At 38.2% G+C, this 144,179-nt stretch overlaps 1 protein-coding gene, 1 long non-coding RNA gene and 2 pseudogenes across 2 annotated transcripts; 2 read left to right on the plus strand and 2 right to left on the minus strand.

The window, feature by feature from the left end:
• Positions 1-15,769: 15,769 nt before the first annotated feature.
• Positions 15,770-27,469, minus strand: LOC143669281 (uncharacterized). The gene is made up of 3 exons (XR_013168815.1): positions 26,272-27,469; positions 25,313-25,452; positions 15,770-17,331 (listed from the first exon to the last, which is right to left on the minus strand). It is a non-coding gene; the product is annotated as an uncharacterized LOC143669281 (long non-coding RNA).
• Positions 27,470-27,608: 139 nt separating this feature from the next.
• LOC143668893 (uncharacterized) lies at positions 27,609-73,019 on the plus strand. The gene is made up of 5 exons (XM_077143503.1): positions 27,609-27,867; positions 68,445-68,528; positions 70,066-70,192; positions 70,748-70,839; positions 71,290-73,019. The coding sequence occupies exons 2-5, from the start codon at positions 68,517-68,519 to the stop codon at positions 72,979-72,981; spliced, it is 1,923 nt and encodes a 640-aa protein (XP_076999618.1). The 5' UTR covers positions 27,609-27,867; positions 68,445-68,516; the 3' UTR covers positions 72,982-73,019.
• LOC143668894 (protein tyrosine phosphatase type IVA 2 pseudogene) lies at positions 57,755-58,216 on the minus strand (annotated as a pseudogene).
• A 37,548-nt stretch (positions 73,020-110,567) lies between the features above and the next one.
• On the plus strand, positions 110,568-111,533 carry LOC143668743 (very long chain fatty acid elongase 6 pseudogene; annotated as a pseudogene).
• The last annotated feature ends 32,646 nt before the right edge of the window (positions 111,534-144,179 follow it).

Genomic DNA, 144,179 nt, shown 5'->3' on the forward strand with positions numbered 1-144,179 from the left:
CCCTTTTTAGTTTATGGTGTATTGGAAAGGCTAGTGGGAAGTACCTGAAACTGTAGAGCTGTGTTTCAGTAGCCTTGTTTCTTGAAGATGATTGTATAATGATACACCTTTACAGTGTGACTGTGTGATTGTGAAAACCTTGTGTCTGATGCTCCTTTTATCTAGAGTATGGATAGATGATTAGAAAATATGGATAAAAATAAACAAATAATAGAGGTGACGAAAGTTAAAATAAATTGGGTAGATGGAAATACTAGTGGTCAATGTGAGGAAGGAGTGAGTGGTATGGTGCGTATGAGTTTTGTTCTTTTTTTTTTTTTAACATGGGCAGCCACCAGGAATCGAACCAGGTCTCCAGCATGGCAGGTGAGAATTCTGCCACTACGCCACAATTGCACCACCCTCTTTTAAATTTATTTTTCAGGAGTGATGCAAATGTTCTAAAAAATGATTATGGTGATGAATACACAACTATGTGATGACATTGTGAGCCATTGATTGTACACCATGTGTGGAATATTTGTATATTAAGACTGTTTGTCTGCTAAGGTTTATCAATAAAAATTTTTAAAAAAACGTAATGAGGGCGGGCCACGGTGGCTCAGCAGGTAAGAATGCTTGCCTGCCATGCCCGAGGACCCGGGTTCGATTCCCGGTGCCTGCCCATGTAAATAAATAAATAAATAAAAAAAGAAGGTAAGACCTTGTTGGCCATTTATTAAAAAAAAAAAACGTAATGACAGCTATCCAAGGAGAAGCTATACAATAACCTCTGGCCCTTATTCCAATAAACTATTTTTACTTCTTTTCCAAAGCCTTGCTTATAACCCTGAGGCCCATATATGGGTATTTGTATGTAATTCAAGGAGTATCTAAATGAATAAACAATGACTGCAACATATTTATCCGTGTCAGTATATGTGAGTAGCTGGGAAGAGAGTCCATAATACTGTTCTTATTAAGGGAACTGAAATTCACAAGTGTTTAGGAGTAATTGTCATAAATGTATCATACAAGAGAAGGATAATCATTCTAAATCACTTTATTTACCCATTCATCACATTTTTAATTTATTAACAAACGTTTCTTGACGGTTTCAAAGTTCTAGACCCAGGATTGCTCTGGGGATTGAGTAGTAAATTATTCAATGTCACTTTGGGCAAGTTTGAGGATTTGGGGGTGGATGAATAGACAGGAGATATGGCAGTAACACACACAGAATTTATTGTGTGGCACTTGGACAGGCACTTGCATGATAGAGGTTCCTCCTAGCAAGAGATCTTCCAGAGTCAGTGGTGCGAGGTTGCCACCCAGAAATGGTACAGGCCAAGGGTATCCTCAAGTGAGAGGATAATTGAGAGGGAGCTTACATGGCTAGGTGATGTGATTCAGCAGCAAGGTGGGACACTTCTAGGTCAGAGAATGCCAAATAGCACCAGCAGCATCTTGGGGTCTCATAGCTCTAGGATTTGCCTTAGCATATGCTTGGTTCAGTTCAGTAAGGTATGCAAAGTAGTAGACTCTAAATGATGAAATGTGTGCATTTGGCCTATATTTAAATAATTGGCTACGTAAGATTTAAGTTTGGTGTTGGTGGGCCTTATGCTTAGGTCCTTTTCTGCTTTGAGGAAGTAAATAACATGAGATCCACAGGGTCCATCTATGGCCCATTATACAACCATCTATCCCCTGGTTCCATGTTGTATTATGTTTTAGTTTCCTAAACTGTTCAAGCAAAATCATGCAATGAGTTGGCATAAACATTGGAAACGTATTAGCTCAAGGTTTTGATGATGCCTGAAAAATCAAGGCATCATCAAGGTGATGCTTTCTCCCAGATAATGTGGCATTATGGAGCTGGCTGCTGGTGATCCTTAGTTTTTAGCTTGACCCATAACATGGCACATGGCCGTATCTCCCGGTCTCTCCCTTCTCTTCCATGTTCCACTGATGTTCAGCTTCTGGCTGTCCCTCTGTGGCTTTCTCTCTTTGCTAGATTTCATTCTGCTTTTAAAGGACCCCAGTAATTGGATCAAGACTCATCCTGATTGAGGTGGGCTACACCTCAACTGAAGCTACATCATCAAAATTCCAAATTACAATAGGTTCATACCCACAGGAATAGCTTAAGTTTAAGAACATGTTTTCCGGGGTACATACAGCACTAAGTTACCACATGTTAAGATCTCAGTTGTATTGTTTCGCAATTTCTGAGTTTGAAGCCATAGATAAAGCATCCTAATGACCTAAAATCCAGTACACAAACTAAGATCAGTATACCCATTTAGTGGTGAAAAAAACAGGAGATTATATCAGAAAAAGAAGAAAACGTTGATTGTTCAATCCTGTTAGTCAATAATTTGGCACCATGGTCCCTTTGGTATATGTTCCTGGCTATCTGAAAAACTTGATCACATTATCTGCCCACATGAAGCAAGATGTGTCAGTGTGTCCACAGACTCCTCCTTTAGAATCCAATAAGTAATTCAGGGCTCTGCAGTCATTTCACACATGGCCTGTAAAGAATAATGGGATTCAGCCAAGGGATACAGTCATTGAACCCCCACTGTTTAGTTCGTGGGGAATAACTCTTTGAACATAGCCACCTGTTTTCCTTTTAATCACTGTGTGAAGTTTTGCCCATGTACTATTTCTACAGTCACCAAAATCAGAGATCCTAGGGTAGGCTCTGAAAATTCCTGAGCTCACAGCTCAATGAAGTAGCTCACCACAATATGCTCTAATAACTACTTTATTATACACAAATAAAATTGGTGAAGGTGATTCCAAATATAAAATCATGCTCTCTTGATTAGAATTACTAGATATACTTAAGTGTGCATAAATGAGAAAATAGAATCAGAAAGGAAGGAACATAAAGTGAAAGAAAATCTCACCAAATTGGGGGAAACCACAACATCTGAGCTCACAGGCTGGTAAGTCCCTGGTTAACAGGTGGTCAGAGTTCCAATTGGTCACATGGTCCCAGCAGAATGTCCTCTCCTGGGTGAGACGTCGAACCAGCTAGCAACCAAGTTCCTTTTTTACAGTACATGGCAAACAGGCTACACATGCATACACATGATTTAAAAATACAGGGTGTTTCACTATAGTTCTTAGGAAAGGGGAAAATTCTCCCAAGAAGTGAACAAATAGCACATTCCAAGTGTCCCTCCCTAGGGGAGGAGTCAGCTCCCTCAAGGAGTTGAACTTACAGTTCCTTGTTAGCATCTTACTTTATTTTACTTTCCAAGGGCTTCTGGTGCCAGGTGGTCTCTCCACAGTGATTTATTATGGGTTCAAAGTTGTTCTATTGATTAGTAACAAATGGAGTTGCTATTGCTAACAAAGGGAAACAAGATGGAGTCTCTTAGTAATACACCAAGCAGACAATCTTCACTAAAAACATCCCACATCATTTGGTCCCAGAATTGTCTGATTATCAAAGAGATCTTTTGTAACATTCTCAGCATTCAGGCTTTTCCATCACCAAAGACAACAAAGAACTTTCATTCCAGATATAACAGAAAAACAAAGAATGGGTTTCCAACATTCGCTTAAGATTATCACAGGCTAAAGCAACAGGAATTTTAGCTTTTAATTTTTTCCAGAACTATCCAGAAACCATTCCACAAAGTCAGTAATAAAAATCAGACTACTAATTATATACATTTTTCATGACATGTGAGAAACATTAGTGAAGCACCTAATAAAAGGACATTTGATTGGAAATTAAGTACAATAAAGTTAACATTAGTAGGAGTTACACATATATATATTGGGATAAATTTCAATAAATGAATCATAAAGTGGAATAACAATTTGTAAGCAGAAGTTGATAGCATGCTGCAATAAACAGGGCTCATACAGGCAACTTGATTATCCACAAATATATTCTTGGATTGACTTTGAGCACGTCATCAAGTAGAGAGTAACATTGTCTGAGTCAATATAATGACCATAAAAGGTGGGAGTCCAGAACACTGATTCTTTCTACAGTGGTAAAATCAGATACTGACACCAAACAGAGGTATAGATTACCTTAAAATGAGTCAATTGTCACAAACAGTGTTCTGGTTTACAAGTAATTGTATGAACAAATGGTAAAATCCAATGATCTTCTGGAATGGGAAAGAGCTAATTCTGAATATGTATATCATCATTCATCAATTGGTTTTGAACATGATCATGCTGCTGCTGGGCATATAGCCACAGCAAAGAACATTCTGCCAAATTCACAGATTTTGACACATTATTCATCACTGCAGCAGTATATAACAGGGAAGCATTAAAAAGTTCTAAATTTTCCTTTTTTTTTTTTTTATAGCTCAGATGCAGCTTCATTCAGTGTTTTAACATGATTACTTTACAATTAGCTATTATTGTGCTGTCCATTTTTGAGTTTTTGTATCTAGTCCTGTTACACCGTCTGTATCCCTTCAACTCCAATTGGCCATTATCTTACCCTGTTTCTACCTCCTGCTGGACTCTGTTACCAATGACACATTCCAAATTTATTCTCGAATGACTGTTCACATCAGTGGGACCATACAGTATTTGTCCTTTAGTTTTTGGCTAGACTCACTCAGCATAATGTTCTCTAGGTCCATCCACGTTATTACATGCTTCATAAGTATATCCTGTCTTAAAGCTGCATAGTATTCCATTGTATGTATATACCACAGTTTGTTTAGCCACTCTTCTGTTGATGGAGATTTCGGCTGTTTCCATCTCTTTGCAATTGTAAATAACGCTGCTATAAACACTGGTGTGCAAATGTCCGTTTGTGTCTTTGCCCTTAAGTCCTTTGAGTAGATTCCCAGCAATGGTATTGCTGGGTCGTATGGCAATTCTATATTCAGCTTTTTGAGGAACCGCCAAACTGCCTTCCACAGTGGTTGCACCATTTGACATTCCCACCAACAGTGGATAAGTGTGCCTCTTTCTCCGCATCCTCTCCAGCACTTGTCATTTTCTGTTTTGTTGATAATGGCCATTCTGGTGGGTGTGAGATGATATCTCATTGTGGTTTTGATTTGCATTTCTCTAATGGCCAGGGACATTGAGCATCTCTTCATGTGCCTCTTGGCCATCCGTATTTCCTCTTCTGAGAGGTGTCTGTTCAAGTCTTTTTCCCATTTTGTAATTGGGTCGGCTGTCTTTTTGTTGTTGAGTTGAACAAGCTCTTTATAAATTCTGGATACTAGACCTTTATCTGATATGTCGTTTCCAAATATTGTCTCCCATTGTGTAGGCTGTCTTTCTACTTTCTTGATGAAGTTCTTTGATGCACAAAAGTGTTTAATTTTGAGGAGCTCCCATTTATTTATTTCTTTCTTCAGTGCTCTTGCTTTAGGTTTAAGGTCCATAAAACCGCCTCCAGTTGTAAGATTCGTAAGATATCTCCCTACATTTTCCTCTAACTGTTTTATGGTCTTAGACCTAATGTTTAGATTTTTGATCCATTTTGAGTTAATTTTTGTATAAGGTGTGAGATATGGGTCCTCTTTCATTCTTTTGCATATGGATATCCAGTTCTCTAGGCACCATTTATTGAAGAGACTGTTCTGTCCCAGGTGAGTTGGCTTGACTGCCTTATCAAAGATCAAATGTCCATAGATGAGAGGGTCTATATCTGAGCACTCTATTCGATTCCATTGGTCGATATATCTATCTTTATGCCAATACCATGCTGTTTTGACTACTGTGGCTTCATAATATGCCTTAAAGTCAGGCAGCGCGAGACCTCCAGCTTCGTTTTTTTTCCTCAAGATGTTTTTAGCAATTCGGGGCACCCTGCCCTTCCAGATAAATTTGCTTATTGGTTTTTCTATTTCTGAAAAATAAGTTGTTGGGATTTTGATTGGTATTGCATTGAATCTGTAAATCAATTTAGGTAGGATTGACATCTTAACTATATTTAGTCTTCCAATCCATGAACACGGTATGCCCTTCCATCTATTTAGGTCTTCTGTGATTTCTTTTAACAGTTTTTTGTAGTTTTCTTTATATAGGTTTTTTGTCTCTTTGGTTAAATTTATTCCTAGGTATTTTATTCTTTTAGTTGCAATTGTAAATGGGATTCGTTTCTTGATTTCCCCCTCAGCTTGTTCATTACTAGTGTATAGAAATGCTACAGATTTTTGAATGTTGATCTTGTAACCTGCTACTTTGCTGTACTCATTTATTAGCTCTAGTAGTTTTGTTGTGGATTTTTCCGGGTTTTCGACGTATAGTATCATATTGTCTGCAAACAGTGATAGTTTTACTTCTTCCTTTCCAATTTTGATGCCTTGTATTTCTTTTTCTTGTCTAATTGCTCTGGCTAGAACCTCCAACACAATGTTGAATAATAGTGGTGATAGTGGACATCCTTGTCTTGTTCCTGATCTTAGGGGGAAAGTTTTCAATTTTTCCCCATTGAGGATGATATTAGCTGTGGGTTTTTCATATATTCCCTCTATCATTTTAAGGAAGTTCCCTTGTATTCCTATCTTTTGAAGTGTTTTCAACAGGAAAGGATGTTGAATCTTGTCAAATGCCTTCTTTGCATCAATTGAGATGATCATGTGATTTTTCTGCTTTGATTTGTTTATATGGTGTATTACATTAATTGATTTTCTTATGTTGAACCATCCTTGCATACCTGGGATGAATCCTACTTGGTCATGATGTATAATTCTTTTAATGTGTTGTTGGATACGATTTGCTAGAATTTTATTGAGGATTTTTGCATCTATATTCATTAGAGAGATTGGTCTGTAGTTTTCTTTTTTTGTAATATCTTTGCCTGGTTTTGGTATGAGGGTGATGTTGGCTTCATAGAATGAATTAGGTAGTTTTCCCTCCACTTCGATTTTTTTGAAGAGTTTGAGGAGAATTGGTACTAATTCTTTCTGGAACGTTTGGTAGAATTCACATGTGAAGCCATCTGGTCCTGGACTTTTCTTTTTAGGAAGCTTTTGAATGACTAATTCAATTTCTTTACTTGTGATTGGTTTGTTGAGGTCATCTATGTCTTCTTGAGTCAAAGTTGGTTGTTCATGTCTTTCCAGGAACCTGTCCATTTCATCTAAACTGTTGTATTTATTAGCGTAAAGTTGTTCATAGTATCCTGTTATTACCTTCTTTATTTCTGTGAGGTCAGTAGTTATGTCTCCTCTTCCATTTCTGATCTTATTTATTTGCATCCTCTCTCTTCTTTTTGTCAATCTTGATAAGGGCCCATCAATCTTATTGATTTTCTCATAGAACCAACTTCTGGTCTTATTGATTTTCTCTATTGTTTTCATGTTTTCAATTTCATTTATTTCTGCTCTGATCTTTGTTATTTCTTTCCTTTTGCTTGCTTTGGGATTAATTTGCTGTTCTTTCTCCAGTTCTTCCAAGTGAACAGTTAATTCCTGCATTTTTGCCTTTTCTTCTGTTCTGATATAGGCATTTAGGGCAATAAATTTCCCTCTTAGCACTGCCTTTGCTGCATCCCATAAGTTTTGATATGTTGTGTTTTCATTTTCATTTGCCTCGAGGTATTTACTAATTTCTCTTGCAATTTCTTCTTTGACCCACTCGTTGTTTAAGAGTGTGTTGTTGAGCCTCCACGTATTTGTGAATTTTCTGGCATTCCGCCTATTATTGATTTCCAACTTCATTCCTTTATGATCCGAGAAAGTGTTGTGTATGATTTCAATCTTTTTAAATTTGTTAAGACTTGCTTTGTGACCCAGCATATGGTCTATCTTTGAGAATGATCCATGAGCACTTGAGAAAAAGGTGTATCCTGCTGTTGTGGGATTTAATGTCCTATAAATGTCTATTAAGTCTAGCTCCTTTATTGTAATATTCAGATTCTCTATTTCTTTATTGATCCTCTGTCTAGATGTTCTGTCCATTGATGAGAGTGGGGAATTGAAGTCTCCAACTATTATGGTATTTGTGTCTATTTCCCTTTTCAGTGTTTGCAGTGTATTCCTCACATATTTTGGGGCATTCTGGTTTGGTGTGTAAATATTTATGATTGTTATGTCTTCTTGTTTAATTGTTCCTTTTATTAGTATATAGTGTCCTTCTTTGTCTCTTTTAGCTGTTTTACATTTGAAGTCTAACTTGTTGGATATTAGTATAGCCACTCCTGCTATTTTCTGGTTGTTATTTGCATGAAATATCTTTTCCCAACCTTTCACTTTCAACCTATGTTTATCTTTGGGTCTAAGATGTGTTTCCTGTAGACAGCATATAGAAGGATCTTGTTTTTTAATCCATTCTGCCAGTCTATGTCTTTTGATTGGGGACTTCAGTCCATTAACATTTAGTGTTATTACTGTTTGGATAATATTTTCCTCTACCATTTTGCCTTTTGTATTATATATATCATATCTGACTTTCCTTCTTTCTACACTCTTCTCCATACCTCTCTCTTCTGTCTTTTTGGTTCTGACTCGAGAGCTCCCTTTAGTATTTCTTGCAGAGCTGGTCTCTTGGTCACAAATTCTCTCAGTGACTTTTTGTCTGAGAATGTTTTAATTTCTCCCTCATTTTTGAAGGACAATTTTGCTGGATATAGGAGTCTTGGTTGGCAGTTTTTCTCTTTTAGTAATTTAAATATATCATCCCACTGTCTTCTAGCCTCCATGGTTTCTGCTGAGAAATGTACACATAGTCTTATTGGGTTTCCCTTGTATGTGATGGATTGTTTTTCTCTTGCTGCTTTCAAGATCCTCTCTTTCTCTTTGACCTCTGACATTCTAACTAGTAAGTGTCTTGGAGAACGCCTATTTGGGTCTAATCTCTTTGGGGTGCGCTGCACTTCTTGGATCTGTAATTTTAGGTCTTTCATAAGAGTTGGGAAATTTTCAGTGAAAATTTCTTCCATTAGTTTTTCTCCTCCTTTTCCCTTCTCTTCTCCTTCTGGGACACCCACCACACGTATATTTGTACGCTTCATATTGTCCTTGAGTTCCCTGATACCCTGTTCAAATTTTTCCATTCTTTTCCCGATAGTTTCTGTTTGTTTTTGGAATTCAGATGTTCCATCCTCCAAATCACTAATTCTATCTTCTGTCTCTTTGAATCTATCATTGTAGGTATCCATTGTTTTTTCTATCTTTTCTACTTTGTCCTTCACTTCCATAAGTTCTGTGATTTGTTTTTTCAGTTTTTCTATTTCTTCTTTATGTTCAGCCCATGTCTTCTTCATGTCCTCCCTCAATTTATCGATTTCGTTTTTGAAGAGGTTTTCCATTCCTGTTCGTATATTCAGCATTAGTTGTCTCAGCTCTGTATCTCATTTGAACTATTGGTTTGTTCCTTTGACTGGGCCATATTTTCAATTATTTGAGTGTGATCCGTTATCTTCTGTTGGCGCCTGCACATTTAGACAGATTTCCCTGGGTATTGGATCCAAAAGTTTGGAAGATTTTTCTGTGAAATCTCTGGGTTCTGTTTTTCTTATCCTGCCCAGTAGGTGGCACTCGTGGCACACGTTTGTCTGCGGGTCCCACCAGTAAAAGGTGCTGTGGGACCTTTAACTTTGGAAAACTCTCGCTGTCTGGGAGGTTCGCTAGCCGAAGCGGCTTGAGCCGGCCCGGGGTCCGAATGCGGGGAGGGTTGCTGGCCGCCACAGCCCAGGAAAGCGCCCGTCCGAATTTCCTAGTCGGCCCGGGGCGACAAGCGTGGCGGGAGGGCGCCAGCGGCAGCGGCCCGCCCGGGAGAGTGCACGTTCATGGGGAGTCACGGGTTTGGAAGGGGCCTCCCCCACCCGTCACCGTTCTCCGCGGCCTGGGGATTTCCGATCCAATTCTCTCAGTTGGTCCGGGGGGCCGCGCGTGGTGTGGGCGCCAGCCGCCGCGGTTTCAGGGGACCGCCTCTCCAATTCTCCCAGCTGGCCCGGGAAGGGGGAAGGGAGTGACTCTGGCCACTTGCCGCCCCGCCCGGTGAAGCCCGCGCGCCTCGGCGATCTCACCCGAGCGGCTTCTCTCAACCAGCCAGCCGTTCCAGGATGGGGTACGCTGTCTTTTTTATCTCTGTTGTGGGTTTGGGAGCTGTTCTGTGTCGTTTCTACTCCCCTAGTAGCTGTCCTGGAGAAGAAACTAAGATCCACGCGTCTTACTAAGCCGCCATCTTCTCCGGAAGTCCTAAATTTTCCTTTTCATATTGTAATTGAGAAGCATGTAATTTAAGTGTTATTGGCAACCACTGTGCTTGTATAGTCACAATATGTGCTATTTCTTCTAAATTACTAATCTTATACTTTTGGGACTCAAGATTGATAGAATTTAAAGTTCCTACTCCTGTTCCTACTCCTCCGACTAAGGCACTTAACCACTGCTTCTTGCATTTTGGGGATTTGGCTTTTGCATATTTACTACAAACTGGTAAGGTAGGGAAGGAGATATTTAAATTCAACATATATGTTTGATACAGTTGACTGATATTAACACAAGTATGAGGTAACCTAATTAAGTGATTCATTGCAGTTTGTGGTGTTAGATTCTCTGACATTGGGTGTTTTGTAACAATAGGATCAATCCACCAATCTTGACCACTAATTGGAGTAGCATTATGACAGAACAATACATCTACCAAATTCAATGAAATGGGTTTTTCATTATGCCCATCTCCAAAAAGTTTAGTTCTGTTATTACATGTAGCAACAGTATCAAGCAATTTTTTCAGATTTGAGGGAATAACTTCATCCAGGATTAGATTACAACAATAAGTATCAGTTTTGTTAGAAATTTTTACAGCCAATGAAGTATTGTTTTAAGTAGTTAGGTATTCTTTAGCCATGCTGTCAGATGGAGCTCTCCACAAACTAATGCCAGACCCTAAAAAAGTAAGGTTGATAATGGTGCACTTTTCATTTGCCTTACATATAACGTTCTGATCTGATGCATTCAGATTATTGGTCTGCCATCTCTTGATCAATGCACTTCTCCATTCACACAGGATGGTAGAATTAGATGCTACATATCTAGCCATGTAACGCCAAACATGCAGACAACAGAATACTAGGCAGGAAAGCTAAGATTCATGAAGAGAATCAGTAGTAGGCACAAAATAAATCTTTCCATCTCTTGGGTACATTATGGTTAAATCATTTTCTTTTCCTTGAGCTACCACTTCAACAGTTTTGGGTACATTTATGGGTGGTCATTTGACCCAGACCCTATCTCCAGGAAGCAACTTGTCTGAAGATCCAAACCCTGCACTTACTCTTAAAATAATCAATTGTGGGGCTCCCCTTCTGTAATTTCGGTTTAAAATAGGGGAGGATGAACATAAATAAGTACAGCCCTTAGAACATGATAAAGGCCCAACATAGTCTATTTTCCAAATTTGTTCTGTTAATTTCCCCCTAGCCAACTGCCCAGTCCACTGCTGTGGGATGGGCCTTCATTGATTCATTGTTAGCAAACAGGACATTTTAGTAAAATTTATTTTATCAAATCCAGAGTGATAGGAATTCCCCTGTTGCATATACCCCTGGAATTAGCCTGCTCTCCCAAATGACTTGCTTTCTGATGGGCTCATATTGCAATACCCAGTATTTCTTCAGATGTGAAGTATCTTCACTGGTCTCAACACTTTCTATTTGGGCCAGTTGGTCAGCTATTTGATTAAATTTTCATTCTGTAGAAATAGGACAACAATGAGCATCTACATGGTAAACAGTAACAGTTGTTCTTCGAAGCATGTCCCAAATATCTTGCCACAAAGGTTTTGCCTATATTTATTTACCTGCTATTAACCAGTTCTCCAATGTCCATTTAGGCATCCAGGTAGCCCGACCATTGACTACTGACCATGAATCTGTGTATAAGTGACATTGTCCAGTATGCTCATGCTGAATAGTTTTTTAAACTCCATATAATTCAGCATACTGAATACTTTTTCCTCCTCCAGTGGTGGTTAAGGTTAAATTGTGCCAGGATTAAATGCAACTGTTCTCCAATGCCTGATGGCTCCAATATATTTGGCAGCCCCACCAGTAAACCATACATGCTGTTGCTGTCCAAGAGTTAACTTATCATAAGGCATCCCCTATTTAACCAGAGATTCTATATGTTCTTTTGGTCCCTGCATACTGTTATTGTCCCTGTAATGGCATTGTCATTACTCCTTCATGTAGCATAGCCATTCCCTTTGGCATAATTTTCATTCACAGTAATATGCAATTCAATTAGACCATCCTTCACTGGCCATTCATTGTGGCCTGAATGACAGTTTTTGCTTGATTAGACGTAGTTTCCTGTTATGTTTCCCTTTCAAAGGCATATTTCTTATGAGTAACTTCATAAAGGGAACTAAGATTTTGGCCTAAATGAGGAATATGATTCCTCCAATATCCAAATAGTCCAATAAATTTCTGAGCCTGTTTTTATCCAAGTTACTTCAAATTCAATGATTTTTTGCTTAGCTTTAGGTCAAATTTCTTACTGTCCCTTATTCCAAATAATGCCTGAGAATTTCACTGTTCTAGCCAGTCCCTGAATTTTTGAAGGGTTAATTTCCCACCTCTTTTCCCTTAAAAAAAAAAAAAAAACAACATTGGGCGGGCCACGGTGGCTCAGCAGGCAAGGATGCTTGCCTGCCATGCCAGAGGACCCGGGTTTGATTCCCGGTGCCTGCCTATGTTAATAAATAAATAAATAAAAACAACAACAACAACATTAATCTACTCAAAGCTCAATTCACTTCTTTCTCATGATTACATGAATTGGATAAATCCTGTAATAAGTCTGAGTAAGTGGGTGCACCGGGGCAGCCGGCATCAGGAGGGACAAAGATGATCCTTTACATTGCTCAGCCTCTCCAGAAACAGATTTGACCTAAGCCTGTTTTACATTCAAACCTTTCTCTTTACTCATTTTCCAGAGCTCTCTGGTATCTATTAATCAAGTCCTGCTTCCCTCCTGATTTTAGAAGTGCCATAAATATATCCTTTCAAGAAATGCAGACTTGTTGAATGTCTCCCTTTCCTTCTTGTGCCATTTTTTGCCATTTCCAATTGCCCATTTCTCCTACCTGAAGGACCTACTCTACTACCCTGCTGATTGCGTTCTCTGTTTCATTTGTCACCGTGGTCATTATCACATGTTTATATGCCAGAGGGGTGGTTTTAATATTTTTATTCCTGATCCTAACCTCTAGTAGGACAGACATCAATTCATTAGCAGTGCCTAGAAAAAACCCCACAATTTTCATTACCTCTTCCTCAATTCTTTGCACACAGTCCTTACAGGTGTACTAGGGGTGGTCAGAGCGAGGCCAAGAGTCTTCCGGGAGTATTTGTGTTGAGCTCCCCTTATAGTTCAGCTTAATAAAGTAGTCCCATCCATGGGTTGGTTGTTCTCATTCAAGGGATGGACCATGGAGCTCCATTCTTGGAGCAACTGTTGGGCTGTAGGCTCCATAGAAATAGTAATGAACTTAGAAGCTTCCACCATATCTAGGTGAACCCCAGCTGCTCCTAATTCACACAATCAGACTAGCCATGTGACTAGCAGCTCCCCAGGCTTTTGTGTAGTTTGAGCCATCATATCATTAATTTCCTGCTGAGTAAAATCTTCTATCCCATCTTTTCTGATGGATTGGCCTTCCTGTTCTGATTTTCGCCTTTGTAATGGGTGAGCCAGGGTGGGAGGAGTTGGCCGTTCTAATTGCTCTCTTTCTTCCTCACTTTCAGCTGAATTATCATCCCAAACATTACCATCCCATTCTTCAGGATCCGAATCAGGGCCAGCAGGAGGGCAAGATGAGTTTTCCTCACATTCACCTTTCCTTTTCACTTGGGATATTTATGTTTTGACACACAGCCACCTTTTCAGCTACAGATAAGTCTTTACTTGGTCACTAAGAATATATGTCTGACACTATAGCATGCTCATCCTTTGCAGGTCAGATACTTCTTTTTCCTAAAGTTAGTTTTTCAGCTATCAATTTATCTCTGGCCAAGGTCATGTTGTTATAGGTAGTTAATAGGCACCAGCCTCTTCTAGAGAGGAATGCTGGTTCCTTCCCTTTACTCTCCTGCACATATCTGTAATGCCTGCAACATATCTAATGGTTCAACATGCCAAAGCTGCGAATCCAAGTTTTCGGAGTCTGGCACACTGAGCTCATTCCTTAGCCAGACCAGTGAAAGGAGGGTCTTCCCATCTGGGAATGATCGCTGAGACCTTTACTTTTCTGTTTTTTCTGTAGGTTTATGCTGAGAGAAGTCATTATTATTTCTTCTCTTTGTCCTGCCAACTATGCCAAAAATGTTTTCGTAGGCTCTCAAAATCCCTGAGCTCTCAGCTCAATTCAGCAACTCACCACAATGTACTCTAATAACTACTTTATCATAAGCAAATATAATTGGTGAATGTGACTACAAATATAAAATCATACTTTCTGATTAGAATTACTAGATATACTTAAGTATACATAAATGAGAAAATAGAATCAGAAAGGAACATAAAGTGAAAGAAAACTTCACCAAATTGGGGGAAACCACAACATCTGAGCTCACAGGCTGGTAAGTCCCTGGTTAACAGCTGGTCAGTGTCCCAGTTGATCACATGTCCCAGGCAGAGTGTCCTCTCCTGGGTGAGACATCAAACCAGCTAGCAATCAACTTCCTCTTTTACAGTGCGTGATAAACAGGCTATGTGTACATACACATGATTTTAAAATACCAAGTATTTTACTTCAGTTCTTGGAAAAGGGGCCATTTCTCCCAAGAAGTGAGCGAACAACACATTCCAAGTGTCCCACACAGATCCCGGGGGAGGGACCAGCTCCCCCAAGGGTTATGTGGAGACCCTGTGAACTCACTGGTTCTGGTTAACATCTTACTTTATCTTACTTTCAAGGCCTTCTGGTACTGAGAGGTCTCTCCCCAGTGATATATACTATGGGTTTGAAGTTGTTCTATTGATTAGTAACAAATGGAGTTTCTTATGCTAACAAAGGGAAACAAGATGGAGTCTCTTAGCAATACATTAAACAGACAATCCTCACTAAAAACATCCCACATCAGGTAGTTAGTAGCAAAGGAACTATTAGGACAGGTCATTCATTGCAGTTGAAGGTTTTGGTTAGTGTGATTTGTGGGGACAAGTCCTTTGGGGGGTTCTGCATCTGAGTAAAAAAGTATTGTAATTTTGACCTAACCCAAGTATAGGAAATATTTTTCAAGGTAGGATCTGGGGAAGATTTTGATGGGGGAAGTCTTCTGATTTCCTTACAATCCCACTGGCTGCCACTGTTGGCTGAATTCTCTGTTTGCCTATAAAGTTCAGTTTGGGTGGTTTAGTGCAATTCCATGTGGTATGAAGGAGAGGATATAAAGTTAAAATCAAGCAAGCCTGCATGTCATCTGCCTTGCATTTGGCACCTGAGTCAATTGAATTGATAATGGGCTCAGTCTACCAATTGTCCAAAAGTCTTAGTCTCATTTCATGAAGTTACCTGTTGACTGAATAGGTCCATTCTAATAATGGCAAAAGGATAGTCTTAGAAGGAACAGCCAGTACAAAAACATCTTTTAACAAAACTGTGCCAATTTTTTTTTTTTTTTTTTTAGGGAGGAAGGGAAGGAAAGAAGGATGGAAGGAAGGAAGGGAGGAAGAAAGGGAAACATCTTTAAACATTTTCTTGTTTTATTATATTTTGTTTGTTTGTTTGTTTTTTACATGGGCTGGGGCCGGGAATCGAACCGGGGTCCTCCGGCATGGCAGGCAAGCACTCTTGCCCGCTGAGCCACCGCGGCCCGCCCCAAAACTGTGCCAATTTTAATAGTTAAGGGAGCAATTACCCCTTTCATTGATCTTGCTCCCAAACTTCTCATCTCTTGTGGAGTTCCTTTAACGCAATGAGTGCTTCCTGGGATGAGGGAGATTTGGAAAACCATATCCAACAGAGCCAGACAGCGCTGTTGATTTCTGGAGTCCAGAACACAGTTAAGTGGTAAAAACAGCATTGCCTGCCTGAATGGGCCCACTTCCATGACCACCAGCTCCCTCTGCTGGAGTGGGTCCCTGTCACCAACAGAGAATGGGCAGGCGTGGACCTTCAGGCTGACCCTGAAGGGAAAGACTGTCATGGGCTGTAATTTAGCCCTAGAAGGTATTATTACTCCACAGATTTACCAGACATTGTACAATGCAGTGTCCCTTTTCCCTTAGTGTCCAGTATGAACTTTCTTGATCATTTGGGTGTTCACACTTATGCAGGGGCCTGGCTTCACCTACTAAGAGAAGACCTGATGTTGATAAGATTTTAGTTTGAGCCAGGCAGGTGTGCTTTGTGGAGTAATGGGCAACATGTGACTCTGGGTTTGTCTTTCACGAGTTTCTATTAAATACAGGACATCTATGATCTCTTAAATTGTTTTAGCATTAGTCACCATTGCCACTATGGAGGGGTGATATTTATCAGGAGCACCCCATGAAAATAACTGGTTGGACTCAGGGCTCAATTCAGCAACCTCAAGACTTGCTCATTCAATGTGCTGCACGCCATCTATGGACTGATAAGGAGAGTCTAACATCCCCAACTGGCAGAGAAGATCTTTGGCCTCAGCCAAAATTTTCTATTGGCCATCTGCTTAAGCTTAATGTGGGATGGGCAGCTTCCAAGCCACAAAAGTCCATATAACAAGGTATATGTGGACAGGTTGCAAAGCCTCCTCTGTAGGTCATGCCCACCTTCTGCTATACTTGTGGGAGATCCTTTAATAGATACACCATTTTTCTATTACATTCTATGGCATCCAACTGTTTAACTTCATCCCCTAATAGATGGAGCTTCCTTCCGAGGAGATACATTTTATATCGACAGGCAGCTCCTTAACTTCTGGTTCCTAGACTAGGTCCTTAAGGAGAGACTGGGTCTAAGGGCAAGAGAGGAGATGTGCCTCTTTCTCAGAATGAAGCTAGTCCCTTCTTCTCAGTCCTCTCCTTTTGCCTTGTCTGTCCTTATTCCTTTGCAGATGGTTACAGCAAAGCAGAGGGCAATCTATTCTCATCACTGTCAGAGTAGCATTATGCTAAATCCTCCTCTAGAGACACCTGGCTTATCTCCCCAGTTTCTTCCTTCTTTGTGTCTCCCCTAACAGTTTAAGCATCTACCCCCACTCCTGGAGGTATCATCATGAGAAGCTGTTATGGGCAATGGCCAAACAAGAGTCTCCTGACTTGTAACACCCCTTCGGTGGGGGCAGAAACATCCTTCAGTGTCCTAGCAGAATAAGGGATATAAATAAACTCCCTTGCCTTTAGTTACTTTAAGTAATGCCTTAGCTGGCTTGATCCAGATGATAATGAAAGACATAATTTAGGAATCCTGAAACGAAAAACAAAAGAAACAAAATTTCAAAACCTGAAGGTATAATTATAATAAATGAACTAAGCAATTTCCTAAAATGCTAGAAAAGAAGAAGTATTAAACATGTGGAAAAGTGAAAGGGAAACAACATGAGAAAAATAGAACCTGGAGAAAGAAAAGCAGAAATGAGGAATAAAATCATAAAGTAAATATTTTTCTAAAGATTATATTTATTTCCTAAAGAACGTTCTCCATTGTTAAATCAACAGCTAAATTATAAGTTTTATGAGTATGTGCTTATTCCTTTGACATGCAAAAAAACTAAATACTAAAGGGACTTGGTAAAGGGCTATGGTGTATCAGCTTGGTAAAATACAACGCAACCATGACATTCTGTTTTTACTTTGTAGATGAGAGATGTCAATATTGTTTTAATGGAGAGAGATTAAAAAATTTATTTTAGCAGCATTAGTGGGTTGAGTCATGAAGATATAGAAAAACATCAGGGGTAGAGATGTTCACCCCAGCCTGCCCACCATTATCTCTGGTGAAAGTTTGATTACGGGTGACTTAAAATCTCCTTAGAATTATCTGTATTTAATGAAATTTTTACAAAAAACCATATTTCATTTCTTAAAGCAAAATCAAGGGGAATGCTAGTAAGTGCTGGTTTTGGTAAAGGGGTGTAGTCTTCCTATATAACTGTGACCTAGTAGTAAATCCTCTCCTTTTGATGCCTCTACATGGACAAGCTTTGGGGAGAAGGGAACTTCTGTCCACCCCACCCCAGCCTTCTCCTTAAGCTGCTTTTAGCATCTTCCTCAGTTGATTCAGAAATATCTCTGGAAGGAGAACTTGTGCCTTATTTTCTCAGGAAAATCCTCAGCGTAGAGAACAATGCTTGGCACATGGTATGCATTTGCATTTTACTGTGAAGGGAAATGGGGTAAAGGTTGAGCACATTCTTTCCTAGCTGGCTTTACATCCTTCTGCAGGCAGGTCCCAGGCTCCACAAAGCACACTCTGTCTGGAGTTTTCCGAATGCATGCTGGAGGAAGGCTTTAACTTAAAGTAGTCTCCCTTTATATTTGCCTCCTTCTCCCTTTCCAGGTCACTAGGCTAGCTGATCCCCAGGGCTTCTCTGCCTTGGGTTTATGTGAGTCGCATGGAGAACACATGTTGGCACTCACCAGAAATCCTGGGGTGGACTGGATTGTGTTAGCTCCACTGGGAGGAATGCTGATGCCCTGACAGGCCTGGGAGAATTTCCTAAGACCTTGAGATTTCGCTTCATGTCTATGTCACTTTTCACTTTCATATACTTATAACAATAGGACAAATAGCTCACAGGCAATAATCAAAGTGGACAGCGAAGAAACAAATACTGGGTGCTGTACCTGAGAACTGCTGGAACCAACATTTCTGTGAAGCACAGAGACACCATGCCTCCCCAGACATCCAGGTGAAACAGTTCTATGTTCAAATTCTGTGGTTTGGAAGCCATGCTTTTCTCAAATTTCTAGGTTTAGACGTTTTTCTTGCTTTCAGGTTAGCTCAACATGGCAATGGACAGTCATTTAAACTGAGGGGCTTTGAAAGTTGTATCTTGATAAGAATATGGAGAAAATGAAAAAGGCAAAATTTTGGGATACAATCTCACCCTTAAAACTTAGTTTAATTTAATATAATAAAAATACATGTCTTACAAGAAGTGGATTCCAGATATGGTCAACGATGAAATAAATTCACAAAAAGTAGATTTTCTGTTTTAATATGGGTTTTGGGGATTTTCGATACAATAGGCTCAAATGATGGAAAGACTGAATAAGATAATTTAGGAATTAGATGCCATCACTGTTCTGCTAACATCACACCCTGAGAGCACGTGTCCCTTCCTGTCTGGGATATGATGGCATCATTTTCCTCAAAAGTAAACTGACGACAATGTCTCCTTCTGTCCTGGTTGGTAACTTTTCTCTGAGGAAAAGGGTGGTATATCAATTAATAAAGCATGCCATGTTATGTGATGAAACCCACACTCTTGATAAAGATTAAAGGCAAAAGTACTAGAAATATTGCATGGAAGGTTAAGTTGTATAGACATGATTGAGAACATTTTCAACAATAGAAAAACCTCATCAGGGTTCACTGCATAGGAGATCTACATTTTATTTCAGGGAAATGAGCACTGGGAAATGCAAAGAAAGACACATCTTCAGTCTTTCATTTAACCCCTAAATTAGAATCCTAGAGTCTGAATCTTGCATACCTTTGAGAATTTGTTTCTCAACCTTGCAGTATTTTGCTGCCAGCAACAATTTTCTTTCAACTTGACAGAGGACATGGTGAGTACAAGGAAATGAAAAGGAAGTAAAAAAGAATGGAAGGCAAACTTTTCTTTTACATGGGCAGGCACCAGGAATTGAACCCAGGTCTCCGGCACAGCAGGCGAGAACTCTGCCACTGAACCACCACTGTCTGCCCCAGCAAACATTTTTATTTACTTTCTGGAATACATGGAACAAGAAGTGCTCAACTATGAGCAAATATTGGAAATCTAAAATTTTACATGTGTTCTAGAGCCATATACTATTAAAATTCATTAAACAATTTCTCTGCTTCAGTGATCACAGAGAAGTGAGCAATACAGACATTATTCTAGATTCTAATTCTTAGAGTTTTTATTATTAATAGAGAGGTGAGCAAAAGAGACATTATTACTGCCTTAAGGGAGCTTAAAATGTAGTACAAAAGAATGATATCAAACAAGAAACCACGAATAAGTATCTGCACTGACAAATTGAAATATTCGGTATTAAGGAAAATCATTGAAGGGACCTGTCTTAGATTGGATGATCACAGATGAGCTTCCTGAAGTTTCAGTAGTTATGATTAGTCTTAAGGCATAAGAAAGAACCAGCCAACAGCCAGAAGAAGGGAAATGAAAACTGTTCCTCAAAGTTGATTAAGAATAGGGCTCTCTGAGAATTTGAGTCATCAGAAGATCTAAAAGAGGACAATTATGGCCAATACCCTTGATGAAGGGTGAGAGTGCTGGGTGCTGAGGTTGGAGGCATTGACCAGGGTCAGAACTATTCCTTGTTGATATTTGGTTTTGTATCTAAGTAAAAAGAGAAGTCACTGCCCAGTTTTAAGAAAGGAATTGATGTATACCAGTTGATGCTTTTTGAAATATACCTTTTGGGGGGGGGTATGAATGCATGTAAATATCAGTTAACTTTGGAATGAAAGAATCAATATAGTAAAGTTGTTAGTTTTCTTCAATTTGATACACAGGTTTTAGACAGTGCCCATCAAAATTCCAACAAGAGGATTTGGAAGATGTTATGGAGTGAAAAATGAACTAGAATAACAAAGTGTACTTTGAAAAAGAGGAATAAAGTGAGAGGAAATCATCTCTTTGATTTCCACACGTTCTATGTAGCTAATCAAGACTGTTGGGTATTGGTTCCAGGATAGACACATTAATCAATGGGACAGAATGGAGAACCCAGAAATACATCCAGGCAAATATGCCAAATGATTTTTGACAAATGAGCAGAAACAACTCAATGGACTAATGATAACCTATTCAAAAAATGGTGCTGGAACAATTGAGGAAATAATGAACTTAGACCTATAACTCGTTTAATGTAAAAGTTATCTAAAAATGAATCATGAGCTTAAGTGTAATTTTTATTAACTAGAAAAAAAATATTAGGAGTAAATCTTCAGGATCTAATGTTGGGCAGAGTTTGTAGATTTGACCCCAAAATTCTCATCTGTAAGGAGTAGAGTTGGACTTCAACAAAATTAAAAGATTTACTCTGCAAAAGACCCATCACAAAATGTAGAAAAGAAACAAACAGACATTTTACTGCAGAGGTTACACAGATGGCATATTAGCAAATGTTAGTCATCAAGGAAATGAACATTAAAATCACACTGAGATATCTTACATACCTTATCTTATATACCTACCAGAATGGCCAAAAATAAAAACAATAGTGACAAAAAAAACACAACACAATAGTGAGAACACCAATTGCTACAGAGTATATAGCAAAACTGGATTAATTTCATATTTCTAGTGGCAATGTGAAATGATGTAGCCATTCTGGAAATCAGTTTGGCAGTTTCTTTAAAAAAAAAAAAAAAAAGACTGTATATAACTATCAAAAGACCTAGCACTTGCACTCTTGGGTATTTATCCCAGAGTGAGAAAATCTTGTGTTTAAAAAAGTATAGTAGAGGTTACCCAGGGGCAAGAGGAGAGATGAGACGGAATGGGGAATGGGTTCAGAGTTTCTTTTTATGGTGATGGGAAAGTCCTGGTAATGGATGGTAGTGACTGGAGCACAATATTGGTAATCAAATTAATCCCACCGAATTTCATGTTTGGGAGCAGTTGAGATAGGAAAGTTGATGTTGTACGTTCACACAATTATAAAAGAAATATTAAAGAGACAATAATAACTAAACATAACACAAGATATTGGAGTGGATCTAATAATGGAAGAGAAAATACCTAAAATGACATCACATGTGAAAATTGGAATATATGAATGAAGGCTTTATATCAATATTAAATTTCTTGTTGTTCATAGGAAAAGTACATGAAGTATTAAAGGTTAAGGAAAATTGTGTATTCAATCTACTCTTAAGTGCTCAGAATATTAATAGAGAGATAGAGGGATGGATAGATAGATTGGTGGATAAGTAAAATGCTATGGCAAATGTGATAAAATATTAAAAGTTTGTGAATCGTGTACCCGGATGGGAGGTATGTTGGAATTCTCTGTATGGTTTCTGTATTATTTTTGCTTACTGTCTGAAATTATTTCAAAATTAAAATTGGACATAAAAATCTTGTGTTTACACAAAAATCTCTATGCACAGGGTCACAGAATTTTTATGATAGCTACAAAGTACATGTTAGCATACTATGAAGAAATTATCAAATGAAGACATAGAATTTGAAGGTGCATGAAAAATGTATTCTACAGTGCAAATTCCTTTAAAAATTAGACAGGAAGTAATCTAAATATTTTAGTTAAGATTTTACTTTTGACAAAGTGACCTATCTTTCTAACACAATGGGGCAAGGTAGGATGAGGAAGGCAAATTCCTGTGCATATATATATTTTGGGGGGTGGTGCAAAGGTGATTTAGTTCATGTTGGAAGGGATCTATTTTCTTAATAATTATTAGGTAAGAGTATCAGGTGAAAGGAGGAGGAGTACTGTTTAGAAGAATATGGAGAGGACTGGATATAGATATTGGAGTTTCTAAGGAAATGATTTTACTAAGAAATCATGAACTTAATGATTTATAGACAATGTTTATTGCTCATTTGCTATGTAGATAATTTTGAATTTATGGAGCTATGTTTGTGCTACTTTTTGGTATTACCTCCAGCGGTGCATAGCTGTGTGGTGAAATTATGCAAATATAAGGCAAAGACTGGGGTTCATCCACTGATGGAATTTTTCCAGAAAAGGAGAGAGCAGTCAGGGAGTTTTAGGTATTAAAGAGAGTAATATCTAAAGAAGATGAAGTAGAAGACCAGTGTACCAGTTTGAATCTATTGTGTACCCCAGAAAAGCCTGAGGACTTTAATCCTCATTCAATATTGCTGGGTGAGCTTTTTGATTGTGTCCATGGAGATGTGACCCACCCATTGTGGGTGGTTAACTTTTGAATAGATTATTTCCATGGAGATGTGTCTCCACCCATTCAAGGTGGGGTTGCTTACTGGAGCCCTTTAAGAGGGAACCATTTTGGAAAAAGCTATAGAGCCCATGCAGCCACAGACCTTTGGAGATGAAGGAGAAAACACCCCTCAGGGGAGCTTCATGAAACAAGAAGCCGGGAGAGAAAGCTAGCAGACTTCACCATGGGCCCTTCCAGCTCAGAGAGAAACCCTGAACTTCACTGACCTTTCTTGAGTGAAGGTAACCTCATGTTGGTGCCTTAACTTGGACATTTTCATAGCCTTGCCTTTATTTGGACATTTTCGTAGCGTTAGAACAGTAAACTTGCTACTTAATAAATTCCCCTTTTTAAAAGCCATTCTATTTCTGGTATATCACATTCCTGCAGCTTTCAAACTACAACAAGCAGTGTGGTTTTGTTTGTTGGGTATTTGTAGGAGGGTGTTTGTTCACTTCAGAGAGAAGAGTTGGGTGATTGGACTCTGAGACTGGATAAATTGAAATAACACTTACTTGCAGGTATTTGTACAAATAATCTGGTAATATAGGAGGGTGTGGTCAGTCCATTTACCAAGGAATCTTCACTGTGGCAGTGAAGAGTACAGAAAGCATAAATCATAGGCAGAGAGACAGGCACTGGTAAAGGCAGCTATTGACCCCTTAGTAGTAAGGAAATGTTTCCAAAGTGAATTGTGTGAGAGGTCTCACAGGAGATGGGTCCTTCGTTTATCTGTAAAGTTGTGATCTATGATTTTCTGTCATGATTCATCTGAGAAGTAAAGAAGATAATAGTCACAATCTAACATGTATGTGCATTGTACTAGGACTTATACAAAGCATGTATATACTAATCATCTTATAAATTCTCTGAGGTTGACACTGTTACCCTCTACTCCTTTTTTCTGAAGACTATATAGAGAGACAGAGAGGATAAGCAAATTGTCTAAAGAGGTTCATCTAAGAAGTGACAGACCTTGAACTCGGGCAATGCAGCTGCAAATACTGTGTTTAACACTATGCCAGGAAGAGCCTCCTCTCTTTTCCTTTATTGCCCAGTCAAGAAGACCCTGGGGAGAGAAAAAGCTCCAGGCATGACTTGGGTGATCTAGCTATCCTCCCTCTTGGGGGGTGAACATTTCAGATCCTATCTTTTCACTAATGGAAATGATGTCCTTGATACTTCTCATCTTAAAGAAGTAAGCATTTCAATTACAAAAATGATTCACTCTTGGGGATGCAAGGATAGTTCAGTAGTAGAATTCTTGCCTGCCATGCAGGAGACCTGGGTTCAATTCCAGCCCATGCACCTCTCCCCTTAAAAAAACAAGCAAACAGACAAACAAAAAACCACTCAAACAAAAATTCAACAAATGATGCTACAACAATGGGATACTCACACGGAAAAAGAGTGAAATGTGACCCTGCCATACAGCACACATACACACGCAAAAAAATGACTCACTCTCTTTGTGTCCAGAATATATACTTATATACATGCCTGTACACATTGGTTTATATTTCTATTTATACACACAATACATATATGCTTTATAAAGTGTCTATGAAATGTAATTATCAAAGACCGTCCTGACATTTTATACCACAAGAAAAACACAGAGCTGGTTTCTTGTCATAGTAAAAACACCATACCTTATCTCACAGTTATTTTCCTTCCACACTGCCCAGCTCTGACGGCAGCAGTCGTGTCCTGACAGTGCCTTCATATTGTACAATGTACCCTATGTTATGATAGATGAAACGGATCCTTTTGTGGAGAATAGAATTATCTTTGGAATAATTTGCTCTTCTTTATTTTATTATTTTTCTCTTTCAACAAAAACCTTGGCATCTGTGTATACAAAACCAGAGCTGGCCTCCCTTCCTCCCTTTCCTACCTCCCAGAACCTGCAAAGCCCATGGTTTTGCAGCTTCCTCTCTATGTTGTTTGTGGGAATTTACAGGCCCAAGGTCCAGAGGTTGGGAGCTCTGCATCCCCCACCTCTCAATCCCCCACATCCCTCCGTAACCTCCCCTGAGAACTTTCTCAAAGTTACTGTGCAAACTCTTTAAGTAGAAGTATTTGAGAAGGCTTTCCCAGAATAAATCTCATTCCCAAATATTTCACCACCAAGACCACTTTGCCTGAAATGCCACGTCCCAGGAAAGAATGAGCACCTCCCTCCTCCTTCCGTGGGGAGATTTCTGGTGGAGGAAGGTGTCCATGTGTAAACGAACCCAGCTGTGGAGATAGATACATGTAGCCATTCAACATATGGATTACTTACCAGCAAAGACCAGGTTTATAATATTGCATTTTATATTCCCTAGGTAGCTTCTGAGCTCAGATGGAAGGTTGACAAGGCGGTTTACTGTGGGTTCCAGAACAGGCTCTGACCCTGTTCTTGTATCTCCAGTGGATGGTTTCCTGTGAAATAAAGACATGTTCCACTCCTTAAGATGCCATGCCTTGCCTTTGTCCCCATACTGAATGGCTGGTTTTAATCACTTTATTCAAAAGTAGAAATACTAAAAGCTAGAAGTTCAAGTTGGATTTTATGATACAGCCACAGGCTCTTCTCCAGTAAAGGACTTTTCCTCACCTACCCCAGCCCTAGGCTGAGAGATGAAAACTGAAGGGTATCTGAGAACAGTGGGGCAAATCCAGCCTCTCATTTATCCTAACCCAGAATACACAGCCACAGTATTAAGAATCACTGACATACAGAGAGACATTTTGTTTTCCTTGGAAGTGGCCAAGTCAAAGGAATGCTAAGCGATACTTAAAATTCACAGCTAAAATTCAGGAAAGGAGAGAGAATTCCAAAGCCTAGCAGAATATCGTTTTGACTCTTGACTTCTGGATTATAGGCTCAATAAACTCCTACTGCAACACTGCTATATGTCAAGGTCTTTATAATTAATCTTCGAGTTAAATATTTCCTTCTCACTCTCCCAGCTGCTTCCCACTGGGAATCCTCAGTCTAAATTCACACATTATAGCACTAATTTGGTTTTACCTTGTGAATATTACACAGACGAAGGTGGAATAACACGAATGAAGTCCCAAAATGGCACCTCCGAAGAAAGAATGTGGCAAAATGAATAGGGCAGGGGCTTTAGTTTGTAAGCTGCCAGAATGTAATATAATAGATATGAAATGGCTTTTAAAAAGGGAATTTAAGTTGCAAGTTTACAGTTCTAAGGCCATGAAAATGTTCAAATTCAGGCACCCAAAAGAGGTTACCTTTGCTTAAGAAAGGCCCATGCTGCCTGGAATCCCTCTATTAGCTGTGGCTGGTGTCTGCTGTGGTCTTTGGCTTCTGGACATCTCCGTCAGCTGGAAAGCACATGGTGATGTCTGCTAGCTTTGTCTTCTCACTTCAAAAGGCTTCCCCTGGGATGTCCTCCTTCTCAGCTCCAAAGATCTTTGCTGTGTGAGCTCTATCGGCACTGTGGGCTCTATAGCTTTTTTCAAAATTGTTCCCTCTTACAGGGCTCCAGTAAGCAACACCACTTTGAATGGGGAGAGACACATCTTCGTGCAAACCATCTAATCAAAAGTTATCACCTCTAACTGGGTGGGTCACATCTCCATGGAATAATAAAAAAGATCCCACCCAGCAATTCTGAATGAGTATTAAAGAACTTGGCTTTTCTGGGGTACAAGACCATTTCAAACCAGCACAGCAAGACTCAGTGGCAAATTCTTAGTCTGAAACTTGCTCACAGGGTTTTTTAAACATCAAAACAGACCACAAAAGAGCTGAAAGGGAGCACAAGTACTCTTTTGATCTCTTTAATTTGTTCCCACAGGAACCTCTCAGTAGCCTTGAGTCAGCCTCCCTTTTCTTCTTCTTAATATACATACAGATGGTGACAGACGCAGAGAAAGCTTAAGCCACGCTCCAGCCACAGTGACAGGTGGAGACCAATTCCCAGGCAGTCCAGCTCCTAAGGCACTGATTATATCTTGCAAGGTGTGGACACACGGACTCCAAGGTGCTGGGAGAGCAGATTCCAGGATGGAAAGCCGTACAGGAACGTTGTTTCTCTGTGTAAAACAAGCTTTGCAATTCCAATTAATTTAATTTTTCAATTCCTGGGGATAGTGTTCACTGATCATAATAGGAGCCGATGTGAGAAATTCACAAGAATGAAAAACCCTTACGCAGTCCCCCACAGCGAGCAGCCGGCAGGGATTCCGCGGGGCAGGTTCCGGGGGGCAGGCTGTGCAGGGGGCTTCAGGCATCCCCGGAGCTCAAGCACACCTCCCCCTCGGCTGGGCCTGCGCGACCCCTGCAGCTCTCCGTGGCCGGGGCCGGGAACACCAGCTCCGGCCCGCGCCAGCCGGCGGCCACGCTCCTTGCGCCCCAGTAAATCCACCCACAAGCTGTGCACATGCGTGCCTGGGCAGGGCGGAGCGCTGGTGCGGAGGAGGAGGCGGGGAGGACCCCGGCAGGCGAGCTCCCGGGGAGTCACGTCAGACTGCAGAGGAGCCCATTGTGACGCAGCCGCAGCCTCACCCGGGGATTGGCCGGGAGGCCGGGGGTGGGGATAAGAGCCGCGTCCCAGGCCCGACGCGCGCAGCGGAGCGACGCCCCCGCCCCTGCGCAGCTGGCGGGTCCCCGGTGCCCGAGGCCTTTTCTGCCGCCCGTGCTCGCGCCACCTCCCGCCGCGGCTCGCGGGCATCGAGGACTCTGCGCTCTCTCGTCCTGGTCCGGCCGGAGGGCGGACACGGGGCGCACTTGCATCCCCGCGCGACTCGGGGTCCGGTTCCCTGGCGCCGCCCCCGCCGTGAGGACGCGGCTGGGTGCCCGGGAGCAGCCGGGAGGTGCCCTCGGTGAGTACGAAGCTGGGTCTGAGCCCGGCGGGAGGCGGGGTCGCGCAGGGCCCCTCCCGGAAGGGTTTCGGACATGGCGAGCCCGGGCTCTCGCTCCCTACCTGATTCCGGTGGGGTTCACTCGTTCTCGTGCAGCTCCCGGCAGACCTCATTTATCCGGAGTTCGCGTTCCTTCAGGGGTTTGCCTGCTCGAAATCCTGGCATGCTGTGCAGGATTTTCCGTGCATTTAGGGCTGTTCCTGGAGACAGTCCTGATAGAGATTCAGAGAAAGTGGGGGGCACCTACAGTGCAGAAGTGAACCTGCGAACCACTGGAACCTTCCATTCGGAGAAGTTGGGGACAGGCCCGTCCTGGCTGAGCAATATGGGAGCGGAGGGGAAAGGGCGAGTGATGTCCCTACATGTACACGCTTATTCCTTTTTAGTGGTTTCTCCTGCAGTGCTAACATGGCTGAGAAAGTGTTGAAAAAGTGCAAGTATGGGTTTTATGACAACTCCCAATATTATTTTAATTTTAAATCTTATTTTAAATGTTAAATCCAAACTTTAGTATTCAAGACTTTAAAAGAAGCGAGCTCTTCTATAAGCTTTTTGAAGTGTACTTCTTAATTTATCTTGATTTTAAACGAGAATATTGCCACCTTGGACAATTTCTCATGACTCAGTGGTGATATTAAATTATTTTTAAGCTCAGCTTACTGAAATGCCTTTCGTTTCTCTGTGCCTTTTACTGTATAAAAAATATACGAGGTTGGTCCTAGAGTTGTGGGTTATTGTTAAGCTGTTTAGCATTGTCTCCCCCCACAGCCTCGCTTGGCTGACTGTAAAATACATATACACACAGATAGATGGATAAAAGTGACACTTGCTCTGCAGGGCAATGTCCTAAATACTACTGAACTGTAGGCTTTAAAGTGGCTAATTTTATGTTACCTGAATTTCAATATATATTTATATGCCACCTTCAAATTAGGATAAATTGTTACTGTCTAAAATTCATGTACTAAAGGAATCAGTTTTGAGGAACTTCCCTATGATAGTGGTTTTTATACCTACTGATGTGTTCTGCTTAAAACTATCTAAGATGAAATTTCCTGAGGAATTAAGTTCTTAGTATATTTAAGAGCCAAGTCAGTGACTGCTTTTGTAAAGCATATGTAGTCACTGAATTTAAAATTTTCATGTTAAATATTCAAAAATATGAGAGCACTTAGTTTAATTTTGCATGTCTCCATTGGGTGAAATTAGGACATCCAGAATCTCAATTTTTATATGCCGCATTCCCATAATCATATTTTCATCTGGTAATGAATCTTCCTCAAATTCTTTCCTTTTTTTCGCTTTACTTTCAAATTTGAACATGTATTCGTCTTGTTAAATTTTACAATGATCAAATATACTTTCCAAGTAACTTTCTCTTGTAGTAAGCAAGAGACAGACCTTCTAATAACCATCCATCTTTATATATTACCAGGATTTCTGTTGAGCTTTATTAATTACCTTGTCTTGGTTCTGTTTACCGGACAAAAGCAGTGGATTTTTTTGCCTGTGCACTCAAAGGACCAATTCCTGAGACACGAGGGTTTCAAAGAGAGAAACAGCTTGTTACTAGACACAAAGGAAGAGAGCAGATGGCCTGTTGGCCTGGAAATCTGTCTCCCTGAACTGCAGTAATTTTGATTGTTTTATACATTAAAAAATGGGCAGGTTTTAGGATAATCAGTACAATGGCAACAGATGATATCATTAGAGGTAGTCTAATTACTGAGCATGTGCAGATTGGTTGCATTTTTGTCCCAGAACTATGTAAGTAAATGGCAGCTTTAATATGATAATGGGCTTAATTCCTAGTGTCATAATAAGGTGTAGGTGACTTCTAGGTTAAAATCTAAGCTACTGTGCATGTCAGGTGTGCCCATTTTGATTAGAGCCAGTCTTACTTATCAAGTTAGCTTTGGACTCTAGGTGAGTTAGTTCCGGGCTGACCCATCACGCTTCGGTAATAAACGAGGGGCTGTCTTTAGTAGTCATAAGACTCTAAAGTTGAAAAACTGGATAACTGGGTACAAGTGAAGGTTAGTCACAAGGTTTTTACAACTACAAGGTGCTGGTTTGAAAGGACTTATGCACCCTAGAAAAGCCATATCCTAACCCTAATCCAATCTTGTGGGAGCAACCACTACTTTGAATCCCTATTCAGCACTATAGGCTGGAAATTTGATTAGATTATCTCCACGGAGATGTGGCTACCTATTCCAGTTGGATCTTGATTAGTTTACTGGAATCCTTTAAAAGAGGAAGCATTTGGAGAAAGCTTCAGAATGACGAGAGCCAGAGCCCATGCAGCCAAAGAGCTTTGAAGATGAAGAAGGAAAATATCCTGGGGGGAGCTCCATGAAACAAGAAGCCTGGAGAGAAAGCTAACAGATGTCACCATGTGCCTTTCCAGTTGAGAGAGAAACCCTGTAGTTCATCAGCCTTTCTTGAGTAAAGGTAACCTCTTCTTGGTGCCTTAATTTGGACATTTTTATAGACTTGCTTTAACTGGGACATTTTCATGGCCTTAGAACAGTAAACTTGCAATTTAATGAAGTCCCCCTTTTCAAAAGCCATTCTGTTTCTGATATATTGCATTCCAGCAGCTAGCAAACTAGAACACATGGGCACAATGTAAAGGTTATATGCAATTATCAAAGATCAGGGTCATTAGATTATAATGGATAAAATGGGTACAGATAAGGGTTAGTAACTAGGTTTTATAATCACAAGGGCACAAGATAAAGGCTATATCACTATTAGAGATCAAAGCAGCTGGGTTACAATTCAGAGATTTCATGGTATTTTAATACACTTAAAAAGTAAAAATAAATTTCTATATAATGATTTAGTAATCATAGTAATTTGTTAATTCCTAACTTCTCGCTTACAACTTCTTCCTGTTGCTTGACCATTGCCCATCTTGAGGGATATCTCGGACAGTGACCACCCTGGGCTGCTTCTGGCTGACAAAGGGACATCAATCCTAAGGATTGAGGAAATGGAACTACTTAGATTTCAGTTGTACGTATTTTTTAACTTTAGTGTTTTCTTTTTGGATTATTAAGACTTTTCCTGGATTTTGGTTACAGCAGGGCTGGGATAAGAGAGACATAATTTAAAGATGAGTATATTGTAATTATTAATAGTAATATCTTAGTCCTGCTTAAAATCAGAGTCCTATTCCTGTAGGAAGCCAGCTAAATAAATTAAATGTCTTGAGGTGGAAGTGGTGTCTGTGGCATCAATGTGATCAGTTAATTCTTTGAATTTCCATATGTTTGAACACTTTAGTTACATGGTCAGATTTATAAGGTATATGGGTACAACTTTCAGTGTTTATTATAGCACATGTCCTACCCTGCGAAGCTGTCAAGACAGCAAAAGCCATTTGATTTTGCAGTTCTGCTTTATGCGTTAGGGTCACTTCAGTATTTAAAAGACATCAACTGTTGAGGCTGCCATTTAAGGCTTGTTGTGTAAAATTGTTCAGTGCCTCTGTCTTAAGTATATCTTTTATGCTTAATGAAGGCAGAAATATAGCAGCTGGGTAATCATACCAATGTAATACCGATCGGGCCCATCGAGCTTTTAATAATGATAGATTTGCTCCCAGTGGTGAAGTTTTGTGACTACTTCCTTGATTCCGTGGCCATCCTAAAGTGCATCTGTCTGTCCATCCTGGGGGTAACCAGGTCATAGTACCCCTGGTTCCATGCAGAGCTACCCAGCAAACATTAGGTCTGTTAAACCATTCTGTCCCGAACCAGTCACTTTCCAGTAATTTTATGGTTTGGATACATTTCTCTGGAGGGAGCCATCTCATTTACCTTGTATTGAAAGAATTGTGTCATTCTGAGTGGTTCATTTTTCCCAATGGAGAGGGCTCTCTGGCTTAATCTACCATACCCAGGCGTTAGCCATGCCATGCCATCCCACAGTTCCAAATGCCTCTTTTTTTCTTAAATACTCAGCCTTGTCATCTAAATGTTTAGCATGTTGAAATAGCCCCCTCTTCTGTTATGTTCTATGAAAAAGAAATTCAATGTCCTGGGGTAATTAACTTTTTTTTTTTAATCTGCGTGAGTTACGTTTGTGGTATCTAGAATCCCTCTTGGTTCTTGCATCTTTTTAATTAATTTTTAAATTTAATTATTTCTTATTCTTTCTTTCCAGTCACCTCTCTGGAGGGGTGATATCCACCAGGGCAACCTGGAAACATTAGACATAGTAATTGACCACATGCCCAGCAATCAAATTGATGTGTAAAAGCTGCATAGGAATGTGCATTATAAAAAAACATAAGCGTTTGATATATCAGCTCCTTGGGCTATATAATACCAGAGATACAAAACAAGGCACAAGTGCATGCCTGTCAGAGCTTAATAATTTAGGAAATAACCAATCTGTTTGACCATGTATATGTAATAGTATTCAGATAAAATAAGTGTTCTAATATTTAAAATAAGTGCTTTCCTGAAGATGTATTTTAAATCTCCCAAGGATTTGCATTGATATCTGCTTGCCAGAGGTCTTTTGTTTTCCTCTCCTTCTTTGGAGCTCTTATTTTCTCAGTGTTTCTCCTGTGAAGGGGTCTAGGAGAGAGAAATTGGCTAAAGGGTGCTATTTTCACCCTACTGTGTGCACCTGTGATTTCGTTTCCATCAGTTTGACAGAACAGTGAGTTGTTGATAGTTTCATAGATGCCTCCCATTTAGATTCCAGCTGGCTTGTTGGATGTTGATTTTTTCTTTTTTTTTTTTTAAAAGAACTCTGTCCCTAGACTTACAGTGATGTAAGGGGATATATTAGCTAGGGTTCTCTAAAGAAACAGAATCAGCAGGAGATATCTATAAATATAAAATTTATACAGGTGCCTCACGTAACCATGGGGATGCAGAGTCCAAGGTCTGTGGGGCAGGCTGCAAACTGGCAGCTCTCTTGAAGATCCTCAATGAACTGTCAGGAGAGGCTGATTGACTGAAGCAGGAAGAGTGACTGTCTCTTCTGAGTCCTTAAAAGCCCTCCAGTGATTAGATTAAGTGTCATTCATTGCAGAAGACACTCCCCTTAGCTGATTGCAGATGTAATCAGCTGTGGATGCAGCCAGTGTGGTCATCATTTAAGTCCATGAAATGTCCTCATAGCAACAGACAGTCCAGCACTTGCCCAACCAGAGAACTGGCACCAAGACCTGGCCAAGTTGACACATGAACCTGACCATGACAGGGGCCATCTTTAGGAAAAGAGAGCTGACCCAAGGCATGGTGGTGAATTGCCTTTAGTGTGGCTCCCAGTGGCTGAACACATTCTTAGTTTTTAATTCTTGGGCTTGTTCAGTCCAGGTATACATGGCACCTTGTTTTAGGAATGGCCTCCCATGTGTCATTTCAAATGGGCTGAAGAGGAGCCTGCTTGTGGGCACCACCCTTACCTGCATCAGAGCCACTGGGAGTGCCTTGTCCCCTAAGAGATTAGTTTCTTGGCAAAGTTTTGCTGTCATCTTCTTCATGGTATAATCCATCTTCTTCATTTTACCAGTAGATTGTGGTCTCCAGGACGCATGTAATTTCCAATGTAGGTTCAGTGCTTTTGACATTACCTATGAAAACATTTATGTAAAAGCCACCCTATCCCCCATTAGCACTTTATATTAAAAATGGGAGCCCAGACCATGGGATTATTTCCTTCAGGAGTGCTTTAGTTACTTCTGAGGCTCCCTCTGTCCTGCATGGAAAGGCCTTTTCTTCCCATCCTGTAAAGGTATCTACAAAAACAAGAAGTAACTTATAATTTCTGCATACTTTTGGCATAGTAGTAAAGTCTGTTTGTCAGTTCTCACCTGGTGTTGTACGCCTGGCTTGCACTGCTTTTATAGGGGGTGGAGGCCTAGGTTTCGGGTTGTTTTTAGCACAGGTTAAAACAATTTTGTGTTGTTTTCTGAATGTTTTTTTGCATCTTAGGTCTTATAATTTTTCAACCACTGATAGCATGGCATCTCTTCCGTAATGCGTGCTTTGATGTAAATAAGTAATAACTCTTTCCATTAAGTGTTCGGGAATAAAAATTATTTCATCTTCATTATAAATTCATCCTTCCTCCATTCTTTTGTGTGGAATATTTTAAAGTCAGATCCCCATTCTTTTTTGCTGTCAGCAAATCTTGGACTGAATACTGAGGAGAAATTTTTTAGTTTTTTATCTGCCATCAAAGAAAGTACCAATGACAAGAGTGGAGGTTTTAGTTTGGCTGCTGCTCTTGCTTCTAGATCTGCTATTCAGTTGGTTTTTTTTTTTTTTTTTTTTTTGTTATGCTGTGTGGTGGGGTCACATTTCATTCTTTTTCCGTGTGATTATCCTGTTATTACAGCACCATTTGTTGAATTTTTTTTTCCTTTGTTTTGCTTGTTTGTTTTTGGGCAGTGCCTGGACCAGAAATCAAACCCAGGTCTCCCACATGGCAAGCGAGAATTCCACCACTGAACCACCCTTGCACCTCTCAGTTGCCTTTTATGGAGTCCATTTTTCCTTTCTGGTGACTGTAACAATATATTATGGAAACCTTTAGGCAGCATTACTGCTTTTAAGAAGGCTAGCATTATGTGTGTATGTTTAATTGATTGTTTTTCCAGAGATTGAGTCCTCTTTCTTTCCAGGTGGCCCCATGAGCATGAACTGTATTAAAAGCAGGTTTGGAATTTGTATATATGTTTACCCACTGTCCCTTTCCCAGCTCTAGTGAGCACAATAAGTTCTGCCTGTTGTTCGGACATAGCTGGGCAAAGGGCCCCACTCTCCAGTTCTGTTTGTAGAGTTACCACTGCATAATCAGCTTTTCGAAGTCCTCTTTCCATGAAGCCGCTTCCATCAGTGTGCATTTCAATGTCTGGGTGTTCTAAAGGTTGATAACCATATCTGGGTGGCTGGAATAGACTCTGTCAGCTCTTTGTATACAGTCGTGCACAGATTCCCCTTCTCCACTGGAAGTGAGTAGCCGGATTCAAACTAGAAGAAGCTTTTAGAGTGATGTGTAGGATTGTCTAGTAGAATAGCTTGATACTCACTTAACTTCCCAGCAGTGAGTATCTACCTTTCTCTTCTAGCAATGACAGCATATAGTGTGGCATGCACACAGTGGTGGGTTATCCTAAAGTAAATTTTTCAGCTTTTTTTGAGAATGTCACAGGTGGCAATTAAAGTCTTTAGGCGTACTGGCCATCCTTGGGTAGTACTGTTTAACTGTCTAGAAACATAGGCATTTCCTTAATTAGAGTAAGCACTCCTGATCCGATCCGTTGTTTTTCATGTATGAAAAGGTAAAAGTGTTTTCTGTGCGGCTCTTAGAAGTTCTCTTTTATTTTCTGGAAAGCATTCTTTAAATCAGTGATCCAATTTAGAGGCTTTTGCTCAGATCTGTAAAGGCTTTATATAAGGGTTTTGCTATGCGTCAAAAATTAGGAGTCCAAATTCTACAGAATCCTGCCATCCCTAAGAATCCTTGAAACTGCCTTTTTTTGTAAATGTACCCTGTGCTGGTTTGAAAGGATGTATGTCCCCTAGAAAAGCCATGTTTTAATCAAAATCCCTTTTCATAAAAGTAGAATAATCCCTATTCAATACTGTATGTTTGAAACTGTAATCAGATCGTCTCCCTGGATGATGTGATTTAATCGAGTGGTTGTTAAACTGGATTAGGTGACAACATGTCTCTACCCATTTGGGTGGGTCTTGAGAAGTTTCTGGAGTCCTATAAAAGAGGAAACACTTTGGAGAATGGGAGATTCAGAGCAGAGAATGCTGCAGCACCATGAAGCAGAGAGTCCATGAGCCAGCGATCTTTGGAGATGAAGAAGGAAAACGCCTCCTGGGGAGCTTCATGAGACAGGAAGTCAGGAGAAAAAGCTAGCAGATGACGCCATGCTCACCATGTGCCCTTCCAACTGAGAGATAAGCCCTGATGTGTTTGCCATGTGCCTTTTCACTTGATTGAAAAACCCTGAACTTCATCAGCTTTCTTGAACCAAAGTATCTTTCCCTGAATGGATGCCTTTGATTGGACATTTCTATAGATTTGCTTTAATTGGGACATTTTCTTGGCCTTAGAACTGTAAATGAGCAACTTGTTAAATTCCCCTTTTTAAAAAGCCATTCCGTTTCTGGTATATTGTAGTCCGGCAGCTAGCAAACTAGAACATACCCCATGCCTTGCTACTCAGGCTTAAAGCCTCTTTCCAATCTGGCAGTAGTTTTATCTGTCTTTTGGATAGCTCAAAACCTAAATATTTCACTGATTCTTGTAAAATTTGGGCTTTTAACTTTGAAACATAACCTCAGTCTGCTAAGAAACTCAGAATTTGAATAATATTTTTATCTGATGGCTTTTTGGTACAGTTTGCTATAGCATAGTATTTGCATGCTGTAATAATACTCCTTCATGTAAGTGTAAATTCCTCGAATTTCTGGCTAACGCTTCTCCAAATGTTATGGGAATGTTTTTAAATTCTTTTGGAAGAACAATCCAACAAAATTGTTTAAGGTTAATAACTTGGCTTTTCCATTTAAAAGCAAACAGTTCCTGAGATTCTGGATCAGTGGTATACAGTGAAAGGTATTATTCAAATTTAAGGTGGTGAACTAACAGAGATCTCTAGGTAACGTAGTAAGTAAGGTGCATGAAATTGACACCCCAGGGTAGATGTCTCCTACGGTTTGTTTGTTAGCCCAGAGATCTTGCCCAAATCACTACCCATTTAGGGTGCCTGACTTTTGCACAGCCAGTACTGGAGTTTTATATGGAGATTGACAGGGTCGTAGTAATTGATACTTTAAAAATGTTTCTATTAATGGAGCAATTCCTTCTCCAAATTTTAGCTTAAGTGGACCTTGTTTAACATGGTATTAGCATTTGACTTTTGAAGTTTCACTTGAACTGATCGTACTGTTTTTGCATGTTTGAGTATACTATCAGCCCACACCACTGGATTTATGGCACTCGGGAATTTTTCTGGGATGGTCTGGTCTTTTTAATTTTTTGCAATGAACAGTACAGCAGCTTGCAATGCGCAAGCTTGTCTTGGAGGCACATCTATGACAAATAATCTGGAGAAAAGGTTATTTGGGTGTTTAACTTGGTTGTTAGATTTCTTCCCATTAAGGGAACTGGGTATTCTGGTACATACAAGAAACTGTGCTTTAAATTTTTGGTCTCAATTTGTCAGTTTAGTGGCTGCAGAAATGGTTTGTTTTCTTAACATATTACTCTGGTTATAGTAATGACTGGTTGGAAATCGCATTAGATTTTTAATTTGACACTTACTATATGGCTCCTGTATTAACATGAAAATTATTTTTTTCCACTTGTATTGTTACCCAAGGCTCTTTGTGGGAAATTGAAAGAAGTTTTTTGTTTTTTTTTCCTAGTAGAACCCTTGGGCCCCTTCACTTCAAGCCCCTGTTAGCTGCATTATTATCTTGTTGGTGCATTTGGAATTTGGGTTCTCCACTTTCTCTTGGGGTTTTTCCCTTGGGGCAGCTAAGACATCCCTCTTCCAGTTCGCTTCTTTTTGCAGTGTGTACATTGGTTGTTTCCTAATTCTTTAGGATTCTTCCCATCTCTTGATGGAAGGCTCAGCGGTTTTACTTTTTAGCTGTTATCTCATCCTGGTTGTCCTTGGTTCATTAGACCCCCAAGATGTGCCATTTGCCTCCTAAGGAATAGATTCTCAAGTGCTGCTTGCTGTTGAAAGTAGCATTCTTTTTTATCTTGGTCCCTGTTATAAACTTTAAAAGCAAATTTAACTAACCTAGAGATATGCAATCCTAGTTTATTGTTAATTTTCTGTAGTTTTCTCCATTTATCAGGAAAACTTAAAGTAATAAAAGGTATTTTTAAAATTTTTGGCATTTTCTGGACTTTTTGGATCTAGGTCTGTGTAATGCCAGTAGGTAGTATAAATTGTTTCAAGGAAAGCTGTTGGACTGTCCTTTGGTCTTTGTCTTTATTTAACTTTTGGTAGTTGATAGCTTTAGGGACCCCTTTTCACAGACTTGCAACAATACACTATAATATGCTCTCATTTAGCCCAGTCACCTGCATTATTTGGATTCCATTTAGGATCCCTTGTTGGTACTGCTAAATTTGCTCCAGCATGCACTGAGTTGCCAAGATTTTTTCCTTGTTCCCATCTGTTTCCTTCTTTGCTTTTTTTTTTTTTTAATTACCATTCTCTGTTTTTCATCTGTTTAAGGTATTTAACAAGGCCAGAATATCAACCTAACTTGGGTTATAGGCTGTAAATATTGAAGCATTTAAACTGTCCATTTTCATTGGTCGTCTCTATAGAGTGGGTTCTTATTTTTCCAGTTATATAAATCCAGTAGAGGATGGGATATGCACATACACAAATCTTCTTGGGTCTCCCTATTCCTCTTCTCCTATAGGCACTTGCTGGAGAGTAGAAGTTTTTCTCTGTGGCTCTGCGGCAGATTTTAGAGAGAAGCCCTGGCTGGATTTCACATCCTGTGAGGCGGGGGAGGGGAGACCATTTCTATCCCAGGCTCTTTTCCCTCTCATAAAAGAGGATACTGAAGAGGAGAGGGAGAGGTAGAAGGTATTCCTCCTTTCCTGATTTCTTGGCCCTTTTGTTATAGGGTGGAAGTGGAGCAGATGGAGTTAATAGTTTGTTGAATTTTCTGGATTTGAAATCAGGGAGGACATTCTTTTTCCTCCACTTATTTTTACAAACAAAATGTTACATTTTCTTATTAATATCGATTCTTGGGAGAGACAAAGGACTGAACATACATCATCTCTTTCCATTTCTGCTCTCTTACAGAACAGCTTTAACTGTAATAGAATGCTTTTTCCTATAGAGCCATTTTCAGGCCATTTCTGTCCTGATTTTAAATTATATTGAGGCCAGACTGTGTTACAGAAATAAACTAAGTTTTGCTTTTCAGAGATTTATAACTAAAATTTTCCTGATTATTCAAGATGCAACCCAGAAGGCTATATTCAGGAATGCTATTAGAATTATAATTTCCCATTTTAAAGAACTTCTATAATTAATAACCAATTAGAACACTTGGATAGTGTAAATGCGGTACACAGCAACTTACAAATTTAAACAAATGCTTAACACTTGCTACATTTAAGTAACACACAAGGAACACACTAACTATTTAACAGACATTAAATGATTAACACACCAATGAACAGTTAAACAAGCATTAAACTCATACTATATCCAGGTGGCACACTGGCTGGCTCTTAAACAGGTATACTTAATTTCATCAAACACGGATTAACTGTTGGATTACTTATTTTCCAGGTGTATACTCAGCAGACAAATTTAGGTCAGGGCTTCAAACTCTATACACATGGTACCCAGAAAACAGAAAGATGTTGAGTTCAGAATAAAGGTGATCATTCTGGAAGCAGGCTGGGCCTTAATGCCAGGTCCAGGGGTTCTCCAACCTCCCTATTAATTTCCTGATGCATTTCTACGTTGATGACCTACTCGCCCAGTCAGATGTCCAGACTTGGAACTGGAAACGGTTTTTCTTTTTGAAACTTCTTAAGGCACCAAAGGGTGCAGGGTGCTGGCAGAACAGAGAATGCCCATTGCCATACCTCTGAACTAGAGAACATCTAGTGGCCACCAAACACTCTGTTCCCAAGTTTACCTGTATAGCATCTCACAGATGAGTTCCATAAATATTGGTAACCTATTTGCCTCAGGAAGCTTTTACTTCAAAGGAGTATATTTCTTCAACTACTTATATGTATATATATATATTTGATAAATGTTAATTTGCATGCAGTGTCCTTATTACATTTGCTCCCCTGCTAGCTTGGCACATGGGGTAAATCCCAGCATCCTGTAGCCCCAGCATTTCTCCACCTTGCGCACCCCTGGCATGATCAAGTTCTTACCTCATGCTCCCGTGGTCAGTAATATCTCCAGATAGATTCCTGAAGGATAAAGAGACAGACAATCTCCATATTCTGGCCATGCTTCCATTTTCATGACACCTCCCATGTGCAGACTGACAAAAGCCAGTCAAATACAGGAAATCTGAACTGAGAGCTGAGCCATCTCCTGACACCATAGAGAGTAAGCTCAAGCAGAATTCTGGAGTAACGTGCCCCTCGCTTGGAGGAAGGAGTTATGTTAGTAAATGTCCTTGTCTGTGGCTTTCAGCCTGGGGCAAAGGGCTGTCACTCTTCAGAACATGCAGCAGCAGAAGGGAATTCCTGTGAAAAGGTGGAATGCACGTATCCCTCAGTTTCCACAAACACCCCAAACACTCAGAACACCAAAGACCTAGTGCTACTGAGATAATAGTCACACATTTCCTGCTTACTATCATCACAGTCTTGCAAGGGCACTTCCTTTCGCAGCTTTGGTTGAACTGCATTTCTGTAGAGTTGGCCTCTGAATGCTTTAATGGCACCCTTGTGACATGGCCATTTTTAAAAGTAATTTATTTTGAAGTAAAATTAGAAGTGTAAAAATTGTGAAGAGTAGTTCACACATAGAAGTCCTTATGTCTTCACTCAGAGTCCCCACTTGTTACCATTTCACCACATTTGTCCATTACACACAAAAAAGTATTTCACAAACATTACTCCAGTGAATTTCTCTTCAAAATAAGGATACTCTCCTAGGAAACAACCACATAGACCCAAATCAGGAAATCAACATTACTTCAATATGTTGTGTTGTCTTCCCATCCACAGACACCTTCACCTTTGACCCACTATCCCAGCTAACCCAAACTGTCTCTACAGTATTTTTCCATTGCCGTCCAGTCTACTTTGGTCTGGAACTCTCCCTGAGATGTTCCCTCACTTTCACATCTTTGACAGATATAAGCACAGATGATCTGAACCTGGGTCTACCCGGTGATTCCTCTTAAGCAGTCTCAGGCCCTGCGTTCCCAGTAGGAATGCCCCAGCTTTGATGTGTGCTTTTCTCAGTGCAGCCCATTAGAGGGGATAAGAGGTCCATCTGCCCCACACATGGTAATATGAACTTGATAATCAGGTGACATATCTGCCAGGTTCCTCCATGCACAAAAGTATTTTGCTTTGTAATGAATGATCTTTTATCAGGACGTGCTTTGAGATTATGTCAGTATTGTGGGTCCCCATCCAACCTCCATCCACCAGTCATTGATAATTCTCACCTGCATCAACCACCATTCTGATGGTTGCCAAATGGTGAGTTTTCCATTTCCAGCTCTGCCCCTTTATCTCTTATTTGGCTTTCTGTTATGTGAAGAGTTTGCTCTGCTCCCTGTTTATTTGTTATGACATCATGGGTTTATATATTACTTTATTTAATATACCATTAACTTATTGTTATTTATTTTAATGCTCCAATTGTCCCACATTGGACTAGCAGTATCGCGCCTCAAACTTAATCAGTGAGGCCCTTAGTAAGTCGTCTATACTTGGTCAAGATGGTAGCCAAGGAATTAAGATGAAATGATTTCTGACATGCATCTTCAAATTGCGTATTGTGTCAAAAGTGAATTTCTTTCATCAAACTATGTGGGCAGCCATCGTTGAATATTTAAAATTCACTAGTAAATGCCTAAACTTTCTGTGGTTATGTTCGCTAGTCCCTACTTGTATGCATTCTGCATGTAAATAGCTCTCCTGGACACAGAAGTCATGTCATGCCACTTGGTTCTGCTTTCACTTTGTTGATGGGATCCCACGGTCTTAGAGCAATGACCATAGGGCTTAATATGGCCTTTAGACCTTCAGTGCCTTCTGTTGCCCTCGCCAGTCCAGTTCTCCCCACCCCAATTACCTGCAGTCCATTCTGTTCTCATTTTCTGGGAAGAGCAGGGTCTCTTTTCTCAAGGATATTGTACATGTTCCCTTTAAGCCAATTTGTAGCCTAAGCAAATTATATTTTTATTGATTGTAGGCAGAAATCATAGGTTTATCATCACTTATAGTCCATTTATGTTTTGGAACTTCTAAGAAATGAAGTGTAGTTACATACCAAAAGAAAAATACAGTAGTACTGGTTTATATATTATTGATAGGGTTTCCTTACCAGAGATTTTTATTTCTTTATACCTCTCTAATCCACTGTCTAGTGTCTTTTCTTTTCTAGTCTGAGGAACTCCCTTTATGGCGTCAACTGTAGGTCAAACATAGTAGTGGCAAATACCCTTAGCTTTTGGTTATCTGAAAATATCTTAACTTCACCCTTATTTTTTTAAAGACTTTCACCAGCTGTAAAATTCTTGGTTGGCAACTATTTTCTTTCAGCACTTTAAATATTTCATTCTACTGCCTTCTTCACATTCATGGTTTCTGATGAGAAATTGGCACTTAATCCTGGTGGATATCCCTTATACATAACATGTTGCTTTTATTATTATTTTTTTCTTCTAAATGAACTTTAAGAGCACAGTGCTAAGTAACCATTGTTCCATTCTTCACAAAATAGTATATTTTTAAATGTAATTGGGTATTGTCACCATCTTGCTTAAGACTCTTCTTCAATAGCTTTTTTAAATTCATGATAATGATTAGATAATAATGATAACATTTATAGAACTATTTCTAAATTGTAGACCTCATGTCAGCATTCAATTTCATTTAGTCCTCTCAACCTGAGTTATAGAAATGTTAAATACATATTATGATTTTCTAGCCCAGAGAAAATGGCAGAGCCAGTATCAGAATCATCTGTGCACCTGAAAAAGAGAATGACCAAAAATATTCGTAAGCACTAGTAATGTCTATTACTGCCTAACTATTTCTAATTCTATCTCATGTCATTCTTTCCCTTACTATGATTCAGACATGCAATGCTTTTTCTAGGTTTGCAGTGCAGGAAACTCTTTCCAGTTTGAGAGTCTTTCCATATGTTATTTCCTTTTCCTCAAAAACTGTCTTCTCATTTTTTATCATGGTTTCTTATTAATTGGGTTTCCACTTAATTTTACCTTCTAGAAGAGTCTTCCAGGACAATTCTGACCCTCCCCAATTATTTTCCATATTGCATCTCATTTATTTACTGTATATCACTTGGTATAATTTGTAGTTATTTTATGTTTTTTTTTATTTTTGCCTCCCATTAGTTTATAAACTCCATAAATATAGGAAATGGTCTTTTTTAAAAATTCCTATTCCCAGTGCTTGTCACAGTTCTTTGCAATTAAAGTGACTTAAATATATTGGTTGATTGAATTAAAGATATAAACATAACACTAAGACTTTTATTCTAATTATATTAAGCATATACATAAATTTTAGAAACTTAGATATTTTTCCATTATTCAGTATTCCTGAGTACATAGTTTCCCTTCTTATTATACTAGCCTGTTTCATTCATGTAAGTAGATTTTATAATTTCCTTTATTTTGACTCTACATGTGTCTTAAGATTAATCTAAGATATCTGATATTTTCATTGCCTTTGTGAAAATGATTTTGTATCTTTTCCCATCTGATTATGGATAATTTCCATTTTTTTCTTATTTAAGAAAGACTAGTGAGAATTATTCAAATTATCTTTGTGTCCTTGAATAAAGTTTTGATTATGTTGCTTTTATTTTGCAGCTTTCAGAACTCCGTCCTTGTCCTTGGAGCAGTTTGACTTACCATTTGTGTGGTCATGGTTCTCTTCAAGTTTATCCTGTTTGGTGTTTGTTGTGTTTCTTGAACATGTATATTCATGTCCTCAAGCATTCCATTCTATGACTCTCCTCAAACTTCACCATGTCCCCTGCAAAGAATTCTACAAATAATACTGTTGGAATGTCTCAAGACACCGTGGTAGTTTCTCATCAGTCTTTTTATACTTTATTTTGGTACTGTCAGACCTTTATTCAATTCCTTCAGTCTCTTCCATGGTTATCTTTAAATTAGCAGTGTTTGTCTGGCTTCCATTTATAAACTATATTTCAACTTGCAAAGTTACATTCACCTAAAAAGAAGTGCATCTCAATGTATTACCTCCTCAAAAGTATAGAAATCTAAGTGTAAGGTCAATTTGTCTGCAAACAGAGATTGTCTTACCTCCTACTGTCCAGTTTGGATAACTTTTATTTCTTTTCTTGCCTAATTGTGCTGGCTAGAATTTCTAGTATAATATTAAATAGCAGTGATGAAAGTACCTTATCTTGTTCCTGATACTAGGGAGAAAGCTTTAAGTATCACCATTGAATGTGAGGTTAAGCAGGGTATTTTTTTTCCCCATAAATGGTCCTTATCATGTCAAGAAAATTCCACATTCATCATTTTTGATACTCAGAGAATCAGTGGCTTCGGGTTTAAATAATAGAAAGGCCTTCTTTTTATTCCTGTTTCAAAGAGCAATAAATGGAAAGGTAGGGAGACCAAGTTATCAGAAAACACTCTCTTATCCATTCAACTCTTAATTTTCCAGCAGACTGCCCTGCTTACAAGTTTTTAATAAAAAGTCTTTGAGGGGGTGGGCCACAGTGGCTCAGCAGGTGAGAATGCTCACCTGCCATGCCAGAGGACCTGGGTTCGATTCCCGGTGCCTGCCCATGTGGAAAAAAAAAAAGTCTTTGAGGGTCAGTGCCCGGACTCTCAGCTCTCATTTAGCACGTGATTTGAATGGCGTTAGTTCTCATTTTGAAATACCCTGACGTGCTGACTCTGCAGTGACATTGTGCTGGTCCTCACTCACATATTTATATTTTCATGGAATTTCTTTTCGTAGTGCTGACAAAAATAACTCTGTAATTAAGATAGAAAATTTGGGTCATCTGGTAACCTTTTCTAATGAATATGGCCCTAGTTTCCACCCCTGCATAAAATGAAAATCTATTTTACACTACCATTCACACCATCTAAATTTTTGGTATGGATCTTGACAGTTTCCAGTATTCACACTGGCAGCCCTAAGGTTAAGATATGTGAAAGAAGTCTGGACCTTCTAGATCTTCTGATTGACTTATGAGTCTCTCTTAGAAACCATAAGAATGGAGATTCAGTATCTTACTTGTCCATAACTCTGTTCAGAAACTGATTAAGACTATTGAGGCTGCACCACCTGATCCCTGGATCAAGCCCCTAGAACACATTTGAACGTGTGAATCAATGCTGGATCCCACTTACACTAAACAGGGATAATGCTAAAACTGCAGCAAGAAGATCCTTCATGACCAAGGGCTTCTTCTGGAAACTGAGTGTTCACAGTAATGGAGCTTCATTCACCATCACTGATATTCGTCCTGGGCAGCAGTGAAGACCATGTGATCCCTCCCTCCTTTGGGCAGAGGAAACCATTATGGGCAAGTCGGGGTCATAAGAGAGAGGAATCACATTGGTTTTCTCTGCAACTCCTGGCAATTAAAAGTAAGGACCGCTCAAGGAGTCACTGAGTCAGGGATGGGAGGATCTACCCTAATTTACATCCTTAAAATGGACCCTCGTGTCCCTCCTGGGCTTTGACTCTCTCCATTCTACCATTACATTCCTGTCCTGGGGCAGCACAGCAGAGTTAATGGTTTCCTTCCCTACAGTTCTTCAGTTCCTCCCCTAGAGGTAAGCTTGAGCTGTCATGCACTGGCTTTTAAGAGCTGCTTATTAAATATGTAGGAGGTTTGTGAGACAATTGTTAACTCCTTGTTCACTTGAAATTGGCCATGTTGTAGGTACATGCCTTACAGAAATCAGCACATGATATAAATCCAGGGGCTTTTGTTCATTGAGCCTTGTTACTACCACACACTGCCATAGGCCCTTGACCTCAGTGATCCTCCTCAAAGACTGCAAAAGGTTTTTTGTGGCCAACCATTCATGTTTTCTTGAGATGATGCTCAAGAAACTATTAACATTAGAATAAATGTTAATAATTAGGACTTAAAAGAGTTACAACAATAGAAGTAATAGAACTTTAAGGTAAGAAAAGAGAAGAATGAAAATTAGCAGAGTTCAAAAACTTAAGAGCAAAAGAGAGCCATCTTAGATAAGGTATAAAATAAAGGAAATACTGTTATATAAAAAAAGGAAAACAGACATTTCTTAAAAAGTCACACACATTTATATGCTAGAAAAAGAAATCAAACTGTTTGAAATGAATAGAGAGTGACTGAAAGCTATGGAAGACAAATAAAATACTGGCAAAACTGATAAAATAATATCAGTAAAATAAAAAAATAATATAAAGAATTTTATGATTTACTTCAATAAAAATCAGAATAAAAGAAAAATAAATAAAAAAGGAAAAAAGAAATTTAATTTTAGAGTTTTGGAATCCCCACTATGTGTGTGGGTAAAAAATACAGAATAATAAAAATTAACAGTTTTCTTGCAGCCTGCCTGTAATTCAGAGATAAATATTTAGCATCAGGTCTAAAGAAAAAAAAAAGCCAACTATGAGGACAAGTTTACTGAACTAGATAAGAAACAAAGCCTTCAGGGAAATCAGTTATTGCCCTTATAATATTATAAACCTATAAATTCTCAAAATTCCCAGTAAGAGATGGACTTTGTGAGCTCTTGTATGTAAGTTCTACCCATAGATGAGCTAAAAACAATATATATGGTCAAATGCAGACTGTGCCAAGGGCATGTTTAATGCATGAGATCAAAGCAGTGAAGGGAGTCAAAGCAAACTCATTTCATAATGGGCTCCAGTCTGGAGTCAACAGGAACTATGCCATAAAATGGAGTTTAAATGTATTACAAAGAATGGACCTACTGTTTTGGTTTGCTAAAGCTGATGAAATGAACGGTGGCTCAGTGGCAAAATTCTAGCCTGCCATGCTGGAGACCTGGGTTTGATTCCCAGAGCCTGCCCGTGCCGAAGAAAGAAAACTATGTAAAGCTGATGAAATGCAAAATGTCCACTCAGATCATCAGCAGGGCAATACTTTCTTCCTGAAGAAGGGCTGCTGGTGATCCAGGACTCCTCTCTCAAATGGGAAGACACATAGCAGCATTTGCTGGTCCTTCTCTCCTGTGTTGTGTTGGTTTCAGCTTCTCACTGTTTCTCTCTAAGTTTCTGTGGCTTTTCCTGTGGCTTTTTTCTGACTCTTTTATTCTCTTAGAAAAGACTCCAGTAAGAAGATTAAGACCTGTCGTGAATGAAGTGAGTCACATCTCAACTTAAGATCCTACTCACCCAAACCTCCTCCTTACAATGGATCCACACAGGAATTGATCAGCTTTCAGAACATGCTTTTCTGGGGTACATACAGCTTCAAACTACCACAGTCCACTCTCTGGGCACCAAAAAAACATGCTGTTTCCATATGCAAAATACATTTATTCCATCACAATATCTGAAGAGCCTTTTAAATCATTTCAGTAACAGTATTAAGTACAGTGTCTCATCAAAATCAGTTATAGGTGTGATCTGTCCTGGGGCACAATTCCCCTCTGACTGTGAACAAGTTAGCTGCTTCCAAGATACAAAGGAAGGACAGTTTTAAATAAATAGTCTCATTCGCATAGGGAGAAGCTGAAAACAAAATGGATTGCTGGGCCCAGATAGTTCTGAAAACCTGAAGGGCAAACTTCATTAGATATCAGGGTGTGAGAGTCATTTGTAGAAGGATGTTTTGTTTTGGGGTCTTGATAGAGTGGTAGCCCCACCCTTTCCAGGACCTTGCTTAACAGCCCTTCCTCTCCAGACACTGAGATGAGGGCTCCAGGATCTCTAAGCATTGGTGTGAAGATCATGATCTCCAAGCATTGGTGTCTTGGTCATGCTGTTAGCTTCATCCTCATTAAGCATCACTGGGGTAGTGGCTGAATTCTAGGGTTCAGCCTCTTCAAAGCTTTGGGAAGGCATTTGGACTCTCTACAGTCTCCACAGCACAAGCTCATCCTCCTCAGAACAATAGGGTGGTGGCCAGACTCTCTCCAGTCTCCAGGGAATGTGTTCCACTATCTCTAAAGACTGGGGTAGCAGCATGCTTCCTGAACAATGGGACAGCCACTCTGCAATCCTGCTGGCGTCTGAGAACCCTGAGGTAGTAACACCAGAAAACTGGATGGAAGGCTCACCCTGTGCAGGTTTTGGGGTAGACTCACCCTTTCTACATACACAGGTAAGCCCAATCTCTTGACCCATGGTTTCTTTGGTCTCCATCTCAGTTTCCATGGCCCTTTCTTTGTTGAAATCATTTTTCCTTCAGTCTGTCCCTTTTAGTCTTGGCTGGCACTGGTTCCATTCATACAGATTTGTCAAAAACATTTCTTGGTTTCTCATGCAGCACACAGGGATCTTAACCATCAGATAGTAGGACTTTACACAAATCCTTCCTGGGTAACTGCATATCCAATCCTGACTTGTACTGAGATGGCTGATCGGTTTCATGTTCAGTTAAATTCCCACATGGGATACTATTTCTCTGGGGACTCGCTTTCTGGATGCTCAGAATTTTCCAAACCATCTGTTTCTGGTTTCTTTATACCCAAGAGCTCAGTTCTTAGCTTATTCTTTTTCTCTCACATTTTACCATAATCTGCCAGGAGAATCCAGGCTGCACTTTACACATTTAGTCTGAGACCTCCTCAGCTAAATGTTCAGGCTCGTCACTTTCAAATTCTATCTTCTATTCAACACCAGGCCTCACTTTTGCCAAATTGTCTGCCACTTTAAAACAAAGATCCCCCTTTCTTCCAGATGGCAGTGATACATTCGTCACTTCCTAAGGCCTCATTAGAAGTGCTTTTAGCATCTGTGTTTTTACCAACAGTCTCTTCAAAGCAATCTAGGCCTTTTCTATCAAGCAGCTCACAGTTCTTCCAGAATCTTCCCCTTGTCCATTTATAAAGTTATTCCAGCATTTTTATATTTGCAATTTCATCACCCCATACTTCTGGTACCAAAATCTGTTTCAGTTTCCTAAAGCAGATGGAATGCAATATACCAGAAACGGACTGGCTTTTAACAATGGGGGTTTATTAGCTTACTTGCTGACAGTTCTGACTGTGAAAAATGTCCAAATCAAGCCATCCACAGGATGACACCTTCCTGAAGAAAGGTTGATGTCCATCTGGGTCACCTCTACCACATGGAAGGCACATAGCAGCATCTGCTGGTCCTTCTCTTCTGGGTTTTGTTGCTTTTCCTTGATTCAGCCTTCATGCGGTTGCTGCAAACCTTTTCCAGAGTTCTGACAAATAGGATTGTGACAGCTTTTGCTCTTTTATGCATTGTTTCTAGGGGGGATGATCCTAGGAACTTTGTACTCCTAATATCATTGCTGTCACCACCATCTGCACATTTTTAAAGGTAAGAATGCCCCATATCACATCACACCCTCTAAGGCAATGGATTTTAAAGGTCTCAGCACCTTGGAAGTATTTGTTGTTTTTAAATTATGATACCTAGGACCCATTACAGGAGGTTCTTTTTTTTTTTTTTTTAAACATAGCAACATACAAACACAAACATTCTCACCGTATGATCATTCCATTCTTGTTATATAATCAGTAACTCAAAATATCATCATATAGTTGTATGTTCATCATCGTGATCATTTCTTAGAACATGTGCATCAATTCAGAAAGAAGTAAAAATAAAAAAGAAAAGAACTCGTGTAAACCATACCCCTTACCCCTCCCTTTCATTTATCACTAGCATTTCAATCTACTAAATTTATTTTAACATTTGTTTCCCCTATTATTTATTCGTCTCACGATAAGATAGCTAAAAGGAGCATCAGCCACAAGGTTTTCACAATCACACAGTCACATTGTGAAAGCTGTATTATACAATCATCTTTAAGAAACATGGCTACTGGGGCACAGCTCTACATTTCAGGCAGTTCCCTCCAGCCTCTCCATTACACCTTAACTAAAAAGGTGATATCTATATAATGCGTAAGAATAACCTCCAGGATAACTTCTCGACTCTGCTTGAACTCTCAGAGCCACTGACACTTTTTTTGGTCTCATTTCTTGCTTCCCTAATTTGGTCGAGAAGATTTTCTCAATCCCTTGATGCTGAGTCCCAGCTTATTCTAGGATTTCTGTCCCACATTGCCAGGAAGGTCCACACCCCTAGGAGTCATGTCCCACATAGAGACGGGGAGGGCAGTGAGTTTGCTTGTTGTGTTGGCTGAGAGAGGAAGGCCATATCTGAGCAACAAAAGAGGTTCTCTGGTGGTGACTTTTAAGCCTAATTTTAAGTAGGCTTAGCCTGTCCTTTGCGGGGTTAAGTTTCATATGAACAGACCCCCAGATTGAGGGCTCTGCCTATTGCTTGTGAGAATATCAAGAATTCTCCACTTGGGGAAGGCAAGTTTTTCCTCTTTCTCACCATTCCCCCAAGGGGGCTTTGCAAATACTTTTTATTCACTGTTAAATCACTCTGGGATTTATCAGGCCATCACTGTGGACAAACCTACAAAATCTCATGCCCTGCTCAAGGTTCCATATACTTATGGTATTCAGTTAAGCTGTCCACATAAATTATATTAGGAAATGCACTAGTCAAAATATAAATTTTGTACCAAATTGACATTTTTTGCTGTAGTCTCACACATAAAGTTTTAAGATATGAATTACTGTCTGTTTTTAACACCCTGCAGTATTGACATTCCTTTGTTCTTCCTCATGTAAAAACATTTTTTAATTTGTACATTTAGTCGCTATCATTATACACTCTAGGCATTCCTAGATTATACCATCTCAGTCTTTATTGTTGAGTTGAGCAATCTCTTTTTATATTTTCTGGATACTAGACCTTTATCTGATATATCGTTTCCAAATATTGTCTCCCATTGTATAGGAATTACAGGTGGTTCTGATTTAATTGTTCTTAGTTGTAATTGGGCATTCAGTATCGGCATCAAAATTTGAGAACCACTTCCCTAAGGAATCACAGACCTCAAACAGGGCTTTGCTGTTCACAGTGTGAGGTACATGTGCCCCCAGTATCAGCACATCCCAGGAGCTCTGCAGAAAGCAGAATCAAAGGACCCACCCTAGCCATACTGAATTAGGGCCTGAATTTTTACAAGATTGCAGAGATTCATATGGATCTTAAAGTATGAGCATTCCTGGTTCTTCAAGTTCCCACAAAATTGTGCTAAAAAATCAGTGCAGAAAAATGAGGTATAGCCACTGCCTTGCTCTGTTCATATCCAAAAACATTTCTGCTTAAAATAGAAAGTATATAGGTGATTGCAAAGAAAGGTATCCCCAAGTATTTTGCCTACATTGTAATAATTTAGCTTTCTTGATCTTAATAGTGAACTTTCTGTCCTGAACTGTTTCCCTTGCTTGGGTGTTGGATTAAAATGAAATGTTTTTAGATGAAGATACTCAATACCACCACTATTACGATAACAAACAGCAGTGTCCTGCTCCATTTCTTCACATCCTCAACAATACTTCCCAGAGGTGACCATTTTCAATTCTTTTGATGCTTCTTTATATATCACAGTTCTTAAAATACATTTTCATGTTTTAAGTTCATCTTTTCCAGTTTACCCTCAATATATAGATGTCTTTGTGTTTAACAGAAGGTGAGTAGTTGTGAGTCTGCACCACGTCTACACTCTTCCCAGCCCTAGTCTTTTTTTTCATGTAAAATGTTTTATTGTTCTTTAAAAAGGGTTCAGGGTTTAACTTTTTAAATCAGCCTGCATACCTCTCATCATTCTGACATCTCTCACCATGTCACACTGGCTTCAGTATTTCATTAAATCTTAAAGAAAAAAAGGCTGTTTTAATTTTGAGGGGGAAAAAATCCAGTTCTGAGAGCACTTAACATTTGTCTATAATTTAAAACAAAATAAGGGTATTTCTACAGATTCAGCTTCACACCCTGGGTGTCTCAAGGTGCTGCTGCAACTGCTACTGCCACTGTCCGCTTTGCTGCCAGCCATGCTCGCCTTCACCCCCAGAACTGAGATGGGTTAACAGGATTTGGAGTGCTTTTTCTCTTCTTTGGAATGATTCTCTTTTTTGACAAAGCACTTCTGGCTATTAGAAATGTTTTATTTGTGGCTGATTTGGGTTTTGTAATTGGTTTAGCTTCTTCTTCCAAAAACATAAAATGAAAGCCATAGAATTTTTCCTGGGTGGTATATTTGTAGTCCTTATTGGTTGGCCTTTGATAGGCATAATCTTTGAAAATCGTGGATTCTTTCTGTTGTTCAGGGGCTTCTTTTCCCTAGAAGAGTACCAGTGCTTGGATCCCTCATGAATTTAGCTGGAATTAGATCATTTGTAGATAAAGTTGGAGAAAGTGATAATATGGTATAACAAGTGAACTGAAGACTCATTTGAAGTATTGTATTGTTTATAAAATCCTTTGAAGAATATTCAACACAAAATTAAATTACATGCTCTTTACAGAAGTTTAAAACATATAGCCTACAACATCAGTTAGCAGAGAAGCAGTGAAAACAAGCTTCTAGTTAAGTGATCTGAGAAGACAGCAAGCAAACAGAAGGAAATGAAATCTGTTACAACCTTTATTGAAACTCTTGATGGTTATTTTTATTGTTTTTTTCTTCAATGTGTGAAATATAGCCATCCCTAGAGAATTGTGATCCTTGTCTCTTTTCTTTTTATTTTGAAAGTTCAGGAGTGTCCATATGGAAAATTTGCATTTTAGAAATGCCCACTGCAATGGCAAAAATACTTCCAGTTGCACTGTGTCTCCAAAAGTGATATGTGAGATAAATTGGACTATGTCATTTTAATGTATTAAAACCAAGGAAAACCCAGTTTTGATGTATGAATTACATGTTTTATAAACATGGTTACAATGAAATTTTGTCCTTCTAAATCTTAATTGTACACTTGATCTTAGCCAAAGGTTAAGAAGCAATGAATCTTAAAGCCAGGTAGAAATCTGAACTAAATATTCTTTGTTGGGTTATTCAGAAGTCATCCTTTACCAGTTTTTAGTATCTAAATTATAGCTAGCCACTTTTTTGGGCAGCACCACACTCTGAAAATACTCATACTTTTGGGGAGTCTAACCTACATATTTGTCCATATTCATTGCATCTATACATTTTTTAGAAAGCACTCTTGACCATTGTTCTAGTTTGTTAGCTGCCAGAATGATATACCAGAAATGGAACAGCTTTTAAAAAGGAGAATTTATTAAGTTGCAGGTTTATAGTTTTAAGGCTGTGAAAATGTCCAAATTAAAGCAAGACTATAGAAATGTCCTACCTAAGGCATCCAGGGAAAGATACTTTGGTTCAAGAAGGCCAGTGATGTTCAGGGTTTCTCTCAACTGCAAAGGCTTATGGCAAACATGACAATGTCTACTAGCTTTCTCTTCAGGCTTCTTGTTTCACAAAGCTCCCCAGGGCATTTTTCTTCTTCATCTCCAAAGGGTTCGGGCTGCATGTGCTCTCCTTGTTCTTAAGCTTTTTGCAAAATGGTTCCCTTTTCAAGGGCTCCAGTAAGCAGCCCGATTGAATGGGTAGAGACATACCTCCATGGACACCATCTAATTCAAAGTTACCACCCATAACCCACTGTGCTCACTGTTTTATGAGCCCTGGTTCCCAAGTTGGTACCATCTCTGGGGCGGTTTTTGCTGCCTGTTCCTTCCCAGGAGGCCAGTTGAAGCAAGGGCAATTCTGCACCCAGCCAAACACATTGTAACAATAAAACTAAACTCTTAAAAAAAAAAAATGGTTCCGCAAGGGTTATGCACTAGAGCAACTTTCCAGAAACCTACAACCTCCAGATGGGTCCCTGGGCCAGATGTCTTGAAACCTAGAGAGCCCAGCCTGTGCAGAATATCAGCTAGTTCTATCTCCCTACCCCATAATAGTGACAGACCCTTCCAACATGAAAAAGTTAGAATGGTCATAGCCCAAACACCCCTAAAGAGAGGGATGGAAAGATCAAAGGTGATGGTGGAGTTATACAGTGAAGATAGGACTTAACAAATGAATATGAATGCTTAATCATTAAATTGATATCTCTTTTAGTCTCCAGTATCTTTGTACAGCTAGAAGTAAAAACCTAGAATTGTGGAATTTTAGCTCATGTCAAACTCTGAAATATATTCTACAACTAATTGTGGTGCTGTGCTTTGAAATTTATTGCTTTTTTGTATGTATGTTATTTTTCACAAAAAAAAAAATCGATTGTGGTGATAAAAATATTTAAGCCTTCTAGCCTCCTATATTCTGGAGGAGCTAGAAGGAAAAATATGAGAGGATCATATGATAGCCCATGACAAACTCTGGGATGTACCCTCTAACTACTAGTTGAAAAGTGCTTTGAAAACTGTTGCTTTTTTATTTCTTTGCTTTGTATATATGTTATACTATACAATAAAAAAGTTAAAAAAAAAAGTTACCACCCACAATTGGATGGGTCATATCTCCATGAAAAATCAGAAAGCTCCTACCCAGCAATATTGAATGAGGGTTAAAGGACAGGGCTTTTCTGTGGGATACACTACAGATTCAGACTGGCACAACCATGAAGCTTGTCTCACTGAATAGTCTTTTTATTTCAGTCCTACGTGATGCAAAACCAAATGTAGTTTTTCTTTCTTGTTTTTGTCCTTTTTTGGTAAATTTTAATAGCAGTTTATTATTTTGCTTTTCATAAATTAAAATAATGATTGATAATGCTTACTTTAAAACGTGAAATGTTAAAAGGATAAATTTATGACTTTTTCAGAACTATTCGTATAACCTGAGCTTTCTCCTTTTTCAGAACATAAAAATTAATATGCATCACATATGCTTCACTTGAGCACTCTTTTAAATTAATAGAGAAAATATCTTAGTTCACATGCTATAGTTATTTTACTGTAATTAAACTGGTTAGTTTCATAAAAACAGGACACTAAAAAAGTGATGTATTGTCTTTTCTCCTGTCATTACCTGACAGCAGTAGGAAACAGCAGTTGCTTCTTCCATAGTGGTTTTCCAAGGGGGCACCATTTGTGGTAGATGTAGGAATATATTTTCACAGCCACAGCATTATTTATTTACCACTAATGATTGTGTTATTTACTTTTTCTTTAACAGTTGTGAAGCATTTTAAAGCATAAAATCATAATTGAAGTTTGTGATTTGTATTTATACGTGTCTACAAACATATTACAATTTATATTATTTTTGAGTGAAATCTCTTGATGTAGAGAACTCCCAACCTTCATCATCGAAAGAACAAAATATTAGTACATAGTTTAATTGGTTCAGTCTTGTGGATTACTGCCTTTTTGGTACTGGCATTTGATTTATGATATAATCTGTAAAAATGAGCATTGACAAATGGAAACTCCTACCTCAGTAGCTCATGGAATTTTAAGGGACCTAGTTTTGTGTCTTATGTTCTTCAAAAAAGTAGTTTCATCCTCACTTGGAAAGTGTCAAATACATATATTTGGGGGATCAACTTATACAGGTGCCCTGTAAGACTCTTTATTATACATATTTTTGACCCTTATCATTGTGGTGGCTAAATAATTCCTTTTCAGTGTAAGAACATTATCTGTGAATTTGTAGAACATCTGTATTTAATTTCTTTGTAGACATGAATTTCTATCAAATGTTCTTTGCACTGTACCTTTTTCAACAGTCTTATTTCAGAAAGCTCTGCTTTTGGACAGAAGCATGGAAAGCATTTGATCATCTCCCAGTTCTTAGTAAGATTGAGAGGATGGAATAATTTTCAGTTTTAAAGGAGTCTAGTTAATATCATATGTGAGTTTGGGACTGGATGGCAGCATTTGGTATTTTTTATTCAGCACTACTGGTGAGGCTCTCTTTTTAATCATACTAGCCTTCCGACAGAAGGCACTGTGTATCATACTGTCTCTCTCTTTGCAAAATCACCTTCTGTCTCTGAAGAAAGCGAACTCTGATTATTTCTATAGAGATGGAGAAAAGGTTGAATACTGCTTAGCCTAAAGTGTTTTTGTCATTGTTCAAATGTATTTTCTGTAACAGAAACATATTTGGAATGTTTTTCTTTTTCCTTTATAAATTGTAATTCCTGGAATACTGCTGCTTTAAAATCTCTAAATCAGATTATATGATCTAACAATTGAATATTGTAAATACACTTATCACTCAATAAAAGGTACTTTTCTATTCAAGGTACTTTTTATATTACTTTATACATCCTTCTCATACAGAACTGGAATGCACTTTTCCTAAATCAGGCAGACACTGATATTGGGACATTGTGCACGTGCGCACACACACACACACACACACACACACACACACACACCCTCCCCCCAAATGACAAAAATCAAGAGTATATCAGAGGGGAAATGTTTGTTATGGTATTGATCAAAACCCTTGGAGTCAACAGATGGTTTGTCTGAGCTTGATGTTGTTTTGACCTTGAGCCTGCATTGAAGGAATCTATTATCATGTTCTTGAAATAAAGAATTTTAGATAGTAACATCATTTCACTTTAAAATCCTAGAAGCAATTTCAAAAAGCATTATTTTGTTTTATTTTGGGGAATGGGGAAGGAAAGAATCTACAGATTTGCGTGTAACTGAAACTCAAAACATCTCTGGCAGTGAAAAATAGTTTACATAACTGGCCACTCTTTGAGGTATCATCAGTGTGTACAAGTTCTTGGTCCATTCCTACTGGCCTAGCTGATCCTAATAAGATGGGAAGCTTATTGCTCTGCACAGTAAATTCCAGCAGGAAAAGATGACTCTTAGAAGCAGAGCATTATTAAATATGTAATAATTAGGTGAAAAGAGTGCAAGAGCTCCTAATGGTACCTTTCAGCTTTGTCAATGCAACCCAGTCACAACTGCCTCCCATAAAGGAGCAGAAAAATAGCTTGCCTTGATCAGCACATTGAACCCAGCAAAGAATCTGCAAATAGTTTCATTGGCTGGAAAAGGGAAGAATTCTTCTCTCAACTAAGTTCTTTGAAAAGAGAAACTCCTATTAAAATCCCATTTCCTAGGGTTCATGGGCGGTTCGGTAGTAGAATGCTTGCCTTCCATGTGGGAGACCCGGGTTCAATTCCTAGACCATGCACCCAAAAATAAAAGAATTAAAAAAATCCCATTTCAGGCAGGCCACGGTGGCTCAACAGGTAGAGTTCTCACCTGCCATGCCGGAGACCCAGGGTCGAGTCCAGGTGCCTGCCCGTGCAAAAAAAAAAAAAAAATCCCATTTCCCCATTAATTTACCAAAACGAAAGGCTCTTGACTACTTTGCCTAACATTGGATAATGTTTTCAGGAGAAGAAACTAACACAACCACCCCATCATCAGTAAAGATGAAAAACTACCTGGAGCATATAATATATATGCTACTGCTTTTTGTGTTTTTGGTGTTTATTTTTTCCCTAATAGTGCCCTTTCCCTAGAAGAGGTAGTGGGATGAAGGAGAGGAGAGAGAAAATATATCCTTCCAACCCTCACCAAAAAAGAAATCCCACCATAGGAGAGCTATGTGCTGAACATAATTGAAGAATGTGCTCCCCAATCACATGGTTATGCATAGACTAATGTTCTGTTGATTTTTCTTAGAGACCTATTTTGAAAAATTTAAAAAAAAAACAACAAAAAAACAGGTGACAAAGACAGGAGATTTTGAAATAATTCAATCCTGGCAGAAATTCAGACCAGCACTGAGAAGAATCATCTTTCACTAAATCCCTTTTTCTTTCTCCTTTTCTTAAACACTTTATTCATGTTATAAAGGGATTTCTTTTTTGTTTACTTTATTCCATTCATCAGGAGAGTGGTTGAGGAGTACTGAATCCATCACTACTTTAATGACATACTTAAGATGACAGATTCACATTTCCAGGTATCGAGAGTTCCCTCCAAATGACACAATCAAATTAGCCTTTGTTTATATTACTTTCTACTGAACACAGCAATGCCCATTGGTATTTCTAAAGCATTATCACGTCTTAGGTGGGTGTTTCTCCAGGTAAAGCAGCTGTTTGGAATTGAATGCCCACCTCCTTTTTTGTCTTAAAAACTGAACTGCATCTTCATGCTTTGTTCCACATTCAGTCAAAGCAAGTACAGTCAACACAGGTGCCATTCCCAATCCTACAGCACAAAACACTGCAACACAGCAACGTGGCTTTTCACAAAATTTGTTTTTTAATAGGTTTAGCCAATCATCTACTATCTTGATTACTGAGGGTAGAGCTCCATCATCAAATGGCTAATGTAGAACGTGTATTCCTTCCTTTTCAACTGGAGTTTTATCATATGTAGCATCACAAACTTGTAGAGTTCTTACTCCATACTTCTTAAGTTTCTCTGTGAACTTGTGGAGGGTAGCATTTGTAGAATTGTGAGTTTTCAGAAAATGCATGTTCTCATAGGAGATCTCCACAGGGACTGGGCAATTCATTATGGCAAATAAAAAGTGTGAGTGTGAGGGGAAAATGGGGGTGGGGGTGGGCAAGGGGAATCAATAAATCTTGAAATGTTTCACAGCAGAAAACATTAAAAAGACCATTAAAATGCCTATTATGGAGCATTGTTTTCTCTATTCAACTTGTTTATTCCTTAAGAAGCTTCTCTCCTCCAGATACCCAGAAGGATTTAGAATCCACTAGAGTCTAAATTCAAATTGGGCCTCATGACTGTAGATGAATACCTTTGGACTCCAAAAAAACTCCATCTACAAAGAAATCTTAAGCAGACTTCATTCACTACATTTATGCACCACTGAGACAAGTTAAAAGTATAGATCTCTTTCGACTTTTGTTTACTTGATGCTTAATTTTATAGGAGTCATTAAAAGAAATATGCTCGAAGTTTTTTTTAAAAAGCCAACTATTTGAGGCCAGTCTCAGTGTCCAGAGTCTTCAAGACAATGTTAATTACAGCACATAGAACAGCCGAGCTCACTTGTCAGCAAAAATGCTGTGCTGAGCCTGGCAAAAGTCTGCCCTCGTCCTCAAAAATCACCATAAATGTGCAGTGTATATTCCAACGAGAAACGCCAGCCAGCTGGGGACTGGGTATTGAAGTCCAGCAGTGGTGGCAGTAGGAGCAAGGAGACGCCTCTTTCCTCAGTCACCTCGGCCATGGCAATAGTGCCTGGCCACCTTTGCCTCTCCAGTCATCATTTATCAGCTCTAGCATGCCAAGATAATTATAAAATTTCTTGCATTACTTCACCAAATTCATCATAATTTTTTTTTTTTTTTTGGTGCATGATCTGGGAATTGAACCTGGGTCTCCCTCATGAAAGGTAGGCATTTTAACCACTGAACTACCCTTGCACCCATCATAATCTTTTATATCTAATTTTTTCCACCTGGGAACCCTTGTAGCCCTTCTCATACTTACTCCAATCATGAGTTCTCTGAGCATGTTGAAAACCTTGATACTGGCGCATAACTTTTCATGCCATTGCAGCAGCTTCCGCCTCAGATTGGCTGTCCTGTTTGTGGAATCTTTGGAATCCCCCTTTTTGGTCCTTCTAGTACTAAATTTTGTCCAATAACTTTCTCATGACTTGTGAGTAAGTGGGGAGTTGGTTATGAGCATAGATACTTATAACTGATAATTTGAATGGATAAGAGAGCTAGTATAAATCAAACAATGAAAGAAAGCCATCTCATTTTACTCTTAGAATTTTTAAAAAGCTTTCTTTCATTAAGTATTGATGCTGATACCTGTTTACATATGTGACCTGTATATTATTTTCATGGAGACTTTGGGCCTCTCTTTGTACCAGCATTTCTGAAATAGGATAATACTGTTCCTGTATCAGATTTCACCACCTTCTCTTCATATAGCTTCATCATGATACTAATCATGAGTCTGCACCTTGGCTCATGTGTCTGACAAGTGTATTATATTCCGAGTACGGTTAGACCAAGATGCGGTGCCTCTTCTTGAGAGCAGAAGGTTTGGAGTTCCTGTGGTGGTTTGGGGGAGAGTTGACTGGGGATCTTTATAACTGTACATCACATAGTTGCTGTTTTAGTCTGCTAAAGCTACCAGAATGCAATACACCAGAGATGGATTGGCTTTTAATAAAATGGGATTTATTTAGTTAAAAGCTCTTTAGAGGAGAGGTAGCTAGCTTTCATCTGAGATTCTCCATTACATGGGAAAGCACAGGATGATGTCTGCTAGCCTTCACTCCTTTCTTCTGTGTTACAACTGCTTTCCCCACGGTAATTCCTTTCTGCATTTCCAAATATCTGGGCTGAGCTGTGAATGCTGAGATGAGGTATGCCGAGCTGCTTGGGTTGTGCTGAATTGAGCTCTCTCTTTTAAGCTTCCAGCTAATAAAATTAAACATCACTCATTGTGGAAGGCACTCCCGTTAGCCAACTACAGATGTAATCAGCCATAGATGAATTTCACATGCTAGTACTTCAAGTCCACAGCAACAGAACTATGGACGTCATCACCTGGCCAAGTTGACAACTGAACCTAACTACCACAGTTGCCTGTACAGTATCATAAGCATCTGTGCAGGGGTGAGGTTTTATCCTCACCCCTGCACAGATGCACATCACAGAGACTCAGTAGGGAGTCAGGGAGAGATGGGTTTTAATGGGACAGGAAGCTGGCAAGAAGAATGGAATTGTCCTGAAGCATTTCCAGTCCAGAAATCACTCATGAACCCACAAAGTTACTTAGTCTGAGCCATGAGTAGTTTTCTCCTAGATAAGTTCACACCTTCAGACTTACTTTACCTTGAATAGTGGCCTGTAGGGGTAGGCCTCAGCATTCTTGGTACTGAGGGGCATGCTTGTTCACAGGCAATTTGTGGGCTCAGCAGTATCTAGCAATAAATGCATAACTTCTTCTGGGGTAGGGAGTTTGGTTTGTTAAAGCTGCTGAGATACAATATACCAGAAATGAGTTGGCTATTTCAATGGAAATTTATAGGGTCACAAAATTCTAAGGCCATGAAAATGTCCAAATTAAGAGATCAAGAGGAAGATATCCTCTCTGAGGAAAGGCTGCTGGCATCTGGGCATCCTCTGCCACATGGGAAGGCACATGGCGATGTCTGCTGGTCCTTCTCTCCAAAATGTCTTTGAGCTTCTGTGGGTTTCTTTCCTAGGCTCTTTCCAAAATGTCCGTGTGAGTGTTTTCTTTCTCAGCTTCTCTGAGCTCTCTCAGTTTCCTGTCTTTTTCCCTCCCATACAGAACTCTAGCAAGGGGATTAAGACCCAGCTTGAATTGGCTGGGTCACAGCTCCATGGAAACTACCTAATCAAAAGATCCCACCCAACGATAGATCTGCCCCCAGAAGATTGGATGAAACAAGCGTGGCTTTTCTGGGGTACATAACAGATTAGAACCAGTGCAGGGGCCCTTCGGTTCCACTGCATTGATGGCCTGCTCATTCAGATTCCTGGAACACCTTACACCTGTCCTGCAAGACCTTGTAGATACCGGCCTATATTTCACCAGTTTGAAACAGCATCAGATGCTGTCATCAAAACCTCTGTTTCCACCAAAGTATGTACTACTAATAGGACCCTTTTCTTCACTGTTGCCTCTTCCACACTGAACCCTAGAAGGGCAAGTATCAAGTCTTTCTCAGCTTTGCACTCACAATGTAGCAATTGAAAAGACCCAGAAATTGTATTGACAGACTGACAGACACTCTGATTTGGGCATTTGTTCCTTATTAAAGCCCATGTTCTGGGATTAATGTTGAAGGAAACCACCCATTAGGGAAATTTTTGAGGAGCTCTGAAGTCAGTGACCAGGGAAGAAATGATGAGAACTGGTTGGTATGGGAGCTTCTTGAGTCTGTTTCAAAGGGTGATTAGATAAAAGTCATCAGTAACTCAAACCCTTACTTACAGTGAACACCTGAAGGAGGGTGGCTGAGGATGGGATAAAAAGAAATGTTTGATCCCAACTATTTAAATTTGTGATGACTTAGACTCCTTGTTTCAGATTAAAAAGCATTTATAACATAATTTAACCTGTGGTAATGACTGAGTTTTCATAAGTGGACAAGGATAAAGTATATTTTTATCCTGTGTTCTTCGCGATCCCATTACATGATTTTAAAGATTTCCCTTTTCCGTTTTATTGAAACTATTTCTATGCTTCGTATTTAATTTGTGAACAATATTTATTGGATTACTTAAATTATAGTTTCTATTGTGTGTGTCCTGTATAGGTATTTTAATAACGAAGTCAGATTTCCCACTATTGTAGATAAATATGTATTAATATAATATTGCATTTTCTTAATTCATCCTGTGAGGTTTTTTATCTTCTTAGAAGTATTCCTTCCAGGAATAAGTCATTGATTCGAAGATGTTTGATACTGTTTAAAAAATTTGAAAATTTTTGGAAAATGCCTCTTTAACGATTGGCCTATTGTCTGTGATTAGTATATTTTAATCTTGAATCAAACATTTCAGTATAATTCTGTTCAACTTAAATACAAATTTTTCTAATTGGATTAAATGTCTTTTTCTCGAATTTCATACTTCTCATGATTATTTAAGCCCTGGCTAGAGCCACTGGGCCTGATAACCACAAAATAATATTATAATTAAAAATAATGAGCACTCTTTGTAAAGGTTATTTCAAAAGAGCTCTGTATGCAACAATTTATTTTATTGTTCAGAATAAAGAGTTGGCTAAAATACCACCCACATTGTATAGATGAAGAAGTTAGGTCTGAGAAGGAAAATAGCCTTCTCAGGATAAATAGATCATATTTCATTGTGCTTGAATTTATCCTGGGCTTTACAAGCATTAGGAGGATTTGACTACAGGAATCATTAAATCCCAGCCTCCAGTCTTAAAAACCATTTGGAGTCTAGAAACATGACTATTTCTGGTACATCTAAGAGTTACGTAACTGATACCTCCCTGCACCAGCTACCTGTTATTGAGCCTTCCTAAGTGGCATATTGAAGGTTACCAAGCTGTAGCTGTCCTTGTGGAGGCCTACAAAAACAATATTGTTTGCAGAAATAGGCCCTTCCAGGTTGAAATTGATGGTTTCCAGGAAGAAATATTTTTATGAGGGCACATAGTAAGTACTCTCCTGGATCTGAGGCTTTGGGGGCATTTTTCAACAGTTCAGACAATCCTAGTAGGTCTTACAGATCAGTTCTATCTCCCATGCTTGATAAATATAATTCTAAACATTTGCCATGACTTTTCAATCTCCAGTTTTGCCTTTCTCTCACATTCATCAGCTCTTGTGAATCCTATTTCACAAATAAAACACGTGCTTTGGAAGGTAGATATTTTCAGTCATTAAATTTGAAAATACTCCTCTACTGGCATCTCTCCCATTATAGAAGAGGCATTATATTTTATCCTAGCTATCTTTATTTCTAGCTTTGTGTTTGAATCCCATTCCTTCCTGTAGTTTCATGAATTTTATATGATTATTTACAAATTATATGTTTTTATCTTAAAAGACTCCCATTCAATCTCTTCCATCTTCTTCGAATTTACACATGTACTAATAACTGCCATTCTAAAATTTGGAAAAGGAAACAAAACACTTTTGAACTTTTATTTCCAGGTGCTGACCTCTCATCTCCTTTTCAATGGAAGTTGAGAGCAGAGTCCATTCATCAGCAATTCTCTAACCACCCCATTTCCCATTTCTGATCTGGGTTTTTATTACCATTAATTCACAGAGATCATTTTAGTGAAAATAATGCCATTAATGTAAAATATCAGGAGGTTTTGTCAGCCTTCATCTTATTCCACCCTCAGCAAAATTTGATTAATTCCTGCTCTTAATGCCCTCTTTTCCCAACTGTTTTGACTATTGGTACAGGTTAGATTCTCAGAATGTGCAAGTATTTATATGGAAGTACTCTTGAGAGCTACATTGTGGAAAGGAAAGGAAATAAAGTAATACTGGGCAGAGGGAAAATGAAGCAGCTTTGTAGCCGCAGAGAGCCCTGGAACTAATAGGGCCCATTATATCCATACTATGCTAAGCCAGAAAAGGCTAGGCCTACATACCCCAGCCTCCATTAATCATCCTGAAGAGGATTTGATCTCATGGCCTGTTGATCTCTGAGGATAAGGCAGTCACCAAATGTCCTGAGAGCTAAAAGACATTGTCAGAGTGTTGATAGCACTCAGAATCTGGGCAACAAGCTCTTATAAGGGTTTGAAATCTAGGTGGATCGTCTCCATGTCCTCTCAAACCATCCCTTGTCCCACTTGGATCTCTAGACATTCAGGGAACAGCTGCCCTAGGATCCAGTTGACCTCTCTTCTAGAAGAATCTTGCAAAAGGAAGCTTATTAATATTGTATAGCCACCACCACTGCAGGTGGTCATGGGACCACAACAGATACCCACTATCCTCCCTCCTTGTCCATTACGGATTTTTCTCACCCCCACCAAGCACCTCTGCTAGTTTCAGGAGCTTACCTGGTGCCAGATCATCAACTATAATTATCCTTACCTCCTGGTTACGATGTCCTTCTCAGGCAGGGATTGCTTCTCTTGTCCATTTATTAATACATTTGGGGAGGGGAATATGAAGATATGCCCAAGGAAATCATTTGGGTACCAAACATCCTTCACTGCCTCTGTTATATAAAAACACTTCTACTTCCTCCTTGGTCCAGATCAATTACTCCTGCCAGATGGGGCACCCTATTCTTGCCTGCCAGACCCTGAACGTGAAGGACAAACAATGCCCTGGTGGTGACCAGAGCAAATGGTTAATGCTGGATATAGGATTTTGGTTTGGGTTGATGAGAAAGTTCTGGTAATGAATGTTGGTGAAGATAGCACAACATAACATTTTGCATGTGATTAAGCCCATTGAATTGTATGCTGGGGAGTGGCTGAGATGGGAAAGTTTATGTTTTATATATGTTTCCACAATTAAGAGAAACTAAAGAGACATTGACAATTAAATGCAGTACTTTAGCCTGGACTGGATCTGTTTGTTTCCTAGGCTGCTCAATGCAGATACCATGAAATGGATTGACTTTAATAATGTGAATTCCTGAGCTTAGAGTTTGAGGCTGAGAGAATGTCCAAGATAAGTAATTATCAGGTGATGCTTACTTCCTTAAGATTGGCCACCAGTGATCTTTGGCTCTACCACCTGGCAATGCACATGGCAGCAGCTGCTGGTCCATTCTGGGATTTGTTGATTTCAGCTTCTTTCTTCCATGGCTTTTCTCATCTTTGTCTGAATTTCATTCTCTTGATAAGGACTCCAGTAAGTGAATTAAGGCCCATTCTGATGTGGTGGGTCACACTTTAACTGAAGTAGCCTTCAAGAAGACCCTACTTACAATGGGTCTATACCCAGGAATGGAGTAGATTTAAGAACATGTTTTTCTGGGATACAGACATCTTCAAACCACCACACTATCTCATATAAAAAATTAGCATACATTCTATTTATAAGAAAATGAATAATGAAGCTAGATTATTATGGGAATTCCTAATATTTTGAAGTTTACAGGGTTTAAAAGTTCCTAGAACATCTGCTGAATTTGTCATGAAGAAACATGGTTTGGTCTCCCCTTGCATCAGTAGTAAAATATGCATAATTCAAAACAATGAAAGTGTTTTTCTTTGAAAGTTTATTTTCAGCACAAATATTTCTACTTATATAAACTACGCTGATGCTTACATCCTGAGAGAATATTGTTAGATTACAGCTCCTCTTAGAAATTAAAATTAGCAGGACCTTCTTCCTATAGATTCTATAGTGTACTTGCTCAGCACAATCAAAATTCAGAAAACAGCGAGATCAATGGGAAAAGATATCAAGGTTGATTTTGAGACTTTTAGAAGGAAATAAAAGGCAAACATTTTCTATAGTGCATCTATACAATCACTCTAATTTGAAGTTAAAGATAATGTTAAAAAAGGCATGCCCTGATTAGGTGTTTCTTCACTGTCATTGGAATTAATCATTGTGTCTCTTTTAGATTATAGGACTGATGATATTATCAACCGCATAAATAGAGTGTTCTCCCTGAAAAAGGCACTTTATTTCAAGAGAGAGAAAGAAGCTCTGAGCACTGGAATGTGGTGAAAGTATTGTCAATGAGCCTTGCTTTCTGTGTTAGTTTGCAAACTGCCAGAATGTTATATAAGAGAACGGGAATGGCTTTTAGAAAGGGGGATTTAAGAAGTCACAAGTTTACGGTCCTAAGCCTATGAAAATGTTCAACTAAGACATCCAGGGAAAAATACCTAAACTCAAGGAAGGTCAATGGGCCAAGAACACTTCTGTCAGCTGTTAGTCACATGGCTGTCATCTTCTGGTCCCTTGCTCTGGGCTCTTTTGCTTTCAGTCTCTGTTCCTGTGGGGGTTCTCACTTTGATTCTCCAGGGCTAGCTTTCATCTCTTGGCTTCCCTTGGCTCTCTCCAGGTTCTGGCTTGCCTAACATCTCATGTCAACATCTTCTGGCCTCCAAACATCCATGTCTCTGTTCTCCAAGTGTAAGCTTCTGTACTAGCTCTGCTCTTAAGTTACTGTCAGCTCTTGGAAGGCCCTGAGGCATCTGTCATTTCTAACTCTATCCAAAATATTTCCTCTTTTAAAAGATCCCAGTAAACTAAACATGACCCACCTTGAATGGGTGGAGGTACATCTCCATCTAATAAAAAGGTCATACCCACAATTAAGTGTCAACTCTCCATGGAGATAATCTAATCAAAAGTGTCCATCTACAATATTGAATTAAAAGAAACAGCAACCTCCACAAGATTGAATCAAGTTTAAATCATGGCTTTTCTGGGGTATATGATAAATTGGAACAGGCTTACTTTCCTTGTATTGTTGGTCTGTTTGGATTCTAGTGAGTAAAGAAGAGAATTGTAACCACAAGGGACAGTCCTCATTCATTTCATAAATGATTTTGTTAATCATATATAACTGTTGGATTTGACTTCAGGCATTTAGGCCTAGGCTGTCGGAGGTCAGTTTTGGCATTGGTGGACATACAATTTCTCTGGATTCATAATTCATTGGTAATTTTCAAAGGGAAACTTGCCTAGCTATTCAAGGAACAGTTTTATGCAATTAGACCAGTTGAGGGACAGAAAAACAAACAAATAAATGTATGACAAGTTATGGGAGTAACTTGAAAGAAAAGAAATCAGCTTTTAATCCTGGCTCAGCGTCTTAGTCATGTTTTGTGTCCCTGAAGTCATGAACAAGGCAGGTAACTGGAATCCCCTCCTATTGGAGACAGATGTGGCAAATATTCTTTTGCTTATCAGCAGATGTGGTACTCAGGAGTACATGAAAAATGTTCTTAGTAAGTATATGTTGAAATGAGTAAGTGTGACATATATGGGAAGTAAACATTAAGTGAGAGTGGAGACAGTTGTCAAGTAGATTCAATTCTATGAAGAGTCCTATATGGTAGGAGAACCTGGGCATGGGGTGTAATTATGTGAACAAACTATATGAAGAGGTAATTTTGACAATAAGTTGTGGACTCTGATTATCAAAATGAGCGGTAGTATTCCAGGTAAAACCTAAGTATAAGCATTAAGAAATTTGAAATTGCAAAAAAGGTAGAAAAAAATTCAAACTCTGGCTGTGTCTTTTTCTAGCCATGTAATTTTCTAACATTACTAATGACTTCTGAACCTTTGATCATTTCATTTATTAAATAGGTAAATTAACCATAATCAGTAGGTTTCAGGATTAAATAAATAGGTAAATCTCCAAGCACATTTAATACAACATTAGTTTTCTGGACTCAAGTCCAAATGGGTAAGTTAATCCTACTTAAAATATCATTCGTTCATGTTATGTAATTATTAACAGTGTTCTTTGGAAAAATTTACAGTATAGAAGACCCTTCACATTGATAATTTATGAAATGCAGGTGTTTAACAGTTGACAATGATTAATATAGGGTAAGATTTTAGCTGCCACTTGACTAAAATATCGGACTGAGCAAATGGATTTTTTCCCAAATCCTTCATTCTACATTATCTGAGCCTCCTAATTGTATAACCCATGTATTTCTGCTACTTTCTGATGCAGGGGATTTTCCAGCTACTTTTACATGATGCAGCCATAGAACCCCCAAATGAAACAAGTCCCTGAATTGACCAACCATATAATAAAATACTTTCTTAAATTTCTTGGTTGATGTCTGAGTCTAATGATATGAGATCTAGAACTTGGTGTTGAGAAAGTGATATTATTTGACATCCCATATGAAAGAACCAAGATCATTTAGGGCAAGTATGCTCAGAAGGGCAGGTACAAAGTAAGGTAGGAAAGGAGTGAATCTGAAGGGCTGGGATCCAGGTTTTATAAACCAGGAATAATTATATTACATTCCAGATGTGATAAAGGTCAGGGAGTCCTATATTAAATCAGGGAGGAAATTCAAAATCTCTGAACAATGTGGGCTAATTAATATGTAAAACTAAATGACTTTCCTATTCTTATCTGTGCAGTGAAGGAACTCACATCTTCTTTGTTAGTCAGAGTAGCTAAGACCTTCTTATTCATGACCCTGGGAGAGGAAGTTCTTTTTCTCTTGGAGCACACTTCATGTGCTTATTGATTGGACTGGTGTTATTCCCAAGTGAAGGGATGGGTGTGGAAATTGTGGCTTCAGACCAGAGACTTATGGATTTTTTTCTCCATTCTCAGCTTTGCTCATCTAGTGCCTCTCTGGTTGTGAGTGAAAACCGAGAAATACAATTGTCACCTGAGTTATTGATAATGCAACCACTGGTAAGTAGGGAGTTCTTCTTTCTACTGAAATTACACGTGTTGTCAGTGGATGGGCAGGTTTCTCCTATTAGCATGGATACTCTAAGTTCATTTAGGAGATATTCAAGATTCTGAGTTCTAGTTAATTTTATCCTGGGCTCTGGGATTGTTATAGTAGATTTGGGTTCATCAGTAAGTAATCTCCTTTCCATCATCATGCTAATTTGTTTGAACCTCCATTGAGGCTCTAGTATTCACTGGAGAGATGAGAGGTTTTTTTCTCATCCAACCTGTGTCCTTATTGGAGAAATAATATACTCATTGATCCATGTTAATGCCTGCAACTGGTTTAGGCATGCAGTGAGAGTAGATTACAGAGATGAGTAAGCAATAGAAGGTTACAGTAATTATCAGGGTTGATGCTTCAGGAGGTGAGGTCAGTCAATGCAGTTAAAGGCACTAGGCTAGAGGGCTGTGCAGTGTTTTGAGGAGCACAAATGAGGGTTCGATAATAGAAGGAATTGAGGAATCTATTTATTTTCCTGAATTTCAAGTTTCCTAAAAGTATTGATATGTATTTGCCCATTTTGAAAATTTCCTTACCTACTTGTCCCCAATGCCCAAATTCCATTTACATAAGTAGAATTTATTCAAATTTTATAAATGGAAATCATGATAAGAAAGTATTCTTTCTTTAATTTTGGTGTCCATTCAGGAGACATAGTGTAGCAGATAGAGTATATTTTTGGCCCTTGAAAACTTTTTAATTCAGGAGACCAGAATGGATCATGCTTGTGCCCTCCTTCAGTAGTGCCCTCCTTTAGTACAGCAGCAGCAGGTCTGTGGTATGTGCTGCTGAACTGTCTGTACAGCAGATAATTAGGATAAATGCCTGAGTTCTGTAGAGTTGAGTGAGCCACTGTCCACTGATCCAAACTTCTGTATGATACCTGTTTAATTCAGCAGAATGTTGGACTTTACTGTGAGGCTCTCTGCCATTTTACTGAATAAAAGACCTATCCTAATATTTAGATAGAAAGCACTTTACACATTAGCTCATTGGATATTTCAAACTTGTATAGTTTGTGAAATGATTTTATAGGTGAATGGAAACTGAGGTATCTAGGGGAATTATCTAACCATAGTTGTATTTAGTAATATTAAATCAGATATTGCTTGCCTTGTGATGAGTTTATAGACTCACTTGAAATTGGTAGAACAGTATTTTAGTTATGAGTGCTCAAGTTCAAATTGTATAATCACCATCTGGAAATCATAGTTACCAGATTATTAGGAAATTTCCAGGTTATGTAGCATATAATATTCCTTTTTTATATTCAGTGTTTTATATATTCAGTATTTTATATATTCAGTGTAACTGTCTTTTGCATATGAAAGGCAGATGACCATTTAGCATTATGATCTGACTTGAAACTCAAAACAGAGGTTGAACTTTCTATAAGCAGTTACTACTTTCTCATTACTGTCCTCTCAAAATCCTACTCTGGCCATTGTTAGAGATGGCCTTCTCTGAATTCCAATGTCCATGATGTTGTAGGAGTCAGTGACTTTGAAAGACATAGCTATAGACTTCACCCAGGAAGAGTGGGCCATGCTGGATACATCCCAGAAAAAGCTGTTCAGAGATGTAATGCTGGAGAGTATTAGTCATCTGGTCTCTGTGGGTGAGTCTCTTAAATTTATCTCTCTATCTCTGTTTATCTACCTAGCTAACCATCCATCTAATCTTTTTCTTTAAGAAGTGTCTAGAACAGTGTGTCCATGTTGTTATATGTTTTATTTTTATTCTTTATAAATAATATATTTTATATTACTTTATAACATGTAAAGCTACCTAGAAGAAATTTGTTTCTTTACTTGTTACTTACAGCCAGTTTTTCTCCCCACTAGAATGTAATGTTGACCACAATTTAATGTCTTTTTTGCTACTCAGTGTCCAACACTCAGAACACTGCTGGGAACTCAATGAATATTTTCTCAAAGGATAATTAAGCAGATTAGATATCTTCTAAATAATTGCTCTGTTGTAAGAAATTTTCTAATTGTCAACTTCATAAAGTGTTTCTAGAGTATTCCTGGATTTAATATTCTATTTCAGATGAGTGTGATATTTAAACATAATTGTAGGACCACTTGGGACTTTTCAACCTTTTTATTTTCTTAATGTTAGTCATGTTAGTCCTGCAATTTATTGTTCTTTTTTTTTTCATTTTTTATAGTTGTTTCAAGCAGGGAAAGTGACCTTAAAAAACAAAAAATAAAATCCATGCTACATATCTGCAGGAAGAAAATATCTGCCATCATATCATTGGTAAGCTTCATGTCAATGAACCCATGTATTCCGAATAGATACCTGGTAATAGAATAAATTAAGAATTTAGTACAATTGCCTAATTTTAAATAAGTTGAGTTTAAGTGCTAAACCAGAAAATGTCTGTGATAGTTTGAATTTATGGAAAAAATTAACCTGAATAAAAAACACAACTTGAGTATTTATAAAAACGGTAAATGGCGTAAACATGACTCATATACCTAATCTTTAAAATATTATAAAGCCTTGAAAATTGATGAGATGGCTCTGCTGTTGGTATACTACAAAAGTGAAGCTCTCTGCATACAGGAGAATAACATGTATGTAACTAAAATGGGAAAGATTTTAAATGGAGGCACTAATTGGTTAGTTTAGAATTATATGTAGAGAAATGAATAAATGGATGTATATGAACAAATTTTTTACTATCTCTCATCTACTTCCCCAAAGCAGAGATCTGCAACTCAAAAGAATGGCTTTAAATGTAGTGAAGTGCCAGAAGATTTCACTCACCGATCCAGAGTGACTCAACGTACTTTGACTCATATGGGAAAGAAACCATATTTCAGCAATCTATTTGGAAAAGCCCTCAATGAAAAGTCATTTTTTAATCAACCAATGCATATTTGCACTAGAAGTAAATCATGTGACCTAATTGATAAAGCCTTTATTCAAACCTCTGGCCTTACACATTCCAATGGACCTCATGTTGAAGAGCAACCATATCAATGCCATGTATGTAAGAAAACCTTCAATATAATATCTAAACTTAGGATACATGAGAAAACTCATACTGGAAAGAAACCTTATGAATGTCACCTATGTGGGAAAACATTCACTGAACGTTCTTCCCTGAGACAACATGTGAGAACTCACACTGGAGAGAAACGATATGAATGTCATCTGTGTGGGAAAGTCTTTAATAGAATGTCTAAATTTAGGATACATGAGAGAATTCACACTGGAGAGAAACCTTATGAATGTCATCTCTGTGGGAAAGCCTTCACTGAAGGTTCTTCCCTGAGACAACATGCAAAAACTCACACTGGAGAGAAACCATATGACTGCCATCTATGTGGGAAAGCCTTCAATAGAATGTCTAAACTTAGGATACATGAGAGAATTCATACTGGAGAGAAACCATATGAATGTCATTTTTGTGGGAAAGCTTTCATTCAATGCTCTGGCCTTAGACAACATGTGAGAACTCACACTGGAGAGAAACCATATGCATGTCATCTATGTGAGAAAACCTTCAGTAATATTTCCCAACTTAGAAAACATGAACGGATTCATACTGGAGAAAAACCATATGAATGTCATCTGTGTGGGAAAGCTTTCACTGTGTGTTCTTCCCTGATACAACATGAGAGAACGCACACAGGAGAGAAACCTTATGAATGCCATCTATGTGGGAAAGCCTTCACTGTATGTTCTTCCTTGAAAAAACACGAAAGAACTCATACTGGAGAGAGACCCTATGAATGTCATGTATGTGGGAAAGCCTTCACTCAAACTTCTGTCCTTAGGCAACATGAGAAAACCCACACTGGAGAGAAATATTATGAATGTCATCTATGTGGGAAAGCCTTCATTCATCGTTCTGCCCTTAGACGACATGAGAGAATTCACACTGGAGAGACACCCTATGAGTGTCATTTATGTGGGAAAGCCTTCACACAATGTTCAGGCCTTAGACAGCATAAGAGAACACACACTGGAGAGAAACCATATGAATGTCATCTATGTAAGAAAACCTTCAGTAATATTTCCCAACTCAGACAACATGAAAGAATTCATACAGGAGAGAAACCGTATGAATGTCATCTATGTGGGAAAGCCTTCACTGTATGTTCTTCCCTGATACAACATGAGAGAACTCACACAGGAGAGAAACCATATGAATGTCACCTGTGTGGGAAAGCCTTCACTGTACACTCTTCCCTGAAAAAACATCAGAGAATGCACACTGGAGAGAAACCATATGAATGTCGTCTGTGTGGGAAAGTCTTCACGCAAACTTCTGGCCTGAGACGACATGAGAAAACTCACACTGGAGAGAAACATGAATGTCATCTATGTGGGAAGGCCTTCATTCAGTGTTCTGCCCTTAAACAACATGAGAAAATTCACACTGGATAGGCACCCTATGAATCTCATCTATGTGGGGAAGCCTTCAGTCAATGGACAACATGAACTCAGACTGAAACGAAACTATGAATGCCATTTAAGTTGGAAATCCTTCACTTGTTATTCTTATATTAGCAGCATGCGAAAACTCATATGCAAGCAAACCATAAGAATATCATCCATCTGGGGAAATCTTAATTTATTTTAACTTTAGATAATGTAAAAGAACTCAAACTGGAGGAAAAAACCCATCAATGTGATATATGTGAAAGGTTTCAGTCATTGTTTTGGCATTAGATGACATGAGAGAGTCTATGTTTTGTATGTTTTGAACATAGATGGTATTTCAGTCCTTGAGTTAACTTTTAAATGTACTAGAGAACTCAAACACTGAAGAAGCACTGTAATCAATCTCTGAGAGCCTTTAGTTTCCTAACTACTTCAGTCTAAGCCAATTCCTATTAGACAGAATCTGCGTAAATATCACCTATCTGGCAAAGTCTTTGGCAGATGGTCTGATGATTAACATACAACATGAGAGAGCTCATAGTATAAATTCAGTTAACATGGAAGTCTTCACCCACTGTTCTCATAGACTAAACAGAAATCGCATGAGAGAAATTCTCAGTATTCAATTTGCCAATGCCTTCATTTAAGATTTGTCCTTTAAAAAATAAGTGAACTTCACAGGAGAGAAATTTTAGACCCACCTTCATCTAAGTAGCAGCTTTGTTGTGCAATAAAATCTTGGTGTAGGAATGTCTAGTAAAATAAGAGAGAAAATTCTCCACCAAGAGGATGGACCCTCTTGAGTAAGTGCCAGGTAATTAATTCTGGAGATGTTATTCAATGAAAAATCACACAAAATTGCATACATATAACAGCATTTGTAGGACAAGTGAGAATTCACACAGGGAAGCTCATAGTTGCCACGTATGAGGGAACATCTTCAGTGATCACTCATTCCTTAGCACTGATATTCCTATGCTGAAGAGACAGCATTTTAATGTCAGTTTTGGAAATGCTTCAGTGGATTTCAAATCTGAATACTCAGAATGGAATATAAAGTACTTTACATGGACCCTTGAGCACAAGTTAACAAAGATTCAAGAGTATTGAACCAGTCTTCCTACTGGAAATGCATAGGAAAACGATGTAGGATCGTGATGTGAGGAGATATATTGAATGGTAGAATTTGTAAGAAGTAAAGTGGTATTAACCAAGATTAGTATTTGTATATATGTGACAAATGTTGCTGAAAATCTAGTCTATTAGACATTTTAGTTGTTTATGCAGTTCTAGACATAAAGAGTTACAGAAATCAGAAAATAATCTTGAATGTTAATTCAAACATTTAGAACACTACAATATGATTCTTAACTATTGCTTTGTTATAATATGTATTGTTCATGGCAAGGATGAGAACAAACATGGATAAACACACTTTAGAAATAAAGCCAAATGGTACATAAGTGCTCTTCTTTTCAAATACCATTTACTAATGCCATCATAATGTAGAGAATAATTACAAATGCAACTATTTAAATGCAATAAGACATGTCAGTCCTGGAGAATTGAGGGTTGATTGGCTAGAAAATACCCCAGACTCCAGAATATTTCTGTGTGTCATTCCATACATTAGAGTTTTATTGCAGAAAGGGTATAGCCAACAAAAGCATGGATATCACAGCAAATAAGGACATTAAAGGTGTGGAGAATGTCCATTTGTCAGGAGGAAGTCCTGTGCATCACCTCCAGTTTGGAATCAGGATGCCTTTCTGGTAATCCCACTGTAGCCCAGACCACAAACCAGCCTTGGGTGGTGATTTACAGCAGTAGAAAAGAAAGAACGTTTGGATATCTAATGAGGCTGCAATTTTGCAGTTGTAGCCTCATCAGGCATCTCCTTGTTCCTGCATCCTCCCCAAAGGTCATTATTTCCCAAAATACGTTTGAGTGCCTTGTTTCCCTTACATTGCAGTGTTAAGTGCCTAAATACCTTTAGACACACTAAATTGTTCTTCCTGATGGCCTTTATGCAGTTATTATTTGAGACATCTGTCCCAGTGCCCTCTCACCTCATGACAGGTGAGTGATAGGGAGCATGAAATGGCCATGTCACTTGTGATGTAAATGAGGTAGGTGCCTAGATCTGATTGGAGTCCAAGTGGATATATGAATACTGTATCAGACGTGTTTCTTCATAGCTGAAACATTGTTTCTGGCTGCCACATCAGGCATGACAATTGCTCTCACTTATATAGAGTGTGTATCTACAGTAGTTTTTGCCTATGAAAAAACTCCCCAGCTTTGAGTTTTGCTGTTTCTTCTGTGATTCAAAACGTAAGATCAGAAGAAACCACTTTTGTCATCTACCATATTATGCCTTTGTGGAGGCATGGGGTTTTTGTCACTTGGGTGTCTGTATCTAGGAGACCCATATAGGTTTGTATCACCCCTTTTCTTATTACACCCTGATGAGGACATAGTGTTGCCAATTGATGGCAGGGACCTGGAGTCCTTGGCTCCGTCCTTAAGCGTTATTTTATTTTTATTTTTTTAGGAATAAATAGTAAAGTTTATTAAAAAAAAGTGAGTACACATTAGAGAGGTTAATATGGATGTGCCTAAGAAATGGACATGGACTGAGTGGAGTGGGCCAACTTGTTTTATAGAAAAGTTGTTGGTAGCAGATTTCCATAGTAACCTTTGCATACTAGGTGTCTTCTTTCTTCTAGGAGGAGATAGCAGAATTCATTGTTTGTTGTCACGTACCTAAAATTTGTCTTTGGGCAAATGGTTAACAGTCTTTATGACCCTATTCTCCTTATTAATAACTAGTTTGTTTTGGGACCAGGGTTTTACAAGCTTTTATGGTTTTAGGTTACAATGGTTTGGTGAAGTTTTGGGGCTTTAGGGAAATTTTTGTACCAGGAAGTTTGCATCATTGTATTAGTTCTTTTGGAGCTAGATAAGAAACAAGGGACTTTAAGTTATCTGTTAACTCTTTCAGGAAACCAGGGACTTGGAGTTCTCCTATTTTATCCTGCTTCAATCCCCCCCCCCCCAGAAAAAGTTTAATCCCTTTAATCTTAAAGGAGGTTGAGAAATACATTTTTTATGTTTTCACGGAATTGCGAGTACATGTAGGAATGTGTATAATTGCTGACAATGTTGGAAGGTTTGGGGGATGTTGGAAAATGCAAAAACATTTATTATATTACAATCCACCACTCCTAAAATCTTCTGCATGATTCCCTGAGTGTGAGAACAGGAGGTTACATGTTTACAGCTTCTAATGTTGAGAAATGAGAAAATAATAGCATTTGGGAGAAGACAAGAATGCTCCAGCTCACTTAGAGATTCTTTGCCCCCCTGTATTTATTTTGTCACATAATGATGCCCTGGCCGCACCTGAACATGCACAGCCATTTTATGTACTGGTGTGCAGTTGAATCAGAAGTTTTGGTGTCCAGGATGCCGCTTTTAGTAATTACCCAGATTGAGCTGTTCCAAACATGTCACAGATGGGCAGGTCCTGTTTAGATGTACTCTGACAATAGAGATGACATATAGAACAGAGAGGGCATAGTTATAGAGAGTATTAGCATTAGGTAATTGCCACTTTGGGGAACATGGGTGACTAACAGTAACATTCCATGGGAGGCTAGAGTTACTTAAAGCTGGAACATATTTGCTAAATACTTTTGTTAAAACAGAGGTTACCTCTCTTTTTTTAAACATAACTAGGGTTATATTAACAGGTACAACATAACTTCTTTTAAAAGGTTTATTTTGTTAAAAATTCATTTCTGATTTGTAGTTTACTGCAAACACTTTTGGAGAAGCATTAGAGTGAAACACTGCAATCAATAGGGAAATTTAAACACATTTTTTATGCAATTTATAATATATTAAATGAATTTAGCTATTTTTAGCACTGAATTTTATAAGGTGGAAGAATAAGTTTCTGGAAGTGTTTGGAATAAAAAATATAAATTTTTAGGGTTAACCTTAAGAAAGCAAAGTGTTAAAGATCGGTTTGAAATAATACTTGTTTTTTTATTTAATTGAAGTTATTTAATTAAAGTTGGAGAAAAAACGAAGTTTTGTTTTGAGCAACTAAAGGTATGCTAATGTTAACACAGACATAAGAAGTTATCTTACAAAACTGTAAACTTTTTGCTACTCTGTACTGAAGATGGAATAATTTAAAAAAACTTTTTCACTTAAGCAGGACATTGTTTAAGTTTTGCATTCGTATATTATAGATCCATTAAACTTTTCTTGACCTTGACCACAATTTCTCTCTCCACGAACTTTGTAAACCTTCCATATCCATTTGGGTTTTGTCTTACATTTTCCTCATTCTGTAACAACCATTCATTTTGATTTTAAGACAAAACTACACTCTTTTTCTTTTGAACTAAAAAAAAAAATCCCTTATATCCTTCATATTTAAGTCACCGAAATGATTTTAGAAACTCTCCAAACAAACATCTCACAACATACATACAATCACCATCAGAATAAAACTTGTCAGATTATACTTAATACGTTTTGAAACAGTAACAGTTTTGCTATTTGCTATTTTATTGCAGCCCTCTTATGCTTATTCTTATGTTTTGTTCTGGGTTTACATCTCAGCGGGTGGCACTGAAAGCGTAGCCTTTATTCTCTCTTTATGCTCTTTATCACAGAGCATTCCCTTGGGGCAAGGACAGACCAAGGTAAAGAACCTTTTATAAGGCAGTTTCTTCCTTAGAAGGTGAAACTTGATTACCTCCTTCAGTTAGGAACCTAAAGACAGCAATGGGTGGGACACTGTAGTATTATGAAAAGCTGATGACTCAAAAGAATACTGCCAATTTGGCAGGGGAGAGTTGGGGTGAAGGCTGGAGGCTGTAACTTCCCATCTACTCCCACTATGGAACTCGTTTTAGTGCAGAAAGTCCCGGAGTGAGAGGTTAAGACAGAATATGTGGCTCCCATATCAATGAAAAAATTAACAGTCTAACCTGCCACATTTAGAGACACTTGGGGATCAATTTGATAATTTTCTGTGAGATCCAGGGAGCCGTTGGCCCCAGGCCCCCGCATTCGTGTTCAGGGGTGGACAACAGGGCTGGGAGAGGCTTCACTCCCCCTTGGGGCTTGACACACTCTCAGGCCCAGTGTCCTGCCTTCCTGCCTCATGGACAGGGCGCTGGAAGCTCTCGCCATCTTCTGGGCTCCTCTGGTCTTTGGGGGTACTCCCGCTTCCAGTGCCCCAAATCTCCACATCGATGACAGGTTCCTGATGATTTCTACCCCACGTGGCCCTAAGGTGGCTGGTTACCATTCATAGCCAAAGCTATGAGCCAAACCTTGTTCTGGTCTCTCCTTGCTTTCTCTTCTTCTCCAGACCCTGTCTGTTATTAAGGACAGATAAGAGAGTGCTCATAAGGTCATTTATAGGCATTTGGGGTCCTGAGGACATCTTTTGTAGTTTTCTCCTTATGTCAGAAGCAGACTGGCCTATAAAGTAGGTTCTTAGCATGATTTATCCTTCCTCAGAGTCTGGATCTTCATTAGTATATATATATATTTCATAGCTTCTGCTAGTCTCCCCTGTCTGCATTTGTCCCTGCTGTTCCCCATGCAGCTTGTCTACATGCCCTTGGACTTCTGCCCAAATCCTTCATTTCTCCTTGGGAATGCAACAGGAGGAGAGAATAACTCAGATGTCTCCCCATTGAACTCATGTGTGAGGACCAGATTTTTTATTTCTTCCAGAAACTTGGAGGGGTCCTTAGAAAAATTTCCCAATTTCTTATACTTGGCTAAGTCAGTCAAAGAAAAAGGAATGTGGACCCTTATAGTTTCCATATCCCCATTGGCTACTTCCCAGAGAGAGAATACATCCCATTTCCTTCAGCGCTCCCTTTTCCCTTCTCTGGGTGGTGGTAAAGGGCCCCACTGAGACTATGTCCCACAGGACTTGAATAAGGAGGGGGAGCAGTGGGCATGGAAGCCCCTTCCTTTAAGGAGGAGGGTCTGTGGGAGCCTCACTTCCAATGGGTCAAGGTCTGGGCTTGGGGGAAGATCTTTCCTGAGTCTTTTTGAGGTTTCATGGGGGGTTAGCAAAAATGGGTCATTTAAAATATCTGCCTCCTCTTCCTGAGACAGAAAGGATTCATCTCTTAATTCCTTCTTAAAATAACACACTTTACAAGCTCTCTTCATGGCCTTATCCTGTTACAGAGCCATAAAAAGCTGGACATGAGGAATTTCAGACCATTTCCCTTCTCTTTTACACAAAAGATCTAATCTGGAGAATAGCATTGAAGACAAGAATGCCATTTTCCAGCCATTTTTCTCCACCTCCCAATTTATATTGAGGCCAAGCTATGTTACAATAAGAAATCAACCCTTTCTTTTTCAGTTCAACGGTTGGAAGATTATTCCAATTTTTCAGGATGCAGCCCAGGGGGCTATCAATTGGAATGCTGGATGCGCTGCCCATTATTCTGAAAGGAGAGAGAGATAGAGGGATACTCATTCACTGGGGTTCAGCATCTCCTGTGCCAGCCAAATAGTATCCTCAAGACACCTACTCACCCCAGGGCATCCCCATGGAGGAGAAAAGTCCTAGGCCTTAGGAGACAGGCTGTCTGGATTCAGCCTTTGACTCATAAGCCAGACCCAGAAGACTGGGGAGCCAGACTTCTCATCCTGGCAGCTCCGGGCCAGACTCCAAGGGCTGGTGAGATTCCTCTGCTTTGAGCCAAACCTCTTCTTCTTTCCCAAATCTCAGGGCAGAAAGTTAGCTTCATGCATGACCTGATCTAAAAACCACTACAGAGAAAAGGGATAGAGGCCCCATTTAGCTAAGGTCTGCGTTCTCCTTTGCGAGGAGGTTGATGTTATAAAGAGTGCAGGAATGACACATAGGCTGTATGCAGAGGAGGAGGTGAGCAAGAATACCTGAAGAATTTCCTCTGGAGAAAGGGAAGGGAAAAAGAGGGGGTGACTGACAAAATGAGGTCTCAATAGCCGGTGTCTTACATAGAAGATACTGCTCTCCTGGAAACTTTTAAAATCACTCCTCGCAGGCTCGCCAGCATATGTAACCAGTGCCCTGCTGGTAATAGTGCCAGCTGAGCCCTTATCCGGGTTCAGTGATCTTGAAACTGAAAGAATTTAGAGACAAGAGGCCCAGCAGGAATAAGTAGTAGCATTTATTTAAAAGAAGTTTATTAAAAAGAGAGAGTACACATTAGAGAGATTAACACAGCTATACCCAAAGGAGGGACATGCTCCTAAGCTTTTTTTTTTAATTAGAGAAGTTGTAGGTTTACAGAAACAAATCGTGTTAAAAAAAAAAAAAGCAGGGTTTCTATACCCCCCCCATTATTAACACTTTGCATTAGTGTGGCACCTTTCTACAATTTAATGAAGAATAATATATTTATACTATTAGCTATGATCCGTGGTTTATATTAGGGTGTATTTTTTCCTATATACCACCCTATTAACACCTTGCATTAGTGTGGTACATTTAGTATACTTCATGAAAGAAGATTTTTATAATTTTACTGTTACCTATGGTCCATCGTTTATTACAGTATGTTTCACTGTTGTACAGTCCTGTGTTTTTTAATTTTTATTCTAGTGATACATATGACCTAAATTGTCCCCTATTGATCACATTCATAACTGAACACTGTTAATTACACTCATAATGCTGTTCTACCATCACAGCCATCTGTTTCCAAAATGTTACAAGTAACCCAAATAGAAATTCTGTACATATTAAGCATTAACTTACCATACCCTATACCCAAATCAGCCCCTGATAATCTATATTCTAGGTCCTAATTCTATGAGTTTGCTTATTATAATTATTTCATATCAGTAAAATCACACAATGTTTATCCTTTTGTGTCTGCCTTCTTTGACTCAACATAATTTCTTTAAGAGTCATCCTTTCTAATGCTGAACACTATTCCTTTGTCCTTTCTTTGGTTGATGGAACCTTGAGTTGCTTGCATCTTTTGGTAATTGTGAATAATGCTACTATGAAAATTTGTGTGCAAATACCTATTTTAGAGTCCCTACTTTTATTTCTTTTGGGTGTATACCTAGTAGACAGATTGTCAGGTCATTTGGTGATTCTATATTAGTTTTTTGAGGAACTTCCAAACTGTCTTCCACAGCAACTGCACATTTTACATTCCCACCAGCAATGAATGAGTTTTTCTATTTCTCCACATACTCTCCAAGACCTGTATTTTGTTTTTTGTTTTTTTTTTAATAGTAGCTATTCTGGTGGGTGTGAAATGGTATCTCATAGCTTTGATTTGTGTTGCTTTAATAGCTAATTTTTATCCACTTGTATATTCTCTTTGGAGAAATGTCTATTCAAGTCTTTTGCCCATTTAAAAAAATTGTCTTTTGATTGTTTAGTTTTAGGATTTCTTTGTATGTTTCTGGATATTAAATTCTTATCAGATATGTGGTTTCCAAATACTTTTGTAATAAAGTTCATTGCAGAAAACTTTATCTTGATGAGATCCCTATTTACCTATTTTTTTTTTCTTTTTTGTTTGTTTCCTTTGGGTATAAAGTTTAAGAAACCATTGCCTAACATAAGATCCTGAAGATGTTTCTCTATGTTTTCTTCTAGGAGTTTTATAGTCCTGGTTCTTATATTTATGTCTTTGATCCATTTTGAGTTAATTTTTGTAAACACTGTGCGTGGACTTGGCAACCTTGTCAAAAATAAATTGGCAATAGATATGAGGGTGTACTTCAGAACTCTCAATTTGATTTCATTGGTCAATATAGCTATCCTTATGCCAGTACCATGCTTTTTTTGACCACTGTAATTTGGAATATGTTTTAAAGTCAGGAAGTCTGAGTTCTTTAACTTCATTCTTCTTTTTCAAGATATTTTTGGGAATTTGAGGCCGCTTACACTTCCAACTAAATTTGATAATTGTCTTCTGCATTTCTACAGAGTACACTGTAGGAATTTTGATTGGAATTACATTGAATCTGTAAATGAATTCAAGTTGAATTGACATCTTAACTATAGTCTTTCTATCCATGAACACAGAATGTCCTTCCATTTATCCAAGTCTTTTTTGATTCCTTTTAGCAATGTTTTGTAGTTTTCTGTGTACAAATCCTTTACATTTTCTTGGTGAATAGCTCCCCCCCCCCTTTTTTTAAATATATACTGTCCTTGTTTGTGTCTTATAAAAGTTTTGCATTTAAGACCTGCTTTGTCTGATATTAGTAATGCTACCCCAGCTCTTTTTTTGGTTACTGTTTGTATGGACTGTCTTTTTGTAATCTTTCATATTCATGTTGTTTGTGTCTTTGGATCTAAGTTAAGTCTCTTTTAGGCAGCATATAATTGAAGAATGCTTTTTTATCCATTCTACCAATCTGTGTCTTTTGATTGGGGAGTTTAATCCATTAACATTGAATATTATTATTGTAAAGGCAGCATATAAGATATTTTGTCCTTTGATTTTTATATGTCCTATCTTTTTGTGTGTCTCTTTTCCTTTATTGCAACATCCTTTTCTGTAGCGTTGATCTTTTGTGATGTATGTGACTGATACCCTTCTCATTTCTGTCTCATTTAAATGTATATATAATTTTGTAGGCTGTATGACAGGGTCACATTTAATTATTTTTCCATATGAGTATCCCATTATTGAAGCATCATTTGTTGAAATTTTTGTTCATTTGTTTTTTCTTGTTGGTTTGTTTTTTGGAAAGTTCATGGACTGGGAATAGAACCCAGGCTTCTCACATGTCAAGCAAGAATTCTACCACTGAACTACCTTTACACCTCCTATTTTTTGCATGGGCAGGCACCAGGAATGCACCTCCTTTTTTCATAAAAAAGAAGAGACCGTCATGTCCTCAAGAATGTTACTATACATATACTAAAAAGATATATAAACATGTAAAGAAACATGGACATAAATACTAGATTGCCTAAACTTCATGCTATAAAATAATACAGAGCATGGGAGATGACTCCCAGGAATGAATCCAGACCTGGCACCGTAAGATCAACAATTCCATCCTGACCAAAAGGGGGAAAAGAAGTATAATTAATAAAGTATCAGTGGCAGAGAGAATTCAAATAGAGTCAAGAGGCTACTCTGGAGGTTGGCCTTATGCAAGCGTCAGGTAGTCCTTGCTACCTATCATAACCTGCCAACCCCCAACCAGGACCAGTCCAGCCAATCCTAAAGAACACCTAGGGCAATATATAAGGTTACACAAGGGTTCCATGCACTAGAGTAACTTTCCAGAAACCTACAACCTTCAGATGGGCCCCTGATCTAGATAAGTCCTGAACATCAGATAGTTCCATCTCTGGAGAGATCGGAAAAGGGAAAAAGATGTAGAACTTTCTACAATTTTTGAAAGATTTAAATTATTTTACCCATACAAATTTTATGTAGGAAAGGTTAAGCATCTCTTTTACTTTGACAGTACTTCCTATGCAATGCACCACATATCAAATAAACCTTTAAAAGGTGAGTGAATAAATCCTTTTTGATTTCCCAGGAACCCTCTGGAAAATCCCAAAGACAGTTTGAGAGCAAGAAGACATTATTTAGGATTTGATTTTGTTAAATCCAAAATGTCAAATATCATCAAGAAGTTTAGACATCTGTCACTGCAAACAATACTTGGATTTTTAGTTAACCAAAGAGACAATAAAAAGATTTTAAAAGTAAACAAGGAGGTAACATGATCATCAAAACTTTAGTTCTTTTAATACTGAGAAAAATTGGTTCTCTTAAACAATCAAGGACATAAAGTATAGTAAATTATTTTGATAAGACATAGATTCTGCCTATTTGGCTCATTACTCAGAAGGTAAAGAAAACTTTTCATAAGATATAATTAAAAACAGATCAATAATCCAAGAAAATTTTTCATTTTTAATAGAGAAAATAACATTATTGTATATTAAGAAAGAAATTCAGTATACTAATAGACATTAATGCTCTTTTAAAGAATACAAGTCTCATCCAGCTTTAACCACAAGAAATAAAATTCTCCTTCCACAAATCTTTAATAATTTTTCATATCCATTTGTTTAATCCTATACTTTCCTCTTTCTTATTCTATAATAACCAGTCATTTTACCTTAGGACATGGCTATTCTCTTCTTCTTTAACAGAAGCATATCTGCAGACCTTGCATACATAAGTTAGTATAAACCTAAAGTTTTAAATTATTAAAATGTCTTAAAATCTGTCTTCAAGCTGACATCCTATAAAACACAATTATTGCTAATTATTCAATTTGGTTGAACAAATTTACATGTTTTGTCATCTCAGACATCTAGTTTATATATAATTCAAGCTTATTTGATTTGGGAAAAGTTTACTAAAAATACAGCCAAGAATAATAAAAATGCATATTTATATTGAGCCTAGCACTGATAACTTGGATGACTTAAGCTTTTTTTATTAAACCAGTATAGTCTCATTTGCCAAAGAGTTAAAGTAAATGAAGATTTCTTTAAACACTTGAGGGTTTAGATTTTATAAGAATGCATTTTTTAAAAACCTTGGAAGTATTACAATTTTAGTTTTCTTAAGTTCCTGGGATTTGAGGAGTATTTAATTTATATAAGCACTTATTTCTCTTTAAGCCAATCAGAATAGAGTTGTTTCAGGAATTTTGTAAGTTAATTTGATAACAGCATCTGGAGCTAACAAAATATCTTACATAAAGCATTATATAGAGAGAGGCAGATACAAATAGAGAACTTAGAGATTCAATTCTAAAAACTTTTAGCCATGTGTCATACATAAACACTGAAATATAAAACACTGGTTGTGTTAGTTAGATTCAGTTGTCATCTTGGCCAGGTGAGCATACCAGTCTTGTTGCTGCAGACATAAGCCAATGGTAGGTGAACCTCATCTGTTGCTAATTACATCTGCAGTCGGCTAGGAGGCGTGTCTGCTGCAATGAGTGACATTTGACTTAATTGGCTGGTGCTTAAATGAGAGATTGCAATGTAGCAAAGCTAAGCAGCTCCGCATTCCTCATCTCAGCACTTGCAGCTCAGCCCAGGCCTTTGGAGATGCAGAAAGAAGTTACCCCGGGGAAAGTTGTTGGAACCCAGGGGCCTGGAGAGAAGACCAGCAGAGACCATCCTGTGCCTTCCACATAAGAAAGAACCTCAGTGGAAAGTTAGCTGCCTTTCCTCTGAAGAACCAACAAAATAAATCCCCTTTTATTACAAGCCAATCCATCTCTGGTGTGTTGCATTCCGGCAGCTAGCAAACGAGAACACTGGTTTATATAAAAGAGCTGGCATTTTGCCTAATGAATGCAGGAGATTGAAGGATGCACTGAGAAGTAGATTAGTGAATGATGGTGTATACATATGATTGAATATCATGTTGCTACAAAAAGGAATGAAGTCGTGAGGCATGCAACAATGTGAATGAACCTGTGGGACATGTGGTGAGGCAAAATAAGTCAGAAATGAAAGAACAATTATCGTATGATCTCCTTTAGAGTATGCTTATCAGAAAACAGGGGCCTAGATTATAAACTCTTATAGCAGACACATTTAGTCTGTAGTGATAACTATTATATCTGGGTTTTGAGAGGTTGTTTTATATATGTATAAGCTGGTATTGAGGAATAAGAATGAAACCAATCAGCTCTGGATTAAAGTAATTCAGAACACAGGGGTAAGCAATACATTGTCTATATTTTAAAACTGCACCTACTCTTTAAGCCGAAGGAAGAAAGGTTTATTTTGTCTGGAACCTAAACTTTCTGTAACATATAATCTAACTTAACTTGTCTGCCCTGCTCATTTGAACAATTGTAACACAGGGAGCCCAGAATAAGAAAGAGGCCCTTTAATCCTGTATTGCTTAATGTGATGCCTGGATACATCCTAGAAATATTAAGCAGATAACCAAAAAGTTTTGGCAAAGTCCCTTGAGGAATGGAAGAAAAAATATGGAACTATTAAACTTTACCACTGGGGAAACCCCTGATACTGTGTCAAACATTAGGGACAACCAGTCAATAGGCCCTTGATCTTCAGACTTTTATGAAGCTTATGTATGTATGTAGTGGAGAAGTTTAGCCTATTTATAGGCCTAAGAGTTACTTCTGGAAGACCTCTTTTGTTGCTCAGATGTGGCCTCACTCTCTCTAAGGCCAGTCCTGCAAGTGAAATAATTGCCCTCCCCTCTACATAGGACATGACATCTAGGGATACAAGTCTCCCTGGCAATGTGGGAGATGATTTCCAGGAATGAGTCTGCCCCTGGCACCATGGGATCAACAATTCCATCCTAACCAAAAGGGGAAAACAGTGTAACTAATAAATAACAGTGGCTGAAAGAGTTCAAATAGAGTCAACAGACTATTCTGGAGGTGTCCTCTTACATAAGCTTCAGTTAGACTTTGCTACCTATTATAACCTGCCAAACCCCAACCAGGGCCATTCCAGCCAATCCTAAAGAATACCTAGGGTAATATATAAGACTCTAAAAAGTTCCATGCCCTAGGGTATCTTTCCAGAAACTTACAACCTCCAGATCCTCCCTGGATCAGATAAGTCCTAAAACCTAGAGGGCCCAGCCTTTCCAGAACATCAGATAGTTCCATCTCCCTACCCCATAATATTGACAGACCCTTCCAACATGGAAATGTTAGAATGGCCATAGCTCAAATACCCCTAAAGAATGGGATAGAAAGATCAAAGGTGATGGTGGAGTCATACAAAGAAGGTAGAGTTTAACAAATGGGTATGATTGATGAATCACTAAATCATGAGTATGATTGATGAATCATTAACTTCCAGTATCTTAGAGCTGCTAGAAGGAAAAACCTAAAATTGTGGAATGGTAACCCATGCCAAACTCTGAAATCTGTTCTACAATTAATTGTTTCACTGTGATTTGAAATTTATTGCTTTTTTTGTATATATGTTATTTTTCACAAAAAAAGAAAAGTCAATTATGATGATAAAAAAATATTTATTCCTTCTAGCCTCCTATATTCTGGAGCAGCTAGAAGGAAAAAGCTGAGATGATGATATGGTAGCCCATAACCCATAGCTCTGGGATCTGTCCTATAACTACTTGTTGAAGAGTGATTTGAAAACTATTGCTTTTTTCTTTCTTTGATTTGTATATATGTCATACAGTAAAAAAAAGAGATGGTTTTTGTCTTTGTCACATTTTGCTCTTTTTATAAATAGGGTTGTGTTCATGGCAAATGGAACAAATTTGGGCTATTTGCTTAAACTGAGGACTAAAGATCCCCATGAATATTAGTGAAGGAGAATTTTAACACTTCTTTAAATCGATGTGTACTCTTATGGAAACTGTAGACCAAATTTTAGGTGAAGGACTGAGGAGAAACCAGGCAGCCATTTTGGTATCTCCAAAGTCTGAGTGGATAAAATATCCGATCTGTTTTCAATTTTATTTTTCAGCCTCAGTTGGTTGCTTTTGATCTCCCTGAACCCTTGGAGAGCCCCCAAAGGTGATAGGGGGCAGAAGTTCCAGTAACTATAGGGAGTTGGGGGCTAGAGTGGAAAGAGAATGGATTCACAGGAGCTAAAGGGAAGGATGAAGGTGGTACAAAGAAGGAGGGAGGAATGATGTAAGAGGAGGGAAAGGTCTTAAATTAGCAACCTTGAGGAGATTGAAGATTTCTCCCATTGGAGATCTGGATAGATCTAAGTTAAAATTTTGCCCTGAAGAAACAAATTGGACAGAGGTAATACTGGAATGGCAAAGCTTATAATCAGCAGGGTTATTTACAGGCAGAGTGCCAGAAGATTGGGAATTTCCTGCAGTAAAGGCAGGCATCAACATAATAATTAAAATTTATGATCCCAACAAAAAGATCACAATTCAAACGAGATAATAAGAACAAAGAAGACAAACAGAGGACAAAGGTCTCATACAAGACCAGGAAGAGTCTGGCTCAAAGTAAAGAGAGAGGATCCAGGAAGAATCTCACTCAAGGAAGGGATAGGAAGTGGGATCCAGGGATAATCCTGCTTGATGGAGAGATGTAATACCCATTCAAAAGAGCCAAGAAGACTTGTCCAGGAAGCATCCCATTCAAGCCAAAAGAGTCAGAGAGTGAATTCCCACTCAAAGAGATCTCAAAATACAAAGAGTACTTTCAAACAGTTCAAGTCAAATCCTTACCATTCTTCAACAAACAGTCCATAGCACCTGATAAGGAGATCGACATGAGGCTCCAGACAGCCAAGTGGGCAGAGGATAGTAGGTCTGCAGTGCAACTGAGTCAGTCCATTTGAGAGGTCCGGGGTGCAGGGGATGTTCTGATCTTACCCAAGTTATGGCATCAATAACTTTTAAAGAAAAGCCTACATTGTGAGACAAGGATGGCTTTATTCAAGGATTGATACAGAAAGGGAGAGAGGGGATGCAACTCCATCGAAATGAAGGACAGGTTTTTAAGGGCTGAGAGTCAGTTGGAGGAAAAGCCATGGAGGATAGGAAGGGGGATTGAAAACTGGGGTAGGTGAGTGGTGCTTAGGACAATTTTGTTTACACTATTGAATGAGAGATTTACTGAGGTTGTAATTAGGATCACTTGCTTCTGTGTGTTTCCCTTTGTGGTAATTAAGCCATCTGAAGGTTGTAAGGGCTGGGAGAGAGGAGGAGTTAGATAAAGTGCTACTCATTTAAAGTCTCTCAGGTGCCTGACTAGCCTAAGCAGGGTGACAGAGAAGAGGGGGGATTGTGGGCAACTTTGATGTATAGAATTGTTAGGGTTTGAAGTTGTCTTTTTTCCTTTTTTTTTCTCCCATAGCCCTAGCTGTTTTTCTCAACAGTCCCACAACTACAGGATTGATTTCAGGGTAGTCAGGATGGGGAAGATGTGGGTTCAGGTGTGAAAGGAGGTACCAAGAAATACCTCTGGTAGTTTGGTCAAAAGAAAGGAAAAAATGTCTCTGTCAGAAAGAAGCGTCCAGCTCCAGAGTGTGGTGGCAGCATCCTAGATAAACCCTTGATTGGCTTTTCTTTCTATTTGGGTTCTGGTAAGTGCTGGAGAGAATTTTACCCAAGAAGGACATACCTCCATTGTTTTATAAATTAAGTTTTATTCAAAAGATAATTATTTAAGATGACTGGAGGCATTTTGGGACAGGTCATCTGAAGACAGGGTAAATTATTGTGAACATGGCTTTTCCCTAGATTGTAATTTATTTGAAATGGTCAAAGAGAGACATGTCTTATTTTAGAATTCAGGGAACCATTTTCTGTAGTTCAACTGGTGGGGGAGATAATCAACCAATAAAGACAAAGTAAAATGAAAAATTAGATGAGTGATCTGAAGTACTCGTTTCAGTGTAATTAAAACAATGAGATTGAGAAGGCAAAAGCAAATAATTTGGGGTTCAGGGTAGGGATCTCTGAGAAATTGATATTTAAATTGAAAGTGAAGGACCATGAATATAAGGTAGGAAAGTGTTTAAAAGGATTGTAGTAGAAATTAAATATTATAATATCGATCAGTGTAGATATAATAACAATGTCTAATTGTGTTTGGGTGGTTCTGAGAAGGGATTTCACAGGCCAATACATGGAAACTGGGTGGAGCCATTAACTAAGATTGGGAACACCAAGAGTAATTTAGTTTTTTGGAGGGAGGTATGTCCTGATACATATTTCATTTCAAGCACCTATAATTATACAAGGAGAGAAGATAGCTCAGAATTTACCCCAGACTATAGTTTTTTCATTGTCATTTTAGAAATAACAATGGAAGAAATTGAAATGAATGAATGTGAGAAATTGTAAGAAAATTTTACAGAAATGGAAAAGAAGAGGTACTAGAATTTTTTTAGATTATTTTTTTAATAATTTCAAACATTCAGGACAGTTGCAAAATTATACAAACCCCACATGGAGAAATCCAAGTTAGCCCACACCCACACCCAGATATTCTCATTCTCCAATTTTAATATTTTCCACATTTGCCATATCATTCTATCTCTCTACCATCTATATATGTTTTATTAATGTTTAAGAACACCTTGCCCACATCAGTCTTCTTGAACTCACAATACTCCCGTGTAGATTTCTTATGAACAAGGAAATCCATTTATGTAATCACCTTAAGTGCAGTTATAAAGTTCAAGAAATTGAACATTGATATAAAGCTTACATTGTATACTCCAATTTTTTCTTCTGTCCCAATAATGTCTTTTGGGTCTTTCTACCATTCTAAAATTCCATCCGTATTATGTTGAGGTGGTTGTAAGAGTGCCCCAGTATTATTGCAGTATTTCTTTACTGAAATAACTTTATGAATTTGTGTACTCTCAAGAATGTGTAAAAACATATTTTCTGAAAGAGATAGGGAAACAAAATGTCTACTGCATCTGCCAGGCATGCCCTGGCCCACCAGCATTCCAGACAAAAGAAATCAGCTACAAGCCAGAGCATATAGCACCATACCTGTCCTTTCCCATAGTTACTCCCTCCCTGCTGGCTTTCCAGTATAATTTGGAAACAAAGAAAATTCAGGGCTCAGACTTTGGCCAGAAGTTCTCTGAGCCTGCCAGTAGTAAAAAGCTTGACCACTTCTCAGAGGGTCCAGTGCTTTCTTGTATGGTGTTTGGAGTTTTTCCCTACTTCAATAGTTTTCATTATCTCTTCCTTTTTTAAAAATCATGGAAACATATATACAGTATAACTTTGCCCTTCCCAACCCTTCCCAAGTATACCATTCGGTGGGATTAATCACACAGTGTTGCAGTACCCTCACCATCATCCATTGATATAACTTCCTCTTCACCCAGACAGAAATCCTATACTCATTTTGTTTTAACTCCCTATTTCCCCAACCCCACACCCATGGTAATCTGTACTCTACTCTCTGTCTCTATGAGTTTGCATATTCTATGATATTTTCTTTGTGATTACTATGGGGCTTAAATTTGGCATCCTAAATCTATAACAATCTCATTTGCTTTGATACCAGCTTTACTATTACAACAATATACATAAACTATATTCCTGTCCCCCTCTATCCCCCTACCTTTATATGGTTCTTGTCACAAATTACGTGTTTATACATTGAGTTCAATATCATTGATTTGTCATTATATTTTCTTCATTTGCCTTTAAATCCTGCAAAATGCAAAAAGGTGGTTTTACAAATCAAAAATACAATACTGATATTTATATTACTCATGTCATTTTCTTTACTGGAGATCTTTATTGTTCATGTGGCTTCAGTCAATTGTCTTGTGACCTTTCTTTCAACCTGAAGAACTCCCTTTAGTATCTCTTATGGGGTCAGCCTAGTGGTGTTGCAGTCCCTCAGCTTTTGTTTATCTGGAAATGTCTTAATTCCTGCTTCTTTTTTGAAAGACAGTTTTACCAGTTAGAAAATTCATGGTTGCCATTTTTTCATTTTCAGTACCTTAAATATGTCTTCTCACTGTCTGTTTATTCCCTGGTTACTGCTGAGAAATAGGAATTTAATCTTATTGATTCTCCCCGTTATGAGACATGCTGTTCTCTCTTGCAGCTTTCAGAATTCCTTATTTATATTTGGCATTTGACAGTTTGATTATAGCAGGGTGTTTTCTGAATCTAATTGTGTTTATCCTGTTGGGAGTTCATGAAGCATCTTGGATGTTTATATTCATGTCTCTTACTAAACCTGGGAAGTTTCCAGCCATTATTTCATTGAATACTCTCTCTACCCCTTTCACCCTTCCTTCTAGGATTCTCACAACACATATTTGCATACTTGATGATGTGACCCAGGGTCCTCAGGCTCTATTGACTTTTCTTTATTCTTTCCTCTTTTTGCTCACCAGATTAGATTGTTTCAATGACCTTATCTTCAAATTCACTGGTTCTTTTTTCTTACAGCTTCAATCTGCTCTTAACTCCTCAGGGGAGTTTTTAATTTCATAACTGTGATCTCATCTCTGTTTGGTTCCTGTACATAATTCTCATGCCTCTGTGGATATTCTTTTTATGGTAATCTATCATTTTCCTAGTATATCTTCTCTCTTTGTCATTGTTTAGCTCTTTGAACCTATTTAGGATAATTTTAAATAAATCATTTTCTGGAATGTCCCAGATCTGATCTTCCTCGCTGATGGTTTCTGATGCTTTAATTTTGTCCTTTATCTGTGCATTCTCTTCCAGTTTCTTTGCATGTTTTATAATCTTTTCATTGAAACCTGGATTTTTTTTTTTATATTTTAACATGTTATCACTGGAATTTAGACTCTGCAATTTCTGTTCTGAAAATTTGTATCCAGCTGTTGTTGTGACAAAGATTTCTTTGAGTGGCAGGAGCTAACAAAATTAGCAAAAAAAGAAAACTAATGGGGAAAAAAAACATCTTTCCCAGTCTTTACAGACTGTGCTATCCCATAGGAGTTTATCCATAAAATGAGTTTGGGAATAGCTCCAGGGCAAAGCATAGCAGCATCCCAGATCCTTCACATACAAGTCCCTTATCTTAGGCCCTAAGAATTCCCACATTTACATGGATACAAATCTCCCCCTCTTCCCTAGGGACAGTTTTCTCATTGTCCTAGGTACTGTTTCCTACAGCCATCAATCTTTTGCACCAAACAGAAATCTGTAGAAGAGCTAGGTAAGCCATCTTGCTACATGCAGGATGCATCTTAGTCTACATGCAGGGAAAGTCCCACAAATCACTACAGAGAGATCAGCCCACATATATACACTCTCAGTGTGTTCACAAGGGTTATTCTGCTCTCTCCAGAACCACAACCAGGGATATGCACTGGGAGCCTGGTCTGGCTACACATTGAGCCAATGAGAAGTGAAGGAAGGGCCAGTTGGGGTACCATGAGATCCTACTGCTTTTAAGTTGACTTTTCTTGATTTAGTACTCATCCAGTTACTGCAATCCTTTAACTGTTTTATAGAGCTCATAGGAAGATGTTTTTGCCAGTTCTTGCTGGTTGTTCACATTTTTGGGGAGGGACAGAGCCCTAAAACATCTTATGCCTTGCCTCCATTTTGTTCTAAGATTGAGCCCTGAACTGTTCAATAGCATTGTTTGAGGAGCTCTTTGCAAAGCATCTTGGGAAAGAATGTCTAGAGTATGATGCATTAAGACTGAGGAGACTGAGATGCCAGAGTGGTTGGTTTTTTATTGTTGATGTGGTTCTCCAAAGTTGGTCATGTCTAATTCTTTGGTCCAAAGTAAAATAAACAAACTCACTGAATTTATTTAAGGGGAGATAGTTGGTTATGCTAGCAAAATTATTTATGAAGAAACCATTAGTGTTAATAAGTCAAAGGATAAGGGGAGGTTTGAGAAAATGATAACTGTAGTTTCAATTTTCAATTTGTGAAGGGATGAAGAAGAAGGCAGAGGCTAGAGAAATAATAGATTAAGAGTAGGTCTTTGTGTCAAGATAATAGAGATATAATAAATTGAAACAATGAGGCAATGAGCTTTGAAGAGGAGTTTAGTGATAAAGGAAATTTAATTTTTGATTAATACTATAAAGTTCTTGAAGAAACAGGAGAGATGGAGATTCAGTTGGAGACACTGGACTTAGCCAGGGATAATATGAGTCTTCAATTTGATAGAAGAGAAGGTGTTCTAGTTTGCTAACTGCCAGAATGCAATATACCAGAAACAAATGGCTTTTAAAAAGAGGAATTTAATAAGTTACTAATTTACAATTCTAAGGCTGAGAAAATGTCCCAACTAAAACAAATCTATAGAAATGTCCAATTTAAGGCATCCAGGGAAAGATACCTTGGTTCAAGAAGGCCGATGATGTTCAACATTTCTCTCAGCTGGAAGGGCATGTGGTTGAACATGGTGGCACCTGCTGGCTTTCTCATGGCTCTACCAAAAAAGGACTGTCTCCAAAATGCTTCCTCTTTTAAAGGATTCTGGTAAGCAACTCCACCTTCAGTAGGTGGAGACACACTTCCATGAAAATCATCTAATCAAAAGTTGCCGCCCACACGGGTGGGTCACATCTCCATTGGAATAATCAAAATGCTCCCACCCAGCAATATTTAATGAGGATTAAAGGACATGGCTTTTCTGGAGTCAACCATAGATTCAAACCAGCACAGAAGGAATAACAGAAAGCTATGAATGCATGAAGAGCTAAGTTGATGTAATTTGTCAAAGTATGTAATTCATGTGTTTCATAGGAGTTAAGCATATCTATTGAAAGTGAGGAGAGGTGTGGAAATGTAAGTTTCAAAAGGTATGGAAAAAGTTTGAAGTATTTAAGAAAAATGGAAGAAAGATTGAATTAGGAAGACACAGCAAGATTATAGGTATTTTCAAAACCTGCTAGGAGTTGTAGTTTTATATTGTGACCAGGAATAATATTCTGGTCATATTCTCTGGCACATGCAAACATAGAAATATACAGGTATTTGGAGTCACCTCTTATTGATATCTTGAATGGCAGGTGTGGCAAAGAGTGAGAGGGACATAGGAAATGTCCTTGGTAATTATATGTTGAAATGACTAAGTAGGGTGTTAGATCAATGGACCAAAAAATGGCCACTGTATATTGGTGCCTATAATTTTTACTTTTACACAGAAGGTTCAGACCACTAACACAAAGCCATGTGTATACAAATAATGAACTACTGAATGGCATGGCTCATGAGGCCTGTAACTAGGTGAATGAAACTTGAAGACAGTAAGTTGAATGATGTAAGACAAATGAAAAGATAAATATTATACTGCCTTACTAAATTGGACTAAATATAATATGCAAACTCTGAGAATTGAATTTAAGAGCATATTATTACAGGAAGGTCTACTACTGTAAAGCTTTCTAAATGTGAGCAATTACAGCAATCACATCTATGCCAGAGTTATAACTGTTAATTCTAAATTCTGTGACATTGAGTTCTTTATGTATAACCTGGTCCTTCCTGGAACATCAGGTATTTTTGTGACACCTGAGACTTAGAGATAGAGTTCTGCATCTATGAAAGTCAGCACTGCCCCATATATCAACAATTAAAAACACTGAAACAGTGATCAGACTTCAATTAGAGATATGAATGAAGTTGATCCATGTATGAATAAAGTAAATCAGTCTAAAAGTAAAGGACAATATTTACTGTATTTTAAGACTTCAACTTCTTTGTGAGATCAAAGAAAGAGATGTTTATTTAGTGCAAAATATATATTTTCTGGGGTGTGCAAGGATAGCTCAGTGGTAGAATTCTTGCCTGCCATGTGGGAGACTATGGTTTGATTCCCAGCCCATGCACTTCTTAAAAACAAACAAGCAAAAGAAACAAAGGAAAACAAACAACAAAAATTCAACAAAAGGTCTTGCAATAACGGGATACTCACATGGAAAAAGGATGAAATGTGATCCCTGCCACACAGCATACAGCATATATATATATATATATGTATATTTGTAGCACACTATCTACTTCAACTTGTATGGTCAGCTTATTCAAACATAATTACATGGAACCTTGAATAGGGAGAGAAGTTTGTAGATTTTACAATTTGTGATGCCCCTGTACATCCCAGAATAATCTGGGAAGATTAAAAAGTATTTTCATCCCCTTTTGATGAAATGGGGGAAAAGGAGTAAATATTAAAGTTCCCCACTGCAGATGTTCTCACAATCATTGGGGACTGCCAATTTGATGAGCCAGTCTCCTGATCTTGGAGTTTGCCCTTTGAAACTTATCCCTGCAAAGGAGAAGCTAAACCTACTGATGATTATGCCTAAGAGTCACTCCCAGAGAACCTCTTTTCTTGCTCAGATGTGGCCTCTCTCTCTAAGTTAACTCTGCAGATAAACTCACTGCACTCCCCCCCCCCCCCACGTGGGACATGGCACCCAGGGATGTAAATCTCCCTGGCAACATATGACATTACTCCAGGAAATGAGTCTGGCTCTGGCATTGAGGGACTGAGAAAGCCTTCTTGACCAAAAGGGGGAAATAAAATGAAACAAAATAAAGCTTCAGTGGCTGAAAGATTTCAAATAGAGTCAAGATATCATCTGATTTTTCTTATGCAGCATATAAATATCTCTTTTCAGTTTTTTGGTGTATTGGATTAACTAGAGAGAGATATATAAAAGTGTTGAATTGTAATATAATAGACTTGACCCTTGAGGATGATTGTATAACTATATAGCTTTTAAGGTGTGAAAGTATGATTATTGAAATGTTGTTATTGATGCCCTCTTCATTCAGTTACGGGCAGATGTGCAAGAAAAAAAGACACAAAAAATAAATAGACAATAGGGAGGATGTGTGTTAAGAAAAAATTAATGAGATTTGGCACCTATTGCAAACTACGGACTATAGTTAAGAGTAAGATCTTACTATTCTTTCATCAACAGTCGCAAACATACCACACCAATACAGTGTTTGGGGGGATAAGTGGTATGGGATGATTCGAATTTTCACTCTTTTTTTGAAGTATTAAAGATGTTCTAAAACTGATTTAGAACTGTTCTACTGATAAAACTATTCTACTGATAAAAGCAGAACTATGCAATGATACTGTGAGCCACTGATTGTGTACTTTGGGTTGTATGATGTGCAGATATGTCTCAATAAAATTGCATTAAAGAAGATATGCTCAAGTCCTTATTTCCAGTCCTGTTGATGGGAACCCATACATAAGTAGGATCATTGAAGAAGTTATTAATTTGAGGGGCCAAATTGAATAAAGGTGGGCCTTCGTCCAATATGACCAGAGTACTTATGAGCAGAGGAAATGTTGATACAGTCAGTAGGAGACATGGTGAGAGACAGAGCCATGTGACAGGCAGAGATTGAGTTATGGATGTTGGCAACCCACACAAGAACAGTAGAGACTTCAGAGAAGCTGGTTCTCCTGAATCCTTGATTTTTGACTTGTAGCTTTCAAAACTGTGAAACAATATAATACTGTTGTTAAACCAGTCTATGATATTTGTTATAGCAGCCCTAGAAAGCTAAGACACATACAAAATTCAGGCTGCAGGTCAGTACTAAAAATTATATGACTAGAAACATAAAAGTTTGAAATTTCTATACACATATCCTCCTTCTTCCGTGCTGTCATCCTTGACCATCCTTTGATGGACATTGGTACAGGTGGCCCTACCTGAACCAGGATATTCAAGATGTTTTACTAAGTGATTTTCAAGGTTTTACCTATTGACTTCACCAAGTAAGACTGTGCTCTGCTGTACACATCTCAGAGAAAATAATACAGATGTGATGCTGGAGAACATCAATCATCTGGTCTGTGTGGGTGAGTGGGTCAACACTTACTTATTTGCTCAATGAGCATCCAAACATTTCCCCCATATCATTAAGCTGTTTCATAGCACTTACAACTACAAGACAACAATTTATTTATTTACTTACATTTATTTTGTCACTCCACACATATGTAGATTTTGGGAAAACAGTTTTATATCCTCCTTACTACTCAATATCCAAAATTGAGAACAGTGCTAGCTCAATGAATGCTAGTGTAATGAATAAAGGGGTTAAACTTCACTGGCGCTTGCTGTAGATACAGTATTGTAATTTGAGATCATTGTCCTAAAATAACAGACATTATCTCTTTCTATATAGAACTCAGAATATCCAACTGTAGCTTATGTTTATGAAATTCTTTATGAAAATGATGTTCAATCCACATTGAGATCATTTAATTATTCCCTAATTGACAACATTAAGGATTTTCCTTATTGTCTTAGGGCTTTGTTGTTCACATAAGCAGAAAGAGGCCTTCACTGTCTTGAACATTATGGTTGACAAGTCAGGTTCTATTATTTGTGCATCTCTGAACATAGTTTAAAAAGCTTGAGTTAATAAGATAGTAATTTGAGTGTTAACTGAAAACAGTAGAACACAAAAGAAGGGGTCAACTATTATTGCTAAAATATACATGTTCGGTGCAAAGATGGATGCTAATGTAGATAAAGGCATGCATTTAAGTAAAGGTGGATGGTGCATAAATTATCCTTTACAATGTCATTTAATATTGTCATGATAATTTAGAAGGAATTGAAATCTAATTGTAAAAGTAAAACAATGGTGTCAGTCTTGTAGCATTATGAGTCCCTTGACAAGAAAATTTTCCACAATTCAGAATCAGACACTGGGTTATTCCCTAAATTGAAGAGATAGATCTCAGAGAAATAAGAGGTAAAAGAACCCTGCACACATAGGTAGGCTGTGATTTCAGCATAGAAAAGCAGAGAGTACGTGAATTCCTGTAAACATTGTCAATGAAAGAATTGCCTGGAGGCAAGGGTGACTTTACTCACAACTTCCATAGGAAAAGAGAGAGTAGAACTCAACTCCAAGGAGTACAAATTGTTGGTTGAGTTTTATATTCAGGACATAGGGTGTGAAAAAGTACCAGTAGGGTATATGGTGAAAGAGAGAAGGGTGGTCAGGATAAAGTTGATAACTTGTCTATTGTCTGAAATGGACTAATTTCCTGAGGTTCCTTTTCTGCAATCCAAGTTGTTTTTCTCTGCAGTCCTACAGTTTCAAGATTAGTCTCAAGGTATTCAAGGCAGGGTGAAAGCAAGCAAGAAGCCATACTGACAGCTTGGGCAAGAGTTAGAAAAACAGTCTTGGTCATCGTAGAGGGCTGCCCCTTAGGGATGTATGTTTATGTTTTCCTTTCAAATTTCCTCTCCTTGCTCTGGAGGAAAGGGCTTTAAGTAGAGAAAGAAATACTTATCCTGATGAACCCATCTTGTAAGTTAAACCTGCATACATCTGTCCAGAGGAGGACAGGAGCTTTATTATGTGTTCTGGCCCTTTTAGATCAATTATCTTTTCTTTCTTACACAAAATATCTGTTATAAACATGAGGTTATTTTATTGCCTCCACTAAGAGCTAAATTCTGAGGGTGAGACAATTCTTTCATTTATCACTTACACCCCAGAACAATCCATGGTCTCAATTTTAATGCAGTTTTACTGAGGTATATTATATGTTCATGTACCATAAAATCATCCAAAGTTTACAATCAGTTGTTTATAGCCTCATCACATACCTATATATTCATCATCCCAATTGACTTTTGAACACTTTCATTACTCCAAAAAAATTAAAATAAGAAAAAATAAAAGTAAAAAAGAACACAACACCCAAAACATCCCACCCCATACCTCCTAACCCCCATTATTTATTTATTTTGGGGTTTTTTTCTTACTCATCTGTCAGTATACTGGATAAAGGGATTGTCAGTCACAAGGTTATCACAATCACACGGTCACATCTTAAAAGCTCTATAGCTATCCAATCATCTTTAAGAATCAAGGCTACTGCATTACAGTTCAACTATGCCAAAGATGGTGACATAGTGAATTATGGAATTTAGTTAGTCCTCCAGAGCACCTAAGAAATAACCAGGAACTGTCTGGACCAAATGTTTTGGGGATTTCAGTGACATGACACACATCATACACTAGTCTGGAATGGCTGGAAGGGTTGAATCCCACACAGAACTGTAAGCCCCCCAAGCCATGGAGGCTGGTGCTCCTCTGCCACTGGGATGGCAGGCTATCTCAGAAGTAGTTCCCCAAGGGAAAAAGAAGCCCCCTCCACTAGGAGCAAAGAAGGTAGCCCAACCAAGCTCCAATTGCAGAATGAAAAAATTTGGACTGTTGTATACAAGTTCCAAGTGCAGGGAAACCGGGGTCAAGCATGAAAGGATCCAGGAGACTTCACCCAGACAGTGAGGAGGCAGGGCTGACAAAAAAATAGGCTTTTTGAATTGGACAAGCTCAAAATACAGGTAAAGGGCTATGCCCCAAGAAAAAAATTGATACATAGAGTCAAATACCAATTCCAGCTCTTGATTAGCAAACCCAGGGGGCCTGTGATCTGGCTTTGGAAAGGATTTTTTCTTCCTCTTTTTTTTTCATAACTTCCTAACAGCCCATTAGCTTGCAATGTCTGCATTCTCAGGCCTCAGCAATGCCCCAAACAAAAGTGGCATTAATCTATGTCTGAGAAGCAAAGTAACTAGTTAGTTGAAAAAGATAATTCCCTAAAGTGTGTACATTTAAATAGTTTCACCTGGGAGGAAGGGAAACTGCGCTCAATTACAATTTTAACACCAGTAGAGAGAAGATGGGGCTGACAGACAAAAATTAAATTAAACTAAAAAGAATAACAAAGTAGGATTTTTTAGTCACCTGAGCTCAGGGAACTGGAAAAGGGGGGCACAGAGACCCTGGTACCAACTCTTTCCTCTTGACTGGTTATCCTAGGGGATCCTGGTGATCTCAGGCAGAGGGCTGACTCTGAAAAGGGATTTCTTTTCTTTCTTTTTCTCTTTTAACTATTCTAAGTACCCAACTAGGAAAGCCTTAGGCATTTTCAATTGTCAGACTGACCCAGGCAAGGGCTCAGTTAAGATAGGAATGAGGGAAAAAGTAATGAGTCAAGTGGGGAAGAAAATTTCATTCAGGGAGTATATGCCCCAAGAAAAGAGGGGCAAGTCCAGCTCAAATGGCAGCCCTCCTTTAGAGAATTCAGGCTCCAGGGACTAGAAAACAGAAAGAATTTAAGCCTGTTTTCTACCTCAACATCTGTCTCAACCACACCCCTAACAGGGACAGGGACTACTGAGAATTAAAGGCACTGCATCACTTTATTCTAGTGGAGAGCTGCAAGCTGCAATCCTGCTCGGTAGGATAGGAAAAGCACAGAGTCAAGAGGCTTCATAGGAAAGTCTGACAACCTGCTGTGTCTCATCCTCAGGGAAACATGATATTGATTACACCCTCCTCATGAGACCTGGCCCTGTTAGGGAAAATCTGATTGAGGTCAACCACATCTATGGAGACCTTCCTCAAAAGATAGGTTTCATATAGGCAGTATAATAACTAGAAAAGCAAGAGTTGAGAAATTCTCATTAGTTAAACAGAAGCTATGCTAGAGATTTGTTAAATAGAAGCTATGCTAGAGTTTAGAATAAGTTGAACTGAGTGCCAAAGAAAAGATACAGAACAAAGGCAAGCAGCAAGAAAACTCCAGATAAAAGAGTGAAAACTACCTCCAGAACAAACTAATCAAGAAATCAGATGCCTAGACATGAGCAAAAAATTACAAGTCATACTAGGAAAAATGAAGATATATCCTAATCAAAGGAACAAACTGACTTTTCAGACAAGATACAGGAGTAGAAATAAGTCATTGAGGATGTTAAAATAGACCTAAAAATCAAATCAACAAGTTGAGGGAAGATATGGTAAAAGAAATAAAAGATATCAGAAACTGGACAAATATAAAGAAGAACTTGAAAGTCTGAAAAGCCAAATGGCAGAATTTATGGGAATGAAAGCCACAATAGAAGAGATGAAAATCAAAATGTAGAGCTACAACAGCACTTTTGAAGAGGCAGAAGAAAGGATTGGTGAAGTGGAGGACAAGACGTCTGAAATCCTCTACACAAAAGAACAAATAGGGAAAAAAATGGAAAAATATGAGCAAGACCTCAGGGAACTGAATGACAACAAAAAGTGTATGAATATGTTATGAGTACTCCAGAAAGAGAAGTGAAGTAAAAAGGGGCAGAAAGAAAAATGGAGGAAATAATCACTGAAAAATTCCCAGCTCTTATGAAAAGCATAAAATTACAGATCAGGAGAAGCCAAGATGATGGTTTAGTGAGGTGTAGAATTTAGTTTGTCCTCCAGAGCAGCTATTAAATAGCCAGGAACAGTACAGTACAACTTCTGAGGCCACATCAGACACACAGTGTACCCGAGTCTGGAAAAGCTGGACCAGCTGCAAGCCCACCCAGAACCATGAGTTCCCCAAGCTGTGGTGGCTTGTACCCCTCCCCCACAGGCTGCTTCCCAGAGGGGAAAGGAAAAGAACCCTATTAGCAGTAGGGGCTGAGCACAACCAAGATCCAATTGTGGAATTAATTAACAAATTCTGACTACTAAAAATAGGTCCTCAGCTCAGCTAAACCTCGAGTAAAAGCTGAAGTTACTGGTTTTTACCCTGGTGCAGAGGGGACAAAGCTGACAAAAAAAGAAAAAAAAAAACTAAGTTTTTTTTGGATCAGACAGCACAAAACACTTGAAAGGGTCTGGGCTCTGAAGGAAAGGAGGGGGCACATAGGACCTGGAGATATGCAAAGCAATGTACAAATTTAAGCCCTTGATTGGCAAAGCTGAGGAATGGGCATCCTGATCTGAAAAGGACTTTTTTTCCTTATCTTTTTTGTGGCTGTGTTTCTATGCTTGACTACTCTTTGGATACAGTTGCAGGGCTTCTCAAGCTCCAACTGCCCCAGGCATGGGCAGAATTAAGCTTGTTTAAGTGTTTATCTGGAGGCTGTGCCTTACCCAGGAGAGGGGTGGGTTCCAGCTCAGATGGAATCCCTCCCTAAAGGAATTCAAACCCAAGAGCCTAGAAAACTGAAGCAATTAAAACCAGCCTACAACCTCCCCTGTGTCTCAATCATGCCACCAGCAGGGAAAGTCTGCTGAAGTTAGAGGTACCACATCCCTTGATGCTGGTGGGACCTGCAGGCAGAAAAGTGCCACATACTGGACAGGACTGGAAAAACACAGAATCTAGAGGCTTCATAGGAAAGTCTTTCAGCCTCCTGGGTCTCACCCTCAGGGAAAACTGATGCACGTGACTCTTTCTCCTGAGAGGAGACCAATTTGGCCTGGGAAAATCTGACTGGGGTCTATAATACATAAGTAGACCCTCTTAAGGAGGGAAAAGGCACCATACAGGCAGGGCAAGAAACAAGAAAAGAAGAACTGAAAAATTCTGATCTGTTAAACAAAACCTATGCTAGATATCTAGAATAAGCTGAACTGAATGTCAAAGAACAGATAGAGAACAAAGCCATCCATCAAGAAAATCCTAGATAAAAGAGTGAAAAACAATCTCCAGAATAAACTAATTAAGGAAATTAAATGCCTAGACACCAGCAAAAAAAAAACAAATCATACCAGGAAAATTGAAGATATAGCCCAGTAAAAGGAACAAACCAACAATTCAAATGAGATATAGTAGTTGAAACAATTAATTCAGAATGTTTGAACAGACATGGAAAACCTCATCAAAAATCAAATCAATGAATCAAGGGAGGATATAAAGAAGGGTAGGAATGAACAAAAAGAAGAAAATGAAAGTCTGAAAACAAATTACAGAACTTATGGGAAGGTGAGGCACAGAAGAAGAGATGAAAAAAACAATGGAAACCTACAATGATAGATTTCAAATGGCAGAAGATAGGATTAGTGAACTGGAGGATGGGATATCTAAAATCCCACTAGCAAAAGGAAATACAGGGAAAAGAATGGAAAAATATGAGCAGGGACTCAGTGAATTGAATGACAACATGAAGCACATGAATATACATGTTGTGGGTGTCCCAGAAGGAGAAGAGAAGGGAAAAGGAGGAGAAAAACTAATGGAGGAAATTATCACTGAAAATTTCCCAACTCTTATGAAAGACTTAAAATTACAGATCCAAGAAGTGCAGCATAGATCCCAAACAGAATAGATCCAAATAGATGTACTTCAAAACACTTACTAATCAGAATGTCAGATGTCATCCTTCATTGCAGAAGACACACCCCTTGGCTGATTACAAATGGAATCAGCTGTGGATGCAGCTGATGTGATCATGATTTAATTCTATGAAATGTCCTCATCTCAACAGACAGGTCAGCACTTGCCCAAACAGGAATCACCACTTGGCCAAACTGACACATGAACCTGACCATGAAGGAAGGAATGCTACCTAACTCGTTCTATGAAACTAACATCATCTTCATGCCAAAGCCAGGCAACGATAGTACAAGAAAAGAAAATTACAGGCCAATCTCTCTAATGAACATAGATGCAAAAATCCTCAACAAAATTCTTGCAAATTGAATCCAGAAACACATTAAAAGAATTATACATCATGACCAAGTAGGATTCATCCCAGGTGTGCAAGGGTGGTTCAACATAAGGAAATCAATTAATGTAATACACCATATCAACAAATCGAAGTAGAAAAACCACATGATCATCTCGATTTGTGCAGAAAAGGCATTTAACAAAATTCAACATCCTTTCTTGCTGAAAACACTTCAAAGGATAGGAATAGAAGGGAATTTCTTCAACACAATAAAGGAATATATGAAAAACCCACAGCTAACATCATCTTCAATGGGAAAGACTGAAAACATTCGCCCTAAGATCAGGAACAAGACAAGGATGTCCCACTGTCACCACTGTTATTCAACATTGTGTTGGAAGTTCTAGCCATAGCAATTAGACCAGAAAAAGAAATAAAAGCATCAAAATTGCAAGGAATAAGTAAAACTCTCACTGTTTGCAGATGATATGATACTATATGTCAAAAACCCTGAAAAATCCACAGCAAAACTACTAGAGCTAATAAATGAGCACAGCAAAGTGGCAGGTTACAAGATCAACACTCAAAAATCTGTGGTGTTTCTATACAGTAGTAATGAACAATCTGATGGAGAAATCAAGAAAAAAATTCCATTTACTATTGCAACCAAAAGAGTAAAATATTTAGAAATAAATTTAACTAAGGATACAAAGGATCTATACAAAGAAACTATAAGAAATTGCTAAAAGAAATCACAGAAGATCTAAATAAATGGAAGGGCATACCATGTTCATGAATTGGAAGACTAAATATTGTCAAGATGTCAATTCTACCTAAATTGATTTCTAGATTCAATGCAATATCAATCAAAATCCCAAAAACTTACTTTTCAGAAATAGAAAACCCAACAACCAAATTCATCTGGAAGGGCAGGATGCCTTGAATAGCTAAAAATATCCCAAGAAAGAAAAATAAAGTCAGAGGTCTCACACTACCTCACTTTAAGGTGTATTATGAAGCTACAGTGGCTAAAGCAGTGCGGTACTGGCATAAAGATAGATATACTTACCAATGGAATTGAATAGAGGGTTCAGATGTAGACCCTCTCATCTATGGACAATTGGTCTTTGATAAGACAGTCAAACCAACTCACCTGGGACAGAACAGTCTCATCAATAAATGGTGCCTAGAGAACTGGATATTCACATGCAAAAGAATAAAAAAGTGTCCATACCTCACACCCTATATGGAAATTAACTCAAAATGGTTCAAAGAGCTAAACATTAGATCCAAGACCATAAAACTTTTAGAAGAAACTGTAAGGAAATATCTTATAAAATTTTTTATAGGAGGTGGTTTCCTAGATCTTACACACAAACCACAAGCAGTGAAGAAAGAAGTAGATAAGTGGAACTCCTCAAAATAAAGCACTTTTGTGCTTCAAAGAACTTTATCAAGAAAGTAAAATGACAGCCTACACAATGGAAGACAATATTTGGAAATTATGTATCAGTTAAGGGTCTAGTATCCAGAATATATAAAGAGACTGTTCAACTCAACAACAAAAAGACAAACAACCCAATTACAAAATGAGCAAAAGACATGAACAGACACTTCTCAGAAGAGGAAATAGAAATACCCAAAAGGCACATGAAAAGATGCTCAACTTCCCTGGATATTAAGGAAATACAAATCAAAACCACAATGAAATATCATCTCATACCCAACAGAATGGCCATTTATCAATAAAACAGAAAACAACAAGTGCTGGAGAGGATATGGAGAAAGAGACACACTTATCCACTGTTGGTGGGAATGTCAAATGGTACAACCATTGTGGAAGGCAGTTGGGTGGTTCCTCAGGAATCTAAGTATAGAATTGCCATATGAACCAGTAATACCATTGCTAGGTATCTATTCAGAAGACATGAATGCAAGGACACAAATGGACATTTTCATATCAATGTTTATAGCAGCATTATTTACAATTGCCAAGAGATGGAAACAGCCCAAATGTCTATCAACAGATGAGTGGCAAACAACTGTGGTATATACATATGATGGAATTTTACACAGCTGTAAGACAGAATAAAGTCATGAAACATGTAACAATGTGGATGGATCTTGAGGACATTATGCTGAGTGAGATTAGCCAGAAACAAAAGGACAAATACTGTATGGTCTCACTGATATGAACTAATATCAGTGAATGAACTTGGAGAATTTCAGTTAAGAAGGGAGACCATCAGGAGATAGAAATAGGGTAGAGATTGGGTAATTGGAGCAGAAGGGCTACAGATTGGGCAATGCAACTGATTGTAAAAATTCATAAATGAATAGCCCAATACTACCTGATTGTAGCACAATAATGTTAGTACACTGAATGAAGATGAATTGAGAAGGATAGAGGGAGGAAGGCTGCTGCCATGTTTGAAACCAGAAGGAAAGATAGATGGTAAAGACTGAGATGCAATAATTTAGGAATGCCTAGAGTGTACAATGATAGTGACTAAATGTAAAAATTAAAAAATGTTTTCATATGAGGAAAAACAAAGGAGTGTCAATATCACAGGGTGTTGAAAATAGATGGTCAGTTTCTTTTTTCACTGTTTGAATCACTCTGAGATTTATCAGGGCATCACACTAACCTGGATGGATCTGCAGGGTCTCATGCCCTGTTCAGGTTTCCATGTACCTGTGGTGCTCAATTGAACTGTCCATGTAGCTTGGGCTGGGAAATGCATTGGTCAGGATATGAGTGTTGTACCAGGTAGACATGTCTTGCTTTAGTCTCACACAGGAGTTGAAGTTTTGGATTGTGAATGGCCATCTGTTTTTGGTACCCTGCAGTGTTGACATTCTTTTGTTCTTCCTCATGCAAAAGCATTTTAAAATTTTTACATAAAAAAAGGAAATAGATGGTCATTCATATTTTAAAACTTCAACTTCTGTGTGAGACTAAAGCAAAAAAAATGTTTATTTTATACAAAATTTATATTTTGATGAGTGCACTTCCTAATATAATTTATATGGACAGGTTAATTGAACACCATAAGTACATGGAACCTTGAATATGGCATGAGATTTTGTAGGTTTGTCCAGTGTGATACTCTGATAAATCCCAGAGTTATTTGGACAGTGAATAAATAAATATTTGTAAAGTCTCCTTGGGGGAATGGTGAGAAAGGGGGAAAGTTCAACTTCCTTGTTTGGAGAATTCCTGATACTCTCACAAATCAATAGGCCAAGCACTCAATCTTGAGGTTTGTTCATATGAAACTTATCCCTGCAAAGGATAAGCTAAGTCTACTTAAAATTAGGCCTAAGACTCACCACAAGAGAATATATTTTGTTGCTCAGATGTGGCCTATTTCTCTCAGCCAACACGACAAGCAAACTCACAGCCCTCCCCCTCTCTATATGTGACATGACTCCCAGGGGTGTAAACCTCCCTGGCAATGTGGGACAGAAATCCTAGAATGAGCTGGGACTCAGCATTAAGGGATTGAGAAAACCTTCTCAACTTAAAGGGGGAAGAGAGAAATGAGACGAAATAAAGTGTAAATGACTGAGAGATTTCAAACAGAGTTGAGAGGTTATCCTGGAGGTTATTCATTTGCATTACATAGATATCACCTTTTATGTCTAAGATATCTCCCTCTAGAGAGGCTAGAGGGATGTGCCTGAAACTGTTGAGCTGTATTCCAGTAGCCATGTTTCTTGAGGATGATTGTATAATGATACAGCTTTTGCAATGTGACCGTGTGATTGTGAAAACCTTGTGTCTGATGCTCCTTTTATCTATGGTATGGACAGATGAGTAAAACATATGGATTAAAAATAAATAATACAGGAAACAAATGTTAAAAAAAAACAATAGATGACTACATGGGGGAATCTATCTATTGCAAACTATGGACTATAGTTAACAGTAATATTTTAATATTCTTCCATTAACAGTTGACAAATGTAGCACGCCAATACTATGGGTCAGTGGTTGGGTGGGGGGCAGGTAATGGAGTATGGGAGGATTTGTGTTTTATATCTTATTTTTATCTCCTTCTTGGAATAGTGAAAATATTCCAAAATTGATCATGGGAATGTACACACAACTACATGATGATACTGTGAGCCAGATGGTTTTTATGTGTGTGAGTCTATCTCAATAAAACTATTAAAAAAAGAATATGGTCTTTGCTTGGGTTCATAACAGACTCAAACCAGCACACTCCACCTTTTGGACCCCCCAAAGACATGTTCTTTCTGTATGCAAAATACGTTCATTCCATCACAAATCACAAAAGTCTTATATCATTTCAGTAACAATATGAAGTACAAAGTTACATTGAAATCAGTTTTAGGCATGATCTACCCTAAGTCAACATTCTCCTCTGGCTGTGGACCTGGGAAACTCAAAACAAATAATCTGTTTCCAATATCCAAAGGAGGAACAGTCACAGGATAATGTTCTCATTACCACTGGGAGAAATTGGAAGGAAAACAGGGATCATAGCCCCCAAACTGTTATGGAAAACAGCAAGACAAACTCCATTAGATTTACAGATCTGAGAGTCATCAATAGAATAACATTTTTTTCCTCAGGACTTGAGAGAATGGTAGTCCTACCCTCTTCATGTGGTCTTTCCATACACTGTTGTGAGGGGTCCAACATCTCGAAGCATTGGTGACATCACCTTGTTCTTGGTCCCACCCTCCTTAAGCATCTTGGTGGCAGCCAGACTCTTTGCCATCTTCAAGGCTTACTCTCAGCTTCCTTAGAACAGTAGGGTCATGGCCAGGTTCTCCCCAATCCTGAGGGGATGTACTCCACCCTCTCTCAGGTTTGGAGCAGCAGCATTCTTCCTGAACAATAGAGTGGCCAAGCTCTCCTCATTTCCCCAGGCATATGAGAGCCCTGGGGTGGTAACATTTTTTCTGAGCAATGGGGAAGAAGATCCACCCTCTACAAACACTGGGACAAACTCACACTTTCCACATGCATCTCTGTCTAAGTTCTCTGGGCTTCACTGTCTTTTATACTCTTCACAGAGGATTCCAGTATAGGAATAAGACCCACTTTGAATAGTCTGGGTCACATCTCAATTGAAATAGCCTAACCAATGGTCCTACCCACAATAAGTCTGCCCCCACAAGAATGAATTTTAAAGAAATTTCCTTTTCTGGGGTACATAACAGATTCAAACCAGCATAGGCCTGTACTACACAATGAACTTTATTTTAGACATGAACTATAGTTAATGGTACATTTATAAAAATGTTCTTTCATGAATTTTAACAAATGTACTCCACTAATGCAAGGTATTAATAATAGGGTGGTACATGGTATTTTTATACATGACTTTTCTGTAAGCCTACACCTGCTTTAACAAAAAAATTAATTAAAAAATACCTGCCACATGCTCAAGGAGATATAGTAAAACATGGAGGAAGAACTAAAGAATACATGCAAACAATGAATGTATCATATGAGAATCTCTCTAGAGAAGCACTAAGGTGGCAGAGTACAATAAATGAAATGAAAAATTCCCAGAACAGTTTCAACAGCAGATTTGAGGTGGCAGAAGGAAGAATTAGTGATCTGGAAGAGATAATATCAGAAATGATTCAGGCTGAATTTTAAAAAAAGAATGAAAATGGCCTAAGAGACCTGTGGAATACCATCAAATGTACCAATATATCCATTATGGGATACCCAGAAGGAATAGAAAGAATGAAAAGGGTAGAAGGAATATTCAAAGGAATAATGGCAGAAAACTTTCCAAATTTAATGAAAAACATGAACGTACATTTTCAATAAGAACAACAAGCAGGACAACTGAAAGAAAATCATAACCCAGACACATAAATGTCCAATGGTAAGGATAAGGAGCAAGTTTGGAAAGTTGCAAGAGAAAAGCAACAAGTTATGTACAATAAACTCCAATAAGATTAAGTTCCAACTACTCATCTGAAACCATGAGGCAAGAAAGCAGTAGTACAAAATATTTAAATGGATGAAATGGCAATTGAAAAACAATTGCCAATAAAGAAATTTATATTTGACAAGACTTTATTTAAAAAATAGCATGAGGGCAGGCCACATGGCTCAGCAGGCAGACAGAGTTCCTCTTGTCTGCCATGCTGGAGACCCAGGTTTGATTCCTGGTGTCTGCCCATGCAAAAAAAAAAAAAAAAAAAAAAAAATAGCATGAGTTAAGACATGCCCAGATAAATAAAAATTGAAGGAGTTCATTAGCACTTGACCTGCCCTACAAGCAATGCTAAAGGGAATTCTTCAGACTGAAAGGAAACGACGATAAACAGTTGATAAAAGCAGCATAAAGAAATAAAGAATTCTGCTAAAGGTAACAGTATGGGTAACTATAAATGCCAGTTCTATTTTAGTGTATTTTCAGTTATGTGACTCCACTTCTTATTTCTTACAGGTACTAAAAAGCAAATAAATAAAAAGTAATGATAAATCAATGGTTTGGGATATACAGTCTGAAAAGATACCATCTGTAACAATACAAAAAAAACATGGGTGAGGGAGGCATAGAGAAACCGTGTAAGTGCATGTTATTAAAGATAAATTGCAATCATATAAGATATGACCATTATATGCTATGATATTAAAATTTAACCATCTAAAATTGCAAGGCATCCATTTCTTTCTATGCTGCATGCTGACACCAGGAAGAGGTGTCAGACCAAGGAGAAGGAAGCAGTGGAGACACAGGTAATGGCCAACCTTATATGTACTTAAGAAAGCCTGGGAAAGAGACTGAGGGCCTGAGATCCAGAGGCAAAGGAAAGACATTGAGTGGTGGCTGGGGAATTAAATAGCAGAGCACTTGAAATGAAGCATTTTACAGATTATTTCATATAAGAAACATTAGTGACTCCAAAGTTCAGCCCTATCAAACACGTCAGTTTAACTTTACAAGAATGTGTATTTGGAAAGCAATTCAACAGGAATGGAAGCATCCAGTGGATACAGGGACACTGGAAGAAATTGTGCTTTTATATTTCATGGTCATTAGTGCTCTGGTCTCTGACCCTTGCAGTCTTCAGTATATTCAGTGGTCTTTGAACTGGTATTTTATGGTATATATTTTGACAACAAAAGTCCTGAAGCAGATGATCACCAGAGTTTTTAAAATGGACTTGTCACCAAATTCTTGGCTTATGCATTTGTGCTAAGCAAAGCCCCCAAACTTAGGGATGCAATATTCATTATTCTGAGGAAGCAGAAGCTGCTTTTCCTGCACTGGTGCCACCATGTCGCTGTGCTCCTGTACTCTTGATACTCCTGCAAAGACGTGATTGCTGGTGTGGTTGGTTCATGATGATGAATTATATCATACATGCCATAATGTACTCTTATTAGGCTTTGTGGGTTGCATGTTTCTGAGTCTCCCAGGAGTTTTCCATGTTCATCACCTTGTCTCAGATCACCCAGAGGATGAGGGGCTGTGTAATCAACTCCCTGGTCTTTTCCTGGATGCAAGGAGACCAATGTGACTCTCACTTTCAGAATATCTTCTGGTCCTCACTCAGATACCTCAACCACTTTGTGCTCTTGTGCCATTTCTTTGGAGCCTACATCAGCAAAAAGAGGGAAACAAGAAAGACTGAATAATGTTGGAGCTGAGGAAATAGCTATAGCTCAGGGTCATTAAGAAAAATAATTGATAAAAGAAAATGGTGCAAGGAATTATATAGGGTGCAGGTAAAACAACACATTTTGACACTCACTGGAGCCAATACAAAAGAAAAAATGGAAGACAGAAAGTGTGCATCTAGAACAAAATAGCTTTAGCAAGAATTAAAGCCTTTTAAGAAGGGTTAGCAGTTGTAGCCACCATGAATAAAAGATGTCTTAATCACTTCTTATGAAAATGGACGTAAAGAGAACTATATTCCAACTAAGACGAAGACTGGTATTTCCCCCTCATGGTACAGCCTCAGGCTAGCTTGCCAAAAGCAAAAGGGCACAATACTTTTCCAAGGCTTTTACTGGTCAGATTGAAACATTGCAGCTCAGTTCCCAAAGGGCCAGCTCCATCCCAGAGCATTTCCGACAAACTGCAATTACTCTTGAATGAGATGGGAAGTATCATCCTTTGTTCAGTTGCCCAGGCTTCTGAACAGAACAGTACATACAGGATAGAACATATAGAAACTCAGCCAAACTATCTGCAAGTTTATTCTTTACTATCTGTAAAAATGTTCAGTCTCATACCATTCCTGAGGTAGGAAAGAGGAAAGACACTAGGAAAAGAGGTAAGCTGAACATCAGTTCAATTGATAATGTGTATCTCCTTTCATTTGACTTTAGAGGTGCTCATAAATTTCCAAATGAAGTCCCATGGTCCAGCCCATATATTTTTCTATATTTTTGTGAATTTCAAAAAGAAGTCTGCAGGGTCTTCCTGATATTGGTTGGACACTATTTCTACATCTGCATTTGCTCCCTAAGCAATATAGAGGTGTTTGAAGTGCCCTCTACTGTTGAAGTGGAGATACTTCGAGTAGTCACTGGGAAGGAATGAATATTTTTTAATCATCACAATAGATTTTTTTTCATTTTTGTGAAAAATAACATAAATACAAAAAAAGCAATAAATTTCAAAGCACAGCACAACAATTAGTTGGAGAACATTTTTCAGTGTTTGGTATGAATTACAACTCCACAATTTTAGGTTTTTACTTCTAGCTGCTCTAAGATATAGGAGACTAAAAAAATATCAATTTAATGATTCAGCAATCATATTCATTTGTTAAACCCTAACTTCTCTGTAGAATTCCGCCATCACCTTTGATCTTTCTATCTCATTCTTTAGGGGTGCTTGGGCTGTGGCCATTCGAAGTTTTTCATGTTGGAAAGTGTTATAAATAATATAGAATAGGGAGAAGGAACTAACTGATGTTCTGGAGAGGCTGGGCCCTCTAGGTTTCAGGACTTAATTGGTCCTGGGACCCATCTGGAGGTTGTAGGTTTCTGGAAAGTTGCCCTATTGCATAGAACCTTTGTAGAATCTTATATATTGTGCTAGTTGTTCTTTAGGATTGACTGGAATGGTTTCAGTTGAGGTTTGGCAAGTTATGATAGTAGCAATGTCTAACTGAAGCTTGCATAAGAGTGACCCTCCTAAGTAGCCTCTCGACTCTATTGAAACACTCTTGGCCACTGATACTTTATTAGTTACACTTCTTTCCCGTCTTTTGGTCAGGATGGAATTGTTGATCCCACAGTGCCAGGGCTAGACTCCTCCTTGGGAGTCATCTCCCATGCTGCCAGGGAGACTTTCAACCTTGGGTGTCATGTCCCAGGTAGGGGGGAGGGCAATGATTTCACTTGAAGATTGCCACTCAAATTTTAAATGATATGAAATAGTTATCATATTTTCTACCAAATCAGAAAAGTCCTGCTTCAAGTCAGCATCAGAAAGTTTTTAAAATGGACTTTTGCTCTGGAACTCAGAAAATCAATTTATTAAGAACCATATTCTTTTAAAAGAAAAAAGGTTAGATTATCTGTAATATTTCAGTCCTTTTCAAGCCAAATAAATGGGTACACTTTTCTAGTATTTTAAAGAAATAATTATGTAAAGTTGTTCAATGTGATTGTGCTGGTTTGAAATTGTTATGTACCCCAAAAAAGCCATATTTTGTTTCTAATCCAATCTTGTGGAGTCAGGCCTATTGTTAAGGGTGGAAACTGGATTGTTTCCATGTAAATGTGATACACCCGACTGTGGGTTTGACCTTTTGATTAGATGGAGATATGGCTCCACCCATTCAAAGTGGGCCTTGATCATTTACTGGAGTCTTTTAAAAGGGGAAACCTTTTGGAAAAATCTCAGAGCCAACACAAAACTCAGACATTTAAAGATGCAGAAAGAAAATGCCCCCTTGGAAGCTGTTTGAAACCATAAACCAAAGACCCCAGCAGTCACTAGCCATGTGCCTTCCCAGCTGACAGGCATTCTGAACCCATCAGCCTTTCTTGAGTCAAGGTATCTTTCCCTGGAAGGCTTAATTTGGGACTTTTTATGGCCTTAGAACTGTAAACTTGCAACTTAATAAATTCCCCTTTTTAAAAACCAAACCATTTCTGGTGTATTGCATTCCAGCAGCTTTAACTAACTACTACAGATTGTGATACCAGAGAAGTGGGGTGCTGTGGTTTCCAAATACCAAACATGTTGGAATGGATAAAGGGAATATTCTGGAAGGGTTGTGAAGAGCTTGCCAGAGGAGGCCTGAATTGCTTTGAACAGATTTTTGATAGAAATAATGGACTCTTAAGATATCTTTGGTTGACACTTTAGACAGAAATGATGACTATGTCATTGCAAACTGGAAGTGAGGAGACCCTGGTTTTAAACTGGCAGAGAATTTGGCAGAAATGTGTACTGCTGTTGGGTGGAAGATAGAATTTAAAAGCAACAACCCTAGACACTTAGCTGAGGAAATTTCTAAACTCAATGTGGAAAATGCAGCCTGGTTGCTCCTTGCAGCTTATAATAAAATGTGAGAGGAAACAGATAAATTGAGAACTGAGCTCTACAAAGAAACCAGAAATTGATGGTCTGGAAAATTCTGGGCTTCCAGAAATGGACCCCTCAGAGAATAGAGGCCCACATGAGGATTTAACCAGACATGGAACCAGTCAGGCATTTCAGAAAAAGCTAGGCCTGGAGATGGAGTTACCTAGAAAGGATTTGTGGAAAGTCCTACTGTCTGACAGTTATGATCCCTGTGTACTGCCTAGAAAGGTAACAAGAGTATTGTAGGATATGTATAAAAGGAGCCACGGACAGTCTGGAATAAAAGGGACAGAAAAGGGAGCAAAATGAAGGAAAAATTATTTCAGAGGCAGAACCATGGAAGCAAAGGTCTGGAGCCAGGAAATCTTGGGCCAGGGGAGGTGACCTACCCACCCAAGTGGAGAGGATGAGTTTGGCCAGAAAGCAAAGAGTGAGCCTTCTGCTTTGCTGTTCAAGAAGAGTTTCAGTGTCCCAGGCCTCTGAGAGTGTGACACACATAAACCAGGGATTGGGAGGAGCCTGGTGTTAACATCCTTGTTTTGGAAGGGTTGATCTTGTGCCCTGGAGATGGCAGAGATCCAAGGTGCTGCCCAAATGTTTGGAGAGGGTGGAGCTGAGAAAAAGGTGCTCCCCACAATGTGCCCCAAGATTGCAACCTTCATCCCAGTGATGGGGGAGTGCAGAGCTGCTGCATAAGCACTTGGAGAGGGTGGGATTATTGCTCTCTGAAATCCAGAGGATGAAATGTTATTCTATAAATGACTCTCAGGCTGAAATCCGATGGAGTGTGCCCTGCAGGTTTTCAGAACTGTTTCAGTCCAGTGACCCCTATTTACCTTTAAATTTCTCCCTATGGCAATGGAAACCTGTATTCTATGACTCTTCCTCCTTTGTGTTTTGGAAGCAAATAACTTGTTCTGAGTTCAGATCAACATCCAGAAGAGAATTTTGTCTTGGGACAGACTGTGCCTGTAACTGACTTTGATGAGATTTTGTACTGTTTCTGACTTTGTATTGCATTTGTATTGTTATTGAAATGGTTGAAGGCTTTTGTGATATTGTGATGGAATTAGTGTATTTTGTATATGGAAGGAACATATCTTTGGGGGGTCAAGAGGATGGAGAGTGCTAGTTTGAAATTGCTAGGTACCCCAGAAAAGCTAAATTTTCTTTCCTAATCCAATCTTGTGGGGAAAGACCTATTGTTTCAGATAAAAATTTTTGTTGGATTGCTTCCATGGACATGTAACATACCCAGTTGTGGGTGTGACCTTTTGGCTGGATTGTTTCCTTGGAGATGTGGTGCACCCACTTGTGGGTGTGGCCTCTTGCGTAGCTGGAGATGTGACTCCACCCATTCAAGGTGAGCCTTGATTCATTTACTAGAGCCCTTTAAAAGGGGAAACATTTTGGAGAAAACTTACATGAGCCAACATGAGACCCAGACCTTTGGAGATGCAGAAAGAAAATGCCCCCAGGGAAGCTGTTTGAAACCAGAAGCCGAAGACCTCATCAGACACCAGCCACATGCCTTCCAAGCTGACAGAGGCATTCTGAACCCATCAGCTTGAGTCAAGGTATCTTTCCCTGGATAAGTTTGGACATTTTTATGACCTTAGAAGTATAAACTTGCAACCTAATAAATTCCTTTTATAAAAGCCAACCTGTTTCTGGTATATTGCATTTCAGCAGCTCTCACAAACCATTATAGTAATATAATAGTATTTTAATTGGTTAAATGAGTAGACAAACTAGATTAATAGATTAAGGCTACCATATTGCATAGATCATACATGCATAACTATGTGTGCACACATGTGTGGGGTATACTGAACCTCAAAACCTAAATGAATAGAAACACAATCTGGGTATCTGAAAAAGAAGCCATTGCTTGTCCCTTTTTTATTGCTTTATTTGAGCATGAACAGTAATAGGGATTTTTCAGATTATCTCTATATTATTTTAGCTTTAATCATGCTGTCATTCATAAAACAGAGCTGCCCTCATTTCCTATGAGAAATGTGAAATGCCTTTTCAGCATCTCATTTAGGCATGGGATTTTAAAAGGATAATGTTTTATTACACTCTGTGTAAATGATTTGGACAATGAACAACAAAGAATCCATGCAAACCAACTAGTGAATAATAGACCTGAGGGTGGGCACAAGGGAAAGGGGAGAGAAGCAAAGTTGCTGCATCATGTTAAATTAGTGTGAACAGTCTATGAAGTCTTGATATTGGTTCATAGATTAAAAAAACAATTGAATGAAATATGTACAATTATTAGATAAAAGGTGACATGAGCCAAAAAAACAGGCCCTGTTATTAGAAATAACTAGTAGATTCTTAGGATGCAGATAATGTTTTGAGCTCTGAGAATACATAATACTGTGCAAAAAGCCTTTTTTTCTTATAACATACAATGAGAATAATAATCAAAATGAGGTAAATACAAAATAACAACCTCAACATTGAATTTTTTCTTTAATTTCCAAGTACATTTTAACAAGTAGTTATAGAACAGATTTTAAAGTTTGGTCTGAGTTACAATTCCACAATTTTTCATTTTTTCTTCTAGCTGCTTCAAGACATTGGAGACCAATGGAAATTTCAATATAATGATTCAGCAGTCATACTCACTTCTTAAATCTTACCTTCTCTGTTATTCTCCTCTTTCTCTTTAAATAATGTATATACATAAAGGAAATAAATTTCAAAGCACATCACAACAATTAGTTGTAGAACAGATTTCAGAGTTTGGTATGGATTACAGTTCCACAACTTTCGGTTTTTATTTCTAGCTGCTCTAAAGTACTGGAGGCTAAAAGAAATATCAGTATAATGATTCAGCACTCATACTCATTTGTTAAACCTGACATTCTCTGTGTATTTTCACCATCACCTTTAATCTCTCTCCCACTCTTTAGAGCATCTGGGTCATGCCCACTCCAACTTTTTCATGTAGGAAGGGACTGTCAATAATATGGAATAGGAGGAGGGAAGCAGTTGATGTTCTGGAAAGGCTGACCCCTCTGCATTTCAGGACTTATCTGGTCTAGGGAAACATCTGGAGGTTGTAGGTTTTGAAAAATTACCCTAGGGCATGGAAAGTTTGTAGACCCTTATATAATGCCCTAGGTATTCTTAGAATTGGCAGGAATGGTTTTGTTTGGAGCTCAGAAGTTTATGATAGTAGCAATGTCTAACTGAAGCCTACATAAGTGTGAACTCCATTGTAGCTTCTCAACTCTATTTGAACTCTCTCAGCCACTGATACCTTATTTGTTACACTTCTTTTCCCCCTTTTGGTCAGGATGGTGTTGTTGATCTCATGGTGCCAGGGACAGGCTCATCCAAGGGGGTCATCTCCATCTGCTGCCAGGAAGAAATTCATCTTGGATATCATGTCCCAGTTAAAGGGAGGGCAATGGTTAGCTTGCAAAGTTGGGCTTACAGAGAGATAGGCCACATCTGAGCACCTGAAGATGTCCTATGGAGGTGACTCTTAGGCATGCCTATAAGTAGGCTAAGCTTCTCCACAATATACATACGCTTCACAAGAGCAAACCTCAAGATCCAGAGCTTGGTCTTTTCATTGGGTTTTCCTAGTATTTGGCATGGTATCCAGGGTTTCCCAGCTGGTAATGTTTAATAGTTCCATAATTTTTCTCCCATATTTCAAGGGACTTTGCCAGTACATTTTATCTGATTCATATCCTCTATGATGTATACTGGCATTATATTAACCTATACAGGATTAAAGGCTCTCATTCTTATTCTCAGCTCCTTGTGTTTGGATTGTTTAAATGATCTATCCAATCAGATTGAATTAGATTATATGCTACAGAAAATGTAGGTTCTGGACATACTAAAACCTTCTTCCTTTGGTCTCAAAGAGTAGGAGAAGTTCTAAAATACAGGCCATGTTTTCCTTAACCCTGTATTCTGAATTACCTTAATCCTGACCCAATTAGCTTCATTCTTATTTCTAAATACCAGGTTATACACACATAAAACAGTCCCTCAAAATCCAGAAATAACAATTACCACTCTGGACTAAATGTGACTGCTATAAAGGCTTACAATCTAGACCCCAGTTTTCTTATAAGTATTTTCTCAATGAGCGCATACAATATTTGCTCCTTGATTTCTGGCTTATTTAGCCTCACCAAATGTCCCACAGGCTCATTCACATCATTACATGCTTCATGACTTCACTGCTTTTTGTAGCAGCACTGTGTTCAATCATATGTTTACACCATCATTCACCAATCTACTTCTCAGTCTGTACATCTTTCAGCCACCTCTATCTACTGGGTCTCATGTACAATGTTCAAAGTCAACAGCCCATCAACATTCTCAATTTTAGATAATTTCATTGTTCCCAAGAGAAAGATAGCCAATAAACATACCTCCACCAAATAGAAAATACAAGGCTCCCCCTAACAATTGTCCCTTCCCCCATTCTGTACCCCTGGGATTGCTGCAGTGCTCTTGATATTTTCCTGTTAAACATAGCCCATAGCATGCGATAACATTTCCCCCACTCCAAGCCCCCAAATTATACATTCTTTGTACAAGATTCATACCTTTGCAGTAGTTCATGCAAGAACTCATTCATATTTGAGGTAATAATTGGTGGGACACATGAGTCTATACAACCCCTTTCAATAATGTTCACCTTCAATATGGTAGTATTAATTATAGACCCACTAGGAACTGCCTTTGCTTCTCTCTACTCCTTTACCATTAAGTTCAACCTCATTAGCAAACTATTCACCCATCTCAAGCTTCTGTGTATCTCTAAGTCCCCTATGTTCTGTATTATAAGCCTCTGATTTTACATTCACCATGGTCATAAAAGTGGAATCCTACAGTATCTGTCCTTTTGTGTCTGGCTTATTTCACTCAACATTATGTCCTCAAGGCTCATCCATCTTGTCATGTGGTTGAGGACATCATTTCATCCTACTGCTGCATAGTATGTATATATCATCATATGTATATACCACATTTTGTTAACTCACTCATCTATTTAAGGTATTTGGATTGTTTCCATCTTTTTGGATTTGTGAATAGTGCGGCTATGAACATCAGTTTGCAAATCTTTGTGTCACTGCTTTCATCTCTTCTTGGTATATACCAAGTAGTGTTTGTCAGGTATCAGAAAATAAAACTTAATATACAGAATAGATTCTGTAACATGGGGGGGGGCTTCGGTTTCTCTCTCTCAGCAGCTTTTCTGACAGGAAGATGTGACAGCAAGATAGTGAGCACAAATGTGCTGACACCCCACGTGCCAGAAAACCATGAGTGTGAAGTCATGATCTGCACCAGCCTATATCTCCCAGTGGTGCCTGTGGCTACCCGTCACCCCCACTCCCCTTGGTGTGGTTTTTCCTTTAAAACCACAAGCTGTCAGAAAGACAGTTGGAGACATTTTCCTTTCCTTTTGCTAGCAGATTTCAGTGGCTCCCCTCTGCTTGCTCTACCTTTGCTCTCTGTTTCTTTCTAGCAATAAACTATTAAGCTTTAACTTGCTGTCTCATGTGGAATCTTTAGCAACCCCATGCCTAACATAAATAGTGCTGAAAACCCAGGATGGAGGTCTGACTAAAGGCTTACCTTTTGGCCCCCTGGGGCTATGGGACCTCCTTCCAGTCAACCCTTTTTGGAGATGGGACTGAGGCTTGAGTTGCCCGCCCCTCAGGGCTATGGAACCATCTTCCAGTCACTCCATCCCCTGAACCGGCATGGTGGCTATTGTTTCCATGTGATTGACAGCCTGAATTTCTGGCTCAGACCATCTTAACTTGATGTCAGCTCACATCCATGGCATTTAAATGACTACAACCAATTTGGCCCTAGGTAAGTGATGCCTTTCTGCTCAGATCCCCCCATGAGAGTTTTGTTCAGTGTCCCGGCAACACCTTGGCCTGCCTTAGTGCACCTGGCCTAAAGCCAGAGCTCAGTCTAAACTCTCTAGCTCTAGGAGCATTTTCCTGTGTAGCAGTCAAGAAAACCCTTGGGGGGGACTCTCTAAGTGAAAGACCGCACGCTTTTCTAATCCATGACAACAAACTGGGAACACCTGCTTTGTTGCTGCAATTGGATCTTGGATCAGGGTAAATTAGCCTCACTTAATGCTACTCTGACCCATAAGCCACCATGGAGCTGGTAATTTTCATGAGCCTTCTGTGCACAGGGCCCCAACAAGAGTCAGCACATCACAGGCACAAATCCTTAGGGAGACCATAAACCTTCAACAGAGCTGTTAACCATCAGCCATGAAAGGAGCAGTTAAACATAAGTTTCCATGAGCAGACCTCTGTAAGCCTCCTGCAGGCAAAATCCCTAGCATGTAACAAACCTCCCCCTCCATATTAAAAGTTAGCAAATAATCATCGGTGACACCCTAACAATTTCTAATTCTGCCTCTCTCAAATGTTTACTTTGTACTCATGATAAACTTATCATGATTAAACCATTAAAAAAGAAAAGAAAGCCAGCAAAACTTACCCTAGAATGAGCTGCGACTACCCTGGAATGAGCTGAGACTCAGCATCAAGGGATTGAGAAAACCTTCTCGATCAAAAGGGGGAAGAGTGAAATGAGACAAAGTGTCAATGGCTGAGAGATTCCAAACAGAGTTGAGAGGTTATCCTGGAGGTTATTCTTACTCATTAAATAGATATCACCTTGTTAGTCAAGATGTAGTAGAGAGGCTGGAGAGAACTGCCTGAAAATGTAGACCTGTTTTCCAGTAGCCATGTTTCTTGAAGACGATTGTATAATGATAAAGCTTTCACAATGTGACTGTGTGATTGTGAAAACCTTGTGTCTGATGCTCCTTTTGTCTACCTTATCAACAGATGAGTAAAACATATGCAATAAAAATAAATAATGGGGGAACAAATGTTAAAATAAATTTAGATTGAAATGCTAGTGATCAGTGAAAGGGAGGGGTAAGAGATATGGTATGTGTGAATTTTTTTCTGTTTTCTTTTTCTGAATAGATGCAAATGTTCCAAGAAATGATCTTGATGATGAATATGCAACTATGTGATGATATTGTGAATTACTGATTATATATGTAGAACAGAATGATCAAAAGTTAAGAATGTTTGCGTTGTTTGGTGTTTTTTGGTATTTAAAGAAAAATAAAAAATTTTAAAAGAAATTTTTAAAAACTTGCTTTTCTCTGCAATTTGTTTTGGCCACAATACCCTTTAAAACAACAAAAACATTGACCCATAACATGGCACTCTCGATTAACAGATGATCTGAAAGTTCCTCCTCCCAAACTTAACAACTTTATTCCTTTGTGCTATTCTATCATGTAAATGTTTCATGTCTATTTAATTGCTCACTAACATATTTGGTATGTTAAATATTTAATGTCTATTTGTTAGCGAATGTGTTCAGTCTAATTACTAGTTGGTATGGTCCTACATTTATATTAGTCAAAAATTCATAACGCTACTAATTACAGAAATTCCTTTTTTAAAAAGGAGCCTTTAGGCTGTATTAAAAATTAGAAGCATTTTGGTTATGAGTCTATAAAAAGGTTTTATTTCTATAACATAATCTAGCCTCACTATAATTTAAATGAAAATACTATTACAAGAGAAAAATTGAGTGTGTTATTTCATTCCATTTTTACAAAAAATGAAGATAGAATGAAATGGTATATCCAATCCTTTATTTATCCCTCTCAAAAATATTTCTGTATTTCTGCTTTTCTTTTCAAATAACAAATTTCCTATTTATATGTCTGTATGCATTTTCAATGTATAGTCTCATACCTCTGGATAGTAACAGCAAATTAATAAGAAAACTCCTAACAAACTCTGACACTAATATCTTTATATCTGTGCATCCAATTAAAAAGTTTTCCTACATTTAAACTTAAAACAATTTCAATGAGCTCAATATAGTTCCCAGAACTTAATAGTCAATTTACCTTTAAAGTTCTTTGTCATTTCAAAATATAAAAGCAGTAGAAGAAATTAAATAATGACTCTTTCAATTAAACAAATGCAATTTTATTCTGCTTAAGCATGTTCTCCTTAAATTTAAATAAACTTACTAATAAATAAACTAATATTATGAGTACATTCTCAAAATTCCTCTTAAAGTAGCCTAACAGGTTACATAAACTGAACAATATATGTAATAATAACAACACATATAAAATATAATAAAATTAAAAATATGCTAATACTTCAAATATATTCTATTTAAATAAATCAATCAAGTTTAATAAAATTATAAATGGATTTTTTATAACTTTAACTGAAGTTTAAAAAATCTAACTTTTCTTACTTAGCCATTTGTTAACTCAATATGTATAAGAATTTAAAGTTATAATAACTTTACTAATTCCCATCTGTCATAAATAAAAAGACATAAATCTTAGCTTCTAAAGGTTTATATTCTTGTTAAAATATACACGTATTAAGGCTTTATATAAAACAGTGGTAAAATAAATAAAAAATGCTAAAAAAAAATGTTTTAAAGGCAAAAAAATAAAAATGACCTAAGAAGTCCTCATACAAATGACATGGATAAAACCTTTAAATAAAAAGTAGCATTTAAACAAATAAAACTCTAAACCAATTATTAAAAACTGTAACTTAATTCTATAAGTTAGCACATTCTTGGCATTATTTAGCAGTTAAATATTGTTAAAAATTTAAGTTTTTGCTAAATTAAACTGAAAGTTTTTAATATATTATAAAATAATCATTTATGTGTTCTGATTATAAAGTATATAAATGCCTGGTCATATTTAAACACCAACATAAATTTCTTCCCTTCCTCCATTATTTTATAAATCTCTGGTTCTTCCTCCCTTAATATTAAAAGAAAGTATACAAGTTCAAAAAGCTTTGTAAATGTATTATCAAATTTATTTCTAATTATATGCAGTTTGAATAAATAAAAACTATAGGCAAAATAAACACAAAAGGTAATAAAAAGTTTTAAAAAAATAAATTTTGTTTGTTACAGTCATTGTAAATTACAAACCCTAAACAAATAAAAAAAGTAATAAAAAGTTGAAGGAAATAAACTTTGTTACAGTCATTTTTTATCATAAGTTCTAAATGATTATAAAATGTTATTAAAAAATTCATGAAAATGAATTTGGTTGGTTAAAATAATTGTAAGGAGTTATAAAATAAAAGTTTATGAAAGTAAATTCTGTCTGTCATAATCAATACTAACCAAATTTAATAAATTTGTTTATCATGTATTTCAAAAAAAGGAAAGCTTTTTTATTATGCTGAATATTCACATAAAACTGAAGTTAACTTTTCTCAGTGTTCTATTAACATGAATTGTAAATATGCTCTTAATATATAAAGTATTTTAAAAAGCAATGTTTCTTAATCATCCAAATTTTGTACCTAAAATATTTTACATCAAAATAATATCCTTATTAATGTTTATGCTGGCATTATCCTTTATTTCAGAATACAAGTCTTCTCACTCTTAGGAAGAAAAACTGTTGCAAATAATTTGTTCTTTCACCTTGTATAAATAAAGTGCTAAGGTACTGAAATAACTTAACCTATTGCATAAGAAGTATTTAAGACATATTATAATGGTTAAAAAAATTCTATTTTGTTATTAATTAAATTTAAATAAGTAAAATATTCATATATTTAAACATTGTATAAGTTCCTAGAAATTTAACAATATTCTCACTATTAATGTTATATCCTAATACTAATCCATATAATATTAAGCAATGGCTATGATGCTATTAAATCATGGTTTTAATTATTTTATAAAGGCTACAAATCATAAAAACAGCCAATTGTCAGTTGCACTGCTTTACTGTAATATTTCTCTAAAAATATATGTGCTCATCTTTAAAAGAAAAGTTAAACAAATATATACAATATATTTTATCTGTTAAATAACATAACTCTGGTAAAAGTGTAAAAATATAATAGGGCAAAACTTCTGCTATGGTTTCTTAATATAAAGCAACTGCCTCATATTTTTATTTCTAAAAAGGTTCGTTTAAAAATACTTAAAAAAAACTAAAGCTCAGATTGTAAGGATTAACTATTATCATTAAATCCTGAGTACTTTGCTCTTTATGTAACACTCAAACTCCAATTAAAAATGTAATGAAACTGATATAGTTAAAACCAACATAAATCAATATACAAGGTAAAAAATAATATTGTCTGTATTTTAAAGCTTTAACATTTGTGTGAGATTTAAAAAATGCTTATTTTATCTCAAATTTACACTATAATTTAATCTGTCTAATAATTAAACAGCATAATTCAACTTTATTTTATATAAAACCTGGAGTAAGGAACAAAATCTTAATATTTTGTACAAGTTAACATTTTATACTCTATGTTTAAGAGTGTTTGGGGCAAAAAATTAAAAAGTGCTTACAAAGTCCCTTAAGGAACTGGAAAAAATAAAACTATTAGAAATCCCCAGGTGGCCAAGGTCCCAATTTTAAGGCTTGCCCTTATAAAACTTATTTCTATAATAGTAAATTAAACCTACTTAGAATTAGTCCCTAAGAGCCATCTCCAGAAAACCTCTGCTGTTGCCCAAATGTGGTCTCTCTGTAAGCCAAACACTGAGCTTCCCCCCAACATGGGACATAATTTCCAGGAACATAAACCTGGCAACTAACAGCATGAAATGCAATTAACCTTATCATCACAGAACATGGCTGGCCCTGGCACTGTGAGACATACACTCCAAAGATGAGCCTGACCCTGACATGGATGAACTGACCAAAAGGGGGAAAAGAAATAGAGTTTCAATGGCTCAGAGATTTCAAATCAAGTCAAGAGGCTATTCTGAAGGTTACTCTTATGAAAACTTCAGCCAAATATTACAAACTGCCACACTATGGCAAATCCCAACCAACAATGTTCCCCCAAACCCTAAAAAATATCTAATGTACTTCTTGAGTTTGTTTTTCAAAAACATAAAACCTCCAAATTGTTCCAATACCAAAGAAGCTCTGAAACCTGAAGATGCTAAACTCTTCAAAAATAACAACTACTTTCCTCAATTGATCCCTTTGCCCCAAAAATCTTATTAAAACTCACTCCTCTTTAATTATCCTCCTATTAATTTTCCTCCTAAACCCCTGTGTCTTACAATGTCTATCTAAGTTTGTTCACAGATCAACAGCAGCCATGACCAACCAGAAAAATGTTTTTAACATACTCCTGCTACATCAAAATTTGAAACCTGCTCCTGTCACAGCCTGATTAATGATGACTCTGCCTGGCTCAAAACAATTTTTCCTTCCCCAACTTCACCCGGGCAAAGCAGAAAGTAGCCAAAAAGAGAACGTGACATCCTACTCCTGCCAAAATTTCTTCGAGCTAAATTAAGGCATCTCCCCAATCTAATCCCAACTCCAGTCAATTTTATTAAAATAAAAAGGCAAGAATGTCAGGTATGAGAAAATAAAACGATATACAAAATAGATTCTGTAACACAGGGACCCCTTCAGTTTCTCTCTCTGAGCAACTCTTCTGACAGGAAGATGTGACAGCAAGATAGTGAGCACAAATGTACTGACACCCCACTTGCTGGAGGCCAGACCAGATAGCCATGAGTGTGAAGTCATCATCTGCACCAGCTTTTATCTCCTAGTGATGCCTATGGCCACACATCACCCCCACTCCCTTTGGCATGGTATTCCTTTAAAACCACAAGCTGTCAGAAAGAGACTTGGAGGCATTTTTCCTTTCCTTTCACTAGCAGGTTTTGCTGGCTCCCACCTGCCTGCTCTACCTTTGCTCTCTGTCTGTTTCTTTCTAGCAATAAACTATTAGGCTTTAAATCAGTGCCACATGTGGAATCCTTTAACGACCCTGTGCCTAAAAGTGGTATTTCTGGGTCATGGGGTAACTAGATATTTAGTTTTCTGAAGAACTGCCAGACTGTCTTCATAGCAGCTGTACCATTATACATTCCCACTAACAGTGCATAAGTGTCCTAATTTCTCCACATCCTCTCCAACATTTGTAGTTTCCTGTTTGTTTAATAGCAGCCACTCTAACAGATGAGAATTGATAGCTCATTGTAGTCTTGATCTGCATTTCCCTTATAGCTAATGAGAATGAGTGTCTCTTTATATGCTTTTCAGCTATCTATAGTTGCTTTTCAGCAAAATGCCTATTCATATCTTTAGCCCCCTTTATAATTGGGTTGCTTGTTCTTTTGTTGTTGAGTTATATGATTTCTTTATGTATACAAGATATCAAGCCTTTATCCAATGTGTGATTTCCAAATATTTTCTCCATTGACTTGGCTGCCTCTTCACCTTTTTGACAAACTCTTTTGAGGCACAAAAGCATTTGATTTTGAGATGTGCCCATTTATCTTTTTTTTTTTCTTCTGTTGCTTGTGCTTTGAGTGTAAAGCTTAGGAAGCTATCCCCTATTAGTAGGTCTTGAAGATGTTTCCCTCGGACCTTTGTGGTAACGATGCTTATACTTAGGTGCTTGATCCAATTTGAGTTATTTTTTATAAAGTTTGTAAGGTAATGGTCCTCTTTCATTCTTCTGGCTATTGATATCCAGTTTTCCCATGCCAACTTATTAAAAAGACTATTTTGTCCAATTCAGTGGATTTGGGGGCCTTGTTGAAAATCAGTTTACCACAGATTTGGTGGTCAATTTCTGCTCTCTCCATTCAACTCTATTTGTCAATACTTCATTTTTTGTGCCAGTACCATGCTCTTTTGACAACTGCTTAATAAGTTTTTAAATTGGGGAATGTCAATCCTCCCACTTTCTTCTTCTTCATTTTTAGGATGCTTTTGGACATTTGGGATCTCTTTCCCTTCCAGATGAACTTGGTAACTAGTTTTCCGAAGTCTTCAAAGTAGGTTATTGGAACTGTGATTGGTACTGCATTGAATCTGTAGATCAATTTGAGTGGAATTGACATCTTAATTACATTTAACCTTCCTATCCATGGGCATAGAAAGTCTTTCCACCTATTTAGATCTTCTTTGCTTTCTTTTAACAATGTTATATAATTCTCCATTTACAAGTCTTTTACATCCCTAGTCAAGTTCATTCCTAGACACTTGATAGTTTTAGAGGCTATTTTGAATAAGGTGTTTTCCCCTTAACTGCCTCCTCAGTTAGGTCATTGCTTGTGTATAGAAACACTACTCATTTTTGCACATTAAGTTTATAACTCGCCACCTTGCTGAATTTGTTTATTAGCTCAAGTAACCTTGTTGTAGCTTTCTTAGGATTTTCCAAATATATTATCATGTCATCTGCAAAATAATGGAAGTTTTATTTCTTCCTTTCCAATTTGGATGCCTTTTATTTCTTTTTTCTGCTTGATCGCTCTTGCTAGAACTTTAGTACAATGTTGGATAGTAGTGGTGACAGAGGGTATCTTTTCTCATTCCCGATATTAGGGGGAAAGTTTTCAGCCTCTCACCATTGAGTACAATGATAGCTATGGGTTTTTCATATATGCCTCTTATAATGTTGAGGAATTTATCTTTGATTCATGTCTTTTAGAGTGTCTTTATCAGAAAAGTATGTTAAATTTTGTCAAATGCTTTTTCAGCATCAATCAAGATGATTTTTCCCTTTTGATTTGTCAGTGTGCTTTATTACATTAACTGATTTCCTTATGTTGAACCATTCTTGCATTCCTGGCATAAACCCCACTTGGTTGTGATGTTTAACTCTTTTAATGTGCAGTTGGATTCAATTTGATAATATTTTGTTGAGGATTTTTGCATCTATGTTCATTAAGAAGATTGGTCTGTAGTTTTCCTTTCTTGTAGCATCCTTACCCAATTTTGGTATTAAAGTTAAGTTAGTTTCATAAAATGAGTTGGGTAGCATTCATTTTTGCTCAATTCTTTGTAAAAGTTTGAACAGGATTGGTGTTAATTTCTTTTTGGAATGCTTGGTAAAATCCTCCTGTGAAGCCATCTGGCCCTGGAATTTTCTTTGTGGGAAAATTTTTTATAACGGTTTGAATCTCTTTGCTTGTGATTGGTTTGTTGAGAGCTTCTATTTCTTCTTGAGTCAGTGTAGCTCACTTGTGTGTTTCCAGGAATTTGTCCATTTCATCTATGTTGTCTAGTTTTTTGACATATAGTCGTTTGCAGTATCCTCACATGATTTTTTTTATTTCTTCAGAGACTGTGGTAATGATTCTCCTCTCATTCTGATTTTGTTTATTTGCATCCTCTCTCTCTTTTTCTTTGTCAACCATGCTAGTAGCCAATATATTTTATTGATTTCCTCAAAGAACCAACTTTTGGCTTTATTGATTCTTTCTATTGTTCTTTTGTTCTCCCATTCATTTATCTCTGCTTTAATTTTGTTGTTTCTCTTCTTCTATTTGCTTTGGGGTTAGCTTGCTATTGTTTCTCAAGTTTCCCCAGTTAAATCCTCAATTTTTGCTCATTCTTCTTTCTTAATATAAGCATTTAAAGCAATAATTTTCCCTCTCAGCGTAGTCTTTGCCACATCCCATAAGTTCTGATATTTTGTATTCTCACTTTCATTTGTCTCTAGGTAGCTACTTACTTCTCTAGCAATTTCTTCTTTGACTTGATCATTGTTTAAGAATACATTATTTAATCTCTATATATTTGTGAAAGTTCTTGTTCTTAGCTGGTTATTGATTTCCAGCTTCACTCTATTGTGATCAGAGGAAGTGGTTTGAATAATTTCAATGTTTTAAAATTTATAAAGTCCTGTTTTGTGCCCCAGCATATAATCTATACTGGAGAATATTTCATGAGCACTAGAGAAAAACGTATATCCTGGTGTTTTCAGGTATAATGATCTATATATGTTAGTTAGGTCTGATTCACTTATCAAATTGTTTAAGTTCACTATTTCCTTGTAGATCCTCTCTCTGGTCTTTCTGTACATAGAGGAGAGTGGTGTATCAAAATCTCCTACTATTATTGTTGAAACATGTATTGCTCCCTTCAGTTCTGCCAATGTCTGTCTCATATACTTTGGAGCTCCTTGATTGGGAGCACAGACATTTATGATTGTTATTTCTTCTTGGTTAGTTGTCCCTTTTACTGAAATACGGTGTCCTTCTTTGTCTCTTATGATGTCTTTGCATTTAAAGTCTATTTTGTCTGATATTAGTATAACTACTCCTGCTTTCTTTTGGTTAAAGCTTGCATGAAACATCTTTTTCCATCCTTTCACTTTCATTCTATTTGTATCCTTGTGTCTAAGATGAGTCTCTTGTAAGCAGCATAAAGGACTTGTACACAGAAAACTATATAACATGATTAAAAGAAATCAAAGAAAATCTAACTAGGTGGAAAGACATTTCACGCTCATGGATAGGAAGGTTAAATGTTGTTAAGATGTCAATTCTACCCAATTCTACAGATTCAATGTAATACCAATCAAAATTCCAATAACCTACTCTGAAGACTTGGAAAAGCTAGTTACCAAATTCATCTGGAAAGGAAAGAAACCCTGAATAGCTAAAAGCACACTAAAATAAATGAATGAATAAATAAATAAATAAAAGACTGAAGTGGGAGGATTATATTCTGCAATTTTAAAACTTATTATAAAACCACTGTGGTCAAAAGATCATGGCACTGGCACAAAGATGTGAAGTATTGACCAATGGAATCGAATGGAGAGGGCAGAAATTGACCACCAAATCTGTGGTAAACTGATCTTCAACAAGGCCTCCAAATCCACTGAATTGAACAAAATAGTCTTTTCAATAAATGGCATAGAAGAACTGGATGTCATTAGCCAGAAGAATGAAAGAGGACCCTTGCTTTACACCCTATACAAAAATTAACTCAAATTGGATCGAACACCTAAATATAAGAACCAGTACCATAAAGCTCCTAGAAGAAAATATAGGGAAATATCTTCAAGACCTAGTAATAGAAGGTAGCTTCCTAAGCTTTATACTCAAAGCACAAGCAACAAAAGAAAAAAAAAAGATAAATGGGCACTTCTCAAAATCAAATTCTTCTGTGCCTCAAAAGACTTTGTCAAAAAGGTGAAGAGGTAGCCAACTTAATGGGAGAAAGTATTTGGAAATCACACATAGGATAAAGGTTTGATATCCTGTATGTATAAAGAAATCATACAACTCAACAACAAATGAACAAGCAACCCAATTACAAAGTGGTCTAAAGATACGGACAGACACTTTGCTGAAGAAAAAATACAGATGGCTAAAAAGCACATGAAGAGATGCTCATTCTCACTAGCTGTAAGGGAAATGCAGATCAAGACTACATTGAGATACCAGTTCTCACCTCTAAGAATGGCTGCTATTAAACAAACAGGAAACTACAAATGCTAGAGAGAATGTGGAGAAATTAGGACACTTATACACTGCTGGTAGGAATGTATAATGGTGGTACAGCCACCATGAAAACAGTCTGGCCATTTCTCAGAAAACTGAATGTAGAATTGCCCTATGATCCCGCAGTACCACTAGTCAGTATATACCCAGAAGAGCTGAAAGCAGTGACATAAACAGAGATTTACACACTGATGTTCATAGCAGCACTATTCACAATTGCCAAAAGGTAGAAACAATCCAAGTGCCTATAAATAGACGAGTGGATTAACAAAATGTGATGTATATGTCTGCATTTTGTCTCACTGCAAAATGACATCCTGAACCACATGACAAGATGGATGAGCCCTGAGGACATAATGTTGAGTGAAATAAGCCAGACACAAAAGAATAGACATTGTGTGATTCCACTTTTATGACCATGGTAAAGCGTCTTGGAGCAGCTAGAAGAAAAAAATGAAAAGTCACGGAACTGAAACTCATATCAAACTTTAAAATCTATTCCATAACTACTTGGAATAGATTTATTGCTTTTTTGTATTTATGTTATATTTCACAGTTGACAAAATGCATTTTAAAAAAAGGAGCTACAGAATGAATACCACATCCCTGGGCAAAAAAATAGAAAAGAAAAGAAATCCTATTTCTGATAGTATTAAAATCTATAAAAATCCTAGGAATGGATTTATTAAGACCTATATCAAGAGAACTAAAAAGTTTCATGACTAACAGAGAAATATTGAATTCTGAATAAGGACATTCATAAAAGATGTGAAATCTCCTTAAATAAACCTGAAAATTCAATTGCAAATCATATCTCAATCACAGTATAACTCTATGAAACTCTAGAACCTCAATCTCAAGTTTATTCAAAAGAATAAGTGCCTGAAAAAAATAGTCTGAAAAAGAAAATCAGGGTGGTGGAGATGGCAGATCATAAATTATACTTTAAGGCTATGGTAATCAAACAGGATGATATCATAGTAGGAATAGACAAATAAATCAACAGGATAAATTAGAGTCCAGAAATAGTTGATGGCAAAATTGACATTTCAGAGAGACTATTTGACAACTGACTGCCCAGGTGTAAAAAATAATATGAAGGTTAATATATATAAACCCTAAAATTAATAAGATAAAATACAATCAATTAAACATATTGGGAAAGTATATGAACAAACAAATTACGATTGAAAAACAAATGGCCAATAAAAACATAAACAATGCCCAACCTCACCAGTAATCAAGGAAATGCAAATCAATGCAACATTAACTTATGAGATTGATAAATATTTTAAACATGTTCACAAAATCACATGCAAGAGAATAATGATTGAATTAAATGGTTGCTTGTAATAGCAAAAACTAGAAATAAAACATGAAAAAGAAAATAGAAGAAAGGAAAGGAAAGGAAAAGGAGGAAGAAAGGAAGGAAACAAAATATTATGTCCACCAATGATAGTCTGTCTATACAGTGGAATACTACATAGCCATTAAAAATAAATGAGGCCATCCATATATTTTGACATAGAAATATTCCTGACATATAATTATGTGCAAAAATATTTTACACAAAAACACATATAGGGTGGGCCAGGTGGCTCAGCAGGCAGAGTTCCTGCCTGTTATGCCAGAGACCCAGGTTTGATTCCCAGTGCCTGCCCATGCAAGCAAACAAACAAACAAAAAAACAACATATATAGTATGAACACATTTATTTTAAAAAACCCAACAACCAATGACCAGAAACATATACTTGTACAATTTCTTATATATATACATATATAAAACCACACAAAGAATGGACCAAAAACGTGGGCCTGTTAACAGTTATTACATACCAAGGTGGAAGTTGGTTTGGGGGTTGTGAAGACAGATGTTCACACTGATCAATTTACTTCTGTGTCATTTGAATGATTTACAAAACAAAACAAATTGCCCATGCATTAGTTGTGCTCTTTAAAAAAGTTCAATAGATTTTAAAAGAAAGTGAAATCTGCAAGAAAGCATAGGGCCCAAATATCTATGGATGGCCCCTACTGAAATCACAATTATGCAGGGACCCTGAGCACATCTGTTCTAAATTTCTATATGTGCCCAGCAGTATCACAGGACGTCAAAGATGGGCAGAACCCTAGAGATCTCACTGGCTCCCTCAGCTCACCAGCTCTTTCATCTGGTGGGTGGGGGTAAAAATAGAGGGTGGGATATAGAAACAGCAGGGTACCCCAGAGCCAGTGGAAATTTCAACTCAACTTAATTTTGTTTTCACCTCAAAATAAACATGCCATATTAAATATTGTTAAAACCTTCCTAATATAATATTGTTTAGTCCCAAGTAACGATTTGGATCTCTTCTCCTCCATCCCATAATAAATCCTCTCTCCCCATATACATGATACTTTTCCCCTCATCACAGAGCAGGCCCTTACAGCCCTGGCAGCAATTGTATAGTCTGAGACAGACTTCTGTTTTCTGCCAGCTTTGTACTTTCATGGACTATAACAGCTTCCTCCAAATTTATTCCTTCCATTGTTTAGAAGATAGACAAATTAAACAAAACCTTCTCTGAAGGACCTCTTCTGTTGCTCAGATGTGGCCTCACTCTCTCTAAGCCCAACTCTGTAAGGTAAATCATTGTCCTTCCCCCCTACATGGGATATGACAGCCAGGGGTGAAAGTTTCCTTGGTGGCATGGGAGATGACTCCCAGAGATGAGTTTGGCCCTCGCACTATGGGATAAACAATGCCATCCTGATCAAAAGGGGGGAAAGAAGTGTAAATAATGAAGCATCAGTGCTGAGAGAGTTCAAATAGAGTTGAGAGGCTTCTCTGGAGCTCGCTCATACACAAGCTTCGGTTAGACATTGCTACCTCTCATAACTTGCCAAACCCCAAACAAAACCATCCCAGCCAATCCTAAAGAACACCTATGGCATTATATAAGATTCTACAAGTTTACAATGCACTAGGGTAACTTTTCCTACCCTAGATGGGTCCCTGCACTAGATAAGTCCTGAAACCCTGAGGGCCCAGCCTCTCCAGTGCGTTTCCATTTCCCTACCCCATATTATTGACAGCCCTTTCCAACATGAAAAAGTTAGAATGGCCACACCTCAAATACCCCTAAAGAGTGGGATAGAAAAATCAAAGGTGATGGTGGAGTTAGTTATATAAAGAAGGTAGCATTACAAATGAATGATTTGTCAAATCATTGAATTGATAGTTCTTTCAATTAGAGAAGCTAGAAGTAAAAACTTAAAATTGTAGAATTGTAACCCACACCAAACTCTTAAATCTGTTCTATGACTAATTGTTGTGCTGTGCTTTGAAATGTATTGCTTTTTTTTATATATGTTACTTTCCACAAAAAAAAAGGAAAGAAAGTCTATCGTGATGATAAAAAAAATTATTTATTCCTTTTAGCCTCCTATGCCTTTCCTCTACTATCCTTCAGTTGGTTCATTTTGTTTCCTTCTCAATTGACACTCATAGTAGGAGGGTGCCTGACAGAGTGGAACTAGGGATGGGGACACAATGCCCTCTTCAATTCCTATATAACCCACTCATTTGCACTTGTCAATTTTCTCCAACTGCAAAGCCGATGATATTTGGCTTTGCAGTTGGCTTTGCAGTTGGAGAAAGGTCATCTCACTTAGATATACTGAGTTATTTAATACCCTTCTCTTTCCTCCTCCTTCATCTCTGGCCTTTCTTTTTCATTATCTCTTTTCACTAATAGACCCTTAAATACTAATGTTCTACCTGCTTCTTTCCTAGATACTCTTATCTCCTTTTCCTCTTTTCTCCTTTCCCTTTCCCTGTCTTTTGGTTCCCTTGCCTTTCCTTCTCTCTTCTCTCCCTGAACCTCCTCCACATGGCCTCATTCACTCCCAAAGTTTCATCCACAGAATGTTCTTGATCTCTTGGATTCTTACTTATCTCTCACTCATACTTTCCCCCAGAGTCACTGTCTACTGAACTCCCCAACCTTTATGCCCCATGGGCAACTCTAAGTCAGCCTGTTCAAAACTGATCTTTGCAATTCTTCTTCCAAACTCATTTCTCATCCCACATACCCATCTTGGTGACTAGCTTCCCCAACTTTGATGGTCAATTATATGTATCAAATTGGCTAGACTGTGGTGTTCAGTTATTTGGTTAAACACTAGTCTAGATGCTGATGAAGAGGTATTTTATAGATGTGACTAACATCTACAGTCAGTTGACTTCAAATAATGGAAATTATCCTAGAAAATGTCATTTTGCCCATTCAATCAGGTGAAAGCATTAAGAACAAAACAGATGTCCCAGAGAAGAATAAATTAAGAAATTCTGCTTCAAAATGTATCATCAACTCATGCCTGAGTTTCCAGCTTACTGGCCTGCCTACAGATGTTAGGCTCACTAGTCCCCACAACCCAATTCCTTAAAATAAATTCTTATATATGTAAATATATTCTTATATAGCAGACTCTGTACACACACAAACACACACATCTATTGTTCTTGTTTCTCTGGAGAACCCTGACTGATATACCATCCAAGTGTTCAACCCAGTCAGATATTTTCCACCATCCTGTTTCTTCCTGTCTAATACAAATCTGATCATGGTCACTCCCTTCTGCTCACAGACTGAAATCCGAACTCCTGGTATCACACAAGGAAGTCCATTATTGACTCTGCAAACCTCCCTCCAGCCTTAATTTTCACTGTAGCAGAATGCACAGCGCTGTTCCCTGTCCAGGACCTCACCCATGGTGCCCTTTTTTTGGTGGAGTCTCCTGCTCCCATTTGCCTCCTTGGGAAGCACTCACCTTTCAAAATTTAGCTAAAATATCTGGATCAACCAATAAACAACTTCCCTTTTATACCTCCTCTGTGCTCTGAGCAGACTTTTTTTTCACAGCACCAAAGGCTTATTTATCTGTCTTCCTCATTAAATTATAAGCTTCTTAAGGATTAATTCAGCAGAGTTATAGTCATGCAGGGGTACTCAGTGGATGAGTGGGTGAATTAGTAAATGAATGACTGAATGAGAGTGAGTAAGCAACCAATTTTCTGATTGCCATTTAAAGACAACAGTTTATTTTTGTCTTTGAAAAATAAGACAAAAACAAGCTGTTGTCTTTAAATGGCAATCAGAAAATCCAGTCTCATTACATGGATTTGGGAGTGGGCACTTGGGGGATACAAAGAAAAGTTGCAATTTTCATTGTATTTTCCCAGCCCACAAGTGGCCTGAGAACTAGCATATCTGATGAAATTGGAAACCATGCCAAGCTGTGAATGGACCAAAATATGTAGATGAGCAAGAAGAGCTCATGACCATGACCTGTAGAGTCTCATGTAGGAGCCACAAAAGGATGGGGAAGATGTAGACAAGAAGAAGGAATGTCTCTTCAAAGGAGATAGCAAATAAATTACTGAAGTTCCTTGTTAGTCAATGGGCTAAAGAAGTCCATTAGGTCTTTACAAATATAAGTTGCATCTGTATGTGAGATATAATTTCCCAGGACATATAACAGAAGCTATGTACGTGGGATGGGATGGGAGGGTATAGTTTATGGGGTGTTAGGAGAAGAATGAATAAGTCAGAGGACTTCTTTCTTCTTACATCTTATCTCCAGGGCCCAGGAGACCCAGGCACTCATAGAGTCTAAGAATTGGAAGAGGCTTTAAATGTCACCCAGTCCTTCCTCCCACCTGACGTTCCTGACATATGACAAAGTCCTGCATCCTCCCCTGAAACCTGACCAATGGTGGGAGTTCATTAGGAAAAGAAGGATGAGGAAAGTACTCCAGGCAGGGGAGGAAAGGATATGTCTTTGAAAATGTTAGAGTGACAGAAATGGACCTGGTGAAGGAGAGCTTGTGGGAGAAGAAGATGTGTTTATATTGGGACTTGCTAGGTTTGCAAAGGTAACAGGATATTCAGAGGAAGCAGGCTTGGGGATTGCATGGTGCCGAACCCTAGTATTGATAAGAGATAGATCCCCACAGAGAGCAGTCCATTTAGAAGCAGGTATTGGTGTTATATGCGCTAATGATGTTTAATTTTACTTTACAATCAAGAAAAGTCCATTAGAAAAAAATACAAGAGGATTGCTCCATGGGAGAAAGAAAGTGAGAGGTGAAGAGATGGCTTGATGGACTTGATGAAATGGACCTGAAGTTACTTGAATCCATTTTCTGTTTCAAAGGTAAAAAGGTCTATGATTTCTTTTCACTTTGTAGAAGGTCAGTGTAAAAAAACTCTGTTCTTGTAACATAAATAAAATCACAAAAAATGAAAAACAAAATGCAGCCAACTTGCTTAGAATGAAATCTAATCAGTTCACAGCTTGAGAGATACTTGACTCAACAACATTTCAATTTCCACATTTCTTTCATTTCCTTTATGAAAGTTACATTAAGAAAAAAAAAAAACTCCCCTGAGTACTCTTAAGATATTTTTACCGTGTGAAACTGTAATCTCAGCAAAGTTCACTCTTGGTATCAGAAAGCAGAATTTCAGGTCTTTTGGCCTCATTGCCATTTAATATAAAAGACATAAGATTTAATAGATTTATTTCTATCTAGAAAATAGTTGTAATTTAAGGCCTAGATACTATATCTGATGAAATATCATGTGGTTCCCCACATTATGTAATGAATTTACAGACAAAGGTGGAATTTTAATCAGGAAAAAGGGTCAACATTTATGTATATCCAAATTTAAAATGCAACAGTGACAAGAAATTATATGGGCTTTCTACTAACTATTGACTAATTTTTAAACAGATTGAAGTTTGGTATACATTTAGTCTTTATGGTTGCTGAGGAAAATTGAGATTCCACCTTGCATTAAAAAGATAATCTACAATAGTCATTTTATTATGTTTATAAAGTCTTTTTACTAGGAGAAAAGTCCTTAGCTATGCTGATAACTCTATCTTTTACAGCACCTAAGTGAACACTAGTAAGTGTGGTCATCCAGGACTAATCAAACGTCTATGGCAAATACAGAAGTGAACAGCATATTTTCTACTACAAACACTAACAAACACCATTTCCCATGACAAACATCCATGAGCTCAGGACATAACAATTAAAAAGCAACCAACCTTTCAGTATTATCAAAAGCTTCCCCCATCTAAACAGACTGATAAACACAATTTTGATGACAACACACAAAGTAAGCATAGATTTAACTTAAAGTTTATTGTAAATGATACATAAATGTTTGCTAACCTTCTCTGACCTAAGCAACGACTAATGGTTAATTCCGTTTTTAACCATATCAAGAGCAATTGGGTGCTCTCAACTCCTACCTGGAGTTTGAAGGATCAAGCCTCACCTTAATTTTAATCAAGGCTGAATTCAAAGTATCCCAGGTTTATAATTTTCTAATTCCGCTTAATGACATAGGAAAGTTTATCCTGATATAACCATTCATTAGACAGTGTTCTGTTTATTCCGTTAAATATCAGAAAATATTGTTTTAACAACAAGAGCTGTTAAAAAGGGAATAGGCAGCTTTTGAAAGCAAGAATATTTGCTTTGCTGGAAGTGAGAGATGGCCTTCCTGGAAGGTTGAAAGGGTGATATCAAATATCCCTTCCAATAATAAGAGTGCCAGTCTGAAAGTTTTGTAGTGACATGGGGGCAGCTGAAGGACCTTGGCCGTACTTTCAGATGCTAGTACCTCCTCACCCCATATATATCTTGCATAAATAGCAAAAATTTTAATTGTACATTTCTGATCATCCTTTTCTCAAAACATGCATAAGACAAGCTAGAATATTGATGAAAGAGCTAAGATGGGGCTCTGATCCTTTGGCTCACCTCCAAACTCAAGCCTCACCTCCCCCTTCCTGTGTTCACACTTCTCTCCCAAATCCCCACCAGGCACAGCCATGAGATAAGAGGACCAATTATTGACTCTACTCATTGACCACCTGGTTCCCTCCTGAAACTCAACTCCTCCTTCTAAGAGAGTCTTATCTGAACTCCATCTCTCCTCCATCTTAGTCTGAAGTATCAGTGAAAGAGTAGCAGGGGAATCTGAATTCAGGGGGTACCCTTTGTTTTGTTTTTGTTCCGCCCCAGGTGTCCCACAGCTGGACGGTGGTTTAGCCAAACAGCTGTTGGGCAGCTTCTGTGGAGGCTCAGGGCTTCCGACTAGTGAGTGCAGAGCAGTGAGGGAAAAAAAAAAATAGGTGTTTCCAAGAACTGTAAACTAAGAGGAACTGGGCCAGGGTAAGTTGGAAACGTTAACTAGAGAAAGATACATGATATACTCTTTGCTCCTTTTTTCCCCCAGATGAGTCTCCAGGGACAGCAGCTGCTAAAATTAAGCCTAAGCCATCAAGCAAAGTGAATTAGGGAGAGTACCATTTAGGGAAAGTACCTTGGAATCATCTACATACCCTCTGCCTCCTACTCATTGAACTAAACTTCAAATTATCACTTTTTTTCAAAGCTGGGCTTCCTGGAGTGACCTCAACCTCATTTTCAGTCATTTCCCTTGGGAGGGAGGTAACAATCTGTCCCACACCAATTGTCCCCTGATTCTGCTCCCAGCCACATCTTAACCATGCCTTGCAGCTCGGCTTCCTCACCTGTAAAAGGAGAGGCTAGGCAAGAAAAGCTCTGAGGTCTTTAACAGTCTTCGATGTCGTGATTCTCCTTTGCTCAACTCTATCTTCTCTCTTGGCTTTTTTTTTTTGGCTTATTTGCTGGTCTCACCTTCTCCAAACCCTTTCCTTTTCATATCCCTGTCTTAGTTTCACTAGGCAACTATCACAAATATCACGAATTGGTTTTGGCTTAAACAATGAAATTTATTGGCAAGCATTCTCAGAGGTTAAAAGACTTGTTTTCTTTGGAAACATTCTAGCAGACTGGCAATCTTTGGGGTTCCTTGGCTTTCCCATCGTATGGCGATGTTCTCTCCACTCTCTTTTGGGTTCTCTCTGACTTCCAGCTTCCAGCTCCTCCCTGTGTCTTTTTGTTCCATGTTCAGTTTTCCTTTGCTTATAAGAATTTCAGCCATTTGGATTAAGGCACACCCTCATTCAGTTTTTTTCTTAATTAATACTAACATCTTCAAAAGATCCTATTAGCAATGGGTTCACACTCATGGGGACACAAACTAAGACCAAGAACATGTGTTTTTGGAAGAACATAATTCAACCTACCACATTCCTCTTTGGGGCAATTAATGCATTGAGACTTTTGGTTTTGTCTGCTTATTTTTTCATAGCTAACGTTTACTGAGCCCTTACCATGTGAAAGATACAGTGCTAAACATTCTACATTACTTTCTTTCACTGAATCCCCACAACTTCCCCATAAAGTAAATGCTTTTATCATCCCCACTTGCAGATAAGAAGCATATACTCAGACAGGCAAAAATACCTTGCCCAAGATCCCATCCTCACAAGTCTGACATCAAAGCCATAACTCTTCACCATAACACTCTGCCATCTCCTTGGAGACTTGACATCTATATTTGGGTTTGAGCCAACAGAAAAGCCCTTATCCTGCATTCTTCTTGACATCAGGGGTGAAAACTTGGCCACCTACTGACTGTGGGGCCTTAGCAAGATCACTTCATCTCTCAAAGTCTCACTTTCTCATCTGGACAAATGAGGGGTATGAACCACATTATTTCTATGTTCCTGTCTAACTCCCTAGCAAGCTATATATTTAGGATATAGTCTGTGGCTTTTGAGTACGTTACTGTCTCATTAGGTATTTTGTGCCACGTTCTCACTGGTGGGAACCAGGGAAAGGGAAACTGACACAAGCATGCTATTTACAGTGCTGCAAGAAACTCTTGTGTCTCTGATCCAGGAGTTTCATGTCTTCAGCCAACATCCATGAAACTGGAAAAGGCCAACTAACCAGCTTATAATTCCAGATGGACATTATCAAAAAAAATTCAAGTTGCATTTGTTTAATATTTCTCCTCTCCAACAGGCTACAGATTTTAGGGTACAAGAATTACAATTGTCTTGCTCACCTCTGTGTTCCCAGCACCCAAGGAGAGAATTTGTCACTGGGTAAGTATCAACAAATATTTGTTGGCTGATGGGTTTAGGGAATAGAGGCATGCAAAGAGCAAGTTTTGAGAATGAATTCAAGCCCAAATATTTATTTAAAGGTCAAACTGACACTTTGAAATCAAATCTCCTTATTATCCAATAATATTACAACCATTTAGTATGTCATTTATTGAGCACTTCCAAGCCAGGCCATCTTCTGGATAATTTTCTAAAGCTATCATTTTTTAAATGCACATACCCTCCATTTTCCAAATTTTAAAGTGCACTCTGCTTTATTCCCAAAAGGCCTTGTATGGAAAACATAACAAAGGATGCTCATATTTTATCATATAAATTAAAATTTTAGCTATGCAATTAATATTTCATTTCTTCCAAGAAACCCAGGCTTTAGCTGCCTTAAGACATCTCTGCTCTGAAGGATTAATAGTCCCCATGTCTGCAGTCTTACAGATATCAAGCCCACTGACCTACAGGATATCAGCATCAGAAATCTCTTTGTATATTGTGGGTAGAAAACTTTCCTGAGTTATGCTAGTATTTCATTTACTCATGTAGCCACCAAATATTTGCTTATTAAACACTTACTCTGTACCAAGAACTGAGACTTGGAGCCAAAAAGATAAACAAGGGAAAAAATATACATGCAAGTAGCTCATGGTTTGGAGGGAAAGACAGGTGGTTACGAATTATAATGTAATTTGAGCCTTAATAGAAGAGTGTCTAAGATCACATATTAACACAGATGAGTGAGCGTAAAACCGCTAGGAAAGATCCAGGGAGTCTTCAGAAAGGTGGTTGAAAGTTCATCTGAATTTCAGCCTACAGATCATTTCCCCACAGCTCTGGACAGGAACTGATGCTGATGACCACAAGACCTGTCCACTAACGCAGGTGAAACCATAAAGTTTCTCCCTTACTTTCGAGGTCCTCTAGAGGGAGCCAGATGGTTGTGGAAGAGATTCAAGAGCTGAAGGCAGTTTCTTTTTGCTGTAAGTTTTTGGCCAGTGTCTCAGTTGCAAAACTTTCTTTGTTTTAATCAGTGCCGTCTGCCCCAAAATCGTTGTGATCTTACTGATAAGTTCTTGAGTGCAGGAGCAATTCAGATCTTTCCATGACATTTAACATTTGGGTCGTCTTCAGTAAGTGCCCCTTCTTCATTTGAATTCTGACTCTCACACTGGCTTCGCCCGCCCGTATCTCTGCAGGTGTTTTTTTGAAGTGCAAAACAAGACTCTGAGGCCCTGCCTCTGTATTCTAGTTATTTTAGGACATGCTTCATTCTTTCCCTCTCCCTATGTGGTCCAGGGAAAGGTGGTTTAAAATGAAGAGGCCCTTTCTGGCCCTGCATAGATGTTTAAAATAAACTCAGCAGAACTACCCTTCCACTTGGAGGCCGGTTCCCAAACCGACAGAGCTTTCGCGCTGTAAATGAGTAAGAAGGTGAACGTGATCCACTGATTTAATGACCAAATGTGTGCTGTGGTTGGTTTTCATTGAATTTCTAAGAGTAAAAAAGAGAGAGAAAGCTAAAAAGAACATCTTGTTCTCTAGTATTTGAAGAGAGATGATTAAATTCGGGGGCTGAGGTTTCGATTCAGTTTCCACATTAAACTTGCTCTATGTCAGTGGCCAAAATACCAAGTAACTAAATACGTCCTTTTACATGGAAGGCCAGTTCCTTTCTTTTTGGGTGGTCCCCTCTATTCTTAGAGGAGGAACGTAAACTTCTGGGCTGGAAATCCCGTGTAGGGCTGGCCAAATATCGAGGCATTTGCTCCGTTTTCTTGCTCTCTTCTGTCTCTAGGCATTTGCTGGCGTGAGCTAGACCATCCCCCTTGAAGTCTTTTTCTCTGAGTGTCTGTGACTCCTCATTTTACCTCTGTTCTCTCTTACCTCTGACGATTCCTCTTCCTGGTTCCAATAGTCTCTCCCAGGACTTTCTGGTGATGGACGTCTCACCCCAGGAGCTCACTGGATTCCACGTTGGTGCTCCTTGACCCCTCCCACACTCCAGACACCCACAGCTCTTCCTGGTCCACAGAAAGCCCATGATACCTTCCACTCAGTTTGTCCCAAGCTGCACCGATGCTTTTATTCTCCAGTCTGTCTGCCCTTCCTAATGCCCCTTAGGAACCAATGTCTTTTTATAGATGCCCTAGTTAGAAACCTTAAATTTGGCTCTGAGTCTTCTCTCTCCCTATTCCCTAACTCCAATCCTTAACCACATCTAGTGCCTACTCCTCGGTCTGCACCTTCACCCTCTCAAGGTGGCCTATTCTCCTTACTCACATCCTCCGACCCAGTGTTCTCTGTAAACTGCTGTTGCCCAGAAACAATAAAACACTAATTATAAACATTGCTCTGGTTGTTGCAGGACTGACTATGGCTCCCAAGTGCCTCCAAAACCAAGTTGGAAAGCTCTTGCCTTGTTTCCAAAGCTGCCCATGTCTAGCTAATATGCAGCCACACTCTGGGCAAGTCATTGGCTCTTGCTGGATGCCTCATTTTTGTTACTTCTTCCTGCTTCAGAGCCCCCAGCTGTGCTCTTCCCGTTGCTCAGATGCCCTGCTCTGCTTGTCTCACATACCCATGCTTTAAAGGCCACTCTAAGTCTCACCTCTTCAGGGACCCTTCTCTGATGGCTCTTCTCTGTGCCTTCTGGGAATTTTCCCCTGCTACCGCCAATACCAAGCTAATCTGTTCTTGACATTTTCTCACTCTTTCCCATGTGAGTGGCTGTGTGCTGTTTGAAGGCAAGGACCAAGGCTGGCCTTTTTCCCCACCCAACCCTGTGCCTAGCATGGTGTCTGAGATATACAAAATACATAAATAACGTCGTGAAGGAATGAGTCCATGATCTGTGAATGAATGGAGGTCTGAATTGATGATTGCATCAATAAATGATTGTGCAATGTAGAGCATGGAGTCTGCTGGGAGATATAACATGGGTTCGGGTGTGAGGAATGCTTGCTTCCTGCAGGGTGTTGCTTCCCTTGGCTCTCTCCTTTCCTGGAAGCCCCATGCCACCCCCCACACTAACTCATGCCCATCAGTCCAGATTTCTATTCAGAGTATTGTGTTCTCTGGCAGCAGGCTCCCCGGAGACAGCTGGGTACAGTCATCTGGGGCAGTTGGGCTAGTGCTAGTAATGGCCTAAAGGACATTCAGGGCACTGTGAAGCATAGCTCAAGAACACCCTGATTACCTTCAGCAGCAGGGAAAGTGACAAGGGACAGCTTGGAAGTCAGAGGTCATTACTTACCCACAGCCATGCACGGACAGTGGCTATTTCTATTTGAACACCTGAAGCCCTCACCAGGCCAGAGACAG

This window comes from Tamandua tetradactyla, chromosome 25 (genome assembly GCF_023851605.1).
Source record: "Tamandua tetradactyla isolate mTamTet1 chromosome 25, mTamTet1.pri, whole genome shotgun sequence".
Classification (NCBI taxonomy): Eukaryota; Metazoa; Chordata; class Mammalia; order Pilosa; family Myrmecophagidae; genus Tamandua; species Tamandua tetradactyla.

Excerpts from the sequence above, each read along its gene's own strand:
- LOC143668893 (XM_077143503.1), top strand. Across the intron at positions 70,193-70,747 it reads TAGTCATCTGGTCTCTGTGG|TTGTTTCAAGCAGGGAAAGT; the intron begins GTGAGTCTCTTA and ends CATTTTTTATAG. Across the intron at positions 70,840-71,289 it reads TATCTGCCATCATATCATTG|CAGAGATCTGCAACTCAAAA; the intron begins GTAAGCTTCATG and ends ACTTCCCCAAAG.